A 121896-nucleotide genomic window follows, 5' to 3' on the forward strand; every position below is an offset into this window, starting at 1 on the left:
AAGCTTGACTGCAGCCGTCACCTGGACTGTACTCCACTTACTCATTTGATGAAGGAGGTCTTAGAAGCGGCTTTTTTAATTTAATTTTCATTTTGATCAGAAGAACATGTGTATGGTTTTAAGACTCAAATACTACTAAGCAGTTCATTCCTATTCCTAAATGCTGTTTGCTGGAATCAACTGTTTTCAATAATTTTGCTCTTTTTTTCAGCTTTATTAAGGTATAATTGACAAAATGGTAAGATATTTAAAGTGCACAATATGATGATTTGATATACATACATTTTATAAAAGGATTCCTCCTGAATTAATTTAATATCTCCATTACCTCATATTTACTACTTTTTAATTGGTGAAGACATTTAAATTCTAATCTCTTGGCAGTTCAGTTATACAATAGTGTTATCAGCTATAGTCACCACGTTGTACTTTAAATCCTCAGACCCGATTAATCTTACAACTGAGAGTTTGTACCCTTTTACAATGTTTTTTTTTCCCCTGTGATCACTTTTCTGCCCTCTGTGATGCTATGCAATATTTGTTTTTCTCTGCTTGGCTTACTTCACTTATTGTAAAGCCCTTTCCATGTTTCCATGTTATCACAAATGACAGGATTTCCTTAATTTTAAAGGCTGAATAATATTCACGTGTGTATGTCCACATACATACATATAGCTGACTCTTGAACAACGTGGTTTTGAACTGAGGGTCCATTTATACGTGGATTTTTTTTCCCAATAAGTATAGTACCAGTATTTTCATTTTCCAGATCTGTAAATGTGGGGGAAGGTTTGTATTTGATTAGAGATATCAATATGTGAAATCAAAAGAATTGGGGTTTGAGTCCTGATTCTATCCAAACTGTTTCAGCTTCCTGCCCTTGGATGAGCCATTTCTCAGTTCCCTCATTTTGCAGCAGAGATAGCAGTACTCAGATTTTCGACTGCCCCGGGGGGTGTTGGCACCTATAACCCCCCTCATTGTTCAAGGGTCAAGTGTGTGTGTGTGTGTGTGTGTGTTTGTTACAATTTCTTTATCCAGTCATCTGCCAATGAACACTTAAGTTGTTTCCATACCTTGGTTAGAGTGAATAATGCTGCTATGAACATGGGAGTACAGGTATCTCTTCAAGATAATGATTTCATTTCCTTGGATATACACCCAGAGGCGGGATTACTGGATCACATGGTAATTCTAGTTTTAATTTCTTAAAGAGCCTCTATACTGTTTTCCAGAGTGACTGTACCATTTACATTCCCACCAACAGTGCACAAGTGTTCCCTTTAATCCACATCTTCACCAGCATTTGCTGCCTCTTGTCTTTTAGATAACAGATCACCCTAACGGGTGTGAGGTAATATCTCATTGGGGTTTTGATTTGCATCTCTCTGATGATTAGTGACGCTGAGCATTTTTTCATGTGCCTATTGACTATTTGTATGTCTTCTTTGGAAAAAAATGTCTTTTCAGGTCCTTTGCCCATTTTTTAATTGGGTCATTTGCTTTTTTGTTATTGAATTTTATGGGTTCCTTATATATCTGGGTTATTAACCACCTATCAGATGTATGTTTTGCAAATATTTTCTCCCACTCCATAGGTTGCCTTTGCATTTTATTGATGGTTCCCTTTGCAGGGCAGATTTTTAGTTTGATGTAGTCCTGCTTGGTTTTTTGTTTTGTTTTGTTTTTGCTTTTGTTGCCTTTGCTTTTGGAGTCAGATTCAAAAATCATTGCTAAGATTGATGTCAAGTTGCTTACCTCCTGTTTTCTTTGAAGAGTTTTGTGATTTCAAGTTTTATGTTTAGATCTTTAAACCCTTCTAAGTTGACTTTTGTGTGTGGTATAAGATAAGGGTCCAGTTTCATTCTCTTACATGTGGCTATCCAGTTTTCCAACACTATTTATTCAAGGGACCACTTATTCAGCTCTTAGTTTTGTTGATCTTTTCTTTTGCTTTTCTGGTCCCTATTTCTTTTACTTCTGCTCTGATCTTTGTTATTTCCTTCCTTCTACTAAGTTTGGGCTTAGTTTGTTCTCTTTTTCAAGTTCCTTGAGGTGTGAAGTTAGGTTGTATATTTTTTATATCTTTTTTCTTAATGTAAGCACTTATTACTATAAATGTCCCTCTTAGAATTGCTTTTGAGTCAGCCCATAAATTTTGCTATGTTGTCTTTCCATTTTCCTTTGGCTCAAGATATATTTTGATTACTCTTTTGATTTTTTTCTTTGACTCATTTGTTATTCAATAGTATGAACTTTCCCATTTCTCCTTGTAATTGATTTCTATTCTCTTATCATACTGCCTAGAAAAGATACTTTATATGATTTCAATTTTCTTAAATTTATTAAGACTTGTTTTTTTTTAATTTATTTATTGGTTGGGGGAGGAGGTAATTAGGTTTGTTTGTTTGTTTGTTTATTTATTTATTTAATAGAGGTACTGGGGATTGAACCCAGGACCTCACACATGAAGACTTGTTTTATAGCCTAACGTGTGACCTATCCTGAAGAGTGTTCCATGTGCACTTGAGAAAAAAGTGTATTCTGTTGCTTTTGGGTGGAATGCTCTGTATATGTCCGTTAGGTTCATCTGGCCCAACATGTATGTTAAGTCCAATGTTTCCTTATTAATTTTCTGTGTGGATGATCCACACACTGTTGAAAGTGTGGTGTCGAAGTCTTCTGCTATTATTATAGTTTAGTGCTATCTGTTCCCCCCACAGATCTGTTAATATTTGCTTTGTTTTTTTAATTGATCTTTGTTTTTTGGGGTTTTTTTTGCCTTTTTTTGGTCCAACTTGGTTTTTTGTTTTGTTTTGTTTGGGGGGGGTAATTAGGTTTATTTATTTATTTGTTTGTTTATTTATTTTAATGGAGGTACTGGGGATTGAACTCAGGACCTCATGCATGCTAAATACACACTCTACCACTAAGCTATAACTTCCGCCCAATATTTGCTTTGTATATTAAGGTCCTTCTATGTTGGATACATAAATATTTGCAAACGTTATATCCTCTTGATGAACTGACTCCTTTATCATTATATAGTGACCTTCTTTTTCTCTTATTAATCTTTGCCTTAAAGTCTACTTTATCTTATATATAGGTACCCCTGCTGTCTGTTGGTTTCCATTTGCATGGAGTATCTTTTCTATCTTTTCCCTTTCAGTCTGTGTGTGTCCTTAAAGCTGAAGTGAGTCTCTTGTAGGCAGTATTAGATGGATCTTATTTTTCTATCCATTCAGTCACTGTATGTCTTTTGATTGGAGAATTTAGTTCCATTTACATTTAAAGTAATTACTGATAGGTATGGACTTACTGTTGCTATTTTGTTCATTATTTTCTGGTGGTTGTAATTCCTTTGTTACTTTCTTCCTCTCTTGCTCTCTTCCTTTGTGATTTGATGACTTTCTGTAAAGTTATGCTGTGATTCTGTTCTCGTTATTGTGTGTGTATCTACTATTGGTTATTACCATGAGGCACACATAAAATGTAACAGTCTATTTTAAGCTGATGACAGCTTAACTTCAAACACATACAAAGGCTCTACTTTTTTATCTTCGCTCCACATTTTATTTTTGATGTCACAATTTACCTTTTTTATACAGTGTATCCATTAATAAATTATATTATAATATTTTTCTTTTAATTCTTGTATTAGAGTTATAAGTGATTTACCCACCATGATTTCAACATTAAAGTATTCTGAATGTAACCATATATTTACTTTTGAATTTTATACTTTTGTGTTTTCCTGTTAGTAATTAGCATCCTTTTGCTTCTGTTTGAGGAACTCTAACAGTTCTTGTAAGACCAGTGTAGTAGTGATGAACTCTTTAGCTCTTGTTTGTCTAGAAAACTCTCTCCTTCAATTCTGAAGAGCAACTTTTATGAGTAGTTTGTTTGTTTGTTTTTAATTTCAGCACTTTGAATATATCATGCCACTCCCTTCTGACCTGAAAGTTTCTGCTGAAAAATTTGCTGATACTGTTCTGTGAGTTCACTTGTACATAACTAGTTGCTTTACCCCTGTTGCTCTTAAGATTCTCTCCTTGTCTTTAACTTTTGACAATTTTATAATTAATGTGGGTCTCATAATCAGTGTGGGATATAGCTGGGGCGGGGTGCAGGTGAGGAGGGAAGTGTGCTCCTGTATCCATTAAAAACTGCTTCTTTCTTTGCTAATCCTGTGGAACTTGTAAATGCAAGCCTCACTGGCTCTCAGAGCCAGGCAATGTGGAGACCTAGCCCCTTGGGCAGCAACTGCAAAAGCTAAGGTGTCAGTCATTTATACAGACTTCTTCCAGGGAGATACTAGTGACTTGGTTTTACTGTTGGAGTGGGTTGGAGGGAGAGGGCAGGGAAGGTGTCTGCTAGCTTTCCTGTCTCTGGGGGAGGAGCACAGCCAACCCCTAAATATGCCTGCCGTTAGAGGCTTCACCTTCAGGTATCAGCCCTTCAAAGTATGCAGGTAAATCCCTTGCAGAGAAAGATGGGAAGATGGGTGTTTTTGCCTGCTTTCTCTGTGCGCAGCCCCGGGGGATAGCTAGTTAAGAACCGCTTCTTTACTGTGGTGCTCTGGGACTCATGAATTCAAGCCCTGTTGGCTATCAGAGCCAGGTGATCTGGGGACTCATCCCTTCAGACGGAAGCTGTAAAAACGGGCACAGACATGTTTCCTCTCCACTAAGCCCTGGGGGCATGGCCATGATGGGTGCTCGTGCACTTGGGAAGTACAGCTTCTTTGCTATATCCTTATGCGTCGCATAAACACAAGCCCTACTGGCTTTCAGAGCTTGGTGTTTAGGGGACCCATCCCTCAGGTGGGAGTGTTAAAAGTTGGGGTGTTGTGTGTGGGGTACAGCTGACTGTCCTCAGCTGTACAGTCGATGTGTCTGTGGGAGGAGAGCGCAGGAGGAGATACTGTGTCCCCATCTTAGTCAACCCTCTCTCATTTTCAATTATCTTAGCTATTTCTTCTGTTAATTAAATCTGTAGTTTTAGACTGACCATATCTCCAAATGGTCAAATTCGCAAGTCGTGTATTTGTTATGTGTATTTCTTTGTTTATGGCAACATCTCCTGGAACCCCTCACCATCATTATTTGCCTCTCTCCTGTGTTGAATCCTCTAATTCCTACATCCCATGTCTTCCTTGTTTATTTACTCCCTTGCTTTCTGGCATTTCTTGAGAAATATATCCTGAGAAAAGGTTATGGAAGAAAATATTTTTGAGTCCTTTTGTGTCTGAAAATATCTTTCTTTTACTCTGATACTGTTGCTCAGCCACACATATATTTTAGGATAAAATGGAGACTCTTGAAGGCATTGTTCCATTGTTTTCTAACTTCCAAAGCTAAGATGCCACCTGTCATTCTGACTCTGAATCCTTTGAGTGGGACCTATTGTTTTCTCAGAATATTTTAAAGGTCTTGTCTTTATCGCAGTACTCTGAAATTTTCCAACTTGTGCTTGTCTTTTTTCTTTTCTCATTTTGCTGTACAAACATTAAGCCTTTTCCTGGAAACCCATCTCTTTCGATTCTGGGAAATTACTTAAAAACTTTCTAGGATAATGTTCTACCCTCCTTTTCCCCTCCTCTCTCTTCTAGAACCTACTAGGGTATTTTTTGGTTTTTTGGTTTTTTTCGGGGAGGGGGAGGCTGTTATCAGGTTTATTTATTTAATGGAGGTACTGGGGATTGAACCCAGGACCTCGTGCATACTAAGCGCGTGCTCTACCACTGAGCTGCACCCTCCCCTAGAGCCTACTAGTTAAGTATTGTGTTCCCTGAAATAAGCCGCTAATTTCCTTATTCTTTCTTATTTTTCGTCTCTTTTTGTTGCAGTACTTTTAAAATTTCCTTAATTTTTATCTTCCAAACCTTCTATTTAAAGTTTTATTTATTCTGTACTTTTTATTTTTAAATAACTTTCTTGTCCTCTCTGAAATTTTTGCATAGCTTGAATCCTTTGCTTATTTCCTATGTGCAATCAGTACTTTCTCTGAGACATTATTACGCTCTTATACCTATAGTGTCACAAACAGTGCGACAAAATGTGCTTCTTGGAAAAGATTTTTTCCTTTGAAAATATTTTGTCTAATCAGCCAAAAACATGTGCCTTTTAATTTCCATGCTGTTAATTAAACTTAGTTTAAAGCGATTTCTTCCAAAACTTGTTAAGTGTCATAAAATGGTGGCCAAAAAAACCCCCAAAACATGAAAAAGTAGTTTATCGACGTTTGTGGCCGTACTACAAATGAAGCTGAAGTGTAAATAACTGAAATAAAAAAACGTGGAGATAATTTCAGCCATCACACTTGGCCAAAGCACAGGGCTTTTTGGCAGTGGCCTGGAATGTGGAATGCACTGCCCACTTGAATCAAAGTCCAGATGCCTGTGATTTCTTTTTTCCATTTTCAGATCACCATCGTGGGGTGATTTTTTTTTTTTCTTTTTTATAAGGTTATCAGGCTTCTGAGCTAGAACCTACACCTGTGGGAAATATTCTATGCCAAAGTATCCCGTGTATGTGCAGTTTATTTAAATGAGTCACATGGGTGGTTTTATACTGACTCTTACTGCAAAGGATAAAGGCAGTTTCTATCAGTTGGTTAGTTTACAACATGCTTTGATGTGCAGTCTCTCACTATAAAAACCCTGCACATTTAAATCCCCATATCACAAGGTTTGGAAGTTTGGAAAAGCAAAGACAGTAATAGAATAACTGTTAAGACCCTCATTTTTCTTAACTAAAAAATAGGACACTCCCTACTCTGGGGGTTTGGTGTGTGCTATTATTGTGTGTCATGTAGCGTCTGATACATAGTAAACACACAGGAAGTAGCTGCCATTGTAATGCTGGAATCTGCCTGCCTTAGAGATTCTAGAACTGTCTTTACTACGCTGCTTCAGTATTCAAAACTCTGACTGCTGAGCCCCAGAAAGTTCTCCTGTGACTACTCACTTGGTACCCTTTGTACCAAATTGAGAGCTATCACCCTTCCGTTTTTCACTTATTTATATCTTTTGTGTGTTCTGCACTTACTCAGTTACAAACTTCTCAAAAAGGGGAGTTATCTCCCAGAAGCCTTTTACAGATTTGAGACTCACAGTATTATCAGCTGACTCAAGTTGGTTTTACATTCGAAATTACTTCCCTGCTAAGTCTGCTCCTGAAAGGAACTCTCAGTTTCAGGCAAACAGCAAGTAGCTTTACTGTTTGAATTTAAAAGGATTTGCTCTGCTTGCATATTTGATGGATGAAATTTGTCAACTGTTGCACAGCAATTTAGCGCATAATTAATTCTTAAGAATAGACTCAAACATCCTTATAACTTCAAGGGATCTGGGCTCATTTTGTGTTTTGTTTTTTAACATAAAGGGTTAAGGGCCTGGCCCATATGAATCTCCACATTTTCTGTGTGTATAGAGGGAGAGAAGAGTGTCCTTGTGTCCAGCTCTTCATGAGGTGGCACTACCATGCCTCTGCTGTGGATATATCGTGGCTTCCTGTGATCCGCAGAAGACTTGAGTTCCAGGAGATGACTGGGAACTCCTTGTAACAAAATATCCTCATGTGCACCTGCTTCCATAGCTTCGTCTAGTAGTTCTCCAGTGTCATTGGGCACAGGATTCACCTCAGGAATGTGCTATACTGACCTGGAACTTGTAAACACTGATCAAAAATTGATTCAGTGGCTAGGATGGAGCAAGAGATCTGTGTTTTAAACAAACTTTCCCCACTGCAACTCTTATCTTGTGATCCTGACGTAGGCAGTTCAAACCCCACAACAAGGAACATTGCCTAAGTCTAAGGCTATACCCAGGGTTGGGATAATGAGTAAAAAGGAACTGTTGCAATTCTTTGCTTCCAGGAAGTAGCTGAGACATTTAAGGAAACTGAGGCTCCTTGTTACTGGTATTGGCCTGGGTCCACCACATACCTCTTTCCTGTGTGTCCCATTAGCAATCTGCCCAGTTATTTCTACTAATTTGGAGTTTTTAAAAGACAACTATCTTTTTTTTTTTATTAACCTAACCCTTTTCTTCTAGAAAACAATTAGAGAAGCTGTTTGGAAAGTAAAATTAAAGAAATTTTTCTTTCCTGAAGCCCCTTCTAGAACATACGTCCATTCACCATCATGATGGTTTCAAGGTGGAATCAGGAGAAATGTCAGTATGACAAGGACATGCTGTTTCCTACCCCTGAAGACAATGTTACTTTTTTTTCCCCCTAAACAGCTACGAATTCCAGGTGAAACCCAAAAACCCACTTGGTGAAGGCCCCGCCAGCAACACAGTGTCATTCAGTACCGAATCAGGTAACCACATCAACAGTAATCCCCAGCGAGGACATACAGGGCCACACTGGTTTGCACAGCCTGTTTGAAACCCAGCTAAACACTGGGTAAAGTGCTTCTTGAGTTTCAAAAACCATCCATTTGAAAAAGCAAACTGATGAAGGTACCTTCAAGGAAACACCACTTATTTTTTTCCTCATTTATCTTGATGTCAGAAAAAAAGGTAGGCATATCAGTTTAAAAGAAAAAATCATGGAGTCAGTCTATACTCAAAAATCATGAACTCCTCTCTATGCCTAGAATCAAAGCCTCAGACCTGCTGAGCCATAGTATCTAGAAAGGGAATTCATTTGATAGTTTTTATGATAAACGGCTATGAAATTTTTTAATTTGGCCTATGCTCCAACTCCTTAGTGAGATACGTCTTTACTCCATCTTGGTGATTTTAGCATCAGTGGTTTTTGTATGAAACTAAAAGAGGAAGAATTTTAAATGAAAGTAAAATCTAGAACAGCAAGACAGACTCTTAACTACTCAAATCACAGAAAGATACCGCTGAGTACTTGGCAGAGGAAATTCTCCAATGGAGAACAATTCCCAAAACAAAATACATAATTTTCAAGCTCAGACTTTAGCAAGAGTGTACTATTTTGCAAGATTTCTTAGCAACTTTAAGCGCCCAGCTCCTTCACTATCCCACTGGAACACGGACCGGCTCACCTAATAACATCTGACTTTTGTGTTTGCTGTTTCTCCTCAGCCGACCCAAGAGTGAGCGAGCCAGTTTCTGGTAAGTACCTGTCTCAATGAGAACACAACTACATGCTTGACTGCAATGAGTCAACTAAACAGGCATGGCAGAATTTTAGTCATGATGTTTTAGTCCACTTAGTCTTCTTAGAATATCAATCAGGTGTGAACGTTTACCTAAAACACTCAGTAACACTGAGAGCCTATGTTGTTTCAGGAACAAGCTGAATATTTTGAAACCTGCTTTTCATTTATGTAACAGATCAGCTTAAAATTCTGTTTAATAAGTCAAGATACAGCACCACCATTTCCACTTTTAGTAGGTCACATTAAGGCAACTGCTTAAATTGTATAATATGCTACAAAAAAGAAACCTACATTTGCTCCTAAAAGGATGCTGTCTACATTTAGCAAGTCAGAGGCTATTTAACATTGACATGTGCTGCTCCAATATTTACCTCACTACTGACAGAAACTTAATGGAGGGGTTACGTGTTGATCACATGTTAAAATTCCTAAATCTTTGGCCCCGATATTTAGCTTTAGAGAGAATCAGGTATGGGCAAGCTGACAATGAACTTTGCAAACTGCTTTTTTTTAAAAGCTTTTAAGACAGCTCTTCAGTACCCAAAGTCAGATACTTAACTCAGACCACGTGTTTTCCTTTTACAGCAGGAAGAGATGCCATCTGGACCGAAAGACCCTTTAATTCAGACTCTTACTCAGAATGTAAGGGCAAACAGTATGTCAAAAGGACATGGTATAAAAAGTTTGTGGGGGTGCAGCTGTGCAACTCCCTTAGATACAAGATTTACCTGAGCGACTCCCTCACAGGTAAGCAGGGCCACCAGTGCTGTGAGCCTGGTCCTTCAGGGACTGCTTTGCAGCATTGTGTAGCCTGGTCTTTTCTATGGACAGTTCGACACTGGGTGTGATGTAAACACAGATTTTCTTTTTCAGCAAGATGTTATTGGAATCTTAGGATTTGAGACATGCTATTAGCAGGAAAATAATGAAAACACAATTGAAACAGTGCCGTCACGGCAAACTTGAATGTAGAGAAACTAGCCACACTTGAGCTCAGTTTTGTTACAGCCAACCAAGGATAAAAAGCTTACTGCTAATGCCTGTATCTAACAATGATCATGGAAGGAATAGGACGTATTTAAGATTCTAATCCTGCCAGAGACAAGAGCAAGATTAAAACACTGGGCCAGAAGGGCTATCCGCCCTTGCTCCAGACTCAGTGGGTTAATATTTTCTCTTCTATAGTCATTCAGTAAAAATTTAAAAGAAATAAGACTGGCCCCAACGTAGGAAGGTAGGCATTTGTTCAGTCATTCAACAAATTCATCTGCTTTGTTCAGACATTGCTTTAGGTGCTGGGGACAAAGCAAGAAACAAGACACATTCCTGCTCTTTGTAGCTTAGTCTAGTGGGGAGAGACTGGCAGCAAATGTGTAAATTAGAATTTCATCTACTGCTTTGAAGGCAAAAAGGGTGAGAGAAAATGGCTGAATGAAAGCTCCTCTAGTCAGAATGGTTAGGAAAAGCCTCCCTAAAAAGGTAACACTTGCGCTGGGAAGAAAACTGCGAGAAGGAACCAAGCAAAGGCTGAGGGATAAAGAGCAGAGTCAGCAGGAGGAGAAAGGCCAAGGCCTTCGGCAGAGGGTGCCCAGGTGGTCCCGCCAGTGTGGCCGAGGCTTGGGCAGGGGACGCTCAGGCAGGCGCGAAATCACATGGAGCTTTGAAACCAGGTCAGGACTCTGGGTTTTGTTCTGAGTACAACAGAAGACTGCTGGAGAGGTGATGGAGGGGGAGTAACATGACCTGAGTTGCATTTTTAAAAGATGACTAATCTCTGGGAGGAAAAGGGGAGGAAGGATAGGGAAAGGCAATAGTAAAAGCAAGGATGCCAGCTGGGAGGTGATTATGGAGATGATTCTAAGGTTCAGTCAAGGGACACTGGTGGCTTGAACTAGAATGAAAGGGAGGAAAAAGCACAAGAACAGGGAAGGTGGATTATTTGAAAGAATTTGATTATTTCAGAGTTGTCCCATATCAAAGGGAGGAATACTTCATGATCCCTTTAATTTTGGTTCTTCAGGAAAGTTCTATAACATAGGCGATCAGAGGGGCCATGGAGAAGATCACTGCCAGTTTGTGGACTCGTTTTTAGATGGACGCACAGGACAGCAACTCTCTTCTGACCAGTTACCCACCAAGGAAGGTAAGTTTTTTGAGCCGCCTCATAAACATGAGGCTTTCACAAATCCGCCCCCAGAGCATTCAAGCTGAGGAGAGCTATCACTTTAAAAACAATTCTGTAGTACTACTGCTCTAATGATCTGCCTAGGAAAGACCTTCCATGTAAGACCTTAAAATGAAGACTTTAGTAGAAGTTTCTCAACCTTCCTCCCATTCCTTAACTCTATTCCTTAGAGCCTTTCGGGAAATTACACTCAGCCATATATAAATGCATCCTACCTTAGGAAAACCTGAATTTGCAAGAACAGCTATAAAAGAGCAGCATTTCCCAAACTTTAATCACTCGTGTATTGTTACCTTTATGGTTTTTGTCATACAGAGCACACAGGCAGGTTCTTTTTTAATTCCTTTAAAAACTTTTAAAGATGACTTTATTACTACCATAGATGGGAAAAGGTATTATTTGCCTTATTAATAATTATGTAAGTATAATTAATAGAACAATTCTGCTGAGAAATGACTACTTTAACTTGCTAAAGACACATTAGCCCCAAGCTGCTTAATGAGGATTGAAAAGACTGAAAATTAATTTAATCCTTGTCCAGGCAGGGTAGGAGAAGGTAAATTAAATATGCCATATTACTCAGGAACTGCCAAGAGGGGTTTGTTAAATACTTAGTATTATCTGACTAGTCTTTTCAGCAATGCATTTTGTGCACTGGCACATAGTAAAAGATGACTTGGTGAGATCTGTGACCTCATTAACGAAAGGTCAGACTGCTGCAGCCTCCCAGGAACTGGATGTTCTGGAGCCACTATACTGTCATTGTCTCTATTTCTGTAACATTTTACATTCACAGCTAAATTTTTAATCGTTCAGTGTAGGGTCCTTGAAGGAAGCTTTCCCCAAAGTTGAATTCTTAGAAATTCAGCAATCTGAGAACTACCCTTCTTTTGTTTCCTAACACTTTAGAACACACTTTCACCCAGATGACTTCACAGACCATCACTGTGCAGGAACATGCAGAAAGTACACTTTCACATAAGGCGGCGTGTACTGAACCTCGTCTGTGACACGCAAACAAAACACGAAACCCTTCCAACTCCTGCCCCTTCTCAGCTTCGGCTCTCCAATCCTACCCTAACCATCCTACCCTAACTTACTAAGGCAGGTGTCACGGAGTTCCACGCGCCCCTGATGTTTAGCCAGCCGATACTATCTCAAGAAAGACACCAGGCCTTGGTTGTTAGCCATTTTCCAAAATACCCCGCTTCACCTAGAGTAACCTTCAGGCACCCTTCAATCTGTGAGCAGTGAGGACAAAAACAACATAGCAGCTATTAAAATTAATTATTTTCCCTCATAGGCTATTTCAGAGCAGTTCGCCAGGAACCTGTCCAATTTGGAGAAATTGGTGGTCACACTCAAATCAATTATGTCCAGTGGTATGAATGTGGGACCACAATTCCTGGAAAATGGTAGATGCTGCAGTGATGTTCTGTCTCACCATGGCCAAAAATAATTGGAAACAGTATGGTATGTGGTATGTGTCACATGCATTTAAAGCTCTTATGTTTACTATGTATAAAAGTTTAAAATCTAATTAATAGCAATATTAGATGTTTATTAGAAAGACTGCTAAGAATATTTATCAGGTTTTACAAAGTCATTTTAAGAAAGCAAGATATTAACAGAATAACATTTTGGGGAAGCTGGCTCCCTGTTCATGGTATTTTAAGAGATCATTTGTTTATTATTTATCACACTGTTGTAATGATGTTTTAAGATACTTTTATAACAAAATTAACATCAAAAAACTAATATACTTTTAAAAAAATTTACTTTTATTGTGTATTCTTCCCACTGGTGAGTTAACTCCATAAATCTCTACTTGGTTTAACTTATTAGAGCAAATTATCTTCATCATATATATCTGTGGGGTGGGGAAAGTCTTAATATTCACGTTTATTTAAACTTCAACTCTTTAGCAACAGCTGAACAGCTTTTCTGAAGCATTTAAATAGTTACCTATTCATGCTAATATACACTTCCTTAAATATTTGCAAATTACTGAAAAGACTGAATCAGTAAATTTTATTTCAGCTGAAAATGGATTGAGAATCCGATATATCATTTCAAGATACATATTTTGTTCTTTCTCTGCCCTTAAATGTTACAGTGTCTAAATGTTCTTTGTCAAACTGTCCGTTTAAGCAGTTGCACTCATACTGTTTTTAACATCATTCTAATCAAGCTGTATACGGAAGCTGGCTATAAAGTCTAAGCACGCAAGGATAAGATGTGATGAGATCCCTGCCATTTTACAGGCCATTTTTTACACAGATCTTTTAGCAATGAATGTATCAAAGGTTGTTTTCATAATGCTAACTCAATCTGTATGAAAATCTCATTTTTATTTAAAGTACTGTTTTCCTTCATTTGGAGAGAGGCAGGGAAGCTGCATTGTTGCCCTCATTCTTTTAAGGACCTTTCAGTGCTTACCTTTCCACGTGTTTCAATTTTATCAATGCTACATTTTATATTTTTCAAACAAGTAAAACCTCTGCAATAAAGAGATGTACTTTTTATTTTTAAGACGGATTCTGAATGGTTCATCTTTATAAGGAAACTCAAATTATTTGGGGTCTACCAAGCCTTTTAATACTGAATCTATTGGGTTTTTATATAATGCTAAACTGTCTTTTTTGAAAAATGTTTTAAAGTCTCATTGTTGTAAGCCAAAGTCAGGACAAAACCAAACAGCACTGTACTTCTCTAAATATAAAACTGTAAGTTAAAATGTCTGTATTTCATTTTAAGACCAAAACATCAATAAGGATTTCTGTTTCTTGCCTTTTTTCTCATGTATATATAGTGTCAATAACTAAATTAAATTACAAGACCACTAATGGATTCAATCAATCACTTTTATTAACCTATCAATCATCAATGTTACATTTTATACATAATATCTAGTCTTCTCAAACGAATCTACTTTAGTACATCATGTTAATAGTAAAAAGCCAAGTAAGATGGCTAAACTTCAACCTAGCGTTTTAGTATCCTCTGGACAAGGCAAGCGAGAAAGTCAATCACTTGACACACATGTAAGAGTAGTGTTCCAAAATAACTAGGAAGCTGCTACACTTTTAAGCAGGGGAGGAAAAAAACTTTCATTTTGGTCTTTTTTTTTTCCCAGCAAATTATACTTTCAATTAACAGCAACATCATAAAAAAATGCTTTTTAAATTTCTGAACTTCAATACAAATTAAAATTGCAGCACTGGAGTCTTTTGGGAGGCAAACAGCTGGCAGCTACATTCATCAGTGTAACTGAGCCTCTTTACCGATACCCTGGTCCAGGCTGGGTATAGCCCTGACCAAAGGGAGGCCGGTTACGCGCATAAGGGTTAGGCCCACTTGGAAGAGGGGTCATGGTACTTCCAGGAGGTGGAGTAAAACCTGGTCTTGGTTGATAGGCCCCAGGCTGGCTTGGAGCCATTCCGGGCTGTGTGGCAGGGGCCACGGTATAATTAGCAGGCTGAGAAGTCTGGGCACTGTAAGTCTGTGGCGGGTAACTGCTCGCCTGGTACTGCTGTGGCGGGTGAGCAGGCATCTGCTGCGGCTGACCGGAAAAGGCAGGAGCCGGTGCCTGCGAAGTTGGCTGCTGGCCGTATCCCTGGAACTGCTGAGGTTGTTGGGGTCCAGTCTGCTGACTATAGCCTGCTGAAAAGGTAAAACATACATATTTTATTCTTTCTTTTGGTGAATGTTTTCCAGAGAATGAGTCTTTCTTACTGCTATGGACCAAAAATGATGAGAAATTTAACAAACTTAATCCTAAGTATTTATGTAACAAGTAGAGTAGGTAGATTCCATCATTTAATACTATTTCAAGACCACATAGTATAAAAGAAGCACTTTCTATACAATTCTTTAAACCCTCTAATCTTAAATTAAAACCATTATTTACACATTTCTTCTACTTCAACTCCTCCTAGACTATATAATCCCTGACAGCAAATTCGTGTTCTGGCGTAACTCCCAGTATAGAGTAGATGTTCATATGATAAATGTAGGAATTAATGCAAAGGCTAGTCATTAACCTTATTTTGAGGGGAGGCCTATTTAATAACAGTACCAAATAAAAACACATTATAGAGAATGAATATTTTTAAATGAAACAGCGGTGCAACAGAGACATCTTACTGTACTAATGAGATGCTTTAAGGTTTAGTCACTGTATAAGAACTAAGCCATTTAAGAATAAGCATTAAATGCCCATTTTCACAATCCTTAAAATCTTCCTTTTAGATTTGGTATCTGATGTTTTTGCCTTTACAATTCCAAATTCTGGTTCAGCAGTAACAACGTAACACACAGAAAGCATATCATATTGACCCACAAAAATCAACATCTATATTCATTATTTACTAGGATGTAAATTTTTTTTAAAAGAAAAAGTCTGCTTCACTAAAAACTTTTATCTCTACCATGAAACACACCTGCAGCTACTTGCAATGAAACCTCTCCATTGACTGGAATCCTGTCAGCATTAAATACCAGATACATAAGAAAATTATTAAAATATGTACAACCCTGCATTAAAAAAAATAAAAAGGATTGAATGAATTTGAGTATATTCTGAACTCACCTTGAACCTGGGTTCAAAATTTACTCATGAAAGAAATCTTTTTGACATAGTCCATGAACAAAACTGGAAAAGGTCACAGAGGGAAACTGCCAAACCAGCAGAGTGTCAAACATGGTCCAGTGTTACCACCACCACTTACAGTCTCCAAGCAGAGTATTTAGTTGACTATTTCCATATCTCCCAAATTCAAGTTAATAGGACTAGCAGGATCAGAAATACAAAGATAATAATTTGAAAAGAACTAAATTTTACTCAGTGACGACCTAACTAAAATCATTAAAAGCAAGCTTAATTTTTTGTTAGTAATTCATATATCTAAAGCATTTTACTCACAGTAGTATCCAAATACTGAACTAATGTCAATTCATGATAAAAACTTGAAAGTCATACAACTTCTCCTGTCTTCTACATAATTTTTTTTTTATTGTAAGTTTTTGGAAAAACAGAAGGACTCAGCTTTTATATTGAAAATGTCTGTTCAACTTAAGATTGTGAGCAAAAAAAAGCTGTCTTTTCATCCTGGCAAATGAAATCTAAACTGCCTTTTTAACAGAATCTGGGGACAACCATATCCTTTATTTCTCAGGAGAGGGAATAACCTAAGGGCCTAAGATGCTGTTTCATTAGCAACCTACAAGTCTTTGACCATAATGTGGCAATACCTCTATTAATGTATATAGTCTCCCTCCCCACCACCATCCCCTCCCTTGGAAAACAAAATCAATGAGTAACTTTGGTGAAAAACACAGAAATGGCAAAAAAAATGGAAATTCTGTGGTTTTCTGAGTAAGTGAATAGTACAAGACAAGGAGTCATACAGTCCACAAAGCCTAAAATATTTACTACGTAGCCTTTTATGTTTGCAGGAAAGCCTGCCAACCCCTGGTCTAGAATGGAGAACACAGAATGACAGAGGTAAGCAATTTACTGTGAAGTCAAGTGTACTGGGTTCTGGTCTAGCTCCCCCACTAAGTGGCTTCAATGCATCGCAACTCCGTAAACCCTCATGCCTCAGGTAGAAAATGAATGGGTGGGACAGGATCAGTGGTCCCCACCCTGGCTGCAGTTTAGAATGATTTCTGATGCTTTTAAAATATCAAAGCCTGAGTCCCACCCCCAACCAAATGAAACAAGATCTCTCAGAGGCCGCTGTAAATTTCAAAACAAAAAACAAAAAACACCTCTCCAGGTGATTCTGAGGCACAGTGAAGGCTGAAATCCCCTGGATTAGATAACTAGGTCTGTTCCACTCTATTATTTCCACAAATTATATAATTTGTAACACTAGTTTCTGTTTAAAGGACTACATCCTAAAAATAACCTTCCCCCAATATCACAGTCCAAGTTTAATTCAGTCCACCTATTTTATATAATTAAAAACTAGCCACTATAGGTTAAATCACTCTACAGAAATACAATCCAAATAAAAACTGCTGTGTGTGTCGAAATACGTTAAACTCCGATTATAGAATTTAATGGTCTAGTTCAGGGGACAAGAAACATTTTTCTGTAAAGGACTAGACAGTAAGTAATTCTACGCTTTGGGAGCCGCAAGGTCTCAAACTTTTAACCCCAGAGGTGACGTTTTCACACAGCGAGTTTGAAGCAGAGTAAGAAAAAAACAGCATATTCTTGCTTTAAGAATAGTTGTCCCCTGTCATTTTTTATTGAGTAAAACAATTAGGCTTTTTTGAGTGGAGTTTCTTAGAATCATTGATGGCAGCCGTCTACTGCATGGAGGTTAACCTCAGATGATACCTAAGTTAATATCTATATAAATGAGGTAATGTGTACAAAACTCTTTAAACTAACGCTCTAGATTTATGCCTGGGCTCCAGGGATGGTTCTTACTAGCTATGATGTATTGACTCCAGGTAAGCTGCTTAATCTTTCTGTACCTGAAAAAGGGACTGCTAATGAGGCTGACTTCCCCCTCCATGTATTTACTGCCTGTTTTTCTCATTTTTGTATTGTAAAATTAATCCTTTAATTTTTTAAAATTTAATTTTTTGAAATTTGAAATTTTGATACTTAAATCTTTGGCTGTAAAACAAGAGTTGAACACAAATTCTCAGATATAACAAATGTAAAAATTACGTGAATTATAACCACACTATTCAAAGCTACACTGAAGAGATTTTTATGTTCTTAGTTAGTTGCCTGAAATGTTTCACACAATTCTACTTTTAGGGCCTGTTTTTGGTATTCCTACATACTTTTGGGAGATTTAAAAACCTAAGTAGCTCAATTTGGTTCTTATTTTATAAGATCGCCTCTTTCCATGTATGAGGGAACTGTTAATAGTTTTACAGGTACTAAGAGTACACTGGGATTATGTGTCACATATAATGGAGGAAAAAATACTGCATTTTTGTAGTTTTAAATCACCCAGGAAGTACAGGAGGAGATAGCTTTGTATTAAAAACTTTTTTATACTACAAGTTATTACAGAAATCACCTACTATGACTATAAGTTTTACTTGCCCACTGGAAAACTGAAATGGTGATTTACAATAAAATATTTATGCAAAATATTTTAATAAATAAATGATTTTCCCCAATAAATACTTCATAGCTACTATAACAATGCAAAGTATTGCAAATCAAGGGATTAAGAGGAAAGAATTAAAATTTAATGAGTCTAGAAACTGCTCAAAACCACGAGCCAGCGCCCCCTGGACACGTGCTCACCTGAATACTGGACACCGTACGGCTGTGCCGGCGCCGGCGGCTGCTGGGTGCCGTAGCCCGCCTGCTGTGGGTACTGCTGGTACATCTGACCTACAGAGCACAAGACACAGGGAAAGGGGCAGGTTTAACTGAGCAGAAGAGAAATTTTTTTTAAGACACATTTAATTCTCTCCCCCTTCACACAGAAATACACTGAGTACCAAGACACAAGAATGTGTCTGTTCCCTCTTCAGATGTCTCCGAAGAAGAAGAGAATGAACAGTTTAACAGATAGATGTGGACACTCTGCTGCGGATTAACTTGCAGCAAATAACACTAGTGGTTACTTCATAAAGTCCAGAAAAACAAATGTTTTCAAACCCAAATGCCAACAGATATGTACTGCTAATGTTCAGTAAAAAATCAAATGAGTCAAAATTCAATAAATAAAAATCTGAAAAAAGGGACAAATACCATTAATAGCTCCTAAATCTTTCCCAAAGCCCTGTCTTTTGATATCTAAAGGCTTGAACCTTTGTTGCCATATTAATGGACTCTTTGGTAGCAAGGACCTACATCTTTCATTCCAGGCCTCAAAGACACACTTGGCATTTGACAACAGTTTGCTTTTCATCATCTGAGTATCCTACCCAATCATGTGGCCTCTGCTAAAGCTGAAGTGGTTCCCAGTTCCCCTTTGAATAATGGCACACGTGTTTAACCCTGGTGATGAGTTCTTAGAAATGGAAGTCTTACTTGGGGTCAGCAGACCATAGTTTCTATGGAGAAACCTTTTAGATAGATACTGCTATTACAGGTGATTTCCAAGCAAGCAAGGATTTATTGGTTCATGTCTTTATCATGTCTACTACTTTACAGTTGTTCTAACAGTGGATTTAGCCAGATCTAATGCCTAGAGTAGCAATAAAACTTGCGTTGTAATATCTAGCAAATATTTAAATTTTTTTAAAAAATCTAGCTAGTATTTAAATGTTTAAAATAATTAAATGTTGCTAATTCTTTAAAAAATATTCAAACTTACCTGCTGTTAGTCAGAAGACTATGGGTAAATAGCATACTTATGGGCAGAAAAAGACAACTAGTGAAAAAAAGTCAGTGCATTACCCAGCGCCATTCCAACTGAGGAGCAGTGCTCACAGGCTGAGATCCAGGGACAGAACCCACGCTACCGGGCCGGCTGCTCAGCCCGACGTACTGCAGCACTAAATGAGCTATGCCTGTATTTATAGCCAGCTTATTTCCCAGCAAGCAGCTGTATGCTTTTTATGATAGAAATAAAATTTGCTTAACTATTTTCCAGTTAAAAAGTCAACCTCATTAGCAATCCCTATTTCAGATACAGAAAGATTAAGCAACTCACCTGGAATTAATACATCACAGCTAGTAAGAGCCATCCCCGGAACGCAGGCATAAAACCCTAGAGCATTAGTTTAAAAGGAGTTCTGTACACGTTATCTCATCTATGTAAATATTAACTTTGGTATCATCGGAAAGCCTGAGATTAACCTCCATATAGTAGACAGCTGCCAGCAATGATTCTAAGGAACTCTCACTCAAAAAAGCCTAATTGTTTTCCTAAAAAAAAAAGACAGGGGACAGCTATTCTTAAAGCAAGTGCAGGTTCTATTTTTCTCTTACTCTGCTTCAAATTCATTGTGAAAACACCACCCCTGGAGTTAAGAGTTTCAGACGTTTACTCTCTCTACAAAGTATTCCTTTTATTTATTGTAAACACACTTCACTCAAGTCTAAAACGGGACTCAGTCACAGTATTGTCACAATATTGTGAAACTTAATTATGAAGTATGTGCTTAGTGGTAAAAAAGGAGGAACAACTTCGTATATTTGAAGAAAGAGACAGCTACAGGATCTATTAAGTGAAAAAGCAAGATGCCAACACAGTTTAGAGTAAGCTATGATTGGAAGAAAAAGTATGTGTGTGTGTATATATATATTATATAAAGTATATATATATAAAAGCTATGTTTTGTGTATTATATTTAGAAAGAATCAATGGTAGAAAAAGGTTAGAGTCATAAAAAACATTTTCTAAGGGGAGAATGAGAATGGGACGAAGCAAAGAGTAATGGTGAGCCTTCTGGGACTGCACTTTGTTACACGGACTGGCAGCCAGCCTCCATGATTACCCTCAGTGACTCCTGCACAGATAGAGCATATGACAAGGGGCTGGTATCCTTTACATTTTTTCAGAAATTAACAAAGATTAACTCCACAACACAAAAATAAGCAATAAACACGTGAGTGTCCATTCTCTCGTATAGTCCCCTCACACTGAATAGTGCTGACCTATATACCATTAGAATACTGCACACATGACAGTGACATTTCTGAGGACAGGCTGTGAAAGACAGCCACCCACTATTACTCTCTCTTGATCATTCGTTGTGGTGGGAGCTGCCACGTCATGAGGTCATCCAAGCAGCCTATGACGTCCACGTGTTGAGGAACTGAAGCCTCCTGCAACAACCGTGTGAGGGAGTCCTCTTAGAAGTGGATCCTTCAGCTCAGGTTAAGCTTCAGGTGACTGCAACTTCATAAGAGACCCTGACCTAAAACCACCAAGCTAAGCTGCTCCCACATCCCTAACTCTCAAACTGTAAGATAATAAATGTTTTAAGCATCTATGTTTTGGGATAAATTGTTACATAGCCGTAGATGATGAATATACGTAGTTTTGACTTTAAAAACATGCAGGGTTGACAGCTATAGAAAAAAGAAAATCTTAAGACACACAAATGGGAAAGTGAACCCTGTTAGACTCCTGATTTGAACAAGCCACTGACTGTAATAAGGTAATCAAGAGACAAGTAGGGAAGTTCAAATATGTATGTATGTGTTGACTTTAAGAATCACCTAATTTTGTTGCGTGTGATAATGACATGGTGGTATTGCTAAAAAGAAAAGGTTATCATCTAGACAGGCACACTGAAATCATCGAGTGAAAAGTAGCAGAGGGAGTAGTAGGTAAAAACGAATGCGAAAATACCGGTAAGTGTTGAAGCCACGTGATGGAAACATGAAGAGTTGATTATTCTAGCTCTACTTTTACATACGTTTCAAAATTTACATAATAAAAGCTACTTTAAAAGTCTACTCAGCTTATCATTATATTACCACATGATTTTATAGATTTTAATTATATCCTTTCCACCTTTTTAGTTTGTCAAAGAGCAATACTTCCTGGTCTTTGATGATTTTTAGCGCTCTTCTCTGTATCCTCACCACTTATCTATGTTTTTGGCAACCACTCAACTGCATGTGGCTTTCCAGTAACAGAGGCACTCACTTTATCTGAAAAAGATAATACTGTCCATTTTATTTCTATTCATGATGCTTAACATTTTGTTGATCCTTTTAACTGAACAACACATATTAAGATTAAAATTCTTGAAAAAAAAATGTACAAATCCGATGTCCCTTTTATCGAATTTAAGAACCGAGAATTATTTACTTTTAGATTATTTCACATCTAAGAGATTGCTATGTTAATCAATTATACGTAATAGATTTTTTTGTTGATTATTCTGCTCAAATTATGATGAGCAGTTGATCTAACTAACTGGTGCTGTCAGGGACTCACTACACATCACACATCATAAAGTATTCATTAAAGTAGTCTATAATTCATGTTGGGAACGTATAAATAACTGCTACACTAACCTAGAGCTGTGCCACCCAGTACAATCGACACTGGCCACACATGGCTACTGATAAGCACCTGAGCCGGGGCTAGTCTTAACTGTGATACGCTGTGTTTCAAATCAGTGTCATACCCCAGATCTCCAATAAGCAGTATGAAAAACAATATAAAACATTAACTTTTTAATAACGATTACGTGTTGATACACTGGATAGAGTGGATTAAATAAAATGTATAATGAAAATTAATTTTACCTTTTTTTAGAAACTTTTTTTTAATGTGGCTAATAGAAAATTTTAAATTACATGTGGCTTCCACTGTATTTCTTTTGGACAGCACTAATCTAGAGATTCACCTCTAGAATGCTAATCTATTGATTAATGTCCCATTATAATAACTTTATAATTTTTTATGTTGTAAGTTTTAATGTAAACTAAAAAAAGTAACATTTTATAAGGTATACAATTAATGCCACCCTAAAGGAATCCATTCATATCATATGGTCTTAATCTGATGTCTCCAGAAAATGGAACTTGGTTGCTAGAGTCAGAAGTGGGAGAATTTTCAAATTTGCACTGTATATCCTTTCATATTTTTAGAATTTTACCTATTTGAAAATAAATTTGCCATTTAAACAAATCCCTAATAGAATAATTTGAGATATTGTTAGTACAGCCTTAAATCCCATTCCTTTATAAGTGAACAGAAAACATTATTTGGTACAATTACCCTTCCAACTTCCATCCTACAACAGGATGCACTGCTTCAAATGGGACTTTTTTTTTTTTTTTTTTTTAAGAAATGTTAGTTCACCTGATACAGCCATTAAACTCCCATCATATCTCTGGCACTCTGCTTTTGCCTCCCTGTTTCAGACACATCTGCTTCAATTCTAGCTTGTTCCAGTTTTGGCAGTTGCAACCTGGTACAAAGGAAAGACTACAGGCGGTTGAAAAAAGGCTTAAGCAGTAAGAAATTCTTCCCAGAACCACTCATACATCAGCAAACTGCCACCTGCTAGTCCAGATGACTAGCATGCACCCAATGGGACAACTCTAAAAGTAAGGCCACAGGATAATTGGGACTCTACTACAAAAGTGCTTGGTTAAAAAAACAAAACAAGTTCATACTGTATAGCACAGGGAACTATATTCAATATCTTGTGGTAATTTATGGTTAAAAAGACTATGAAAACAAATATAGGTAGGTTCCTGTATGACTGAAGTATTGTGCTGTACACCAGAAATTAACACAACATTGTAAGCTGACTATACTTCAATTAAAAAAAAGTGCTTGGTGCATTTTAGGCTACAGATTGTTTGTTTGTTTTAATGTGATTGATAAACTCAGTCACTTACGGTGTTGAAAAACTTGCTTTTGGTGCTGAAAATACATCATACCACCACCTGGCCCCTTTATACAAATAGAGCACCATCTGGTGTTTGTTTTAAAGTAGAATGTGTGTTTTTAAAAGTCCTACCATGCATGGGCAATTCAAAGAAATAACTCTTCAACATCTGGAAGGAACCCTAGATCAGTAACCATGCAGCCACATTCTACAAAGCTTCCAAGGGTTTCAGTGAGGCACCTCATGCTTGCTGTCCTGAGCTATGTGGCCCCTCAATCCCCTTCAACCCTGGCAATGACCCCTTTACCTGTTAAATACTGAGCTTTCAAGTTCTATGTCATTCAGGACTAAAGACATTCTTTTAAAACCACGGGTTTAGTCCAATTTAAAATTTACAGTGGGAGGGTATCAAAACCCAGAGACTGAACTGCTCATCCAAGGATGTACCATTTAGAGAGGAAAACTTTGATTTAAAATACATTGCTTTTTCCCCAAAAGATATATTGCTAACTGCACAAAAATATAAAGGGCTATTTATCTTTTCAAAACACTACTTAACTAAAGTTATGCTTTACCTCTATTCTTCAAGTCATTTTAAATCACAAAAATGATACGCAGTTGCAAGAGAGGAAGGGAGAAGGAAATAAAATTGCACCTAAGTAGATTACAAAATAAAGTGTGACCTCAATGGGTCACTTCTGCCCTCATGGTCACCACTAACTAGTGACTGGTATGAATCCTTCCTGATCATTCACCCTGTATTAATATTCATATGAACACTTTGTTAGTTTTTTTTTTCCTTAATAACTGGAAGCATACCTGACATATTGTTCTATTTGGTTTTTTTAACCCCAAACTATGTCAGTAAATCAAAACTTTTCACAACCGGGCTCATGGCATGAACGCCTGTGTAAGCTTTTCATCATTAGCAACAACCACACACAAACTCTAAGTTCTATTTTACCTTCACTCTGACCTGCTTGAGTCTGAGCTCCTGTATATGGTGGCTGCTGTGGCTGAACTCCTGGCGGGTGAGCTGCGGAAGAGGAGGAAGCAATGCTGTCGGGAGTTCCTGAACGGTCTTCTGCAGGAGCACTGGGTGGCCCTGGATGGTCATGAAAAGTCAGTTCAGTTTCTAATACAAGACCTTTCCCCAACAAGCCCAATTAATAAATTTGGTTAAGACACTAAAAATAAAAGTACTGTAGAATAAGCATAAGCACAAATACAGCCTCTTATATTGGTGTATATACTTTTTTTTTCCCTTTGCTCCAGTCTCTTAAGAATCCAAAGATACAACTGGAAACCCTTCCCTGCAGTGTGGGGTGCTACATTCCTGAGTCCTAAACTCCTGCAAAAACCAAAACTCAACTCTGCCATACCAGTATCTTCTACTTTATGCCACCTAATTTTTAGACCAACCAAAACTGTCATTTCATTCTTCAGTGGGTCTCCACTGCCCAGAAATTCAGTTCAGCCCTCTAGTTTGGTATTTAAGGGTCCAAGCCCTCACAATTCCTCTTCTCATATGCCCCCTTCATCTAAACTAACCTATTCCCTATTCCTCCAATGATGTATCTAACATTCTTTCTGCCTCCATCTCATCTATCACTGTTCCCTCCACTGTCCCACTTTCATATATCTAAATGTAACATTCCTTAAAACCCAGTTAAAACTCCCACTTCTGGTAAGCCTTCTTCACCCATAAATACTTTTTTCCACTCGTGAGCTTCTATGGAGTATACTTCTATTATGACCCTTACCAACTCCTACTCTGCTTTTCTGATCAGGTCCCACCTTCCCTCTTAGGCCAGGAGCTCTTTTAGCCAGGCTCTTTTCTGGTTCTTTCCATCTGCCACACAAGGCCTAGCTCTCTCACACATGGAACACTCAAAATTCTTCCAAAATAATGAACAAAGAAGTAAATGGAGTGAAGTTAAAAAAGATATTCTGCAGACAGCTTCTTTAAGTTCTTTTTATTTGGGCAATAACAGAAGAGTGGTTAAAAACACAAGTTTTAGAGCCACACTCTGCCTAGGTTCGAATCCCAGTGCTGCCACTTAGTAGCTGTGTAACTCTGGGCATGTTACTTAATCTCTTTCTGTGGCTCAGTTTCCTCATCTGTACAAAAGAAATACTAATTCCAACTTCGTATGCTTACTGTAAGGATGAGTTACCAAGTACTTTTAGCAAGCGCTTGTAAAAGAGACTACACAGGGAAAGCGGCAAGAAAGGGGTAGGGGATTAAGGGGTACAAACTATGTATGAAATATATAAGCTACAAGGATATACTGTACAGCACAGAGAATAGAGCCCTAGTTTATAACTATAAATGGACTATAGCCTTGAAAAATTGTCAATCTCTGTGTTACACACCTGAAACATATAATATTGTACATCAACTATACCTCAATTTTAAAAAAATATGAAAAAAAGTGGTAATACAGCAAGAGCTTATGAAAGTAATGACCACTTAGAAAGCTCCACCGAAGTACTTTCAATTACTAGCAGACCAATTTCCCCGAGGGCAAATCTCTGTCCTCTGTGCTGGTGTAGCCCAGAATTTAGCACTGCCGGAGGCGCACAGTTGGGAACTGATAGTCCAGATACTGATGAGAACCCAAACTAGGATAACAGCAGTGGTAATGCAAGAGAAACTGATGACTACCAGAGTAAAATGGACGCTGCTCCTGTGTACCACTACTTTACTGATATTTATAAATACGCAGACAAACACACACACACATCCCTCTTAAGGATGACACATATAAGACAAAGTTATTTTCCTAAAAAGAATTATTTGACTTCTCCTTTCTCCTTGTATGTAAGTTATTAGTTAATGTTGCTCATCCTGTGTTTTTAACACTTCATCCCTCCACTCCATGTCCACAATCACTCTTGCAGCCAAGCTTTTCCACCATATCCAACCTGAATAAGTAAAAAGTATCCTGGAATTTTCTATGTGTACAGCTTTTCTTACTTCAATGCAACATACAAAGCTACCAGAAAAACGGCCTTCAAATAAAACGTCAATATTATTCATATTAGTCTGGTCTATACTATATTCTAACCAAATTTTTAAGCCTGACCTCATACATAACTCTTCACTCCTCCATCTGGCATATCTTGACATCTTAAATATTAAGAAGCTTTAATATTAACTCATATTTCAGTTGCTCTAAAAATGTGTTTTTCAGATGTAACACTTGCCTGATGTCTTCTTTTGCCAAGAACATACATTAGATACAAGTATTTGTCTTTTTCAGAATTTTACATAACTCTCCTTAATAAATAACCCCATAAAAGTCTCAAAGAAAAAGAAAATTAACAGATAAAACCCTATCTTTCCAGTTACTGATAATGGCAAAGTAAACTACTTGTGGAAGGGTTTAACTCCCAAATAGAAGAAAACAGTTATTTGAAATTACTGGAAGTCAGTGTTGGCAGAAACCAGACAAGAGTTCACCCCAATCGAATTACAACGGTAAGAATTGCAAACCCTGATCTCTGCAGTTCCAACAGCAGAGAGCCACAGGGTTAACTTCACAGCTGGCCAACCAACTAGAAATTTGAGGTGAAAATTCTTAAGAGTAAAAGAGCTACTTGAAGGAATGAGACCTGAAATCTGAATATATGCTCAGCCTAAAATCCCCAACTGGCCATGGAGTTAGGAAAGGGGAGAGTAACCTCCAACAGAAAAGAGAACAAAAAATAAAACAAAATAAAAATAGCACCTAGAGCTGAAGGGACTGAGCAGAGATATCAGCTGCTATCAGCTGCTGTACCCCATGGGGAGAAAGAAGGGGTAGTCTGAGTGAATACAAGTTAACTCCCTGCTAGAGCAACAATAACAAAAAATCCTCACAAGAACCTAAAAGAATCCCAAGTCATCACTGCTGAAATAGCTCAGCTGGAAGACTGTTAGACTGAAGAATCCCAAGTTCCTACAATATCTGAACCACAAAGTACAGTTTTCAATCAAACACTATCAGATAAGCAAAGAAAGAAGAAAATGTGATCCATACTCAAGGGAAGAAGGCAGGCAAAGGAGACAGGCATCAAACAGGCCCAGATGTCAGATGCAGCAAACGTTTCAAAGCAGCTTTATAAATACCTTTAAAGAATTAAACAAAAGTACCTTAAAGTGAAGTAAAAGGGAAATACAATCTTAATAAATGAAAAGGTAAGGAATCTCAACAGAAAAAAAAAATTAACTACAAAAAGAACCAAATGGAAATTCTTGAGCTGAAGCACAAAAATTGAGGTCAAGAAGTCACTAGGAAGGTTCAAAAGCAGGCTGGAAATGGAAGGAAAAAAATCAGTGAACTTCAAGTGAATTCAATAAAAATCATTCAGTCTAAAAAAGAGAGAAATGAGTGAAGAAAATGAACCTCAGAGACCTATGGGACAATATTAAGCTGTCCAATGTATGTGTAATAGGAATCCCAAAAGAGAGAAAGCAGGAAAAATGCTGAAGAAATGATGGCCAAAAAATAAAAAAGCAGCACAGTACAGATACTATTTTAAGGTTAAAAATACTCATATAAAAGGACTTTCTACACAAACAATTTAACCAGAAATCTACATTTAAATTTCCCTAATTTAAGATCAGAAGAGAGAAAAAGACATCAAATATAATTTAAATCCTGCAACAAATCTGAAATAAGATTATAAAATGGTTCAGATTTAAAAAATAATAAACCCTCTGAATTTTACTTTCAATAAAATTTACCTGAACCAAACAGAAGTTATTCTTTAAAGGAAAGAGTTCTATTGATTGGGAGAGGGCATGAGAAGGCTATCCAGGGTGCCAGGAATCAACTACATCTTGATCTAGTTGGTGTTTTACACATGTAAACGCTTACTGAGCTGAACCCTTAAGATTTGTGCACTTCACCATATCCAAGTTTTCTTCTATGAAAGAAGAAAAAAAGGAAAGGGAGAGAAGGAAGGAGAGAGGGAATAAAGGATGGGAGGAAGGAACTAACTTACCTGAAACCTGATCATCTGTTAAGCCAAACGCTGACATGACATTTTTATTGATTTCATCTTGGTTTTTTAAAGGATCAAAAGCTGCCATAACCTGAGTAGACTGTTTTCCAGAAGAGTCAGAAGCAGCAGGCTTTTCTTCCCTACCATCCACAGTATCTATAAAAGGAATAAGCAAAAACTTGTTTCCATTTTATCTATACTGAGTAAGGCCTAAAAAAATACTGATAGGAAAATATGTATGTGCAAATAGTCTGGAATGTTCAGTATCCCCAAATAGAGGATTATAGATAATTTTATCTTTCTCTTTACACATTTTTATATTTTTGTTTTTTAAATCAGGGGAGAAAGGGTCAAAACAAAATGCAAGATAGATAAAATTTTTTGAAAAAGCTGTTATTTATGTCCTTCCCTAAGAATTATCAGATGAGGAAAAAAAAAATAAGAGCTCCTTAACAAACAGAAAGAAACATTTTGCCCTTTTTTGGGGAGTCCTATGTTATATATCCTAGTATCAGATACATACTATGCACTAAAGCTTTATTTTGTAAAATGATAAGCTTAACTAAAGTTATGATATTGATTTTTATGTTTTATTTCTACTTGCCTATGGTTCATTATTAAAGTACATGGAAATCTAATGCCATCACTAATTTGCTATGTCTTCCTTTAAAATACTTATTAAGTTACTTTTTAAAATCTTTACAGATGAAAAATATGCGTCTGGGATTTGCTGAAAATAATACGATAAGGGTGGAGATGTATGGGAGTATAGATGACATGATACCATGAGTTGATTAACTGCTGAAGTTGGGTGTGGGTTCATGGGATTCATTTTGGTATTATGCCTACTTCTGTATATTTTTTAATTTTCCCATGACAAAATATTTTGAAAAACAGAATTTTAAGCATATGAGCAAGGAAAATTTAAAACCATGCTTTCCTCCTAAGGATGCTAAGGTACTAAACAGGCATTTATACTACTGCCTAGTGAAAGAAAAGGGGTTCAAGAATAACCTACATTTTACAAATAAGAACTTAAGAACTTAGGATACAAAAAAAGATATTAAAAATGAAACAAAATAAACAAGTAAACAAGAAGAATACTGCTAACCATTTACTCAAATAACAATTAATCAATTCTTCTCTTTTACCAACCGAGTAAACGAACATCAGTTATTAGACTAACTCTGTGGCCAAGACAAAATTTATCTTGTGAAAAAGTCTAAGTAATAAGTGGAATATAAGCACACAATGGCTTGCAGCCCTCATTTATTCCTATCATTCCTCAATTACATTAATATTTCCAAAATTTCTGGAAGGAAACTGCTCTGAGTACTCCTTTAAAATAAGTCTGCCAGTCATCCATCTTCCTCACCAATTTCCTTCCACTTAATTCGAAGGCTATATCCCAAGAGCATATCACACCAATCTCACGATTATTTCCCCTCCCACTGCTACCTTCCACTACCTATGCATCCTTCCACTTAACTGCAAAATAAATCCATCAGGAAACAAAATACATGTCCACTAGCCCGCTGGTTGCTCCTGTAGCTAATGCAGAACAAATGTAACAGGTCAATTCGGTATTTAGGGTAGTGTACACATCATTTGCTTCACAGAGAAAGCAACTGTCTAAGAACCATTACAGAGGTAGAGCGCTGAAAAACACAGGTAGCCACATGTTTCTGGATGAGGACAAGCAACATGGTTCTAAAGAGTACTGACAGCTGATTGGTAGTTTTGTTTTGTGAACTAGACTGTCAGTTTCTGATGTAGCTTTTGGGGGGCTTATTTTATACTTTTTTTTTCTTGAGAAGAGTATTAAATTAGAGTATCTTCTAAGAGCTTAGAAGCTTAGGAAGTTTCATTAAAGGTAGGTGGTCAAGTGGTAAGGGATTTACTAAGTACAGGGGAGGAAACAAAAAACAAGTTACAACCATCTATAAAAATAAATCCAGTATTATTCAGTTCATTAGATGATTCAGATAGCATACAATGACTAAAAGGATGGCCACATAAAGAAACAATATGTGATATAATTTCCAAGAGGCAGAGAAGAAATCAACTATAACATCTTTATATTAACATAGGTGAGAGGCTAAATAAAACATATGAACACATGGAAATAAACTCATAAAAGCAGTATGTGGCAAGAAATAAGTGAACAAAAAGGTTTCACCAAAGCCAAAAAGCTTATAAATCTATTCCTTAGAGCAGGACATAGGTTATTGTAAGTCATTTCTGCACAGTACTGGCACTGCTTGTTGAATTTTGATCTAGATTTTATAAACAGATGCTTAAACCCCATGAAATTACATGCATGCATATATATATATATTTGTTGTATCAGCATCTATAATTTCTTCTAGAAAAATGGTCTGAAGTTTTTTTTTCAGATTCCTTGACTTTAAATTGGAAAGAAAAGGCAATTTGCTTTGACCTGAAATATAAAAGGTTTCACTATAAAGAAGACAGGAAGATCTCATTTTAGTATTTCAGCAAATTTCCAATATGTTCTGAAATCAAGAGGTGGAACTAGAAATTACTAATCCATCAATAAATACTTATCAAGCATCTACCCGTAACAAAATTCTACATGGCTGGAGGGAGAGGGAAATTATGGAAAATGTATCTTTATTTAACTTATAACTAAATTAAACAAAACTCCAAAATTTAAACAGAGCCAACAAATAAAATAATCTAAAGGTTGCAAGGGATTACACAATGCTACTTTTCACAAAATCATCTTCTTATATAAGCCCCTTATTTCCAGTCATCCAGATTCTATAAAATATTACTATTTCACAATATGGACAGTTTTAGGCATATAAATTTATGCATGTTTGCACAAAAACACAAAAACTGTAAGAAAAAAAGTTTATTTTTAATGTGCAACATCTAAGAATATTAAAAGTTGAAGAAAGCCAAGTTTTTTAAAATCTACTTTCAAGCCATTCTTAAATTTTAGTCTACATTTTATAATATATTTGGTCACAAAACTAATTTCAGTTCCAAATCTGTCAAGAAACCTTGCTTTATCTCATTATAAATAGTTCATGTCATCTATAAAATGGAAGACAATATACTTTCTTTGTATATTATGAACACTGCTTAAGATAAACTTTATAATACACCATGTGATTGTATCAATCTAAAATTACTTTTACTTGAAACTACTTTATATATCACATAAAATTCATGAAATGATTTCCATTCCTAAGGTTCCTTAACTATTACACTGAAAAAGGTTCACAAGTCAAAGGGGTTTGAAAACTGACCTATGTTGTAAACCCAGGTGTCTAAGACCAGTTGTAAGAGAATTACTCAGAGAGCACTTTACCAGTGGGATCCACGGGCCCTGCCCTCTAGTAGGTCTCTGATGAGATTCAGGAACTGGTATAATAAAACCTCCCAGTAATCCTGATGAACTTCCAGGTTTGGGAACACAGATAAGAATATTACCACAGAGGCATAAGTAGTAAGTAAGAAACGGTGACACTGGAGGTGCCATCCCACTCCTGCTGAAGAAGAGTTAAAAAAAAAAAAAAATCTGCAAAAAGATTTAAGAAGAATAAATCAGAATAAACGGATTCACACTCTACCATTTTCAGGAATGTTGGTGGACGGTCCTGGCTCTCCAGGCGGTTCCAAGCTATCCAATAAGCGATTCACTTTATTGCGAAGTTCTATCAGTTCTCGACGGAGGTATTTCACCTGACTTGATTCAAGGGGTCTTGGTTGGCCATTAACTGGAATAAAAGCATGAATTTTCTTAAAATTAGAAAATGTTCTTGAATAAGGAAAAAATACACAATAAAGAAAAATTAAAATAACTTCTTTAAAAAGTTTAACAAACTTAAACAAGATACCTACTGATTTCATTCAAATAACTTTTTAAGGGAAGGAGTCTTCATTGCTAATTATTTGCTTTTTGGAAAAAAGAAATATTCATCAGTCTTTATTGACACCAGATTATGACCCATAATGGTAGAAAAAAGGTATATTATTGGAAGAATTCAAATACAGTGAAATAAATTAAAATTACAGAAAGCTTTAAAATATTTTTAATAGAAATTATATACCTTCAAAAGCTCATTTTATTTCACATAATTCTTTTATAGTCTTGAAACAATACAAAAACACCTCATTAAAGGTACAATATGACTGTTAAGTCTGTTAGCCTTTTTGCCTACTTCTGACCTAAAAGAAAAATTAGCTACCTAAAATAACTGACCTAAAAAGTAACCTATTAAAAAAAATTATGCAGAATTCACGAATCCACATCACCACTGTCCTTCAAAAGCAGGACATAAGCTAAAAAGGTCAGAGATTATTAAATAATCACTGGTGTTTTTTTTCAAACAAAGGCAGTATTACCTCATTTAATTATATTTTTTGTCCAAATGACTGTTAGCTGACTAAAAAAGAATCCTTCATCCAGCAACAGACTGTCACCATTGAGATTAATTCAAAAAAAAAAAAAGACACAAGGCTCTGAATGCAAACTTCAAGATATGAGTTCAAAAATTAAATTAAACTAAAATGTTTTATGAATTGTCAGTACAGCTATATACAAATTCCTAAGATTCCAAATTAGAAAAGGAAATCTATTTGAAAATAAAGATTCAGGAATATTCTTTGTAAAAGATGGGTTTTTTGGTTTTTGGCTTTTTGTTTGTTTTTTATTGAGGTATAATCAGTTTACAATGTTGTGTCAATTTCTGGTGTACAGTACAATGCTTCAGTCATACATGAATACATATATATTCATTTTCATATTCTTTTTCACTGTAAGCTACAAGATATTGAATATATTTCCCTGTGCAATACAGTATAAACTTGTCTATCCATTCCATACTGTAAAAAGATGTTTTAAACATCAAACAACCAATATAAGCTTTTAGAAGACAATCCACCAGGATTTTTCATACTCCCTATATAGTTATGAGGAAGTTCAATATAATCTACCTGTATCAATTAATTATTGGCTTTTACTGGGTACTATTGTTTTTATCTAACACCTGAGAAGGAGAAAGGCAGCTCCTGATAGCTAGGAACTGGCCTAGTACTGTAAGACTGGGCTTCAGTGTTGCTAGAAGCTGGCACTCACAGGTAGGTTATGGTGTTCTCTTGCTGAACATGAACAATTTCAAAGAACACCAACAGTATATCAACTATATGTCAATTTAAAAAAATAAAAAACAAAGAACACCAACAATCAGAGATCACTCTGGGACTGTGATAGCTCCAGACAAAAAAAGAAAGCTAGTCCTTAACCATGTGAGAACTTAGACAAAACCAAGGACACTGAACAAACCACAAAAATGACCAAACATCCCTGGCTAATATGAATGATTTCTGCTGTTTTACCAATTGCAGCTTTAACTTCAATTCACTCCCACCTTCTGGACAAGATTTAGTCAGATAATCATAGACCACTTCCACTTCCAGACAGCATCCAATCTGGAGCAAAGCCCCACTCCCTTGAACCTTATCTAGAATTACCTAACACAAGCCCAAGCCCTAAGAAAATTCCTTTTTAACTCATTTTTTTTTACTGAGATATCCCACTGTTCTCCATGGTGTTCATTCTCCCTCATTGCAATATATCAAAGTTATGCCCCTTTTCATTCCTAATATCACTTACTTGTGCCTTCTTTTTAAAGTAATCTTAATAGAGGTTTGGTAGCTGTATCTTTTCAAAATTGCTGATCCTATCAATGCCCCAACTTCTGGTTCATTTCTGTTCTTTATTATTTTCTTCCAAGTTACCTGGACTTACTCTGTTCCTTTTGTATTTCGCTTTAGCATACTCTAAAAACTCTGTCATGTGAACTAGTCATTATTTCTAATTCTCATTATGACTTCTTCTTTGATTTGTTATCTAATAGCACATTTTTATCTACAAAACCACGGGAGTTTGGGTTATCTTTTTTGTCCAATGGTTTCTAATGAGACCAGAGTGTAAGATCTCTAGGGTATTCCTTCTCTGATATTTATTGAGACTCATTGGAAAACCTAGTGCATGGTCAACATTTATAAATGTCCATATGCACTAAAGAAAAACTGAATCCCTTCCTGATTGCTAGATGCACAAGATCAAGCCTATACCTGATTTGTTCAAATTTTCTCTATCCTTACTTATTTTGAGCCTGCCTTATCAATCAGTTTCGGAAAGAAGAGTATTAAAAGCTCTCCAATGATTATGAATTTTCCCTTTTTCTATCAATTTTTTCTTGAGGAAAAAATCTAAGGCTATGATGCAGAAGTACTCATAAATGTTTATCTTCCCAGGAAATTATTTTTTATCATGAAGTGACTATTACTAATAAAACTTTCACTTAAGAGTCTGTATTACTGACTAGCTTTGAGTTTGTCTAGTATACAAACTTTTCTAGCGCTTTACTTTGAAACCTTGCATAATAAACTTTTAGAATGTCTCATAATCAGTATGTAACAAGACTGTTTACCTCCAATAAAAGCCTGTCTTTTAACTTGTATATTTAGTCTGTTTACATGTACTACAGTTAATATTTTGTGCTTTCTATTTATCAAGCTTCCTCTCTGCTTCTTTTCCTCCCTCCTCACCACCTAGTGAACCATGTCAGTACCCTGTTTCCTTCTTTCCCCTTTACGGGCTATTTCTAGTCTTTTGATAATCACTCTTACATTTTAGACAAACTTCAATTTAAAAAATCTACAGTTAATTACTATCCTCCTCCAAACAATCCAAGTCTTTAAAAGATTTTAATTCCTACCATCCTCTCCTATCTTACATGTAATTATTGCTCAGTAATTTTGTCTCATCTTATTTTTATATTCCTAAAACTATTATTTTTTAAAAATCAGTGTTTATTTAAATTTACACACATTAACCAGTTTATTCGCTCAATTTCTTGCATCTTTCAACATTCTTCTGGACTTAATTTCCTTCTTGCTGATAAACTACTTTAAAAACTTCTTTTAACAAGGGTCCACGAGTAGTAAATTCTCAGTCTGTTTGAAAATGTTTTTAGTTCCCCTTTTCCTTAAGTTTAACACACTACAGAATGTTACTTTTCTACCTATTTCTTTTCTCAACAGTTGAAGATGTTTTTCTACTGTCTTCTAGCTTCTAATTATTACGAAGAAGTACACGACAGTCTAATTGCTCTGTAGGTGATCAGTCTTATTCGCTGAGGCTACTTTTAAGATTATCTCTTTGTCTTATATATTCTCCAGCTTCATGACAATGTATCCAGTGGAGATTTATTTTTTCTTATCCTGACCAGAACTCACTGTGCCTCCTGAAACTGATGGTTTACATCTTTTATATAATTCCAAAAAATTCTTTAGCCATTACTTCCTCAAATATTTCCTTTACCCTATTCTCTTTTTTTAAAGGCTTAAAGGAAACATTCTGGGCTTTCTCATTCTCAAATTCTCTCTCTCTGTATTTCTGTGCTCTCTTCTGTAACTTCTTCAGACTACCTTCCAGTTTAGTAATGCCCTCTGCAGCTGTGACTCATCTGCTGTTCTACCTCTCCACTTAGTATTTAATTTCAATAACTGTAGTTTTCATTGCCAAAAGTTACCTTAAGTTCTTTTTAATCTGTTTAATTTTTTCATAGTGCCTTATTCTTATATTCTTATTTCTTCTTTTATGTCTAATTACTTTTAACACATTTTATAGATCATCACTTTCAATGACTGAAGTTCTTAGAAATCTAATCCTACTATTTAGTTGTTTCCAGTTCTGAACTCTAAATTCATCAATAGGATTTTATCTATGAGAAGCCTATCAACCTGGACTGAGAAATATACCCCAGAGATTTTTTGCCTTTGTTTCTTTTAATTTTTTTATGGTAGTATCTGGGCTTGGGAGTTTCCAAACTGTGCAGATAGTTTAAGTTTAAACCCAACCCACCTAAGGACCATGGTTATGAATCCTCAAGGGAGCCTTTGTAAACCCCTGACAGCCTAGGGCATATGAGTTTTCTTTGTCAATTCCTTGACCTTCCTGTATCAATGCAGAGGTATCTGTCTTCCATGATACTCTTTTTTGAGATCATAGCCAATGAGGGTCTAGGACTTACGGCCTACACCACATAGTCATAAATGACAAGTCCTTACATTATATAGACCAAAACCTTCACCATCACCACCAAAAGCATCCCAACTCTCAGGCCCTGGTTTTTAATGACCTTTTTTTTAGTTCCTGACGTTTTCCTTACTCTCCTGAGCAAGCTCAGGTACATAATTCAAAAAATATATTTGAAATAGTTTATCTAGCATGTCCTCAGTGTTTCTGGAAGGAAGGTTTTCAGTTTATCTAATCCACCTGATAGCTGGCCAATGGTGTTAATTATTTTAGATTCAATATTGTAAAAAGATAGTTTTTATTTTTAAAAAACATTTACCAGTTTTTTTAATTAGCATTTTAAAATGATTCATATTCACCATTCCCAGATGGAGATGAAATACATACAAATTAAATCAATTGGCCATGATCACACTTCATGGAACTGTGTCACATAATTTTTTTCAAATGCTAGCCAAAATAACCACAAAAAGGGGCCATATTTTATTTTTCACATAATCATGCTACCACTTTACAATCATTTCTGTCTTGTCCCTTAAGACAGAAGAGTTTGCCTTGCAAATCTGTCAAGATCTATAACAAAACAGTATCTAAAAGATTAAAATGAGTCATATGTGTATTTCTTTTATCAGAACTCTATAATCTTTAAGTGCTCCTTGAAAAATAATGTGTAAAATGCATCAGGCCTGTATGTGAAACTATGAGAATAACTAAAAGCACACTACATCATAAAAGATAATTATATAGTCTTAGAGAATTAAACTTAATAAAGGTAGTTTTAACCCTGCAGTTCTGATACAGCTGAAAAAGTTATCACTTAATTCTGAAGCTTTAAAAGAAAAAAGATGAAAAGTTTTTAATAAAAATACAATGAATAAAATAGTAAATTTATTAGATAGGAAGTTTCCCACTTACCAAATAATGTCAGTTTCAGTATCCTACTACACTGAATTGCAAAGGAAAGGTCAGAACTATCAAAAATTGTTATAAGATCTCCATCTGAAATTTGAAAAAAAAAATTTCAGACTTGCATCAGTAGTAAACTAGGATATATGTTCAATTAAAATACAAAACGTAGATCACAGTGCATAACAAATACCTGAAACAAACATCAAAGGATCTAGGAAAGACATATTTGCTTAAAAAGATACTAAAATCAATTTTGCCTATTACTTTTACAGCAAAGTACTTATCATATCTTCATAAGAAGAACCAAAACATAGCTAAGATTTATGCAATTAAGAAATCTACTAGTCACCAGGAGATTACAGTTTAGACTGAAGTATTTTCCATTCTGAAAATTTTAAATATATTTATCAGAAAGCAAAGTAATAATGATTCTTAAGGTTCACATTTTAATTCTAAATACAGTAAAACATCACTGACACAAATGGAAGAAAACCATATAAAGCAGTGACTAAAAAGGTTGCAAAACAAATTTTTGCAGAATTGCCCTAATAAGTGGGTAGACTCTTTCAGGTCCCTGACCATTTTAATACTAAAATGAAAACTACCAATTCCTCCCAGAAAAAAACATTAATCTACACAAGACTGTGAAATCTCCTAGATCCCAAGGATAAAGAATACTATAATTAGCATATCAAATGCCTGTTCAAAAGCTTTCAAAGGGCTAGGAAAAAAAACTGCTAGAGAGAGAAAGAACAGAAAAACAGCAACAACATAGAGCTGGTCAGGGGCTTCTGCGAGGTACCTTCACAGACACAGCTGAGGGTGGAGGGTGGAGTTTGGTCCTGGGGAGGCTGAGAGGATGCCCCGAAAATGCTCAGCTACATCAATTTTAACACTGATTAAGCAGACTGATTTTGGATAAAGATGGCAATGAAAGCCGTAACTGAGGATTTTATTATTGTTTTTAGCTTTTTATAACCAGACCCATTTCTTGTAACAAACTTATTTTCAACTTCAGGGATTCTACTCATAAGCATATTTTTAAGAAAATTAAGTAAATATGCAAAAGAGGGAAATTTTTTGTAACTGTCTTTTTCTTTTCTGAATTCCACAACAGAAATAGATTATCTCTGATGGCAAGAACTTATACCTAAGCCAGCCCTCTACCCTAGTGCCCAACAGTTTATGGAACACAAATCTGTACAATTCAAAACTCTTAAAAACATGATGAAAAACAAATTCAGCACAGGAACTAGATGTGGGAAGACAAAGTTTCAACAATGAGGATACCATAAGCTAGGGGTCACAAGCTGCAACCAATCGGCAGTGGACAAATCCCTGTTTATAGGACTTCAAACTAAGAATGGTTTTTATATTTTTAAAAGGTTCTAAAGAAAAGATGAGACAGAAACCTTATGTGACCCACAATACTACAATATTTATTTTCTGATCTTTTAAAGAGCAAGTTTGCTGACCCTTGCCCTAAACACAAATACGAGAGTTAAGAGAAAGCCAGTAAAACAGTGAGGTCAGTTTAAGATATGCCAAGTTTTAGCTAAGAGCAAATAATCTTCGGTAAAACAGAAACAGTTAAATTTTGAGTTGTAAAGTCAGGGAGGAAGAAAACGATCAAATTAAGGCACACGTCAGGAAGTCAAAGACTGAAGTCAATGTTTCGTAAGTAGATGAAGATTACTAGGGAAGAAAACAGGGAGAAAATCACTCTCCTTTTTTGTTCCTTAACATGGTGACCCTCAAAAATTAGTTTTGGGTAACATTAGATCATACATTACAAAAAAGAAAGTACACTTGTAGCTAAATGATTGGCTTAGCTGATTATCAATGATTTATACTCCCCTTCCACAGTGTAAGTTGTTGGAAAGTGCCTGTCCAACCAGGGATATTTCCCAACCCACTGACACCTCAGCACAGCTATGTGACTGGGGTCTGGCCAATGTGATATGAGCAGAAATGACAGACACCATCTCAAGGCCCGGAGAGTACAATCTCCCATGTGATCCTCTACACTCTGTCTTCATCCATCTGCTTGCCGAACGTCAATGCTCAAGGTGAGCTTGTAAGCCATGCATTGAAGATATCAGAGCTTCTGTCAACCTAGGTCCCTGAATAATCTCTTGAGTGTTAAACCACTGAGATTTTAAGATTTCTGTTGTAACAGCTGTCATTACTTCAAGCCAATACACATAGAGAGACAGAGAAGAAGCTATTAGTGATAAGAAAACTGAGACAGCACAGTGTCAGAGATATTAAGGGATAAGAGTATTTTAAAAAGGATGGTGTGGGTAGCAGTGCTAAGTACTGAGATCAAGGTGAAATAAACTAGAAATAAATTCAGTGGTAAGAAAAAAACTGGTAACTGCCCAAAGCATAATTTCAGGAGAGATATTAACAAAGACAGGTTTAAAGAAAAAGAAATAAAGATAGTCTACTACTATAATTTCACTGTCTCTCTGATGAAACATTTGCCATGTAGAATCCACCTCCATAAAAATAGTTTTGTAGTCACACGTGTCTGGGAACACTGCATAAACTGACAATGTACATCAGCATACTATACATGCTCTGAAAATTCCTGCAATAAAGAAATACACTTGTCTTTTTGTAAACCAGCTTTCCCATACTAAGCTGACCGTGAAATCCTTCCTCATTCAATACCTACTAATATCCCTTTCACTTTGGGAAATATGAGTGAAAGTTTGGTTTTCAAAGCAAACAGGAAACCAGAATTGCACAAGTCATAGAGAAAAAAAGTGGCTTCTAAAAGTATGTAGAAAGTGTCCTATCATTTAAAACCTCCTTCTAATAATAAATCACTTAGCTATTTTTAACGTATTAAAGATGTAACTAACTACATGAACATCCATTAAATAAAAGAAAGTGGCATTCAACTACCAGAATTTTTATTCTGAGTTCAATAAAAAATGGGCAAAAGAACACATATGATACTTAGATTTTAAAAATTAACTTTACATTCTTACCTTCATCTTTATACTTTATTGTAACTTCATCATTACTCAGCAGTTTTCCTCTGAAGACTCGCTGCATCATTAGCACTAATTCATCATAAGTAATATCTTCATTATGAATGGGAATTCGTCGAATATCCTCTCCAAGCTGAGCTTTGATGATTAGCTTCCCACTCAGATCCAATTGTCCATTCATGGTGGACTCCAGGATGCTCTGTATGTATTATAACTCTACAGAAAGACTGATAAAATGGTTTTGATGATTAAATAGCCATAAAACATATTTTAAAAGTTGTAAAGCAAAGGTACTGTTAGAATCTAAGAAATTCTGGCCTTCAAAGGAGATCCACTCTTCTAGTGTTAACATATTCATGTTAAAATGGTCTGGAGGTAACTTTATTATGTGCATAAGAAAGTAAATTTCATTATTTTATGCATATTATTATTTTACCTACACATTTAACTGCTAATCTAATTTACATTTCTAATTTCACATGTCTAGAACAAACTCCTGATCATCTCCTCAAAATCTGCGTCTCCTGTAGTCTTCTCTGTTAGTGACAGTTCCTTCCAAGCTGTTCAAGATTAAAAAAAACTTAGTTCCTCTCTTTTCCTGAGGCCTTAATCCATCAAATTACCAACAAATCTAGTTGCCACAACCATTAAAGTATCTCTAGAATCCAGTTATTTTAGTACCTTCACCTCTATCAACTTAATCCAAGCCACATCACCTTTAGTGGATTACTGCAAAAGACACCTGACAGGTCTGTCTGCTTTTTACCTTTGTCTGCTATTTACCTTTGTCTGCTATTAATCTGTTCTTAATATATCAGAGTCATCCCGTTAAATAAAATCTAGTATCACTACTTCAGAGTCTTCCAATAGAGTTCCATCTCACTCTTGGTAAAAGCTAGAACAAGGTCATGATCTGACCTCTGGCCCCTGGCCAAGTATTTAACCTCATTTACCACTGCTCTCCTTGGTTACCCTGCTACACTCAAACTTTACATCCTCCTTCTCAACTCAATGCTTTGCACTTGAGGAGTCCATTGTCAGGACTCATGCTCCCTTTATCTCAAGCCCTTTCCACACCACTCACATGATTCAGATCACTGATCAAATGTTTATTTCTCAGAGGTTTTCCCTGACCATCTAACTTAAAATGGTGTCACTGTCACTTTTTTACCCTGCTTCAGTTTTCTGCAAAGCACTTATCACTACTAGACATGAAAAACCTACTAATTTTTTATTGTCTTTTCCACTAGAAAGTAGGGAAATAAATGGTTTCATTCACTGTATTTTCAGAGCCTAGAACAGTGCCTAACACATAGTTAATCATTCAATAATCGTTAAATGTAAGGGAGAAATAAATACTGGCTTCCAAACCCTATTAGCCTATATATACTAAATGCTAACCCTGAGAGAAAAGCACAAGTGTAACACTAAAATAGTCTCAAATTTTTCCTGCTAAAATAAGAAAGACCTCATGAGTATTTTCTCTAATTTTTCTATTTTGGGAACTTGAGGACAAAGAACAAGTGAGTGATACCCTCCTGAGCTTTCTAATAAAACTGTCCACTACTGTTTCTGCATCTTCCACAAGGCACTCCTCCCCAGACCTGAGTGTGTGTGATTAGACTGCACACTTTAAGAATAAGACACAACATATGAAAGCTGAGTTGTCAAGTGTTTATTAACTTTTTACTGCAGTTTGGGAATCCATCCACCCCACACTGTCAATTAGCGTCACTTGTGTTACACAGTTGGAAGCGTGCTGCCATTGATTTGAATCATTTACTAAATTATCACAAACAAAAAAGAAAAAATGAAAAAAAGACAATGTGAGAGAACTAAATACTAACTTGCTACAGAATTTTCCCTTCTTGGGTTTTACTTTAATCTTATTTCATGTTATTTAGTGTGATTCTCCTGTAATAACTTTGTAATCCTAAAATTCAAAATAATGTCTGAGGTCTCCAGCAATTTAACTATTACAGTGTAACAACAGAGCATACACTTATGCTTAATTAATGTTAATATTTATTCTTCTCAAAGCCTATCTCTTCTTCCCAAGACCAAGATGTTCCTGAGTACATTATCTGTAACTACCGCGCATGTCCCTATCATCAAGTCTTTCCTCCTCCTGCCCCAAGCAAATGCTCTCTCAGATTATTTAAAGCACCCTACAATCTCGTACTGGCCACAGTCTGGTTTCAACACCGGCTTTTCTGCTGGTGGCTTTCTGTTTCCTCCTCTGAAATTTGTTATTTCATTAACATTGTATTTAGTTTTCATTAACTCTTCACATTTTGTGTGTGAGTATGTGTGTGTGTGAAAGCACCCTACCTGGCCCCCAACACATCAACGCTTTAAATACTTGAAGTTTTCATGAATCCTAATTCATTTCATGAATATTACACATAAATGCCCTAATATTCTTCATGTAAGTGCCCTATGTCCTTCCAATTAACTACTCCTCCTTATGTGAATGTCTCTAGATCCCCCTGCCATCCTCTGAACAAATTAATGAATGAATCTTTAATGCCCCATCTTAAAATGGGACACTAAACAATGAATCTCACACTCTGAGGTCAATTCAGAATAGTGGATTGTGTTCCACCATCTGGATGCTGAGCTGGTCTCAACATAAAATAAGAATACACTTAGTTTTTTTTACCTGACAATGGACTCCTCAAGAAGACCCTGATTAACTGAAACCTCCATACAACTCCTTCACCTTTCAGCTAAACAGTGCCTCTTCATTTGGGAAACCCTTGCTGAAAACCTATGTGCCAAGCTCTGAAGTATAATAATTCAGCAAGATGGTAAAGATTCCACCTTGCTTGCCTTGCAGCCTGAGAGGAATGAAGAACTTCAACAAATCAAGTTACCTTCTCTTACCTACCAGATGTGTAAACCAGCAGTAATATAGCTAAGGCCTGGGGATTAGCTTCAGCAGGACAGTGCTACCTATTCTTAGAAGCATTTAATAGTGCCGGCTATATAGTAAGTATTTAAAAGCTTGTTTCTGTTCCCTAACCAAAAAATGAATGCCAAATAAAGTTCTGATAAAGGGATTGAGAGAAGAAAGCTGAGAAAAGAAAGCTGAACTATCAGGTCAGTTCCTCAGTCAAAACTTCACACTGTAACTTCTCTACGTGGCTAGAAGTTGACTCCTACAACCGACATACTCCTAATTAAGACAAATTTCCAACACTGAATGTAATTGATAGTATATCTTTTTGATTGTGAGGGGATTGTCGCTTAGTTCCAATAGATCTGGAAACACGAGTCTCTTTTACTTTGTATCTGTCACGTTTCCCTGCAAATTCACGTATTGGTTGGTGTTTCCCATAGACTGTAAACTCCCTGCAGCCAGGAACCAGGGCTTCTTCCCTGAGGTTGACCCCAGTTGGTGCACTCATCTCCGCAAGGCACGTACACAAGTTTCACAAAAATAAGGGTACCACAAAATTTTCCCTTCCAGGGAATATCCCATCCCCACATTTTTTTATGTAACAGTAGAATCCAGGTCCTCTTTTTCTCTACTTCAGTCACAAGGCAGAAACTGGCATGAACTCTTTTTCTTCTTCCATCTTGTCCTTGCCTCATGCCCTCTGAAGTCCAGAAATGCCACAGCCACTAACTTATGAAACCTTCCAACAGGAACACTGTTCTCAGAATCAGAGAATAAAGTGACGTGGCCACAAAACACGTGGCCTCGTTTTATGACAAGGCCACAAAAAGCCTGCCTCTTGACCAGGATCTAGGTTCAGTGGCCAAACCTCCAGCCCCACTAACCCTGCGGTTAGGGCCCTGCCCAAATTCAGAGAGGCCTGCTTAGGAACCTCCAGGAAGTAGGAATTTCCTTTAAGAAATCCTAAGCAAAATCAACCCTTGAGTATTTCAAAGAATGCAAGGAGCCTCAAATCCTGTCTGACCAGAGGCAGTGTAGCAAGATGGTAAACATTCTCACCACCAGCTGTGACCTTAGGCAAATACTTCTCCAAGCTTCACTTTCATTATATGCAAAATGGGAATATCTAAATTTGAAGGATCCTTGTGATGATTAAACGAGACCACTTATCTCATTTGAGACGGCTGGCAAAGAAAACTCTTAAAAGTTAGTTGTCATCACCACTGTCAAATCAGGTTGGGCTTCCAGACGACGTCTGGTTAGGCACTGACACAGCCAAGGAACAAGGCTTCTCCTAAATGACCCGAAACGACTTATTCCCATATGCGCCATTCTCCACCCTTCTCACCCTCCCAAGCCCCTCTGAGGGTTAGGCGCTCCACCACCCCAGGCCTTTGAAAGTCCCTCTCCCCTCCTTCGGGCAGTCCGACCCCTTGGAGACAGGCCGAATCGGCGCAAGCGCACCTGCTGGCCCAAACACCCCCTAGAGCACCCCCCACCCCCCCAGGCCAGCTACGCTGCCACGGTGGCCAGCAGGCCACTCCTTCCCCTCCCCATCCTTGGCCTCCCCTCCCCCACGCGAGGCCCCGCCCGGCCTTCCTCCTCCCGGCCTCCAGCCCCTTCCCACGGCCCCTGGGACCCCCACCCGCCCGGCGCGAGCCGGCTAGAAACCAGGCCCTGCCAGCATTTCCACGTCTCCCGGCCCGCCTTGCCCGAGAGTTCGGCCGCGCCCCCATCTCCAGCGGCCATACCGGTTTGCTGAGACTGCCACTGCCGCCCCTGCGCGAGGCCGCCGCCGCTGGGCTCTGGGGCGTTGGGGGCAGGCTGCGGTCCCGGCCCACTCGACTGCCCTCCGGGGCCGCCGCACCTCGCTGGCAGGCTCGCGCGGGCCCCGGCCAATCGCACGGACCCACCAAGCCTAGCGAGAGCTCGGGCCCAGTACGTGGCAGGTGGGGAAAGAAGAGGGGCGGGAACAAGAAGAAAATCTGTCCTTTCGCTCCGCCTCACAGCAAGCAGGCCAACCCAAAACGCATGCGCAGCGGCGGGGAGAGAGGGAGGGCTGACGCCAGGGCCTGCAGGGGCTTGTATGCCTGCTTTCTCACTGGATGACAGTGTAGGAAGTGCGAGCCCCACGGACGCACGCATGCGCGGGGCGTGACCAGGCACTTCCGGTTTTCCCGAACGCTCGTTTCCCGTCTGTCCCCCGTGGGCGGGGCGTAATTTGTTGTTCTGGACTCTGAGAGCCGCTTAATTGTGGGCGTTTGTCCAAGTTTGGGTGTTTTTTGTTGCTTTGTGGCCACTGTAGATCTCCTAGTCATCTCTCAAAAAAACTAACCCTTTTCCCGCCTTCTTTATGCAAACTCATTCATTACTGGGCGCCTACGTTCTGCCAAGCTATGTACTGGGAAATGGAATGAATCAGTTTGTGAGCAGGGAGTTCCCAACTGCGTTTCCGAGACAGGACAAATGTATGTGGGTAAAGGGTAAAGGCTGGGAAATTAATGCCGATTAAAGATTCCACAAGCCTTTTTGGAAATGAGACTTTGGAGCGTACCTTACGCACTCTTCCTTTCTCTCACCGAAAACATTTCTTTTGAATATAGGTGTTTATGTAAGAAGTTCCCTGGCTCAGACTGAAGCCTAAATTGGGGGGGATGGGGGATGGGTAGTGTTATTTTAAAAGCTGCAAGGAACTTCTGCCTTCTAAAACGGAGGCCAAGCAAAAAGCAATTTGAACTTACCTGGTCCCCAATTGTTCACCAGAAAGGTAAAGTGAATTCAGATGAGAATGTATGTTCTTTTAGTACTGTAAAGAGTGTGATCTTTTTGCAGTTATAAGTCTGAAAAATTGAGAGTGAAATATGTGAGTTTAGAATGCTCTTGCCTCTGAAATGTATTTTCCAACGCTGTATGTATGTATTGCTCTTTGAGCAGTTGCTTGCAGGGATTGGGGAGCAGAAGACTGCAGAAAGAATGAAAAAAGTTCCACATTTTCTCCAAAGACTGTTCTTCATTGCTTGTTATTTAGAATTGAGTCATCCAGATTTGGAGAAATGAACTGCAGTCCAATAATAATATTCTGATGTCTTTGAAAAGGTTTGAGACTGAATAAAACCACACAAATACGGACACAGGTAAAATATTCCTGAAAGAAGTAACTAATACCACTGCCAGTCTTCCTAAAGGGAGGTCAGACCCTGGGGCAGGAAGTAAGGAGAAGCTTAGTGTGGAATGGGGGAGGGGGGAATTTCCTCTCTCTAGGCTCCCAGGAAAGGGGCACTCACCCAGGAGTCTTGCCATTAAGGAAAAATAAACTGATCCCTGTTACACTGGGGCCAGCTGGAAGCTGGGAAGAGAGGGACTCATAGGATGGTCTTCCAGAGGGGCTAGGGCCTGTGGACTCTGAAAGCAGCTTAGGGATCTTTATGTTGTAATTCCCTCATGCTTCATCCTCAAAAATCAGTGAAATCTTGTTTAATGTTAAAACCTGTTCCCACCTACCACTGGGGAAATTGAAAGATGGGGGAGTGATTATTTCTCAGGTCAGAGCAGAAGCAAGAGCTGCCTAAGGCAAGAAGTGAGAGTAGAACATCATTTGGAAGCCAGATCAGAGGCTCAGGTGACATGGGACAAGGACATCTTTACAACAATTAAAATATTCCCCTAGGATTCTCCAGAAATATACATTTTAAAATTTTCAATGAAAAACTTTATAGAAGATTTTGCCTCTTGCTATCCAGCTGGATGTAGGCTTACAATACCATGATTGGGCATGAAATCAAGGATATTTGAGTTTATTTATATGTCATATGAGAGCATGAAATTATCATCTCAGTTTGTCAAACTGCCTCCTTAGGTTATAAATACCTTTATAACCAAATCATATCCTGCCCATTTTCTTGTTTCAGTCTAATACTAAATTATCCACAAAAACTTCAGTGACCTTTCCTGTTCCTGATCACATATAATGATTACATTTTAAAAATTGATTTAAGAGCATAATGAACAGTCGGAAATCAACACCCAACCCAAAGATTAGAACATTACCAATAAACTATAATTCCCTATGTGCTCCTCTCCCATATATACAAACAGCTCATACAACATAACAACAACAACAACAACAACAACAACAACAAAAACAACCCAATTCAAAAATGGGCAGAAGACCTAAACAAGCAATTCTCCAATGAAGACATACAAATGGCCAATAGGCACATGAAAAAATGCTCAGTATCATTAATTATCAGAGAAATGCAAATCAAAACTACAATGAGGTATCAGCTCACACCATTCAGGATGGCCATCATTAAAATGTCCACAAATGATAAATGCTGGAGAGAATGTGGAGAAAAGGGAACCCTCCTACACTGCTGGTGGGAATGTAATTTGGTGCAGCCATTATGGAAAACAGGATGGAGATCCCTTTAAAAACTAAAAATAGACTTACCCTATGATCCAGCAATCCCATTCCTAGGCATATATCCGGAGGGAACTCTCAATTCAAAAAGATACATGCACCCCAATGTTCATAGTAGCACTATATACAATATCCAAGACATGAGAACAACCTGAATGTCCATCAACAGATGACTAGATAAAGAAATTGTGGTATATTTATACAATGGACTACTACTCAGCTATAAAAAATAAAATAATGCCATTTGCAGCAACATGGATGGACACAGAGATTGTCATTCTAAGTGAAGTAAGCCAGAAATAGAAAGGAAAATACCGTATCACTCATATGTGGAATTAAAAAAAAAAGACACAAATGGACTTATTTACAAAATAGAAACAGACACACAGACATAGAGAACAAACTTATGGTTACCAAGGGGGAGAGGGAGTAGGAAGGGATAAATTGGGAGTTTGAGATTTGCAGATACTAACTACTATATATAAAATAAGTTTATACTGTATAGCACAGGGAACTGTATTCAGTATCTTGTAGTAGCCTATAGTGAAAAAGAATGAAAACTGACTGAAACATGCTGTACACCAGAAATTGACATATTGTAAACTGACTATACTTCAAAAAATAAATAAAACTAAAAGTTCATTTGTTTTCTTGGAGGAATAGTTCCTTTGAGGAAGTATGCCACAAATTTTTATCTATTCTCCTATCAAAGTGTATTTAGGTTGTTCCCAAAAGTTTCTGCTGTGTGCCTCTATGAACATTCTTGTGTATGTCTCTTGTATGATAGTATCTTAGTTATATGCCAATACATGGATTGCTGAATGGTAGATTATGCAAATATTTAGCTGTATAAGATAATGCCAACCCTCCATAGCATTAAGATTGGGGGGGGCGGTGAAATGCTATCTTTTTGTGGTCTTATTGAAGACATTAAAGACTACATTATAACCCTGACTTTTTGTACCAAATATTTGACAATTAGTTCTTTATGAAATCTTATGTGATTGTTCTGTATCCTCACTTATAATCCTATTACTACCACCCCAACCCCACCCAACTTGAGAGCAGTGATTATATGTTCTCCCTATCCCTGCCAGCATCTGGCATTGATTGCCCTATGTGACTAGTAGGCATGCAATGAGTAGTTGTTGAGTCAATGAAATAGTTATTGCTGTTTGTGTAATGTTCCCACAGTTGCTGATACAGGTTTCTGTACTCAGGCTCCCAATAAACACAGGTGATAATGGGCCACAAAGCAATAACCTGAACTGAACCACTTACCACCCTTATCAAGAACATGATTTCTCCCTCTGTATGTGTAGACACTGATTTTAGTTACTGCTGCCTTTCATCAGAGAAACCAGAAAGGCTGTCATATAACTGTCATTTACTAAGCACTTATGATCACATTTATTGGGATAAGCATCAATCAAACCATTAAGAAGACTGTTCTAGGAATTCTATAAGCACACCTTTAAAGTGCTATTAATCAAAAAATACCTTACCCTCTGTTTTGTGTGTGGAGCTTACAAAGGTACTGAACCAGAGTAAATTGAACTTCATGATTACCTGGCCCTCTGTCCTATGTCCAGGTAAATTTGGTTTGAAACAAATATCAAGAATAACCCTGAATCAGAAATGTGACAGTTGAAATGTGGGAAGAAAGGAGAAGTAGTGTAAGGAAATACTTTGGCTTCACCTGTAGCAAGGGGAGAAATGAGGATTCTGCATTTGAAGGTTACTGTCCAAGTTTCAGAGACATCTGAAGAAGGGTTACAGTTGTATTGTGGTTTTGAGAGAGGCAGTCAACTCACTTACCTACCACCTGCTCTTTCTCCCTGAAGTCTGTGTGGCTAGAACTCATCAAATAGAAGGGGGGAAATCCTAAGAATGAAAAAGGGAGGTTCTTCAACTGGATGGGAAGTGGGACAAAGACCATGAGCCTTGGAAACAAGTTGGATGAAACCTCTGTTTCATAATGTTCTCCTTTAGTAATTAGTACAAATGATTTTGATAATTTCAATCATCTCAGCTACCCTCGGTGAAACCAAAGAAATGGTAAGTTCCTCCTTGGGTGAGAATTTCATAGAAGTTATGTCCCTCCCTAAGAATCAACTGTTTTGGCAGTAGTCAGCTAAATAGGAGAACACCAGACAGAAGGGGAAACTCATGAGGACCAAATAGGGACCAGCTGGTCAGCTGAGATTCCCTAATATTGGCCAAACAGAAAGATCTGTTTGTGTAAACAAAGGAAGCTGCTACCCAATGCAGAAATAACAAAGGAGAAAAGAATGTTATTCTCACTGTATACCTCTGAGTGAGTAATTCTTAGCACCAGCTAAGCGAAATCCTTCAGTCTGACCTGCCGGCTGCACATCCGTGGATAGTCTAAAATGTTTCTGCATTACCATGGGGCTCTACGTCCACCTCTCTTCAGCGAAACTGCTCCTTGAAGGCAGTTCTTCCTAGATTTTGTATTCCTAGAGTCCGGCCCCTCTACATATTCAATACATATTTATTAAATGAAAGAAAGAAAATTAATTTCCTCACCATTTTATAGAGAAATCTTCCAGAAACAAGGAGCAGCCATCACTGGTGAGTTCCTAGCAGTAGAGGATTTTATCTCTGAGTAATCTGAAATTTATTACTTTTCTTCACTCATGTCTCCTGCAGACAGTGCTGAGTGACCTCAGTGGACTCTGTCAGAGTTTAGATTGAAAGACTAAGTGCCCCAGATGTACGAGGAGATCTCAGCAAATTCCATTTGATTAAGAGTAGCTTTTTTTCAGCTCTTTTCAGAAACCTAGATGTCAGACTCTAGAAGTCATACCTGTCAAACCAAACTCTGTGTACTTGGAGGTGGTTGCATCTCTAATCTAACATTTATGCCAATGATCTTGTTTTTAGTCCCTCCATATAAATGCATAATTAAACAGGGTGTTTTCAAAACACAATTTCAATGAAGAAAAACTTACTCATAATAAAAAAGCAAAATAAAACCACAATGAGATGACATGCTTCACATATTGGATAAAATTTTATAACACTTTATAGGAAAGGGTATAGCAAAAGAGACATTCATACTTTGATGTGGAGGCATAATTGAAACAAACTATTTAAAGGGTAGTACGTAATAGTTATCAGCAGCTAATATACCCAAACCTGTAGGACCCAGCAATCCCACTTTTAGGGTGCCAGAGAAAAAACTTGCACATGAGAACACAGATACCCATCAGCGCGTTTTTTTCAAGTAAAAGACTATAGAGCAATGAAAGGAAATGTGCACATACATACAGTTAGATCTCAAAAACACTTTATTGAGTGAAAAAAGCAAGTTTAAGTCATGTTACCATGCAGAAGAGAGTTAACATAGCAGCCTGAGACTGCTATTCTTAGAAAGACCTGCTTGCAAGATGTGAACTTGGAGCATTCCCACTATTCTTTGGTAAGAAGGGTGCACTGTGCCTAAACTGTACAAACACATGGTTTATGCTGAACACCTGCTTACTTTCTGGGAGTCTGGAATGTTGGTACCTGCCAGACAGAGTGTGCCTTTGTGATCTGCCCTGAATAAAAACCTGGGCACTGAGTCTCTAATGAATTTCCCTGGCAGACAGCATTTCATTGCTGGAGGAATTAAGCACATCTTGCAGGACCACACTGAAAGAGAACTTTTGGAAGCTTGCACTTGGCTTCCCCTAGCCTTCACCCCATGTGACTTTTTCCTTTGTTAATTGTGCTTTATATTATTTTTCTGTAATATGCCAGAGCCATGAATACAACTTTACATTGAATCTTATGAGTGCTCCTAGTGAGTCACTGAACCTGGGGGTGTTCTTGGGACCACCAAATCAGATCCTTATAGCATTTGTGTAAAACAAGAGAAAAAAAGCACACACACTAGACTATGACTTTCAATGGGTATACAATTTCGTGTATATGTATTTCTTAAAATCTGAAAGGATACACAGCAAACTTATTTCAGTTGTTAACTGTGGGGAGAAGGGGAAGGCAGAGGAGAGAAGGGGGCTGAGACTTTGTCTGGTATGCTCTAGTTTATTTTCTTTTTTTAAGGAAAATATACTCATGTAATGCGTAGATGGAAAAAATATTTTAAGTTGATTTCAAAATAATTTCAGCCTTCATTTAGAGTCACAAAATTTTAGAGCTGCTACAGAATTTAGAATTCACCTAGTGCTGCCCATTACAAAGATACAGTGTAGACATATGCTTAGAGAGGCAAATGTCTTGCTTTACGTGACATAACTTGTAGCTGGGACCACAACTCCCAGTCCAGAATGCTTCCCCAGTCTGCTATTGCTTGGTAAGTACTATGGCAGAAAAATCAATCTTCTTTTTTGTTATTACAAAGGTCCAGAAGGTCTCAATTGTTATATTGGGTTTCATAGCAGCTTATATCAAAGTTCAGCACATTATCAATGCCATACTTCCACGTGTAACAAAACTCCACTGGAAGAAGATAAGAATTGGACTATAGTTCCCTGGGAAATACAGCTTTTAAGAGATGACAGTATTAGATCACACCACTCTGCATTGCTTTTCTTCTCCTTCTTTGTTAAAATAAAGGGCTAACATATCAAGCAATGGGATTTTTCGGAAACACAGTCAATGGCTTGCAAAAAGGATTTATGACCTATTTCTACTTTTTGAAACAATTCAGGACTTTAAATACTAACCCCCATATATTGCTACTGCTAAATGGTAAAACTACTTTGGAAAACTGTCTGGCAGTTTCCTATATAGTTAAATATACACTTACGCTACGACTCAGCAATTCTACTACTCGATACTTCAAGAGAAAACATGTCCACACACAGAGTTTAGGAGAATGTTTATGTCAGTATTATTCATAGTTTTCAAAACCTGGAAATGACCACATGTCTCTCAACTGGTGAATATATAAACAAAACGTGGTCTATCCAAACAACTGAATTCTACTCAGCAATAAAAAGAAACTGAAATACACAACATGGATGAGTATCAAAAACACTATGGTGAAAGAAGCCAGACTCAAAAGAGGGTGTGATTCCATCCATACGGCATTCTAGAACAGACAAAACTAATCCATGGTAGTAGAAAGCAGATCAGTGGTTGCCTGGAGCTGGGATGGGTGAAAGGTTTAACTGGGGAGGGATGCATCACAGGGTGAAGGAAATATTCTTAATCTTGTTTAAGGTGGTGGTTTCACAGGTGGACACATTTGTTAAAACTCATCTAATTGTACACTTAAAATGGGTGTATTTTATTGCATGTAAATTATATGTCAATAAAGTTCATTTTAAAAATAAAAAAATAAAGCAAACAAACAAAACAGAAAATTAACTCTAATAACCAAAATGAAGGAAAACCACTTCAATATTTTAAAAAATCCAACATTGCACACTGACTATACTTCAATAAATTATATATACATAAGAAATTTAAAAAGAAAAAGAAAAGTATCAATAACCAATTTCAAATAGTATTGAAATCATTGTGTTTTTCCCAAGAAATGTATTGTTTGTTGAATTGTTAAGAGATATGTGACCTGTGTGATCACAGGTGATCATATGTGACCCATCATACGTTGGGTGTTAGGAAGCTTATGGTCTAATCTGTGGCCCACTCTTAGCAAAAATTCAAGACCATTATGAATGTTCCTTGGGTACTAATTTCATCTCTCGCTTCTTACTTTTTGCTCCTACGATTATTTTCTCTTCTTCCTGATTTCCTTACTTAGCTTTTCAGCAACTTTCATATATTTTTTTCAATACACATTGTAATAGGTTACCTATATTTAACTGAAGTAATACAGATGATGCATGTGTAACATTTGAATCTCTCCGAGTTGTGTGTGTGTGTGTATGTGGGAGAACAAACAATTGCTAATCTTCTCCAAGATTTAGTGTTTTATTTTCAAGAAAGGTGGATGGACACAAAGAGACAGAGAACATATTTGAGAGGAAAAAATAACTTTCTCATGGAACCCCACCCAACTGCTCTACACTATAATGAAGGGTTAGAGATGTCATGTGTCTGTCGTACAGGATTCATTTGGCCTCCGTTGGCATATTTATGGCCCTGTTCTTCGTTTTAGAAGTTTCTGTATAATCCCTAGTATATTCCTCAACACAAAACGGTCTGCCTGTATGAAGACATTTAAAGTCAAGAAATGCTAAATGCTCCATAAATCTTTTGGATATTTTGAATAAAATGCAGAGTGAGTATTTCATTATATTAAAAAGAGAGGAAAACAATAAACTAAGGGGAAATATTTTCACCAAATGTAATAGTTGAAGTGCTAATAACCATAATAGAAAAGCTTTCATATAAATTTGAGGAAAAAAATAACAGTTCAATTGATAAATGGACAACACATACAATTTAAAAATAAAATTCCAAAGTAAACAGTGTATAAAAAATGTTTATGGTACTCCAAATGTGGGTGACATTATAAATTAGTGCAATGTTGTTGAGACAATACAGTAACTTATACAAGGAACTTAAACATATGCCCATTCCTTTGACACTTGTGTCCTAATCCTGAGAATTTATCTTAAGGAAATAATTAAAAAGAAGGAAAAATCATATGTCATTACAATATTAAAAATTTTCATTATTAATCATATGTCACTAAAATATTAAAAACTGAACTGATCTAGCTATCCAATAATAGAACAACTTTGTAACTTTTGTTAAATTATACAATCAATTATTAAAAGAACTAGTTAATTTTAACTGAAAGTACCTAAAATTTCATTTACTATTATTATAGCTATTTAAATTCTTCTGTATTCAAACAAAGAGCATAAGGGAACATGGAAAAAGCTCCAGTGGTTGATAGACTGGTATGATCCAGTCAGCACTTTTGGACCAGGTTTCCCAAGCGCTGGCAAAGAATACCAAGCAACAACAAACAGAGCAATGAGCTTGAGAATGATCTCCCTTTGTGGGTAACAGGAAAAAAAGAGGCAAGATAAACTTCAAAATGGAAAGGGTAAGAGAAAAAGCAATCCATACTCTGACAGTTAAACAGTGAGCCCTGAACTGTTAGTTATGACTCAGGAAAAGGAAATCAAAGGTCCGGGTGGTTGTTCCCCGAAGAAACTACATATGCTGCCACAACTGAGAAGGATACAGGGGACTGTTTTCACACAAAGTAAACCAGAAACAGGGAACATTGGCCCCACAGAATATCATGAAAACCAGTTCTGCAGTACCCTGAGTCTCTCTTCCCTACAGTTGTCTTTTTAAGTAACATTAGCCTTCGGCTCCTATAGTCCCTATCCTTGCTCTTCAACTTCCAAGGTTCCAAATAATTTCTCCCTTTTCTTACCCACCCCATTCAAATCTTGCTCAGACAAGGATCTAACAGGCTCATTCAGAGTAAGGGAAATGATTGATAAGCCTGCAAGTGGTTGTTTTCCCAAGACGTACTCATATTTTGCCAGAAGATATAGTGGGACCAACCTCAATGTTTTGCTGCCAGCATCCCATCCTCAGTGTAACTGTCCACTCTCCGCTCCAGGATATCCTGTCAACCAGCTCATCCCCCATCCCTCCACTCCACAGTGGGTATGTGACCCAGGCTGGGTCAACATTCCCTGCATATAATGCCTGTGGGCACACAACTGTCAAGGTGTGCCAGCTCCTTGGTCCTTTCCTCTCCCTGGCCCTGCTTTGCTCTGTATCACAGGCGACTGAGCCCCACAGGTTCATGGCTGCAGCCAATGGGAGACCCCAGCGTGGAGCTGCAGGGCAGGAGGAAGGGGGTGCCAACGGCCAGTTTCCAGCCATGAAAACTCAGTGTGAGGATGAAGTCAAACAGAAGGACAAAAAGCCACGAAACAGGGAGAGAAAAAGAGAATCCCTACACTTTCTTTGAACTCCTTGCATTTGAACTCTACACCTAAAGTTAGTGGGTATTTTATGTCCCAACCCAGAACACCTGAAAGGAAAAGAGACTGCTGATAATACTGAAGATAGGACAACAGGCCCAAATTGCAACTGGCTCAGGCAAACCAGAACATGGAACCACCCTGCCTAAAACCCAACTCAGCCCTCGGACTTTACAATTAATTGAGCCATTAAATCCTCTGACACTTAATCTGAGTTGGATCTCTGTCACTAAACAGATTCCTAACCAGTGCATGAGGTAAAGGCTTAACACAACAGAATTATTTCTAAGTGGCAGGATTTCAGGGTAGGTGGGTCACAGCAATACCCACCTGGCTTATCCTCCACAATACGCATGTGAAGCTCACACATTCATGGTGCAGCCATTCCAGGAACATTATATGGAATTTTGGTTGCTCTACCCCCAAGAATGCTGAAAAAAGTGCAAAGAAAACTAAAACCACCCTCAGGCTAAATGGGACTCTTTGGTGATTTTTTTTTTCATATTTAAAGTGGCCTTTACTTCAGGTTTATTTTCATCTGAATATAAATTTCAGGACATACAGTAGGTCAACTACATCTTACAACTTTCCCAAAGTCCGGCTCCTATCTAGGGACAGCAGTGTCACACCACTAAAAACACTGGCCTCTGAGGACTGTTTTACTTCTATATTCTTTTTACTTTTTCCCACTATCCTTTAAAGTCTCAATTATACTACAAATGCAATAGGCTCTTGGCTCACCTAGAAATCCAACAGTCATTTATATTAAAAAAAAAAATGTCCTTTAGAGCGTGGTAAGAAGGATATGCCGCAGCTCACATACCATTTGTTAGTCCCTTAGATCAGGGCACTCACAGCAGCTGCCTAGTTTATGACAAAACAGAACACAGCAATTTAAAGGCTGTATCTCCTGAGTCCAGCGGGAATGCTCCCCACCCCAAGGGAGGTCATTTTTTATCTAGAAAGCCATTCATAACACAAGTGTTTGAAACTCCATGAGTAGCTAGATCTTTTAAAAGCCATAAGGGGTGACTGTGACTAACTCTTCATTTTTTGAGTCTCAGTGTCATTTCATCAATAAAAGGGCAGATAAAGTAAGTGGAAGGAATTACCTAGATGCTTTATTTAGTAACTGGCTAATTTTTCTCTATCTCATTGCCTACTTCTCATAGGGCGAACTCTTCTGAACACAAAATACGCTTTTTTAACAGAAGGTTAAATTGTTGCAAAATTCTTAATCGGAAATAAAATCATAAGCACATACAAATTTAAAATATTCACAGATCAAAAATATGATACCTACAAGCAACTCCCTGCAGTGTTCATCAGGAGTCATTTTGTTCCAGCGGGTAAATTTTTCTCTTCACATCCTTTTCAGTAAATTGTAAACGAACTTGTTTTAGGTTCTACATTTTTATCACAGGTGTCACATAGACTATGGTATGGGGAACAATGATAGTCAAATTATTCTGAATGCTGAATGCTGAGTAGAATTCTTCACCTCATTGGGGTAAGAATCTATTGAATAACAGAAAAACTGCCAACTCCATTATCCCTGATGATAATAAACAACAAGTTTTACCTGATTCTTAGCCTGGAGCAAAGTAAACTGAGGGAGATTTTCTGGGAAAAGACAGAGTAATAAAGGAAGGAAGTAGAAAAAGTGAAACTTACATGAGTTGAATAAAAAGAGGAACACGAGAGGCAGCAGTTTCACTGTCTAAGTGCTTGGGTTTGCTTGGTCACTCTGAGAGCGCGTCTCGTCCTCGTTAAGTTCAGATGGCTCCAGCAGCCTGAAGTGTTCATTCAGGGCTGGAAACGCCCTGAGCATGTTGTACATCCTCACGCGCAGCCTCAGGGTGGTCACGGATGGCAGCGTCTTCACTCTCCCAGTGGATGACAACAATGAATTCAACAGTTTGGAAGCTTCATCCTGGAAGATTTTTGTTCTGACAGTGTAAAGGAAAAAAATCTGCAACCCCTGGCAGATAGAATCAAAGTTTAATATTAGATAAGTATTGAGATACAGAATCAGAGAAGAGATTTTATTTCACCCTGCCACGCTTCTCATCATGCACAAGAACTTGAGTTTCCCAGCCAGCAGCTGCTGTGTACTTTCTTGTCTCAGAGGGTTGAGGCAATGTTCTTCTCATATCTAAGTGCTACACGGAAGAACGTACGTCGAAGCCCTGAGTTCAGGTCCCCATTTGCCAAATGTTAGCTGTGCAACCGTGAGGTTTCTGTTTTCCTCCTGACACCAACCAACTGGGACACCAACCTGGTGTCTTCCAATTCAGTTCAGTTCTGACACCAACCACCCAGAGTTAGCGTCAGACTCCACAGGTTAAGGGCTCAGTCCCACGAGATTTCCCTCACTTCACATGCCAGTCACCAGTGTTGGGTCCCCAGGTTGTCCGCACTTCTGTCGACCTGGTTACAGCCTCCCCACTTCAGGTTTGACAACCTGCTATAAGGACTCACAGAACTCACTCAGGAAGGAGTTTCACTTACTAGTATCTGTTCATTATAAAGGATACAAGTCAGAAACAGCCAAACAGAAGAGATTATAGGCAAGAGCAGGAAGCTTCCATGCCCTTTTCCAGTGTGTCCCCCTCCCGGTACTTCAAACTGTTCACCAACCTGGAGGCTCTCCAAACCCCTTTATTTAGGGGTTTTTATATAGATCGCATTACACAGGCATGATTGATTAAAACATCGGCTACCGGTGACTGACTTAATCTCCAACCCCTCTCTCGTTCTGGAAGTTGGTGGGTAGAGCTGGAAGTCCTAAGCTTCTAATCAAGTCTTGGTCTTTCTGGCGACCAGTCTCCATCCTAAAGCTATCTTGGGGCCCCAGCCACTGGTCATCTTATTAGCATACAAAAAGCACCCATCCCTCAGGGGACTCCAAGGATTAAAGGAGCTATGTGCTGGGAATTGAGAACAAAAGACTGAATATTAATTTTTTAGTACACCACAGTAACTTTGTTCTTTTTCTGACACCTATGATCTTCAATTTCCTAACAGAGGCAGATTGACTATGGGTTCCCTAATTCTTCTCACAGTTCTAAAATTCTGTGATTCTACATTTCTTGGGCTTTTAGTAACATAACTAGAAGTTTGGTGCATTTAAGGACAAAAAAAATTTTAAGCACTTCTACCCATTGCTTTTCTGTACTTTACATATGAAGACCAAATGTGCACAAGGAGTTAAGCCACAAAATAACTGAGTACTATTTTCTATACATTTTAAAATAAAATCTACCACTTACTGAAGTCCTATTAATATCAGACACTTGCTTTTAATTCAATCTTTATCATTTAATCCTTCTCATTTAATCATAATATCAACCCTGTGAAATAAACCTTAACTATCCCTATGCTAAAGATGAGGAAACTATAGCTCAGATAAATAAAATAACTTGCCTAAGATTATCCAACCAGTAATCAGTAGAGCCTGGAATTGAACTATATGTTTGGCTCCAAAATGCCTCTGTTCAATACACTCCAGACTCTCACTTGTAACTGTAATAGAAAGATAATGTAAAATGTATTATAGCATTTGAAAGACCCCTGTTGTAACTTCCCATTAATATTCTTTGTGGAAAAAAAACAGATCAAAAACATCTATAGTTGAGTTGAGAGTATTGTGCCAAAGTTCATTTCTTGATTTTGGTGATGTTATATAGGATATTATCATAGGGGAAAGCTGGCCAAAGGGTACATAGGAACTCTGTACTATTTTTGCAACTTCTTGTATTAAACTATTTCAAAATAAAAAGTTATTTTTTAAAAATCCATGGATGTCTCCCAGGTTGGCAGCTATAGGGCCCCAAGCCTTAAAAGGATGTATTTCCTGAATCATACCCTAGAAATACTGATATAGGAGACTTCTAGTGCTCCGGTGAGATAACTCTGAGAGTTTGGCTAAGAAAATCAATACATATTGGCAAGAGATAGATGAGTTCTCTGGCCAAAAGCAGGAAGATAAACTTATATACCCAACAGGTGGTACCTAACTCCTCAGAAGAAGGCTTTAATGACACAAGGAAGCATGCAAGGGGACATGGACTTCAGAAGGACAAAAGTAGTCACTGGCCAACCTGATTGTTCAAGGGAGAGAAGTTTTGTTTGGGGGACATGAAAAATCTGGTCTCTAGAGAAGCATCCTCTTTGTGGTGTACACTATTTCACCTGGCTTTTCATCTACTGTGAAAGAATCACACAAGCATGTTTCTTGCACTATAGAACTGATTATCTAGTTGAGGAGATGAAACTTGTACACATGAAAAGTTAACTTTTGAGTACAAGGGAAAAAGGGACAAAAGAATTTACAAAACTACAATAATTCTATTTTATTTGATAAAAATATATGTATTTATTTAATTCATAGTTAAATTAATAAAGCCATCATTTCAAGGGATTAAAGCCTGTAAGTAAATAATGTATGTGGATTGTACCAATGTCAGTTTCCTGGGTTTGATTATATATTATAGTTACATAAGATGTTATCATTGGAAGAGCTGGGTGAAGGCTACATAGGAACTCTCTGTATTATTTTTATAACCTCTTATGAGTCCAAAATTATTTCCAAAAAGAATTCTAAGGGATGAAATAAAAGTGAGGAGAACCAAAAAAAATTTTTAAATAAAAAGAATTCTGACCTTTCTAAGATTTTTTTCCCATAAGGTAGTATCTCAGTAAGCCTATAGAATTTCAATAAAAAAAAAGATTATTGCCAAGAATTAAATGCCAAACTAATTTGAGGTTCACAAGTCATGGTACCTAAAGAAAAACTATCAGCTAGGAAAATCTTCATTATTTACTAACTATCCATTAAACAATTACTCAAAAATACTCTATCATTAATGAGAAATTCATTAAAATTTAAAAGTCAAAATAATAGGACATTCCAATATAGAAGGGCTGGCAAAAGACACTGAAACTATTTAGCTATAACAGAATGCAACTAGCATAATTATCAAACAAAATCCAAATGTTATAAATATTCCTTGAAAGAAAATAATGTAGACAATATAATTTAATAATAATAATTGTTTGATAAATTTTAAATTGTACCAGTAAAACCAGGAGACAAGAAGCAGCTAAATTGTGTTCATACTATTACCTTTAAAGAGAATGATCAAAACACAATGTTTTACTCTGGAAATTGAAAATTGTTTCATAAATTGTAGTAACAGATAATAAACAAAAATAATTAACAGGATGAAAATGTTCTAATAATAAGAGAAGGCTAAGTAAAAGAAAATATAATTTATATAGCACAGTATGTAAAACTAAGGAAGAAATCATGGATACATGTGAAAAAGGGAAATAAGATGTCAGAATAAGACCAAACATATCTGTTTTGATAGCTAATATTTAGCTAAAAAAATAAAAGGTTAACTTTTTAAATGAAATGGAAAAACAATGAGAAAATGATTATAAAAATACAAATCTAAATGTATGGGGTCTAAAAAGAGGTAAGTAAAAAACAAAATGACACAAAGTTTAAAGACAAAAGAACTAGCATAATTAGACTAGATAAAATCAAATAAAAGCAAATTAGAAGTTGCTATATTAATACACAAAAAATTAGATTTCAAAATAAAATGGGACTGGGAGTGACTCATTATACTGATAAAAGGTATAATGCACCAGAAATATACAACATTCATAAATTTTAGAAACATGATAATATGGCATTAAACTGTATAAAGACAAACAGCTAAATGCTATAAGAAAAACTAGTAGAAAAATAAGTGACAAAGGGAATTTTATAAAGACTTTCTCAGGCTTTGATGAACAAGTTAAAGGTAAATAAGGTTTTATAAAAAATTATTTGAAAACTATAACACCTTTAAAAAGTACGTATGTGACATACAGAAGTATTGCCAGAAGGTAATCACAATAAATATTAAATCGTAATTTTTTTAAGCTAATAACAGTCTATGTAAAATTTTAGGAATCATCCCTTTGCTTTCAGGGTTAGAGGTCTGGCGCTTAAGGAGAGAACCTTTACTAAGGAGCACTTTTTCATGCCTTACGAAGGTGGTCCAGTGATCACATTTGTTCACACAAGTGATCCCGGTATGAGGTGGGGGCGTACTTTAAAAGAAGGGTACTTTCCATTGTTGGTGGGAATATAAATTGGTGCAGCCACTATGGAAAACAGTATGGAGGTTCCTCGAGAAATGAAAAATAGAACTACCGTATGATCCACCAATTCCACTCCTGGGCATATACCCAAAGAAAATGAAAACACTAAAAAATAAAACAAACTAGTGAATATGACAACCTAGTGGTTATCAGTGGGGAGAGAGAAGGGGAGGAGGGGCAACATAGGGGTAGGGGATTAAGAGGTACAAACTACCATATACAAAACAAATAAGCTACACGGGTATATTGTAGAGTACAGAGAATACATAGCCAATATTTTAAATAACTATAAATGGAGTATAACCTTTAAAAATTGTGAATCACTATGCTAAACACTTGAAACGTATACAATATTGTGAATCAACTATACCTCAATTAAATAAATAAATAAGTAAAAGAATGGTACTTTCATTATATTGAAATATAATTCAGTTTGCCAGCTAAGAAACTCTATATAAAGAGAGACAAACCTTTGTAATACTTTTCAACAGAGTAAACAGCAGTATTTGCTATGGGAGGAGGCATAAAGTAAGAAGCACAGAAAGAAATCCCTGATTCCAAGTCTCTGAATAATGCCTCCTTGCTTTATTTTAAAGTTCTGACACTCTCCACAAATAACACACAAATACAAAAGAATAAAAAGAAAAACATTATGAGGTCAAACAGAATTATTTTTATTTTCACCTCCCATTTTGATTTATCTATATTTTTGCCATGATGAAAATCAGAAGGTGACCACAACCCTTAGTCTAAATATTCTTATAGCAGATGCTCGCAAGGTATTAATAGCATGGTTCCCAAAGAAAAAAAGGATATAAATCTTCCTTTATGAAATCAATGCCACTTAGAATCATGTCAAAACAATGAAGTACTTAGAAATAGATTAAACCAAGGGTAAACCTAGACACTGAAAACCATGGCATTGATGAAAAAGACTGAAGAAGACAAAAACAAATGGAAAGATATCCATGTTCTAGGGTTGAAAAAACTGCGAAAATTTTCTTTTACCCAAAGTAATCTAAAGATTTGATACAACCCCTATCAAAATTCCAATGGTGTTTTTCACAGAAATAGAAAAAAAATTATCCTAAAATTTGAAATCATCATCTTGAAGAGAAAACTTCACACCCATGTTCACTCCAGCATTATTCACAATAGCCAAGATATGGAAACAACCTAAATGTCCTTTGATGGATGAACAGATAAAGAAAATGCATGATAGATATAAACATGGAATATTATTCAGCCAATGAAAAGAAAGAAATCCTGCCACTTGTGACAATACAGATGAACCTGGAAGGCATTATGATAAATGATATAAGCCAGAGAATGACAAATACTATCTGGTATCACTAACATGTGGAATTTTTTTTTAAAGCCAATTTCACAGAAACAGATAATAGAATGATGGTTGCCTATGGCTAGGAGGAGAGGTAAGCAGGATAATGTAAGTCAAAGAGTACAAATTTTTCCATTATTAGAAGAATAAGGATCTAATGTACAGCATGGTAACTATAGTTAATATAGTATTGTGTATTTAAAAGTTGCCAAGTAGTTAAGCATTATCATCACATACACACACACATTATTAACTGTGAGGTGATGGATGTGTTATTTTGATCTTGGTAATCATTCAACATGTATATGTGTATCAAATCGTCAAGTTGTAAACTTTAAAATACAGAAATATAGTTGTCAGTTATTCCCAATTATTCCAGTAAAGTTTTTTAAAGATAAGATAAATAATCATAAAATTTCAAAAAAGAGACAAAGAAAAAATTCAGCAAACCCAACAGAGGTCCAAGTTCCAGGAATCACTGTAACATGCACCACACCAGTCACTGTGAGAACCTGCTATGAACCTGTTGTATCAAGGAAAGGGACAGGAGATATTTCCCAAGCTAGTTGCTCAACAAAATCTCTCCTGGTCAGAGAAGAGGGACTAACATGGTCCAACCCTACTGCAATTATATTCTATGAACTCCAGGCTCAGGAAAAGATACAGTAGGTTAGTCATAAAAAGCTATTTTTCCCCTTCCCTAACAAAGTGTATTAAAAATAGTCTCCTAAAGGTAACTAAGCAATGACCTTGAGGGAGTTTTAAGATAATAAAACTTTGGTCCAGTGTGGTATCATCTCCACCACCCGATGGCTGCTACTCTTAGACTAATGCACACCATACCTGAGTAGTGTTGAAAAGGCAGAATATGTAGCTGAAGACGATCATGACACTATCATCACCAATTAGCATTAAGTATGCCAGAATCCAGGTAATTCCAAAAACAACTGCAATAGATAATGTGCTAAGAATCTTCCTTATGGATGAAACCTTCTTTGTGCTAGGTAAGAGAAGGCAAGAAAGAAAATATGGTTCATGCAGCTTTGTACTTATTAATATCACTGTTACCCTCCTATTGAGAATACATATTTAGCTGCCCATATACACTATTCACTGAACAATATATGTCTCAGGTGGAAAAAAGATGTTATTCCTATATCTATGGCACTCTGGATAAAATACAGAATAAATAAATATACTAATAAAGGAATACACTTAAAAGCTCAGGCATAAACAGTTCCTTAAATACTATTGCAGGCAAATTTCACAAAGAATCAACTTGTTCTTTAAAATAGAATTTTATTTTAGTGATTATTACTACTGTGATCAGCCAGTAAGAAATTCCTTTTGGGGGCATCTGGGACCTTCCCATGCCATAGGCTGATATAGGAATGAAAAGTTATCAAAATGTAGATTGATCTTCTTCCCTGTCATGGTAAGTCTGTATCCCTAGAATCTGAATTTGGCCATAAGACTTATTTTGACCAGTGGGACACTGGCATTTGTTCCACAGATGCTTGAAAGCATTCTGCTCATTAGAGCATGACTTTTCTTATTGCTCTTTGGAACCCTGAGAGCACTATGGTAAGAAGCCTGGCTGGACTGGTCTAATAGAGGATGAGAGACCACATGGAGTAGAGATGAGCTTTCCCAAGTGAGCAGTTACCAGCCAACCACCAACCATCAGGCATGAAAGTATATCATCCTAGATTATCCATCAGCATTCAAGCCAGCCAAGACCAGAACAACTACTTGACCAACATTCAAATTTATGACAAATAATAAGCATTGGTCATTCTAAGCCACTAAGTTTGGGGATAGTTTGTTATGCAGCAAAAGCTAATTGATACATGGAAGATAATTTGTTAAACAATTAAATTGTAACCTGATCTTCACTGTCACCAAGCCAATTTAAGAACCATGAGCTATCAGCCAAAATTTAGAAATACAAATTTGGTTGACTTCTGTGGCCAAACTGATACTGTTTTGTATACAGGAAATATAATCTAATTTGCAATTAGGCTAACAAGACTGTACCACAGTTTTCCTGCATTGCTAATAAAACATAGGTTTGAAAGGTTATCAGTGATATCTTTTTCCCATATTTCCCCTCAACATGGGCTCTAATTTATATAGGAAAAATGAGACTCTTGACTGGTAAAGTACACATTTAAGATTACGTTCCTGCTAATGATGGTTGTTTTCACCCATCTGTTCATTCAAATGGATCTATTTGGTGTCCAACAAAGGTCACAGATGTGCTTATAGTAAGTCTACTTGACATAAGAAGAGTCTGTACAATTAAGCCTGAATTCATAGAACTGTGTTCTAACCAATCCATGCTGTGGGAGATGGAGGTGGGGAGGGGGATGTACATGTTTAACAGTTTCTCTCCTCTGTCTCTCCAACTGAAAGGTCTTTCTGTTTATCAGGGATGACCATGAAAATGCCTACTGGAGGTCAGAAAGGTTACAGACAGGAGAGAAGCAGTCGACATGAAAACTGACAAACCAGAGACCACACACCCCATCTTGATGGGAAATATGGACCCAATGTTGCCAGATTGTCCAATTTTTTTCAAGAGGAAATATAATTTTAAGTGAAATCTCCCAAAGTTTATGTTTGCAACACATTTTTTAAAATGTAAAGCTATTATGTGATTCAAGTAACACATGTAAAATATAACCCAGTTTCTAGTTCATAAAGTGAAAATACAGTTACCAGCATCCCCTCACAATTCTCTTATATTTTTAATTATTCAACTCTGAGTTCCTGAATATTTGGGGTGGGGGGAGAAATTTTTTCTTGATGTCTTTGGATTTAGTTTTCAGTTGGGCTCATATAGCACAGAAGCATGTTATGTAATGCAACAGACCCACACTGTAGTCCTGATGTTGGAAGATGAGAAGATCCACTTCCCGAGACAAGTTTAAGAGAAAATCTGTCCTAAAAACCACATATCCCTGCCATTGCCCCAGGGTCTGAAACTCTTCTAGGAGTGGGGATGTGTTACTGTGCTTACTATGTCATAGCTGAGTCACGCCTGCCAGCTTCTCATTCACTGGGAATCTTACCTCGTCAGATTCTGGTTATTCTTCCACAGCACTTTGACTAAGATGATAATAAATATTACTACATTGCTGATGAGGATAATGGTCACAGGTACGATGAATGACCACAACAACGGACTTGTTATAAAACCATTGCCTTCTTCAACTGCCAGCCAGCAGCTAAGGAGAGAAAAAGAAATGATTTCAGCAGACTATAAAAGGTACACAAACTCTTCTCTATGGTGTTAACACTACTGACATCCACTCGACTGAAAGACATGCTGAAAGTCAATATCCCTTCACCTTCTATATATTTGAGATGATTTTCAAGAATTTAACCCACTAGAAAAATAAAATGCATTGGTTTTGCACTATTTCTCTATGAGACAGTATTGACTAGTGAAAATTAAGTGGCTTTTGAGTCAGGCAGTCTTAAATTTAAATGTCACTCTCTGTCACTTACTAGGTGTCTGACTTTAGGCAAGTTATTGTTTTATTTTTGAATATGTAGCATACCCAGATGGCTCAACATTTTAAAGGTACAAATCATCATAGAGAGACAACACCCCCTCCTACAACTATCCCTAGTCACCCAGTTGTTTTTTTTTTTTTTAATCTCAGTGGTAATCAATGTTTCCTGTGTATTCTTTCAGAATTAGGCTATGCATGCATCAGCAAAAGTGTATCTTTTCCTGATTTTTAAGCAAATGATAACATATAATACTTCTATATCTTACTTAACAAAATATCTTAGAATCATTCCATATCAGAATATAAAGACTGTCCTCATTATTTTTCACAGCTGCGTATTATTCCATTATTTTATTATACTGTAAATTATTTAAATAGTCTCTTATTAATGGGCATTTTTAAAGTTTAATGTTTTAAAAACATTTGAATAGTTCTTTAACCTCACCACATCTGTTTTTGCTTTTTTGTTATTGGTGGTGGTGGTTTTTGTGGGGGGCAGTTTCTCATCTGTGAGGTGTAGTAATCATCTCCTGGCCTTGATGTAAGAATAAATCCATTCATTTAATAAGTATTTACAGAGTACATGCTATGGGCCAGACATTGTTCTCTATACCCAAACATTAATAATGAATGAAAAACCAAAAATCTTTTCTTTAGTGAATTTCTTCTAGTGCAGAGAAATAGATAAAACTAACAAATTAATAAAATATATACTATATCAGATGGGAGCAAGTGCTGTGGAGAAAAATAAGGCAGATAATAATAAGGGTAGGCATTACTATGGATCTGTATATGTGTGTCTGTGTGTCTGGGTGTGTGCACAGGGGAGCAGGGGAGGGAGTGTTTCATTTTAAATAGAGTGGTCAGGAAAACCCTTATGGAAAAAAGTAATATTTGAATAAAGATCTGAAGTAGATGAGGGGGAAGGGTGTTTTAGGCAGAGGGAACAGCAAGTGCAAAGGCTCTAGGTTGAGAGCTTAAGAAGCAGCAAAGAGGCTAGTGTTATTAGAACAGAGTATGTAAGTAGATAAGATTAGTGAAAAGATGCAAATTACGTCAGGGCTTTACAGGTGATTGCATGTACTCTCGGCGAGAAGGAGAAACTTGACATGATCTGTCTTTAGTCTAAAAGTGTTACTCTAGCTAGATGTAGGGATAAGAGAAGAGCATGAACAAAAGCAGGAAATCAGCTAGGAGTCTACTGCCATGATCTGGTGGCTTCGACCAGGAGAGGAGATGCTGAGAAACAGTCTGATTCCAGGTGTATTTAAAAGTAAAGCAAAGGGATTTATTGATGGGTTAGATGTGAGAGACAGGAGAATGAAGGGTGACTCCAAAGTCTGTGGCCTGAGTACCCGGAAGGATGGAACCACCATCAGCTGAGCTGGGGCAGACGACAGGAAGAGAAGATGTGGGAAGGCAGACCAGGGGATGTCCTACTGCACAGCCAAGCGGAGGTGTCAGGTAGGCATTTGGGTCTTAACAAAATAATGTGAGAAGCCCTGGCACATATTTAGCGATCAATTAATGTATGTTTTCTTTCCCCTGCAGGTAAAACACCATTATTATTCATGCCAAAGGATTTCTAAATTGTTTTATATTGCAATGTTGGTATAATTTAAATTATCATAAATCTATTCTAATCTGAATGATCTAGAAGGAAACCGAGAAGATGTTCAGGTCTCTGTAATGAATTCAAAAAATGAAAAGGAGTGCCGCCAACCTATTAATGGACAGAACAGGTCCATCCTTAAATAAAATGGTGAGAGAGAGCAAAGTTTATCTCCAGGATTTCTGCTTCCCTGTCCTTTCATCTGAGGACAATTCTCCTGCCATCCTCAGTCTCACAATTCCCCAGAAGAAATAGGAAGGCACTTGGCTAAGACTTTTAAAAAATCCTGCTGAAGGTGTTGCAGTACTGATTTCAGACAAAATAGACTTTAAAACAAAGGCCATAAAGAAAGATAAAGAAGGACATTTTATAATGATTAAAGGAGGGATACAAGATGAGGATATTACACTCGTTAATATATATGCACCCAATATAGGAGCACCTAAGTACATACAAGAATTACTAACAGAGATAAAGGGGGATATTGATGGGAATACAATCATAGTTGGAGATTTTAACACTGCATTAACTTCACTAGACAGATCTTCCAGACAGAAAATAAACAAGGCAACAGAGAAATTAAATACTACAATAGAAAAACTAGATTTGGTGGATATTTTCAGAGCATTACACCCCCAAAAAATAGGATATACATTCTTTTCAAGTGCACATGGAACATTTTCCAGGATCGATCATGTACTTGGGCACAAAAGAAACCTCAACAATTTTAAGAAGATAGAAATTATCTCAAGCATCTTTACTGACCACAATGCCATGAAACTGGAAATCAACAACAGAGAAACAAAGGAGAAAAAAAGGAAAGCATGGAGATTAAACAATATGTTATTGAAAAAACAATGGATCAATGAGGAAATCAAAGCTGAAATTAAAAAATACCTTGAGACAAATGATAATGAAAGCACAACCACTCAAAACCTATGGGACACAGCAAAGGCAGTGCTAAGAGGGAAGTTTATAGTGATACAGGCCTTCCTCAAAAAAGAAGAACAATCTCAAATAAACAATTTAACCCACCACCTGAATGAATTAGAAAAAGAAGAACAAAAAGCCCCAAAAAGCAGCAGAAGGAAGGAAATAATAAAGATCAGAGAGGAATTAAATACAATAGAGATTAACAAGACCATAGAAAAAATCAACCAAACCAAAAGCTGGTTTTTTGAAAAAGTAAATAAAATCGACAAACCTCTGGCCAAACTCACAAAGAAGAAAAAAGAGAGAGCACAAATTAGCAAAATAAGAAAGGAAAATGGAGAAATTACAACAAACAAAATAGAAATACAGAATATCATACGAGAATATTATGAAAAACTATATGGAACCAAACTGGATAACCTAGAGGAGATGGACAAGTTTCTGGAAACATACTGTCCACCAAAACCGAATCAAGAAGAATCTGAACGCTTGAACAATCCGATCACTAGAAAGGAAATAGAAATAGCAATTAAAAACCTCCCTACAAATAAAAGTCCAGGACCGGACGGCTTCACCGGGGAATTCTACCAAACATACAAAGAAGAACTCATACCAGTCTTTCTCAAACTCTTCCAGACGATTGAAAAGGAGGGAATACTCCCAAACTCATTCTATGAAGCCACCATCACCCTGATACCAAAACCAGGCAAAGACACTACAAAAAAAGAGAATTATAGGCCAATATCACTGATGAACATAGACGCCAAAATCCTCACCAAAATTTTAGCAAATAGAATCCAACAACACATAAAAAAGATGATACATCATGACCAAGTGGGGTTCATCCCAGGGACACAAGGCTGGTTCAACATACGCAAATCAATCAGTGTAATACATCACATCAACAAGAGAAAGGACAAAAACCACATGATCATCTCAATCGATGCAGAAAAAGCATTTGATAAAATTCAACACCCATTTATGATAAAAACTCTCGCCAAAGTGGGTATAGAGGGAACATATCTCAACATAATAAAAGCTATATATGACAAAACTACAGCCAGCATAGTACTCAACGGTGAAAAACTCAAAAGCTTCCCACTAAAATCTGGGACAAGACAAGGATGCCCACTATCACCTCTCCTATTCAACATAGTCCTGGAAGTCCTAGCCACAGCAGTCAGGCAAGAGAAAGAAATAAAAGGGATCCAAATTGGAAAAGAAGAGGTAAAAGTGTCATTATATGCTGATGACATGTTACTATATATAGAAAACCCTAAAAGGTCCACACAAAAGCTACTAGAGCTGATTGAAGAATTCAGCAAGGTAGCAGGTTACAAAATTAACGTTCAAAAATCAGTTGCATTTCTTTACACTAACGATAAATCAACAGAAGAAGAAAGTAAAGAAACAATCCCCTTTAAAATAGCACCCAAAGTAATAAAATATCTGGGAATAAATCTAACCAAGGAGGTGAAAGAATTATACACAGAAAACTATAAACCATTGATGAAGGAAATTAAAGAAGACTTTAAAAAATGGAAAGATATTCCATGCTCTTGGATTGGAAGAATCAATATTGTTAAAATGGTCACACTGCCCAAGGCAATCTACAGATTTAATGCAATCCCTATCCAATTACCCAGGACATATTTCACAGAACTAGAAAAAATCATAATAAAATTCATATGGAACCATCAAAGACCTAGAATTGCCAAAGCATTACTGAAGAGAAAGAAAGAGGCTGGAGGAATAACTCTCCCAGACTTCAGACAATACTATAGAGCTACAGTCATCAAGACAGCATGGTATTGGTACCAAAACAGACATATAGACCAATGGAACAGAATAGAGAGCCCAGAAATGAACCCACAAACTTTTGGTCAACTCATCTTTGACAAAGGAGGCAAGAATATACATTGGAATAAAGACAGTCTCTTCAGCAAATGGTGTTGGGAAAACTGGACAGCAGCATGTAAAACAATGAAGCTAGAACACTCCCTTACACCATATACAAAAATCAACTCAAAATGGATTAAAGACTTAAACATAAGACAAGATACAATAAACCTCCTAGAGGAAAACATAGGCAAAACATTATCTGACATACATTTAAAAAATCATCTCCTAGAAGAAATAAAAGCAAGAATAAACAAATGGGACCTAATGAAACTTACAAGCTTCTGCACAGCAAAGGAAACCAGAAGTAAAACAAGAAGAAAACCTACGGAATGGGAGAAAATTTTTGCAAGTGAAACCGACAAAGGCTTGATCTCCAGAATATATAAGCAGCTCATACGACTCAATAAGAAAAAAATAAACAACCCAATCCAAAAATGGGCAGAAGACCTAAACAAGCAATTCTCCAAGGAAGACATACAAATGATCAAAAAGCACATGAAAAAATGCTCAATATCACTAATTATCAGAGAAATGCAAATCAAAACTACAATGAGGTATCACCTCACACCAGTCAGAATGGCCGTCATTCAAAAATCCACAAATGACAAATGCTGGAGAGGCTGTGGGGAAAGGGGAACCCTCCTACATTGCTGGTGGGAATGCAGTTTGGTGCAGCCACTATGGAAAACAGTGTGGAGATTCCTCAAAAGACTAGGAATAGACTTACCATATGACCCAGGAATCCCACTCCTGGGCTTGTATCCAGAAGGAAATCTACTTCAGGATGACACCTGCACCCCAATGTTCATAGCAGCACTATTTACAATAGCCAAAACATGGAAACAGCCTAAATGTCCATCAACAGGTGACTGGATAAAGAAGAGGTGGTATATTTATACAATGGAATACTACTCAGCCATAAAAACCGACAACATAATGCCATTTGCAGCAACATGGATGCTCCTGGAGAATGTCATTCTAAGTGAAGTAAGCCAGAAAGAGAAAGAAAAATACCATATGAGATCGCTCATATGTGGAATCTAAAAAACAAAAACAAAAACAAACAAACAAACCAACCAAAGCATAAATAAAGGACAGAAATAGACTCACAGACAGAGAATACAGACTTGTGGTTACCAGGGGGGTGGAGGGTGGGAGGGGATAGACTGGGATTTCAAAATTGTAGAATAGACTACACTGTATAGCACAAGGAAATATACACAAAATGTTATGATAATTCACAGAGAAAAAAATGTGACAATGAGTGTGTATATGTCCATGAATAACTGAAAAATTGTGCTGAACACTGGAATTTGACACAACATTGTAAAATGATTATAAATCAATAAAAATGTTAAAAAAAATCCTGCTGAGAAGTACTTTCAAATCTCTAGAAGCTTCTTTGGTGACTAAGCAAGTGGCCATCAAAGTTTTAAATTAAAAAGATGGACACATTTCTGATCCAGGCAGCCTAGAGAAATATAGTTTAAAGGGGGAGGAAAAGATAAAGATAATGGACAATCCAACTCTATTGGATAAAGGCAGACTTGCAAATTATGAAATCATTGGACAAATATTTATTTTTATCAGTATGAGTCTTGAGTTGCTTAAACTTTAGACAATACACTTTCTGAGAATTAGTATTTGTACTATAGACATGTCTGTGTGTGTATGCAGACAAATGTCTGGAAGATTCCTCAGTTACCTCACACAGATGGGGAGACCTGGACGGGAAACAGACCTGGATGTCCCTGGCCATCAGGAGGTGGGCACTCGGAAGGGACTCCTCCTCACTTCCTCTATCTTTTGGAGAGACAGCCATGCTGGATTTGTTCTCAAGAGCCTCTCTCTTTGTTATTCTGAATCTAATAACCTAGATTTTGAGAAAAAGACTGCTGAGGAGATAGATGGTTCCTACATGGAGATTAACCCTTGTAGAAGTGGGAGTCCTAGAACTGAGATTGGAGAGTCCAGGTTGAATCCAAAAAAACCGATGGACCTGAGGTCTGGAGAGCATCACAGATGAGAGCCCCAGATGAAGTGGATGAAGTGTTTAACTTCTTGGTGACTTTGTCAAGAAACGTGGGAAAGACAGCTTTAGCAGACACAGCATACGCTTCTAAAAACTTCTCCCTCATGTATTATAATTTCTCATGGTTACCTCAACCCTTCAGGCTGGTCAGGAAACAACCTACATAGTGGTACAGAGATCTGAGGGACAGAACAGCAAAGAGGAGTGTGGCCTGCCCTGCAGTCACCCCCTAACTGGGCCCTTGCAGAGACAGCAGTACATCAAGGGAACTCGGTTAGGGCTTTCAGGTAAGACTGGAAGAACTGGGAGGCATGTGGAGGTGTAGGGAGTATACTGAGGTGTGACTTCTGGGAGGATAACTCAAGAAAACAAAACAAAACAAAAAAATCCTTCCTCCTTCTAAATATACCCTGAAGAAATGTGACCTTGATGCAAGTGTATAGGGTAAAAGGTGGGGGATAAGAGCCCAAGAGGAAGCTGATATTACACATCATTTCTTCTCTTCTCAACTCTTATTATCAGTCACCTAGTGTCCTCCCTAACACCTAATACTATACTCAGGAAAAAATCTGCTCTCAATTATTTACAGCTTGATGTGAATAAATTTAAGACAGTGGGCTTCTTTCTCCTGAAGACTTCTATAGAAGTTGGTCTAGCCCTGTGGCTAGGTTAGAGCAGGAAATTAATAATAATGCAATTTGAGATGAATGGCCTCTCCCATGAGATATTTGCATCCCACTCCTGATCTCTAGCTATGGAGTTAAAATTCTGAAACTCATTAAAACGTATTTAACCCCAATTAAACAGAGACAACAATGTCTGGAGTATTTGGCTCCTAAAATCAAGCCAGGCAGTTAGCTCTCTATTCTACAGTTGGTCTTGGTCAGCCCTGGAAACAGGTAAGCATCCTGACACCACAACCTTCCCTGGGGTTTTGTTCTGATTTTAGTTGGTTTGGGACTTAAGGTAAAATCTGGGAATCAGAATGGTTGAAATTATAAAATAAGAAGGGAGGAAAAATTAAAGAGCAGTTGCCATTTGGTAGCAAAAATACACACATAGTTCAGTCCAGCTTCCTTTTCAGTCTCCCCACATAAAAAGCAAACACTCTAAGTGAAGTAAGCCAGAAAGAGAAAGAAAAATACCCTATGAGATCACTCATATGTGGAATTTAAAAAAAAAAAAGAAGAAGAAAAGAACATAAATACAAAACAAAAACAGACTCATAGACATAGAATACAAACTTGTGGTTGCCAGGGGGAGGGGGGTTGGAAGGGACAGACTGGGAGTTCAAAATTTGTAGGTACTGACAGGCATATGTAGAATAGATAAACAAGATTATACTGTAAAGCACAGGGAAATATATACAAGATCTTGTGGTAGCTCACTGTGAAAAAAAATGTGACAATGAATATATGTATGTTCATGTATAACTGAAAAATTGTGCTCTACACTGGAATTTGACACAACATTGAAAAATGACTATAACTCAATAAAAAAAAATGTAAAAAAAAAAAAAAGCAAACACCATACAGACAGGTACTTCCATTACTGACAGTTAATTATTCATGCTGGAGTCACAGGGAGCATTTATGTGTGATAAATCGTCATGAAATATGCATTATAATCATATCAATATAGGATTGGTTCATAAGCATGGAGAGTGCTCTGCAGGTTATAGAATCTTTTCATACTTGCTTGACCCTTTATAGTCACCACAGAGCAGGTATTACTATTATTGTTATTCCCAATTTCTAGACGAGAAAACAAAGATAAGGGGTTACTAAGGATCACACGTTTTGTGTACTACGATTTTCAGACTTAATCAAAGAAGACAAAGTTAATATTAAAAAGTTCAGATATAGAAATTTAGAGGCACAGATTTCAAAAGTTTCTGCTGTATAGCACAGGGAACTGTGTTCAATATCTTGTAATAACCTTTAATGAAAAAGAATATGAAAACAAATATATGTATGTATATGCATGACTGGGGCATTGTACTGTGCACCAGAAATTGACACATTGTAACTGACTGTACTTTAATTTTAAAAAGAAAGTAGTTACTTGCTTTACAAAAGGATTTATCATAGGAAATTTTCATGTCACCATATTTAAAACATAATGTGTTCTTGAAGAATTTAAAATAGACACATAATACGACAATTACAAAGTGAGATGCAGATGTACAGGGACACTTGGACTCAGTGTCACTGAATAGTTACACTCTTATATCAAAGAAATGGATATTTAAAAATATACAAACTTACATTCTCTCTTGCCGGTATTCCAATTCCCACTGTGAATTATTCTTATTCTGAGAATAAATAATTCCCACTGTCATAGCCACCACTATAGCTGGGACTCCTATGTAACAAAGAGAGGCATAGAATTAATAATTTACCCAAGACTGGGATTAATTATAAAACACCATGAATGAACTATACATCTGACCCTTTTCAGGATGTATTGTTCTTTTCACTATCACAGTGTACTAAATGATCCTACAACTGTAGGTCAACAGTGGATGCCGTTTTTCTGTGTTTTCCTTTCCCTTTTATTAATAGTTATACCTACCAACCCTGTGCTATTTCCAATTTCCTTGTAACTCATACCACAATCTATACTCTTAAATGGCCTAATTTCTCTTTCACTTGAGTAAATTTAAATTTAGACAATACTAAAATAATTCTCCTTTACTAGAACACAGTACATTTTTCAAATTATTTCTCTTAAACAGTCACTCTGATTGTCTTGAAACATTTTTTTGACACATTTCTTTTAAAGTAGCTAGGAAGTTAATTATATGTGACATTTCAAGTCAAATTAATAGAGATGTTAAAGGAAATGAACAGCCTGAAATTAGCCTGTGACGTATCTAGCAGGGCTGCCTTGATCACATCTGCCTTCTTCACAGAAGACACTCCTTCACTAGGCAGAAGGCACTGTTAGTGACTGCTGGATTTTCCATCTTCCCTATTTCAAGTCCTTGTACTATTTATTACACCTTCAATAGGCGTTTAAATTAAATGATTTCCACAAAATTAAACTCCTAAGTAAGTGGAGAAGCAAACACTTACCCCATCCAATTAAAGAGATGTAAAGAATGAAATGTTGAGGAAGAGGTTTCATGGTCCTAATTAGAAGGAAATAGAGCTGCGCAGCACTGATTCCTGTCCAGGTGAATGTCACTAACAGAAAATAGTGCAGCAGGATAGCAATCCCGGTGCACGTGGGATTCGAGATGACGACAATGTCCTGTCTGAGCACTTCATTGCTACCAAAGTCAGTATTACTTGTCTTTAAGTTCTTATTAGAGTTTTCAATTCCAAACAAAAAGAGGAGGTTGAAAATCAACATTGATGTGCACAGACAGACCAACACCCAGGTTACTGAAGTTTTTCTGACTTTTCTGAAAATAAATAAGCAAATACAATTAAATGAATAAACAAAACAATTGCAAAAAAGAAAATAACTCTATTGAAATAGCGAGGGAGCTAAAGAATTTTATCCAATGTAAATCCAACTCATAGCCCAGTGGGCCAACTGGTAAACCTACTCAGAGATGCATACTCCCCTCTTCTCTGATTTCCACAAAAAAGTGAGTTAGAGAAAGTAGGTTGATATCTCCTTTCTTGAAAGTGTGTTCTAATCAAAGGTGATAGCTGCTCTCCAGAGATGACCCTCTGTGAACTCCACTTCCCGGTATTTATGTCCTGTGTAGCCCCCTCCCAGGGCTGGCCTGTGACTTGATGTAACTAACAGAATGCAGCAGAAGGCCTGACAGCCAGGGCCAGCAGACACAGCAGTGTTTAGCATCCACCGTATGTTTGTACTTCTATGGCCCACAACAAGGTCTTCTAATGTAAAACATACCCAAGGACTGTTCATTCATCTGGAGATAACAATTTCTGGGTGTAGAATCCACTCTTTAAACTCATGACATGTCACAATTCTCTGTATATTATGGTATACAGTCCTGTAATAAAGGAAGTTATAAAATTTCCATTCACTACCATCTAGATCCTTCTGGATTTTTCAGACTTCAAGGAATCTTGGAGTATCTATTTTCCCTATTACTGTGCTTAAAGTTCTAACATCTTCAAGTACTTGTCTATTTTCTCATGTCTCAGAACTTGATGAACAAGTCTGTTTGCTAAAATTATATAGCCTTTATGATTTTATACCATGACCTTTCTCAGTCTTTGGATTTCCACACTGAATAAAAAGCTTATAGCTTAGTGGTAGAGTGCCTGCTTAGCACGCAGGAGATCCTGGGTTTAATCCCTAGTACCTCTGTTAAAAATAAAAAAACAAACCCTAATTACCTCCCCCCCAAATAATTAATTAAAAAAATTTTTTTTTAATTTTTTAAGATCTTATATTAAAACAGAACTCTATCCTTCTTGATATTTCAGTTGAGATTTTCTGGATAATTCAAAATTTCATTAAGTCTTTTGAAAAGTTGAATGATCAGAACTGCAAAAAATATTCAGAAGAATCCGTTTATATATAAGTAAAGTTAGTTTCTAATTTTTCTCCAATTTTGAACATAAATTATAATCCACAGAGAGGCTAATTTCAGACAGGCTATTTTCAAGTGGGTCTTCTGTATATTACTATAGTCTGTGCATTTTTATTATATGCACAGAAATATATAACATATATTATATGTATAATTATATACATTATCTATGGCAGCAAAGCTGTGCTAAAAACATACTGACAGAGGATGCAAAAAAAATATGATGACAGTTGGAAGGAGTGAGATTTGAGGCAAAGAAACTAGTGATGCAGCTTCCACAACTTATTCACATGAGACCAAATAATCATCCGTTCAAGTGTCTTTTCAAATGAAAGACAGATACAAGAGCCATTTCATTTTACACGGCAGACTTGTAATTATATGGCATGTAATTTTCCTTCCAGGCACTCACCACAATTTGCAACTACATACTTATTTCCATATATATTTGTACAATGTCTGTCTTCCCTTCTGAGAATGTAAATTCCATAGGAGATGGGAGTTTATCTGTCTTGTTCACAGTTTTGCGTTCAGCTCCTCACATGTTGTTTGGCACACAGTAAGCCCTCAATATAAAAACTTTAAATGAGTGGCAAGAGACTCATTAAGTGTGAAAGGTAATGAAGAGAATCAGAAATAATTCTTGCTCTTTGGACAAATGGCTAATGCTAAATACGGGGCAGAGAAACTGACAGATGTGCTGGATCATCTTGCTGTGCCTGAAATAAGAAAATGCTTCTAGACTGACAGGGACATGACAGAACAACGTGAAGGGCTCCCTCTGGCTTGGAGAGAGAGAGTACACTTCTTGACGCAGGAATTCAGTGACTAGATATAGAAAGAATGACAGATTAGAACATCATCGTGCAACCACGAGTGTAATAACATATTCTAGTAAGGAACATCAGTGAATATGGAAACCACTGAGTAAAAGCTGGGGAACAGGATACTGACACAGTCTTAAAGAACCACCTCATGGATTACCTATTATTTACAAAGGGAAAAAAGTGAGACTTCACAGTGTAGAAATCTGGCAGACGCTACTTTAAACAAGGATGCAAACTTAACACACCAGTAATGGGACAAACTGACCTCATGCACTTCCTGCTGTGTCATAGTAAAAAGACTTAATAATGATTAGAATTCTCACCAAAAATATTTAACCTGTATCTAATTAGGAAAATTTCAGACAAATTTTACATCGTAAAATATTCTACCTTCTATAAAGTAACTAACCTGAACACTTCAAATATTTGAATATCATGAATGGCCAAAACAAACAAATAAAAAAAGCAGAGGAATTATTCTGGCTAAAGGAGACTAAAGAGAGATGATAGCTAAATAAACTGAGGGGGGGGAAGAAAAACCAGCTATAATGGACATTACCGTACAACTAGAGAAATCTAAATATGGTTATTAACACAATAACATTACATTAATGTTAAATCTTGAGTTAAATTTTCTGAGTGAGGATAATAATCTTCTACTATGTAGGAGTGCCATTGTTCTTAGGAGATACATACATGCTTAAAGAATTTAGAGGGGAGGGTATAGCTCAGTGGTAGAGTGAGTGCCTAGCATGCACCAGTTTCTGGGTTCAAGCCCTAGTTCCTCCATTAAAAAAAAAAACTAATTACCTCCCCCAACAAAAAATATAAAAAAAAAATAGTCTGGGGGGAGGGTATAACTCAGTGGTAGAGTGACTGCTTAGCACGCACAAGGTCTTGGGTTCAACACATAGTATCTGCATTTAAAAATAAATAAATAAATAAACCTAATTACCACCCCTAAAAAGGAAAAAAAAATTTTTTTTAAGAATTTAGAGATGACAGTCATGATATTTACAACTTACTTTCAAAATTTCAGGGAAAAAGCAGAAAAAGAGAGAAACAAAATACTAATAATTGGTGAATCGAGGTGAAGGATATATGGGTATTCAGCATTCTCTTTCAAATTTTCTGTAGATTTTTAATTTTTGTAAATAAAACTTCAGGAAAAACCTTTAAAACAAAAAATTCCTGAATCTACACATCTGAGAAAGCAGTGGTGAAGGAATTCAGTAGGGAGAAGTAATTCTGAAGGAAAGATGAATTCATCGCGAGACACCTTGAGTTTGAGACGAGAACCAGGGGGGAATGAGCAACAGACCCATTTACTCCATGGGTACTCTTCTGTGCTGGGCCAGGGATTGTGCTCCACCCTGGGGATGGAGTTATGAAAACAAAACAGGACAAGCAACAACAGCAACAACAAAATCAGAGGCGGTCACTTTCATCATCAGTGTATCCTTATGGGGAAAGCAGTAGGCAAGCTAACAAATGAACAAGCTCACATTTACAGATTGTTAAACATGTAGCATGTGATAAAAAATAACGAGTGCTGCACAAAATTGGGCCTTGACTGAAGGGGTCAAGGTGGAAAGAAATCTGTGTGTATAGGTAATTTATTAAATTAGATTTTTTTAAACTGTGTAATTCAAACCTTTCAAAAGTTCCACCACTTGAAAACTTAATATACTTTAAAATTTACTTTTATTTACAAAAACTTGCTGTTTAGCAATGCTTCTTTCTTTCATAGCTGTAAATTGGTAGTTATGTTTCTATTCAATACTAAGGAACCGTGGCATTAATGAGCTAGGGGACCATATTAATTTCATCTGACAAACTTGTAATTACATGGTATGTAACTCTTCTTCAAGGTACTTAACCACAGTTTGTAATTATATGTTTATTTGTACGTATTTCTTAGCCTCTCCAGGACACAGTGTCCTACAAAATGAGTGTGTTGAACCAGATCTGATTTCTCTTCTAGGTTCCAAGGACTGTATTCTGGTGAGAATATGCTCAGAGGAGGTAATATCAGGATAGCAATTTCTCTCACGAGAAGAGCCTGCTTCCCTTCTTACCTGGTGACAACCTGAAATAGAACTGTGAGAACCAGACCAGCAGTGGACAGCGCACATCCAATAGTGGAAAACACGTCTAGCGATTTAGGATATTTATAGTCTTTTTTGAAACTCTGGAAAATAAGTTAAGACTCATTATTTTTAAATAACCATTCCTGAAATGTCTATGAAAGTCAACATCGTGAAGAGACACATTGTTTCAAATAGCCAGATTTTTTTTTTAATTTTAGGGTTTTTTTGTTTTTTTTTTTAGTTAGGGGAGGTAATTAGATTTATTTATTATTTTTAGAGGAGGTACTGGGGATTGAACCCAGGACCTCATGCTTACTAAGCATGTGCTCTACCATTTGAGCTATACCTCCCCCTCCAAATAACCAGATTTATTGGTCAAAATAGCTAGATATGTCTTTTTTATATAAAGCTGTGATATATTTTAAAAGGAAATAAATTAACCCCTTATCTCCAAGCAGTTTACATGAAATAGAGGCTTGAGAACAGTTATCTATCTAATTCAGTCTGGGAAAACATATGTACTATTCGTCGATGTCTAAAACCAAAGTTGTTTGCATTAGATCTAAGTTGGCTAGAGTTGCTTTATTTACCCATTACATTATCTTTATGTTTAACTATACTCCAGGGGGAAATCTGGATAGCTAAGCTAATGCACTAAAAATAAAGTTGCAGAAATACTTTTATGGACATAGAAAGATGTTTTCACATAATCCTGTTCATTTTTTTGGAAAAGGAGGTCTAACTTTTATGTAATATATCTATATTATGCCAATATTTTAGTTATATTCACAGGAAAGTATACTCCATGTGAGGATGTACTCTTAGAAATCGGAAGAAGCAATACAGTGGTCCCTGGGTGGGTAGGATGTAGGAACATAATTATTTTTGCTTATCTGTACTCTCTAATGTTTTAAATTGTTAAAAATTTAAAAAGCTGTATATGCTTATTCATAAAACATGAAAGTAATATAAGACATAATTTTTTTAAAGTGCACATTCCCCTTGACTGCCAGTATCCCCCAGTCTTCCTCTTGAAATCCTCTCTTCTCCAGAGGTGATCTTTTTTTAGGTACTCATAAATATTATCTATGTCTCTTGCGCAAATATACAGAAGTTTGTTAACATAACAGGATTATTCTCAAATTGCTATTTTAATTTAAGATATCATACACATTTTCCCATATCAGTATATTTCTGTTTAGTAAGTAGACTTTCATTCTACATGCAATAAGTATGTATTTCTTTGTAGAAAAAAAAGAAAAATAAACTTCATTTAAAAAATAATAAAACAAAAATTTCATGTTACTTCTTATGTGCAGTATGCTAAGCAGATGACAAAGAATCACAGAATACATAAATCTTCAGATCTTAGAAATCATCTATTCACTCAGCCTCAATCTGCTCTTACTTTACATTTAATTCTGGGGCAGGGTACAGTTCAGTGGTAGAGGGCGTGCTTAGCATGCATGAGGTCCTGGGTTCAATCCTCAGCACCTCCATTAAAGAGTAAGTAAATAAACCTAATTACCTCCCCACCGCAAAATGTAATAAAGTTAAAAAAAAAAAAGTAAATACATATAATCCTAATCAGACTTTTTAAAATTTTGCATCACAAAACTAATTACAAGCATGAGTAGGTAGGCACTGAAGTAGATTCAGATATTGGTAAGAATAGTTGAAAGTCTGACCTCAAAAAAGGAGAAAGATAACTATGACAACAGAGTCTGTATCATTTACTATGTAAAGCAATCTGAGCTTTTCACAGCTATTCGATGATACTAATGATCTTAAGACATCAAAAAATTTAAAATTTTATCTTTACTATTTTCTGAGTGTGAAAGCAGATCTCACTATAGTACAAGTTAGAAAATGAATAATTAAAATCAATTTTAAAATATTTGGTAATTAAAATAAGAAACTATAGTTATCTCAAAAACATATTAAAAGCACGTTTCTATAATCTGCTCCCCACTGGCTTCCCAAATATAGGTACATCTTAGCTACTGGGAAAAGAAAACATCTGCTTCACTTTGCAAGATTCATAGCGTTACCGGCCCCTTCGAAAGGATAAGGCACTCGACATCCCTCCCCATTCCACTGCACATAAAAACATTCCATCCAGGATATAAACTAACGTTTTTGTTTTCACCAGAATAATACTTTCTGGAGAACAAACAGGGTCAGTCCAAGAACTCTGAGGCGTATAAACAGCTGCACACCAGAGCTGACTACTATCAGTTGTACAGGGTAGCATCAGAGTTACAAGGAACACACAGAGGAACTATGGGACAAGTGGAATTAAAGAGCTTTTCCTCTTCTATCTTATACCGTAAATTTAGCAATTTAAATGATTACAGTGGAAAAAGCTTCAGGTAACTGATTTAAAGTACCCACCCATTGTTAAGTACATACTAGACCTGTCCTCAGCTCACAGCTACACAGCCTCACCTCTGGCTGTAGCACCTTCGTGCTTCAGACATGTGCGGTAATGTAACTGAATGGGTCTGTCAACTCCTCTTCTGCACATGGGCTCCCTTCTCATTCTTAAGTACACTGTACTAAAAGCATCCATCCAGAGACCATACTGCAAAAAATTCTATTCTACTTGCCTTTACCAACACTTCCCTTTTTAGTCCTGTAACTCCATTCCCTGTTTTTCCATTTAATCTGAGTTGAGTATCTACGTAAACTAACCCCCAAATAATCTCCAGTCAGCACATACCAGAACTGTGTACAAGGAAAATTCTTGTCCGGGAAGAGACACACCCTTACCATTAATACAGCAAAATTAGTAGTGTGGCTGCAGCGGCAGTGCAGGAACCCGTCAGTGACTCCTTCTTTGTGACAGCCATATGTATCCCAATCCTTCATGGAAAAATTCCAATAGACGCAGGCATAGGAATGAAGCTGGAATTCTGTTTGGTTGTACTGTGAATTGATAAGACAATTGCAACTGATTTTTCAAAATGCTTAACTGTAGGAAAAATTAAATAGGCTAAGACAAGCATATGAGATATCAACTGAATATGTACAAAGCATAGCATCTTCATTATAGATTAGGGAGAGGGAAAAGGATATAAAATTCAAATTAGTTAGTTTTGCATTTAGCTAATCTGACAAAAATATGGATGGGGGAAAATTTAAGTGAATAATGTCAAATAATCTTTCAAAGAGCCGTCCTGTGGATTTCTTTTGTCCACACTATCCCTGCTTCTGTAATCAAGAGTGGGCTGAATTTTTTTATTTTTGTTAATGGGAAAACTCACCCTTGGACTGAAGACCATTTCAACAGAAGCACTCTGATCTTCCACGTCTTCATCAGTTTTGCTTGAGATAATTTTTTGACTAAAATTTGATTTAGTTATAAAAGTTTTTGATTGGAAGAGTTTGTTGTTTTGATACACTACAAAGCCACATGCCTTGGCATTAGCTGTGAGGGGGAAAAAAGACACTAAAATCAATAAATGAACTCTAGGGTAAGTAAGAAACAAAGCCCCAAGCCATAATTGAACTACATGACTGCTTAATATTTGAGTGAAGTACAGAAAAAATGGTTTGCTAGCTGCCTTTGCTTAATTACAGTATGCAATTAGCATATATAATCTGTGCTTGGCCATTCGACCCACATTAATTTTTTTTCCCTGATGTTAAGATTTCTTCTGTTCTAAATGGGAACCACAATTCCTGCCTAACAACCTCAAAAAAATATTGGAAGGCTCTCACGTATAAGGTAAACATTCTTGCTTTCTATGCAGTAAGACAGAGTGAACACAATGTACAGGTAGCTCGAGCCACGTTGTTTCACCCACTGGCAAGACACAGAACAAGAAACAGCAAAGGGTGAACATCAGCACAGCTGTGTCTAGAGAATTGCTCTGTGAGGTCTGCCTCCTACCCAAAGGGACTGAGTGGGGACCAGTCTACTAAGGCACAGAGCCAGAGCTCATGTTGCGCATATCAGGGACTCCTTCCGTGGAGCCAGAAACCTTTCATCATCTCATGAACTACTGGTCTCCAATACTTCATGACAATCATTGGCTTTTCCCAAGGATGGAAGATTACTGTGAAACATTTCTTCAGGACATTGGAAAAAGTAGTCAGCTGTTCCTCAAAGAGATCCCAGAAGAGCGTGGCTGCAGCACAGGGCTTTGCAGTCAGGCTGCCGATGGCAACGGTCAAACAGAACCACCTAAGGAACGCCTCCTGACACTTGATACAACTCTTGTCCATATTTAAGATTACAGAAGCAACAACAATAAATATACACTTTAGCTGAATTAATTCCCTAAATTCTGTTGTTTCTTATAAGCGATATAAGGGAAACTAATACAGAGGTGGTGAGATCGCCTAATCAGTCTTGTGGTCTGAAGGACTGGCGGGCAAGGCCCTGACAGCACCCAAAACGTCCTCCACAGCCAGCCACTCTGCTCTGTCCTCTATGGGAAATAAGGATGTTGGTTTCTGGGGTGTTTTCAAGGCACACTGAACTCACCACACTGCTCCTCTTGGATACTAGGTGACAAAGTTACCCCTAAAAATGCAGGAAGACTTCTTTTTAATCTTATTTTTATAAAAGAATGACATGCTTAATGTAAAATTCCAAACTATGCAAGTATATAGATTTGAAAAATGAAATTCCATACCCACCCCTCTCCTCATTCCTCCAGTATTTCGGTCATTTATTAGAAACTCATCATTTCATCTAGATAATCAGATTCATTAGACTAAATTATATTTACTGTTATCTTGTAATTTTTAAAACTCTATTATTTCTAGATATAACCTTCTATGATATTTATATATGTTCTCTCTCTTTTCTTGATCAAATTTGTCAGAAGCTTGTCTATTTCACAGTCTTTTCATGGAATCAATTTGTTATTTTGTTGATAAAGCCCAGCATTTGTTAATTTCTATTTTTATTAATTTCTGCCTTGTTATTTATTAACTCCTTCCCTCTGGATTTCTTTACATTTATCTTATCTTTTATGCTTCTTTAGCTGAGTGATTATTTTTTAACATTTTCTTTTATTATCTAATAAACTTATCACAGAGCATACATTTTCCTTTAAATACATCTTTGCCTACATTGGTTTTGACCTATGGAGTTCTCACTGTAAGTAATTTTCAAGTAATTTGTACTCTGCACTTTAATTTCCTTTCTAACAATGGTGTTTTAAAATTTGTAACTGGATAACATTTTGGCTATTCTTTTGTGGTACACTTCTAGTTTTATTGCATTATGGTCATGAACTATGTCCTGTGTAACTTTTATTTTAGAAAACATAAGTTTTTCTATGTGGCCTATTAAATGGTCAGTTTTTGAAGCACTCCATGGATATTTGAAAATTATTTTTATTATCTATTGTCTGTCTACAAACAAAATTACACACACACACACACATATATAAAGGTCAAGTTTAGTATTTTATTTTTTTTTTGTCTACTTGATCTTCAATTTCTGGTATAGCTGCATTAAACTCTTTCCCTATAATACTGGTTTGGTCAGCAAACCCCTGTATTTCCAATAATTGTTGCTTATGCATTTCAATAGTGTCTTTTTAGGGGAAGAAAGAATTAGAGTATAGATAATTTTGGAGGCTTTTTAAACTCAACATAAAAACATGTTCCTTTCCATCTACTCTGAGTCTTTGTCTCTCAACAGTGTTACTTTAACCTATTTGACTATATTAATAGTTTATATAAAACAAAAAATTAAATCCCTATCTTTCATCAAACACAAACATAAATTTTAGGTGAACTGAAGACCTAAATGTAAACACAAACACTAAAAGCTTTCAGAAGAAAATATAAGAGACTATTATTGTGACTTTAGTATAGCAAAGAATGTTTTTTAAGTACCAATTATAGATGAAAAGATCGATACCTGGACTGCATTATAAATTAAAACTTGAGCACGACAAAACATATGAAACACCAAGCAAACAACAGCTATACACTGGAGGGAAGATATCTGCAACTTACATAACTAATAAGGAATCACTAACCAATTAGAATATATAACCAATGAGAATTTTAAATTTAGTCTCTCTAAAATATGTACTTTCTAGCATTGGATATTTTTATTTGGGGAGAGAATAAAAGTAAATGTATGGGTTTGGTTTTATTACAGTCAAATTAATTAGTCAATTTTTTTTAGACTCTGAAAAGCACAAACATTTCAAGTTAGACATAAGAATTTCCGAAGGGCCATATGCAAGATGACTAGGAGCTCATGGTGGACACCAGACTAGGGGAGAGAACTGAAAATTGGTACTGCTAGATGATGACTGTGCCAATTATATAAAATATCCCAAGGACAGATCTATAGGGTAAATTTGAGCCTGTGAGTACCATACCACTAGTAAAAATGGGCAAAAATGTGACTACATATTTTTAAGGTATTTTGAAGTTTAAAACTGAACCACTTTACTAGCTAGATTTTTGTTAGAAGACAGATTTATGTACACAGTCACAGCATTTCAATTCTGCTACCCTCCAAAGGGTTTTTGAAAAGAAGGAAAGGGGGTAAAAAACAAAGAAATCATCTCTATGTCCTAGAACAGTAGAGGTGAGATTACCATAATTTGTCAGAGATCAAACGTACTCAACCACAAATTAATCAGTGTGAAACTAAGTGAACATTACTTCTCCCTTAATGGATTCTAAGTTATTAACTCCATGAATTTGAGTGCATTTCTTAATGTCACATAGTTTGAGACCTACTTTTCGAGGTGTTGAGCAAGATCTGAAGTTCGGTCTGTTCATTCAGATTTAGTTTGTCCACGTTTGTATTTAGAAGTATGTTACCAGAAACCAGAGAATTGCTAGTTCCTATGAGAAGGAAAAAAGTAGAATTTTATAAAAGTCTACATTTTCATCACTAGAATAGAGCATTTTATTCACAGTTGGTAGCAGAATGCTCTCTGCTATTACAGGAATGGGAAACAAGATAGCTCACCTTTCAGCACAGTGAAGAGAACACCTGCAGGCCCCGCAGCACCTTGTGAAGAGAAATTAACAGATTGCACTGCTATATTAGGTTGCACCACTGATGTGGTGCTTCCCAAAGACACGGAATACATCTCCATTTGCTCAACAAGCCTGCATAGAATAAAACACAACAAAATATTCTAGAGATCCGTCATAAAACTGGTTGTGTGTGTTTCACGTTCCAGTAGAAAGGCATGACCACAGAACTTGTGCAATCACAACAACATTGGCACAATCCCCTGAAAAGAACTGATTTTCTTTTCTAGAGTCTTGTTTTGTTATATGCTCCTTTTTCTTAAGTTCTGATGGACTGTCCCCACTGAAGGGTACCTTGGACATAGATGCTAGAAAGCTGGAGTTCAAGAATGACAGATTTCCCAATGGGAATAGTCTTTATTACACTATTCTTCCCACAAAAGGATGACGTTGCCACCCACCATTGGCCAGGCATATGATTCTTATTTCTCCAGTGGTGAGACTCAATTTCCACTTCATCAACTCCCTCCTCTCACCCAAACCCCTTGGGTTCCCAAGCATCTCCTGTAAGTTCATACGGAACTATGGGAGAGCAGAGCTCTGAGCTACGCTGCAGGTTTTCATAGCATTACTTTCTACTCTGGATAAGTTCAAAGATATATCAGATGGAAGACAGGGACTGGGGGCAAGGTCTGTTAATTTGGTGTTCTCCAAAGATGAGTCCTAAGACTGTTTCTTTTTCTTGTTTCCCATAAAAAAAAATTGTACTCTTTCTGTACTTGACATAACAAAATATCTCTATGATAACTGGTTCAATCTAGTTTTCCCAGAAATGAAAGAATTTCATTAAAATGTAATGGTTTTTATTATGCCTTTTTGCTTCATCTCTTTTAAGAAATAGATGTTACAGTCTAATTGAAGCCCCCTTTGTAATCTTTCTGATCTCATCTTACTCCCTCCCCAAAGCGCAGATAGTTTTCAAGAAGAAAATGAGAGCTACTGAGTCATCACATTGGGATTATTATTATGCCTGGTTTTCGCTTCATGTGAAATATAATAAAGCTCTGTTCAACAACTAAAAAAAAAGTGATTGTTCTTTATTCTAAATCTTTATTTCTGCCACTAAAATATCTTTTTCCTTTCCCAAGGGAGATTTTTTTAAAGAGCTATATTTTAAAATAAAGATCACTTCATATATGTGATGGTAATTCATATGGAAACAGTCAAGTCAGCTTCTCTATTTCAAAGGTTTTCCTTTGAAAAGGTTTTCAGAACATCATTTTCTGTAATTTTCAGCAATTCATACTTTGTATTTCCCACTTAATGAATAACAATCATACTCTAGAGCTGCTTTCAACAGGAGGAATACCTAACAAAACTCCAATCTGCTAACAACACAATTCATGCATTCATTCAACCAACAGTATCTGTTGAGCACCTACTAAGAGGTCAGTACCCGTGAAACACTGAGGATACTAAGGGGAGCTCCCTCAGACACTTGAAGGCTAAAGACCTGCTAGATATATGGGGGTGTTTGCCACTTTTAAAGGGTTGCTCTAGCCACAGTCACTTCTAAGGCCATTTTTCCTTCCTCCTTTTATCATACTTGATTAGATCACAGGCGCATGCCTGTCTCTGAGTTCCCAATCTGGAGGCCAGAAATGTAAATAAATCCTTTTGAAAACAAGACTGGCATTTTGCCAGGTTTTTGACCTAGAAATGTCTTTCTCAAGGACCTGGGAACCATCTCTTTGAAATGGAAACACCAAGAGAGTTAGCGCCCCTATGGCCCACTTTCCGCAGGAGGGTAGGAGCTTAATTAACTTCGGTGGGTGGGCACCTTGCTCCAAGTTGCAAAACTACCCCTTTCCTTTCATAAAGATATGAGAGTTTGTTTTCCCTCTGGTAAAGTCAATTAGCTAACACAAATGGCCACCTCAATTACCAGGTTAACATAGGATAAACTATGTATTATAAGTAGAGCTGTCAAGCTCTCTTAATTAAGGACTAGTTATTGTCTATCTGAGAACATGTTTGTAATGAGTTGCATCTGCTTGGCTACATAAAGAGATCAGACTCCTCTCTGTCTTTGCAGGCGCTCAGGGGTTTGCCTGTGATGCGTGTCACATTTAATGCCTTTAATGGTTTAATGCCTACCCAATCAGTGTTTTCTTTCTCTACTGTCTTTGTAGGGAGCATTTCTGGGTTGAGAGAAGATTTTGTTTTTAAGTATGTCTCCCCAATATCATGATCAGCCTTAAATTATGAGAGAGCAGAAACTGTAAGTCAAGATGAGACATACATGTTTATTGAGTCATGTTAATGATGAAGACAACTGCTAACCTCCTTTTTCAGGACTTACTACGGATAAGTCAGATACTATGACAGTGGTATGTATGATCTCATTTGAGCATCACAAGAATCCCACTGAAGTGAGTCCCCAAACTGCTCCCATATTACATGGAAGAAACTGAGGCTCTTCAGAGAGATATGAAGTAATTTGGTTGCTGCATGTAGCCACTAAACAACAATGCTAAGGTTTGAACCCAGAACTGACTCCAACAGCCACAACCGTTACATTATCCCAGAGGGGACCCACAAACTGCTCTACTGAGACCTTCAAAGCTGCCTTGGATGCCCCACTACACCCCTGCTCCAGGGTCCATGGGGCCCACCTGTATTACGATCCTGTTCTTAGGTTCCCATGAGACTTCATATGCCTCTTTACAATAAATCCCTTTTGGTTAAGGTAACTTAAGTGGGTGTAGTGTAAGCAAAGAAACATGCTGGAACAGAAATGCAAAAGAAATATGCAAGGTAGATGCACAAGGTGGCCAGTCCTAGGGAAGCAGTTTAAGTATAAATATAAAAGCAAAAGTAATCTACAACATAGGAATCGAAAAGAAAGAAAGCAGGTAGAATTGAATCCTTGTTTATTTGTTTTCTTTTAATGTAGCCTTGGGAAAGCTAAAGAAAGCTTAATCAAAATATACCAAGATCTCAGTAAGTGCTGAGCTGGGCGAGAATGGATGGGGGTCGGGTTGGGGGGTGGGGGCTGTCAACGTGTTTTGCAAAGTTATGCTGTTATTTGCAGCTCCATGCACTGAATCAGGAGTTGGAAGGGCTCCCACTGTGCATGCAGTTGTCCCCGGGCCATGACAAACTAAGGCTGGGAAAACAAGACCTACTCTAAATCATCCCAGTTATGCTCTATCTCCCAGGCCACGGCCACCCCTGGAATGAGGAGTTAACATTTATCACTCCATCTAGTAACTGAAGATCACCAAGGCTTTAGTCTGCATTTCAGAGGAGTCAGACATTTAGTGCATCCATGAGAGAAATAAAGACACCTCTCCATTAACGCTTTAACCTAGGAAAGGAAACAGCACTCTGTTCGGTTTTCTTTCCAAATTGGAAGTGGGCTTACGTTGCAAAGGAATCTTCATTATCATCAGCAGCAGCTCTTTGAAAAACATCTTCACTGGCATCTAGAATTTGACTCACTGTTGTTACAGCAACTATTTTTGCCTGCCAGAAGAAGGCACCGATCAGAGAAGACACGTATCATCATCATCATTCCCATAGTTATCATGCATTATTATGGCATCAAGTAGCACCATTGTACGGTAATCTGGAGGTGTTTGTCAAAACCAAAGGCTTAGTTTTTAACCCACGTAAGATGGCAGAGAGAATAAAGATGCAGCACAGTGAATGAGTCAACTAGGAGGCTTGGGTCTCTGAATTTGACCTCACAGCAAAGTCTTTTGCAGAACCTTCCCCCTACCCCAGCCCCAAGAACACAAAAGCAGATGCTGAGATACAGAAGCAGAAACAAAATAAGAAGAGCACAGGGCTCTTCAAACCATTACAGTCCGCAGTGCTCAGTGAAACGTATTAGTTAGACTTAGTGTAACTATTATATTTAGTACCTTTTAGACTTAGTAAAATTATTTCTAGTTTTCTTGTAATTAAAAATTTAGGAGTACATCAGAGAGGATCTCTTGGCATTTGATTACAGTTTAACTGCCTTCTTTTGGAGGTACTGATACCCTTCTGTCCTTACAGGCTAACCCTTCCAAAAATTCTACATTTGGCAGTCATTATTTTTCTTTCAATTCCATTTTTATTAACTTGTGATTTGAATCCCACTTTCTTTCTATAGGACCTAGGATAACAAAAATAATTTTTTTAAATAAGACTTTTAAAGGGAATAGAAGAAAGGAGTAGATAGTTTCAGGCCATGCTGATACCCAGCTAGGAGACACTGGGTCATTCTATAGGTGGTTTACAGCCCTGCTAGATCAGTACCCAAGCTGTGCCAATTGGTAAATGCTGACTGTAGTTTTTATTTTCAGGTACCAGAGTTTAACAAGTTATGGTATCAGAACTGTAAAGTACAGTTAATGTTTTTGGAAAGCCAAAACCAAAATGCAAATATGTTTAGCAGAAGGATCACAGTTTAAAATAGTGTGTTCCAAAGTGAGTTCCTTAGAACTCTAGTTACTTGGAGTTGAGTAGTGATTGTTGAGGTCAATTGCAGTTGGTAAACATTAATAAAGTGAAATAGACTTGTTCAGAAGATTTAGCTTTCCAGAAGCCTTAACAGATCGATTTTCCAAAACACTTTAACCTCCCAGAAGATTTAACTTAATGATGATCATTGTAACTATCCTGAAAGAGAGTAGTTGGACAAGGAGCCCTTTTATATTTCTTTGAGTATCTCTCAGAAAGAGTGCTCTGCAAGATGGTTTTAAGCAACCTAAACCATGCCCAAGTCCATACTGTGGAATAAGCACTGGAGGTGGAATGTCTTTCTTTCTTCCCCTCCCCTTTTTTAAAACCATGTGAGTTTTACCTCAGGTATAGCATTTCTGGATGCATTAAAAATCTGTCCGGCCACTCTAGTAGCAGAAGTGATGTTCTCAGGAGTTAATTTACTGGCATCAGATGTTAAAATCTGGGTTTCATCAGAAATATTTTGCGATTGTGTTGCAATGTTGACTACCTGTTAAAAAAACAAAAAGCCCTAACTTTATACAACTAGGTCTTAACACTTTGCAAGCAACTTCAGATGAATAAACTGGAATTTAGGTGATCCTCCATCTCCTGAACATCACGTGCACTGGGTTTTTCAAATTTGCTTCTTTTCTTGCATAAAGGACAAAGTACATGCAGGCCAGTGGCTTCCCAGCCCTTACTACCTGTCAGAATTAAGACAGGCTGTCTTAGCTAGACCACTGCTCCTCAAGGTGTGATCCGTGGACCAGTGATGGCCAACTATTGGTTACAGGTTCCACAGGGAGATAAGTACAGAACCTGAGAGAAAGTGGTCTGAAACTTACATTAACAATTCTATGCTGTTTCATCTGATAACTTTTAAAACTGGATTTGCATTTTATATGTTACTTTTCATTTCATTTTCCTAGTAATTCATTTTTATGTATTTTGCAAAATTATGGTCTGCAATGGGTTGGAAATTTTTCAGTTGGCTTTTCAGCACAGAGAATTTGGGAAGCACGGACTTAGCAAACTTTTCCAAGTACCACTTGGTCTCCCGGGCTCTGGGTAGTAAGGCTAAAACACATTAATCCACATTGTCTTCAGTGGAGCCAAGGGTCAATGTGTGTGTGTCTGTGTGGCTTAGTTTTCACTAGGTGGCAGCATCACTTCAAAAATCAAAGTCACAGGCTAATCATGCCCAGAGAAGTGTCACAAGCAATATCCAATCAGTAGATAGAAACAACATTCTCATTCAACAGCCATGTGTTAGGCACTTTGCTGGATGTTTTATAGGTGTTATCAAATCTTATACATGCATTCAGTAAGTGCTCAATAATTAGTGTGATTAGCTGTATTATCTATAATATGGGAAGAAACATCTAAGTCACAGAAATTGTACAAGGACTAAATGGGATAACATATGTAACTGGCACCCAGAAGGACCACAGAAAGATAAATTTCCTTCTCCTCCCTTTCCTTGGCCCCAGGTATTAGTAATTCCTCGCATTTGCATTTGGGGATATCCTTAGTCACAATAATTTAATTGGCATGAAAACATATTTAGTTAGATGTATTTCCCTTCATCTGCTTGTGGATACAGTTCTGAGACCAGCATCAGACTCTAGACTTTCCTGTGACAAAAGATCTGTGGTCATAGTTTGTTTCTCTTTATTCTGATACAGTAGACTATCAGAATCCCTTCCTTTTGGTCTCAAATGTCAAGGACCTATTTTCCATCAAAACTTCAGTGGTCTACAAATATGAGGCCATTTAAAATATGCTATAGATTATCATTTGCTGAACTTTGCTGAACCAACATGTCCAGCTGTCCCTTTTCACAAACAGGTATCAGCTTAAAAAAATAAGAATGGTTTTAGTTACTACTTCTTGTTATTTCTAATTGGAGAGTTTTTAAAGCATTAATTTGACCATCAGATATCTAAAGAACAGAGAACCCGTACAGAGTCTGAACTTTTTCCCCTTATCCATCTCACGGACCATACGGCATACCTGATTTTCCAGAGTTTTCAGATTTACATTGCAATTTCCTATTGTCACATTTTGTAATTCTATCTCTCCGTATTCATTAAGACTGCACAGCCGGGTTGCCATTGGATTGCCCGCTTTAATAAAAAGAAGAAGGGCAGAGGGATAAATTAGGTGTATGGGACTAACAGATACATATATACACATGTATAAACATATATACATATATAAGGTAAACAACAAGCACCTTCTGTATAGCACAGGGAACTATATTCAGTATCTTGTAATAAGCTATAATAGAAAGGAATCCAAAAAAGCATATACATAAATATATATACATATATATATAACCAAATCATTTTGCTGTACACCTGAAACTAACACAGTATTGTGAACCAATTATGTTTCAATTTAAAAAAAAGGAAAAAACAAAGACAATGTTTGCAAAGATGGGCACAGAAACCACCCGCTCCAGTACACATAAGCCTTTCTCAGTATTATTTTACTTTACTCCTTAAATGTACATTATTCCCTTAAAATGTTATTTTACATTTACTCCTACCATCAAGAGATGAAGTATATTCCTTCACTTCCTGAATTTAGGCTGTCCTTACAACTTGCTCTGACCAACAAAATGTGGCAGAAATGACACTGTATGAGTTTCAAAACCTAGATCCTCAAGAAGACTTGAAATTTTGGCTTTCACCCTCTTTGAACACCATCCTGAGACCATCATATAAGGAAGCAGGTCTAATCTACTAGAGGATGAGAGGCCACGTGGAGGAGAATTGAAGCCCTCCAGCCAACAGCCAGCACCAGTGCCGCATGTGAGTGAGGTCGTCTTGGACCTTCCAGCACAGTCCAGCTGCCACAGTCAACCCACAGGACTATGAGAAATCAAAATCTTTACTGTTTTAAGCCAGTAGGTTTGGAGTGATTTGATACAAAGCAATGGAAAAGTAAATCAGACAGTTACTACAAGAATATTTTAGGCAGACACCACCTGTCTTGATTTTTAAATCTGGAATTCAAAAGACCAGCTGACTATTTCCTTCCTTTGAAGTCTGCAAGGAAGGTTTGCCTTCCAACAACTTGGGATGTAAGGACTTTGACCTGGATGCAGTGGTGGATACTAGGCTGAGAGACCAGAAACAACACAAAAAATTCCTACTAGATATTGAATTACATGTTGATGTTTCCTTCTTTATCCAAATCTTGGCAACATGTGAAAGGCAAAGAGTTCTAGTGTATTGCAGCATCCACTCAGTATGTGGTTGGCTCTTAATAAACCCTTGTTGAATCATTGGGTTTGTTTCCTAGGATTATCACCTGAGCCTCCCTACCTCGATGTCCTCCTATGGTTAATACTTAAGGGACTGTTAATAGATAAAATCACCTTCAGCTGTCATTAGCAGGACAGCTGATCAGTAGGTGAACTTTCCTCAGGACCAGCATTGGGTAGCTGCTTCACGGGGCAACAACTAGAAACACTGAAACCAGAGATTGCTTCCACAACATGTAAAGTAGAAGGTTACAGTCACTCTTATACGATGGCTTCACCTCTACTCTATGGCATAATGAAAATTTCAAACATATATGTAGGATGTTATTTTTTTATGTGGCCATAGTTCAAATGCATCTTTTCCTCTATATTAACAAGTATGAACCTGCCTACTTAAAATCGTTGAAAAGTATTTTGGTCATTTGCTATATAAAACCAAATTGTTAGAAGTAATTATTAACATAAAACTAAAAGCAAATCTGCTGATATTTGGAATCTATATATTTTATGGGCTCAATCTGAAATTCAAATTTATGTATAAGACACATTTTCATAATAGTTACTCAGAAAAGAAAAATAAACAACCAAATGAAAGTGATTCTCTTGTCCCAAAAAAGTAACATATATCAAGCAAGTATGATGTCCTTTGATGGGTATATTACTGGTTCCTGAGTCAGTAGCACACAGTAACTTTCTATTTTGTAAAGTATGATGAAATATTTAAAACATATAAAACATATAAAAATTAAGACAACAGCTATCTATGGACATACCACACAGTGTAGGGAGGAAGTACCAATAGAGATGAAGCCCCCCTTTTACCTCCTGAGCTTTTATGAAGAGGCTGGAAGGACCTACGTAAAAGTAGAACCAGGAATACTTAAGTAAGCGTGATATATGCGAGCAGAGGCAATTTAGACTCTGCAAATGGAATGCTGGTCCAAATAACCTCAGAATAAATAAGGTAAAGAAGAAACAGCAGTACATGTAATTTATTTACTGTTTCAAAGAACCCCTGACACACACAGAAATAAATACCTCAATAAAACATTTCCCCAGGGTCATGCTGACAGAAGTTCTGTCAAACACTTGTATAAATGACCTAGAATTAGCTGTGCTGTTGAGCTATCTGGTTCTGCAGGGAGTGGATGATGACCCGCAGGAAGACGTGAGAGGTAGGAGGATTGGTCAGATGAAAGTCAATGCAAACAAAGAATTGCTAAAACATTTAGGGAAAAATCATATGGCATCATGGGCTCTAAGCTGTCAGGAAAGGGATCCATGAATTTAAAGGGGTACTCTCAGAAGACATTATTCAGTCTGGCATTAAAATCATACATGTCATCAAAATCCTGGATATCATCAGGGAGCATATTAGTATCAGAAAATTGCATTTGCTCCTTTATTCTCGGAAAGCCTCTATGCAAGCAAAGTTGTCATGTTTCAGGAAAGGTATGATGAGCTGAGACTGTTCCAAGATAGATAACTAAAATGATCAAAGAGATGAAGGGCTACTGACTGTGCACAGACTTAACTGCATCTCCACTGAGGATGAAGTCTCAAAGTAGATATGGGGTAAACCTACAGTTTTGCTAATCTTTAAAATTGAGATAAATTACATACCTCAAAGAGCAGATCTTAACCTGATCAAACCCCAGAAGATAAAGTAAGACAAACCAATTGAAGAAGAATTCAAAGGAATTTACTACTGATTTATATATTTCAGTTTTTAGGAAAATTGGAATTATGTGAGGTAACACCCAAAACTCTGAACATCACCATCCTGAAAGGGAGCCAAGCCCTTCCACAAAATCTTCCTTGATGCCTCCTCTAGGGACCTAACACTAGCTGGAGGGATGATAGGAATGACCCAGCACAGCAATTCACATGCCTAAATAGAGGAGATGTTTGGAAAAACACATACCATTTACAGTGCTCGTGTCACACGTTTGCAAGGAAAATCCGTATCTTCCCACAGGGATTCTGCCAAAAGTAAAACTCCCATAGGTACTGTTTTCACAGAAATTAACTATAACAGAAAGAAAAAATGCTTTTCATCATAAATTCATCATTAATCAAAATTTTTTCATTATAAATTTTCATCACTTTTCTTTTACAAATTTCAAACCAGATAAAAGTCAAAGTTCCAAACTTATCCAGCATAACTTGAAAGGTAATAGAAAGCTTAAAGGACTCACTGACAAGCCAGGAACTACATACTTTCTTATATAGTTAAGTTACTACCATTTCAATAACTAGTATGTTAGATAACAAGTTTCAAATAACATGCGCACAATGTAGAACTTAGTAGAGGTGGGATGTGATCACTAATGCATCAGAAAGGATAAGGGCTCAGATTAGTTGAAATCTTGAAAATTAAAGATAAAGAGCCTACAGTGGCAAAAGGCAGCATGATGATGTGGGTTAAAGCAAAAAGCCAGTCACGGGGTATATGGGAGACACTGGCTGGTCAGAGTGTAGGAAATTATAGGGGCGAGTTTCTAGGGCTCTGAATCCTAAGCAGGCAGCAGGAGGCGTGTAGTGTGTTGCGGAGCACACTGCAGATCAAGAAGCGGCTTTGAACACTGATTCTGAGATACCACTGACTGAAGTCAAACCACTTTAATAACATCTCTTCAAGAGAAAGAAACCACTAATTTAATAACGTTTCTTCAAGAGAAAGAAAAGACAAGAATTTCATCTAAGCATATACTTGAATAGAAAAATGCATCTTGATTTCAGAAAAGTTAAACATGTTAGAATAGTGACATTTGAAGTGGGGTAATACAGCATATCACCAACTGAAAGGACCTGAGGAAATCATATTATCCATTGCCCTGTAGCAGACACTGCAGCCAGAAGGAAAAGCAACTATGAGTTTACAGAGAAACTTGACAGATGTTAAAGAGACAAAATGTGTTGAACATACAGGTAAACAGCACAAGAAGGAAAACTCAGCTTTTACTATGGAGCTAATAAACATATCTTAAATCCATCATCATTATGCCCATTGTTACTATAATCATTAATGGAAGTTTCAAAAAGCTTTGCTGCTGTCCTTATTAACACGGAAGTCACCTAAACCTCGAACCCTCGTATTATCCCAAGTAACTTACTCATTGTACATCTCAGTCCTTTCCAGTCTTCTGGACAAATGCATCTGCCATTTTCCCAGGTTCCACCATTTCTGCAGAATTCTATAGGGATGCTTGTTTGAGTGGTGAGTGTTTCTAAAAAAAACAATAAATAACAGAATAGTATATGAACTGGTTGATTAGTTTCTCCTTTGGGGTCTGTGGCCTTTAATTTCTTTACGTAACATCATTACTTCAAATACCACAGCTGAATAAATAGTCTTCGTAGTATCACCAAAAAACATATATATTGAGAATCTACACAAGTTATACAATGCTTACTAGATGTTATGCATACCAAAAAACTATGTTTGAAAGACACAACACCTTGCCCAAGGAGATCAGAATCCACTGAAGGAAAAAGAAGACTATATAGATGATATAGATAAGACTAGACAGATGGATGGATGGATGGATAGATAGATAGGTAGATAGACAGATACCAACCAAGTCAACATGCAGATTTCTAAGCGCTGTAAGAACACAGAAGAGGGGTGAGAGGACAGAGGTAACCTATTCAGGGAAGTCTTTCCAGAAGAGGTGGCATCTACATCAGATTTTTAGACTAAATCTAGAAAAGCCAGATAAAGTGGGTGGCTCCAAGTAGGCAGGATGCCAAGAGCAAAAACACAAAAACACAGAAAGTTCTAATGTGTCCAAGGAGCAGAGAAAAGTTGAACACATCAGAGCACTGGTTCTACATGGAGCAACAGCAGGTCAGTCATAACCTGGATTGTGAACAGCTTTATAAACCAAGCCAGAAAAATGTAATCCTGCAGGAGCCTAGAGAGAACTTAAAACAAGGGAGTAACATAACAAGGGATGATTTTAAGGAAGATTTCAAAAGTAATACGGGCTTTTGGGACAGAGGTTAGGAGGCAAAGAACACCAGCTAAATGAGAACCTGATCTAAAACAGTAGCTCTAAGGAAATTAGGTGTCAGGCGATTCAGGAAGCCCACCTGAGACAGGACTGCTTGGTGCTAGTGACTAGATATTTTGAGTTGGAGACACTGGGGACTCTAAATTGGAAGACAGGGTGGATGGTGAACAAATTAACTAAGCTTAAAAATATAGGAGGCAGAGTTTCAGTTCCAATAATAATGGAGTATATTGTATCATATTAACCCTCCCACAGATAACAATTTTAAACTCTGGACAAATATAAAAAAAATAACTACTTGAGGGCACTGGGACAGCAATAAAAAGCAAACAGAAAGTGAAGGCTATTCCAAGTTTACACAGTCTTTCTAATAAGGGCACTACCCAGCCTGTATAGCAGGAGTGGCTGAAACTGGCAGAAAGCCACAGTCTTAACAGGTCGAGGTACGACAGGAGACTGTTTAGGGCCACCACACAATTGATGCTGATAGGAAATATCCCAGAATGGAGGGAGCCATATAGAGGGGAGGCCAAATTCTGTGTGTAAATTCCCATCAAATCTGGAGAGGAAAAAAAAGCATTAAAAAATAAATAAACAGAGCTTCTGGGACACGTGGGTCACTATCAAGCAGCCTAACCTATAAGCAAATTGAGCTCTAGAAAGGGAGAAGAGAAGGAATAGGGCAGATAAAATATCTGAAGAAATAATGGTCAAAGCTTCTCAGACTTGGTTAAGAACTTTAACTAACAGATCCAAGAAGCTCAGCAAAGCACAGACAATAAACACAGGGACAACTGCACTTAGACACATCATGGTCAGACTCATAAATCTCAAACGTAAGGAGAAAATCCTAAAAGCAACCAGCTCCCGGCCCAGACAGTTTAACTGATGAACCAGGGAAGAAATACTACCAATCTTTTAAAAACTCTTTCAGAAAACAGAGAAAGGGAGAAACTTTCCAAATGATTTCACAGTGCCAAGGTAACCCTGATACCACACTCTGACAAAAACATTACAAGAAAAGAAAATTACAGACCAATAAACCTCATATACACAGATGCAAAAATATTTTTGAAATAGTAGCAAATCAAATCCAGCAATATACAATACTGACAATTCATCATGACCAAGTGAGATTTATCCCAGGATCACAAAGTAGGTTTAACAATAGAAAGTCAATTCATTTAATTCATCATATGACAGAATAAAGGGTAAAGACCATATGATCATTTCAATAATCATAAATTCAAAAAACATTTCAATAAAGGGGGGCAAACATCACCTGCTGTATTTTTTAAACTCTCAGCAAACAAGGAACAAAAGGGACATAAAAATCATCTATAAGGAATCTACCACTAACATCATACTTAATAGTGTACTATTGAATGCTTTCCCCCATTGAGACTGACAGAGAAGAGTTTAATATAACTGCTGTAACCAAATTTATGGTTACCAAAGGGGAACATGGGGTTGGGGATAAATTGGGAGTTTGGCATTAGCAGATACAAACTACTATATAAAAAATAGATAAACAGCAAGATCCTACTGTCTAGCACAGTGAACTATATTCAATAGCTTGTAATAACCTGTAATGAAAAAGGACATATATGCATATTAACTGAATCACTATGCTGTACTTCTGAAACTAACATAACATTGTAAATCAACTATACTTCAATAAATATATATATATGAATAAAAACAAGGAAAAAATAACTGCTATAACCACTTTTATTCAACATTGTACTGAAGATGCTCACCAGTGCTATAGGCAAGAAAGAGAAATAAAGAGCATAAAGTTAAAAAAGGAAGAAATAGAACTATCTTTTATTGCAGATGACAACATCAAATACATAGAAAACCTTAGGTGTCTCCAAAAAGCTACTAGAATTAATAAATAAATTTAGTAAGGCTGCATGATACAAAATAAACAAAATTATATTCATTTCCACACACCAGCATTAAAAAATGGAAAATAAAATTGCTCAATCATTTCCATTTAAATTAGCTTAAAAGTCATAAAATTTTTGGAAATAAATTTAACAAAATATGTGCAAGATCTCATTACTGATAGAAATTTTTAAAAGCTCTAATTAGTGGAAATATATACCATGTACATATGAAAGTCTCAAATAAAAATTGAGGGAGTTTGTCACCAGTAGATCTGCCTTGTAAGAATTGTTAAAGGAAGTTATTCAGAAAGAAGGAAATGATATAGGTCAGAAACTTGGATTTACATAAGAAAAGAAGAGCACTAGCGAAGGAATAAATGAAGGTAAAATAAAATCTTATAGTTTTTTTACTCTTAATTTATCTAACAGATAACAATGTGTTCAAAATAATAGTAGCAATGATGTATGAGAAAATTATAGCTTGCAGATAAATGAAATGAACCACCAAAAAATGTTACAAAGAAAGAGAAGGAGGAATTGGGAATACCCTGTTACAAGGTACTGGCATTACTCATTAGGTCATATGTTGTTATTAGAAAGTGAACTCAGATTAATTGTAAATGTACACTGACTTCAAATTCTAGGGCAAACACTAAATTCTTTTAAGAATAAATGGTATTACGAAAGGAGAGAAATGGAATCATATAAAATGCTCAATTAAAACTATAAAAGGCAGAAAAAGATAATGGCAATGGAAGAAACAAAGAAAAGAACAATTAAAACAGTTACAAATATGGTAGTTATTAATTCAATATATCAATAACCACTTTAAATGGAAATGATAGAAATATACCAATTATAAGACATAGACTATAAGGTCAGATAAAAAATAAGACCCAACTATATATTGTCTATAAGAAGCCCACTTTAAATGAAAAGAAACTAATAGATTAAAAGTAAAGTTATGGAGAAAGATGTATCATACCAATACTAACCAAGAGAAAGTTGGAGAAACTATGTTAATTTCAGACAAAGCAGACTTTTTTAACTGAAGTACAGTCAATTACAATGTGTCGATTTCTGGTGTACAGCACAATGTCTCAGTCATGCATATACATACATATATTCGTTTTCATATTCAAAGCAGACATTAGAGCAAGGAAAATTATGAAGAATAAAAAGGAACATTATATAATATTAAAGGGGCCAATTCTCCAAGAAGAACTAACCATCCTTACTATGTATGTGTCTAACAATAGAGTGTCAAAATAAGTGAGGCAAAAACTGATAGAACTGCAAGAAAAAATAGACAAGTCTTCTACTGTAGTTGGAGACTTAAACACCCCTCTATTAATAACTGACAGATTGAGCAACCAGAAAATTAGTAAGGATGTAGTTGAACTGAACAGCACCATGAATCAACTACATCTAATTGACATTTGTAGTACATTTCACCCAAAGGTATCATAATACACATTCTTCTCAAGCTCACATGGAGTATTTACCAAGATAAACTACATTCTGGGCCATAAAATACATCTTCACAAACGTAAAATGACAGAAATCATACAAAGTATTCTCTCTAACCAAAATGAAATTAAAGTAGAAATCAATAACAGAAAGATAACTGGATTATCTCCAAGTATCTGTAGATTAAACAATACACTTCTAAATGACATGTGGGTTAAAGACGTCTCAAGAGAAATTTTAAAATATTTTTTATTAAATGAAAATTAAAGTGAGATACAGTGAAAGAAATGCTTAAAGGGAAATTCATAGCATTCAATGCATGAATTAGGAAAGAGGAAAGGTCACAACATTGTAAAATGACTGTAACTCAATAAAAAATGTTAAAAAAGAAAAGAAGAAAGATCTAAGATAAACCATCTAAGGTTCCACCTTAGGAAACTAGAAAGAAGATCAAATTAAGTCTGAAGGAAAAGTAAGAATACAAATAATCTTTTAAAATCAGGGCAGAAATCAATGAAGTTGGAAAGACAAAATTAATAGAGAAAAGTAATGGAACTAAAAGCTAGTTACTTGAAAAGACCACTAAAATTGATATATCTCTAGCCAGTCTAACCATGAAAAAGAGAGAAGGCACAAATTGCTAATATTATATATGAAAGAAGGGTCATCACTACTGATCCCATGAAAAGAATAATAAAGGAATATTGTTAATAGGCATATGCCCACAAATTTGATCACCTGTATGAAATGGACCAATTTCTTTAAGGACACAATCTACCAAACTCATACAAGGAGAAAAATGTCATCTGAATAGGTTTATATTGATAAAGAAACCAACTCAATAATTAATAACCTTTCAAAACAGAAAGCACTAGGTCCAGATGGGTTCGTTGGTGAATTCTATCAAACATTTAAGAAAGAAATGATATCAATCTTGTACCCTCTTCCAGAAAACAGAAGCAGAAGTAGCACTTCCTAGCTCATTTTATGAGGCTGGCATTACTCTAATACCAAAATCAGACAAAGCCATTACAAGAAAGGAAAATTATATATCAATATCTCTCATGAATATAAATGCAAAAATCCTCAAAATACATGCAAAATTTATCAACTTGAATCCAACAGTGTATACAAAGAATTATACACCATGATGAATTGGGACTTATCCCAGTTATGCAAGTCTGTTTCAACACTGGAAAATCAACTAATGTAATTCATTAGATCAACAGGCTAATGAAGAAAAAACCACATGATCATATCAATAGACACAGAAAAAGCCTTTAACAAAATCCAACCCAAATTCATGATTAAAAAAAAAAGCCCCTTAGCAAAGAAGGGATATAGAGAAACCACATCAACTTGTTACAGAATATCTACATAAAACTTACAGCCAACCTCATATTAATGTTGAGAACTTAGATGCTTTCCTCTAAGATTGAGAACATGGCAAAAATGTCTCTTCTCACCACTCCTACTCAACATTATACTGCATCAACTTATGCAATAAGGTACGAAAAACAAAAAGATACTCAGTTTGGGAGGGAAAAAAATTAAAGTCTTCATTCATGATTGTCTACGCAGAAAATCCCAAAGATTTTCACACACACACACACCAAAAAATAAAAACAAACACAAAAACAGCAACAACTCAAAAACCTCTTGGAACTAGTAAGTAAATATAGCATGATTTTGACATACATGATCAATATGCAAAAGTACACTGCTTCCCTATATACTAGCAATGAGCTACTGGATTTATATCTTAAAACACAGTACCATTTACATGAGCACACACGAAAAAAAAAGAAAAGAAAAAGAAAGACATACATAAGTATAAATCTAACAGATATGTATATAATCTATATGAAGAAAATTACAAACTTCCAATAAAAGAAATCAAAGAAGCTCTACATAAATGGAGAGATATTCCATGCTCACAGATAGGAAGACTAACTATTGTTTAGATTATCAATTTTTCACAACTTGATCTATAGATTCAATGCAATTCCAATCAAAATTCCAGCAAATGATTTTGTGGACAACAACAAAATGATTGTAAAGTTTATATGGACATGCAAAAGTTCCAGAATAGCCAACACAATTAAAGAAGAACAAAGCTGAAGTTCTGACAATATGTGATTTCAAGACACCCTAAAAGCTATAGTAATCAACACAGTATGCTATTGGCAAAAGAAGAAACAAATAGATCAATAGAACAGAACAGTCTATAAACACACCACACAGATATGGTCAATTGATCTTTGACAAATGAGCAAGGGCAGTTCAATGGAGAAAGGACTGTCTTTTCAATAAACGTTGCTGGAAAAATTAGACAACTACATGTAAAAAAAGAAAGTCCAGATTCAGACTTACAGCTTTCACAAAAAAACTCAAAGTGGGTCATAGATCTAAATGTAAAATGCAAAACTATCAAACTTCTAGAAGATAACACAGGAGAAAATCTAGGTGACCTTGGGTTTGATGATAACTTTTTAGATAGAACACCAAAAGCACAATTCATGAAGGAACTGATAGTTTGGACTTCATTAAAATGAAAAACTTCTGCTCTGCAAAAGACGTTGTTAAGAGAATGTAAAGAGAAGCCACAGAATGAGAGAAAATCTTTCTAGAAAAAACATGTAGACAATTATTGCTTTCTTCCCCTTAGAAAATATGGACAGGTCTGTGAGGTAGTTCAAAAGATACCTTCTATGGCCCATTCTCTCAAATGTAAATAGGGAGAAAATATTTCTAAATCACATATCTGACAAAGGACTGGTATCCAAAATACACAAAGAACTCTTAAAGACCCAACAATAAGAAAACACCAGCCCAATTAAAAAGTGGGCAAAGCATACGAACAGACATCTCTCCAAAGAAGATATACAAATGGTAAATAAGCATATGAAAAGATGTTCAACATCACATGCCACTAGAGAATTGCAAATGTAATCAACAATGAGATAACATATTTTCTGATTCTAATTCCATACTAAAATCCAAAACATTGTCAACACCAAATGCTGGCCAGGATGTGGAGCAACAGGAACTCTCATTCTTTGCTGATGGGAATGCAAAATGGCACAGGCAGTTTCTTACAAAGCAACACACAGTTCTACCATGCAATTCAGCAATTGTGCTCCCAAGTAACTACCCAAATAAATGAAAACAAAATGCTGAATGTGAATGTTTATAGCAGCTATATATACAATCACCAAAACCTAGAAGCAAACAAGATGTCCTTCAATAGGGGAATGGATTAAAAAAAAAAAAAAACAACCCTGTAGTGTATCCATACAATGGAATATTATTGTCATAAAAAGAAATGTTACTATGATGCCCCCCAAAGATATAGATGAATCTTAAATACATTTAACTAAGCGAAATGAGCCAGTCAGAAAAGGTTAAATCCTATATGATTCCAGATGTTATTCTGGAAAAGGCAAATCTATAGAGATTGTAAAAACATCAGGGGTTGGAGAAGGGAGGAATGACTATGTGACGCACAGTGGATTTTTAGGGCACTGAACTAGTCTGCATGATACTGTAACAGTGAATAAGACTGAATCCGATCAACTATTTAATTAATAAAAATGTATCAACATTGGTTCATCCTCGTAACAAAAGCAACACACTAATGCAAAATATTAATGGTGAGAGAAACTGGAGGGGGAGGAGTGATGAGAGAGGGAGTAACTAAGAACTCTGTACTTTCTGCTAATTTTTCTGTAAACCTAAACTGCTCTAAAAATAGTCTAACAGTTAAGAAATATAAGATATGGATCCTGATTTCAAAGAGCTTACAATCTAGCAAGAGAAATTTAATTGTAATTGCTATGTGACAGACTTTTCTATGTAACCAAAGAAATATGCAAATATTTTTAAATTATAAGACTTCAAATGCACAAAGTACAGAAAACAATAAAACATCTCCAACTACCCAAAATCCAATTTTAATAGTAACTTTATCTCAGATTTGCTTCAGATTTTTTTAATGAGCAATAAAACTTTGCAAAAAGAGCTGAAATCCTTTGAATTCCTTTCTATACACAAATAATAATTTCTATTCATTTTCTCTAATCTTTCTTCTGCAAGCAAATGTGAATCTAGTCTTATTTTCTCCCTCTTTTCTGTAGCTTACCCTTGCACATAATGAATATCCAAAATCCTTTCAAAATCGTTCATAGAGAACTTTCACATCTTCTTTTACAGCTGCATTATATTCCGTTGCATGACTGTGCCCTAATTTAACAAACTAACCTCTTATTGATGACACTTGTGTTGTTTTCAATTGTTGCTTCAAAATTGCATTGTGTATTTTGCAAATGTACAAATTCATCTCTAGTATAAATTTCCAGAAATGTAATTTCTGAGCCAGAGAGCACACACTTGTCATTTTGCCCCACAGGGGTTATATTAATTTGTATTTTAACCAACAACACAGCCATATGCGGGGACTGAGACAAAGTACAATGAAGACCTACATACCATGTATATAATAAAGTAAGCAGGTTGGAGGGGGTAGAGCAGTGCTTAGCATGCAGAAGGTCCTGGGTTCAACCCCCTGTACCTCCAATAAATGAAAATACTTTTTAAAAAAATCAGGGACCCCCCTCCCCCGCCCCCCAAAAAAGAAAAACAAAAAAGTAAACGTAAAACTCGATTTTAATGCCACGATAAACATACCTTCGTCAGGACCTGGAAGTCCAGGTCTGAATTCAGAAATTGTGGATCCCTTGGAGCCCCACGTCAGAATGTGGCGAGCAGATCCGGGCTGCAGCTTCCCTCTCCGTCTTGGCCCGCACTTGGGGGACCTTGCGCTCACGCACGCCGACGCCCCAGCCCACACCCCCCAGCTCTTTTCACACCGCCTCTGAACAGGCCTGTGAACAGCCACCCGTCGCGGTCAGGGAGGCACAGGCAGTGCGGCCGACCCCTTTGAGGATGACTGGGGAGACGCAGGCACAGACCTGGGAAGCCGAGCAGGGGTCTGAGGACCCGGATGGAAGAGCGTGGGCTGGCCTGGGAGGACCTGGGTGGGCGTGGCCGCCTGGCCTCACACTTCTCTGTGTCGTGGCCCCTTTATTTTTATGCATATGGTTTCAACATGCCTTTTTTTGTCTTGACGTATCTCGCCGTGAATTTATCTATTTAAATTCATCTTCTCAAAAAACTAGCCTTTGGTTTTGTTGACCTCTGCTCTTGTTTCCTGGATTTATATCGCAATTGATTTAGTCTTATTTTCATTACTGCCAAACATTTATGTTCATGACTGCAAAACATACTTCCTTCAAACTGGCTCTTTTTTTAACTTTTTAAGTTAGAATGCTTAGATCACTAATTTTCATTCTGTTGGGCTTTTTAATATATACCTAACATCATAAATCTCATTCTAACTATATTTTTAGCTATGCCCAGAAGTCGTGATATAGAGAGCTTCCACTGGCTTTTTAAAATTTTTTTAAATTCTCAGCTATTGCCTCATTTTTCTTTTTTTTTTTTTTTTACTTTCATCTTTTGACTTTTTAAGTATTTTGTAATTTTTTTTTTGAATTATTTAAAATGTTTTTTTTTTCTACATGTACTGGAATTTTCTTGGCTTTTTATTCAGTGCATTCTTATTGTATCGTATTGTAGTCAGAGAACATCATCTCTGGAACTGGTTCTTTGGGACTCACCAAGACTTTCTTCTGAAAATAATATATATTCACCATTGATTGTGGCAATTCAAATATACAAATCCACTAATAGTATCCAGTTCGTTAGATACGTTTTTCAAGTTTCTGAATCCTTATTGATTTTCTCTGCTTGATCTATCAGTTTCTCACAGGAAAGCATTAGACTCAAGTTCCCCAATTGTAAATTTGTGTATTTATCTGTATAATTTTGCCATTTTGCTTTATATATTTTGAGTCTGTGTTTATGTGATGCATATAGGCACAGAATCATTGATCCTTCCTGTGTTGGATTACTTCTTCTGTCTCTGAGTAGTAAAACTTTTATTCTTCATAATATTTTTTGTCTTAGAGTCTATTTTTTCTGATATTAATATTGCTAACCCAGCTTTCTTTTGGGTTGGACAGTATTTGCCTAGGGTTGATTTTATCATCATTTTCTATTCACCTTTTATGTGTCTTTAAATGTTCACTGTCTCATAAACAGCACAAGCTACATGTTGGTTGGCTTCAATGACATCTATGACAATATCTTTGCTTAAACAGGTGAGTTTAAAGTACCTAAATTTATTGTGTTTGTTATTTTTATCTTATTTTTCCACCCATCCCCGCTCACTTTTCTGCTTTCAGTGGTATTATTTATTTTCTCTATTTCATTGTTTTCTAGTACAGATGTTCCTCAGTATCAGCAGGGGATTGACTGGTTTCAGGACCCTCATGAACACAAAATCCACGAACGCTCAAAGTTACTTTATATATATAAAGTGACATAGTATGTTCAGACCTCCCTTTATCTGTGGATGCAAACCTGCAGATATGGAGGGCCAGCTGTATTTTAGTAACCACCTAGTTTTTAAATCCCCTGTAATACTAGTCTTTTAAGATATAGAAAACAATCAATGGTTATTTAGATCTAGCAAAAAGTTGTCAGTTTCTTCGCTTGCCATGATGGATTTGTTCCTTCTAGGTTCAATTTCTTGCTTTCTGAAGCAGATGATTTCATCATTCTTTCAGTTAGGGTCTGTGAATGATAGATTCCCCAAAGTTTACCTGAAAATGCTTTTATTTTACCCTTACCCTTGATTGTCAGTCTCATAAGGTATGGGATTCTGGGTTGGCGTCACTTTGAGAATATTATCCCACTGTTTTCTATAATTTGTTGTTGCTGATTAATTTTTCTTGTCTAATTGTTATTCATTTTTTTCATTTTTAAATCACTTTACTGTTTATGCGATAGTCACATTTGAATTGGCAGAACTGTTCCCAAGACAGACAGGACAGGGACCTGTCATTCCAGGAAGAAATAAGTGAAGGTTTTCATAAAGCTTGAGAAGTACCATAGTAACTAACACAAGGATAGCTGCAGCAATCTCAGATAACACTGCCAGGGTGAGCAACTGGGTAGGAATAAGGCCTGGGACCACTGCTGTTTCCTAAGGGGAATTTCTCTTTTTTTTTTTTTTAATTGAAATACAGTCAGTTCTAAGGGGAATTTCTTAATATGCTTAGTAAGAAGATCACTTGTAACACACATATAAATGGAGTAGAGTGACACTTCTGCAGAATAAATTCTACAAGTTCCTGGGCAGGTTCTCCAAATCTCACTAGTTGCTGAATAATGATTCTGCAAAGATAAACCCATAAACAGATATTCAGGGAAATTTTACAACCAGTGAAATTCTTAAGCCACACATACCAAACCTACATACTGTGAATTAAAATGGTGCTGTGTTAGGGCTTCTGAAAGAACCACAGTTGGAAAGCTTATTCAAATAGTAGATCCTCATCCTTCTCTTCAGCCAGAAGATTAGCAGGCTCCATCACTCTCCAGCTGCCCTCCGTTGCTCCAAGCCCTTCTCAGACTTTTCCTTGAGAATCTTTTCCTTCTCTTGTATTTTCTTTAACCTGTAGAACTCTTCTCACTCTCTCCCATCCAGCTTTGTGATGATATAAGCAAGGGTATGTTCAGTCCGGGGAATGATGACATGGTCAATGGCATTTACACACCTGCTGGTTATCTTAATAGCTTCATCCATAGTAATAAAGGATGTCTGTTGCAAAGATAGTTCCACCAGTAGATCCACTTCTTTGGCATAATTCCTCTTCAATTTATCCAACTGTGTGCCACCTCTGGCTAAACCAGTCAGTTCATAACTGCCAAGTCCTTCATGGTAATGTTCAAATACAGGCAAAGTAACAATGCTACATTTTCTTTCTTTGCTCTAATCTTCACTTGGGCTTTATTTACATGTTGGATAACTGTGATGCTGAAGTCTCCTACTGTGAACTTGGCTTCAGCAAGGGAAAAGACAGCTTCTATCATCACTGCACCCAGCAACATTTGAGTCTCTGTTATCTTCTTAAGGATCTGTCAAAATCGAAGAGCTAACACATCAGATTTTATCTTCAGGGGGTTTCGACCTGTCTGTCTCCTTTTAACTGATCTTTCACAATAGTCTGGGCCATTCGCCTGGGAAAGATTTCAGTTTCAGTCTTTGCTCAACATTCTGACGATGACTGTTCGGCTCAGGTCCTCACTGGGCAATCGTGGCTGCAGCAACCCCAGCCACAGAGTCTTTCTTTACCAGAATCAGCTGGTTGTGTCTAATTGTTATTCATTTTTTAAGGTTTTTTTTTACCTGATGCTCTGCAGTTTTACCGCGATATGGATTTGTTTTTGTTTTCCTTGCTTCAAATTCAGTCACTCTTCAAAGAAAATTCTTACTTGTTCCAATTTTGTCTCTCCCATATTCTCTGTTATCTGGAATTTCTGGGGGATCCTGTTGAAATTTAGCCTTATATACATCAAGTTTCCTAGTCTTATTTCTTAGTTAACAATTCTTTATATTGCTCTATTGCAGTATAGGTAATTTCTTCAGATTTTCTTCCATCTCCCTAGTTCTCTCTTTAATAATTTCTAACCTTTTAAATCTACTCATTAATTTTTTTTATTATTATCACTTTATTTTTCATTAAAGAAGTACTATTTGGTTCTTTTTCAAATTCTATCTTTTTAAAAGTACTTTTTCTTTTATTGTGATTTTCCTTCTGTATTTTTAACTTTTAAACCATTTTTAAAATATTTTATATTCTCTTTCAGATGGTTTTGTTATATACAGTTCAGGAAGGGTTAATCCTGTTGGCTGCATTTCATGTCTCTCCATCGTGGTTCATTTGTAATTTTGGACTGTAAATTCACCTTTATCTTATTTATTGTTCTTCCATGAGAGTTTTATGGATTCTATTTGTGACAATATTTCCAAAGAAAATGTCGTGATGACTTCTGTTCTGATCTTGGGGTACCATCAGTAGTTGTCAACCTAGTTTCAGGATAATGTCTCACTGGGGCTTTCTGCACTGAAGGTAAGACAAGTGCAGATTCTGTAGCCTGGGGTTTCAATTACTCGTAATGACTTTTTTTTTTCTTTTCCTACTCTTGTCCCTGAACAGATGATAGAGCTATTTAATGCTTCTCTGGGTTAGTGAGCAGAACTTTTCTAATCTCCTTTTCATGGTTGAAGCAACTTTTTAAGGCTTCAGGGTTTATCCCTGTGGTTCTGGTCCAGCTTTTCCACTTCACACAGGATGGAAGTCATGCTTCCTATGACCATGTGTGCCTTGAAGCCACAGCCCCCAGACTCTAGGGCTTATGCCAATGTCTGCCCACCTTTAGGGTATTGATTTTCTCTTTGTTTATAACACCTGGAATTTCCCTTCAAGACAGAAAGCCTGCTATATTTTTGAATTATTTTTACATTTTATTCATAATTTGTTTATATATGTTTATGTTTATAAACAGGAAAGACATCTATCCATGTCTACGCAAGTCTGCCTTTTTGCCATTACTCAAGAATCACATCTTATACTTACTGAGTATTCTGACTTCCTTTAGAGAAGGGCTACAGCTCCTATCTCCAGGTCCTAGCACAATGCCAGATGCATAGAAAGTACCTGACAAATATTTGCTGTCTGGCTTATTTGCCACTTACATTTTGTTTGAGAACATCAAGCCCAGGCTCGACTGTCCACTTCTCAGTTATAATCACATTTTAACACCTTGTGCTCCCCAGTTCAGGGCCCTATCCTCTGAAATACCTGAATTACCCACAAAATATAGCAAAAGTAGTATTAGTATTTTTAAGCCACTGTGTTTTAAGTAAAGAAAATCACACCCACAGATGACTGGATAAAGAAATTTTAGCATATTTATACAATGGAATACTACTCAGCCATAAAAAAAGAATAAAATAGTGCCTTTTGCAGCAACATGAATGGACCTGGAGATCGTCATTCTAAGTGAAGTAAGCCAGAAAGAGAAAGAAAAATACCACATGATATCACTTATATGTGGCATCTTAAAAGGAAAAAAAAGACACAAATGAACTTATTTACAAAACAGAAACAGACTCAGAGACATAGAAAACAAACTCATGGTTACCAGGGGGGAAGGGGTTGGGAAGGGGTAAATTGGGAGTTCAAGATTTGTACATACTAACTACTATATATTAAATATATAAACAACAAGTTTTTCTGTATAGCACAGGAAACTATATTCAATATCTTGTAGTAACCTATAATGAAAAAGAACATGAAAACAAATATATATATGTATATGTATGACTGAAGCATTATGCTGCACACCGATTATTGATACAACATTGTAAACTGACTATACTTGAATTTAAAAAATAAATAAATTTTCAAAAAAGAAAGTCACACCCAGAAAGATTAAGTGGCTTGTTTATATCCTAGAACTACTTTCTTAGAATTATGGACTCACCAAACTGAGAACAGCTGTTCATTAGCCCAGCTTCCTCATTCTACATAAAGAATATGTAGAGAGTACATTCTCCGTAAAGAGTAACACTTTGCAGATGAATAATTGCTTGGTAGCTGAGTGGGGACTAGAATTCAGGTCTCTTGGTTAGTGATCAGGGGCTCCTGGTCCTTCTCGCTGTGGCCACCTTCACCACAGGGGTAACAGGAGAGTGAGCATCAGCGTCATTTTACCTGAGGATCCGTATGCTGGAACACATTTAATAGCAGTATTTTTCTTTTACAACACCAATGTGATGATAATAATATTTCCTCACATTCTTTTAAATTGTAACAAGTAATATTTCCATAAATACTAGCCCTATTTTAACATCTTTCCTATACATCATGGAACATTAAATGCAGGACGTATATGACACTCACACTTCCTGTTGCTTGAAAAAGTAGCATAAAATATTAAAAATTCCAAATGGAAAACATGAATTGCATTTCTTCTCCCAAACTAGACAAAATTAGAATCTATTTTGAAAATTCTAGTTTGATTGAGTGGGAGAATAAAAATACCTTTCCTTACTCAAAGACATGTCTGGCTCAGAGTCTCCAGGGCTTTAAAAATCCAGGCAACTGTCATTTGTCCCAGGCCAGGAATTTGACATATTTGGGTGAAGATAAAGTTCACTCTTAAATGAGAGGACAGTGTTTATGTAAGTTTATTCCCTTGTGGGAAGAAAATTACCTAAAAATTTTCAATGAAATACATAGTCTTTACTTAAGGTAAAGGTTGTTCAGTATTAACTACCTGTTTACATATTCTGATAAACCAGTTAACTGTTTTAATAAAAGTTTCCCCAATGGTCTAGTAAAGTAAAAACATTGAAAAATAGATGCAGGAAGATATGACAGTTCTTAGAACTGTTTCTTTTTCTGTTTTGAGCTAGTCAGCTGAACTTAATGATTAAACCTATTGTAGACCTTCAATTTGATAAGTTGAGTTTCGATCCAAAGGTCCATTCTAGGTCAGTGCTATCCTTTTGGGGTGTAAATCAGGGAGTGGAGCAAACTGTGTGCTAAATTACCTAAAAATTCTTAAATTAAAAATACTAGCAAACATTTATTGAGTGGTTGCAGAGTACCAGAAATCATCCTAAACCTGTAAATGTATTAACTATTTAATTCTCATAATAGCCTGATAAGGCAGGGTTTAGTATTACTCCCACAATAGGAAAACTGAAGCACAAAAATTTTGAGTAATTCGGTCAAGTTTACTCAGTAAGTAGCAGAAGCATTGGGATTTGAATGAGGCTTCATAGCTTTCTCCTCTCTTACTCATGTAGTTTTTTTCCCCAACTCTCACGTACACACTCTTCATCACCATGTTTCACACAAATGTTCTTCAGTAACATATGTTACTGTTAGAGCAGGCAGATAACTAGATATGAGCAGAGAAGGGGGAACGCAGGCCAAATGGCAGGATTTGGGCAGAAAGGAGGAGCATGGGCCAAAAGCAGGAAACCACACACCATGTAAGCACCAGGTCCTTAGATAGAAAAAGAAAAGCAGGAACCTCTGGGCTAAGTGGTCACACTTTTGGGGGTGATGAGTAGCCTGGAGGCCAACCAAGAAATGTGGAAAACGTTAGGAATCTATAGTGTCTGAATGTAACCTTCTGCTCATTATGCCCTCATTTCAATAAAACTAGCCCTGCAGATTAGAAGTACCCGTCATACACTGATGCCATGACACTTCTGATCCAGACTAAATAAGGACAAAAATCCCTCCTTCCTTGGGGAAGGTGGAGTTAGGGTGAAAATCAGGGAGCACGACCCCAAACCCTTCCCTCCACAATGAAAATTCCACCTATTCATGTTTACAGCCTATATAACCAGCTTACCAAAGAAACTCAGGGCAGCTGCTCACCTGAGCCTGCTCGCTCTCCCCTTGAGAGTGTAACAACTATTCCTTAATATATCCCCACTTCACTTTCTTAACCTACATGTCCCATCTCTGAATTCTTTCTGGGGCGGGACAAGAACCTGGACACTGGTTACATCCACCAGCAACATTACCAAGGACCACGGATGGGGTGTAGTGCCAACTGGTGCGTGTGGAGGCCCTGTGATCCCCAGCCTTCCAGCCCTTAGGCAACTGCCTGCTCCTCTTTGGGAGATAAACTCCTGGCAGGTGTTTGCCTTAGCAAATCGACAGCCCTGAAATAACTAGCCTCCCCATAGCTCAGGCTGACTTGTCTCAACCCATGTCTCCTCCTTATCAGAATCATAAATTCCACTGCCTTGCTTGTGTTAGTCCATGTCTCCATCTTACTGGAGTCATAAATCCACTATCCTCCACATGTCAAAGCCCCTTACCTCATTTATAGCCAGTCAGAAGTCTGTTCCCCTATTCCTTTGGGTTCAAAGCCCCTTCCTCAATAAAAGACCCTGTACGTTCACACTTGGTGGACACGCATGAAACTCTTGCCTATGTGGCCTGCTGTTGCCTGTAGCAGCAAACCTATTAAACATTCCTTTGTTCTTAAACTTTCCCTTGCCTTTGGTAAATTCTTTTTACCAACCTGCGTCACCAGCCCAGCTGTGTCCCCCAACATGGGGTTGTATTCAGAATTCCAACTAAAAATATTTAATACCTGGAAATCAAGGAAAAATCCCATAAGCCAATGTTCTAGCCTCTTTAGTTAAGAAAATGACTTTAAAAATTAGACCAGCAACTTAAACACCAGTAATTCTGATGTTAAAATAATTCACGCCCCTCAGCCAATTACACAACAAAATCTCTTCCAAAAACAGAAACAAAAACACTTCCCTTTCATAGGAATTATTTTTCTTGATTTAGCAAGTGATTATAAGAGGGCATAAGACAGGAAATTGATAAAGGAGCGGAAGAGAGATTTACAATAGCAGGATTAAGACTAAATAACGCTACAGCTGCCTAAAACCCAACTTCTTCCATCCTGAAAACACTTCTCTGGACTTTTTTTCAACCCCAAAATACCACCTGTCCTCCAGAAAGAGTCAGATGAGTTTGATTTATATCATGTTGGCTCTTGAGGGAGTACTGCGATTGAGTAAAATGAAAGCCAAGTATCTATAACATGGGTATAATAGTAACTACCTCAAAGGTGGTTGTCAGGATTAAATGAGATAAGACGCGTGAAGTTTTTAGCATAGTACCTAGGATACGATAAAAACAAAACAAAAAACCCCTCAATTGTACATTTTATAATAATGAAATACACAAATAGCATACAGCCACATTAATGTTCATTCTATACTCAACCAATAGCAGCTTTGATTCAAATTGAAAGTTACTTAGAGCAGAATTTAAAATTTTTTCTATTTTTTTACAGGGAGGCCATTACTTTTTCATAAAAAAAGAGAAAGACATAATTTTTATATAAACATATTAATCATAAATAATATAAACATATTATTTATACTGAAAATAAATTTTGAATGTGATAAAATTAACTTACCCCAAATTGTATGTGTATGTGTTCATGTATATTTTTATAGCTTTCATCAGTTTCTCAGAGATATCCATGACCCTCTCCTTAACAAATAAATTTAAAAGCAATTCATCTCCATACCCAGACAAAGAAAGCAAAGCAAGACTATTCAATACTTACATGTGCCAACTAAAAATTGGCACCTGCCATCTGCCTCTTTAAGGATTAAGTCAGAAGCCACTGCAGTCACTGACTTTCAACACATCCTGACAGGAGTCCAGGGTGGAGATCAGGGATGAGGCACTCCGTGCTCTGGGGAAAACTGGCAGAATAGGCCCTCAGATAGATATTTTTGTAACCGAGCAGGACCCTGTGGGGCCTTCCTGGGACAGACCTCTCCCCCATAACCTCTGCTGTATGTCCTCTCTTCTAATAGTATCTCATGTATATTTCCTGAGTTTTTCAGATGCTAAAAACCACTACCAAAGGGAATAAGTTAACTACTTGATGATAGAGAGCAAGTAGCTCCAGACCTTCTGGCGCCTATGGATTGATAGTGTTGACTTCCCTGTTACCTCAACATCAACCAAGCTGAGAATTTTGCACAGCTGATCACTACCCTGTGACTTCCCTTCCTTACCTGGCCTTTAAATATGCTTTGCTGAAACACTTCGGGGAGTTTGGGGTTTTCTTGGGCATGAGCCACCCCGTCCTCCTTGCTCGGCCCTGCAATAAACATTTCTCCGCTCCAAACTCTGACATTTCAGTCTGCTTGGCCTCATGGTGTGTCAAGAACAAAAACTTGCCTTCTGTAACATTTTCAGGAGATTTTTATGAGCCCAAATTCTTGTATCTCCTCATATCTAGAAAAGCACTGAAATTGTTAATGGTGATATCTGCTCCTCATGACTAGCAGCGAGCCTCTGCCTAAATGTGTGCTTGACTGCACGTCCCTCCCTTCACTTAAGTCATATATATACTGGCTTTCCCCACTGCCTTAGAGCTGTCTGAGATGCTGTCTCCTGGGCTGTACTCCTCATTTTGCCCCAAATTAAACTTAACACACAGCTCTCAAGTTGTGCTTTTTTTTTTTTTCCAGCAGACACATGAGATGGGATGAGATGGGATGGAAAGGGGCAGACGAGAGTGGAGTGGGATGGACCAGAATTTACCAACTAAGACAAAATCTGAAACAATGTGTAAGGCAAAACAGTAACAGCACTCAATACTCACTTTCTCTCTAAATGACAGCAATAACCCCCTCCTTTTCTGCTGGGTTTACCCCCAAACCGAGGGATGTTCCCTTATGTAAAGAGCCACCAGAAAAAAATTTACTTAGAACAAGGAAGTGTTTGTCTTTTCTGTGGAGCTGGTATGCTGTTATGGTTAACCATGGGTTCTTCGTTATTTTTTATCATGGCATTTTGGGTCTTAGTCCTCAGGAAGCACAGGGTATGTTTTGTATTTATTTTTAGCAACTCCTTCTAGCCTTTGACTTTCATATGCTTTTTTTAAATTGAAGTATAGTCATTTACAATGTGTCAGTTTCTGGTGTACAGCACAATGTCCCAGTCATGCATATATCTATACATATATTCATTTTCGTATTCTTTTTCATTAAAAGTTATTACAAGATATTGGATGTGGTTTCCTGTGCTATACTTTCTATCCCCTACTTTGTCCTCTTCCTTATAATGTTTTTGTACTTTGATCCTTGTTTCAATGGTTCTATTGTACCTGTGTTCTTTACAAGTCACCACAAATTTCCCTTTAAAGTAGATGTCATTAAGGAAAAGAAAGAGGCAAGAGAGGGGGAAGACAGGAATATTTCTTTAAATATTTAAAGTATAACCTTTAAATAAGGCCTTATACATTTAGCAGCCTCAACAGGGTAAAACTTGAAGTTCATAGTTTTTTTTTAAACCTCAAACTATTTTACAAACCTTAAATAAACAAAAACACATTCTCCCCAACTTTAATTTTCATTGTTTTTGTTCTGATAAATTTTCTTTTGCTAGTTCTCTAAATCCTATTAATACAGTATTCTCTACATGTATTTCTTTAGGGAAAAAAATACCCAGATCCATTCTCAGCTACCACTCCATCAGCAGCCAATATATTTGACTTCTTTTGTCTTCAACAGTGAATCTTCCCAGCCTTGCATCGTGCTCCTGCTGGTTCCCCCAACCTTCTGTCCTCCACAGTTACCTCTCCTGCCCTTTCTTGATGGGCATTATTTACCCTTATTTACTCAGTTTCACTAGAACTGTCTCTGTGTTTTACAAAAGGGATTGCTCGGCACACCAGGCTTTGAAGTCCTTTATGTCCAACCCCTCAGGGAACAAGGGAGCCAGTATTACGTTGTGGAAACTCTCTGTTATGAGTTTCTGGGGACTTTCCTGTAATATCAATGTTGCACACCATTCGTCCGCCCTCATGCCCCCTTTCCCAGGGTCAGCTCTAGCAGACAGCAAGTGACTGGCAAATACTTGTTGAATAACCAGGAAAATTGTTTTCTAAATGATCTTAACTTTCAAGTCGTTTTCTACAGCTGAAAAGTTGGAACTTTGTGTGCAAAATATAAGATTGTTTCATTTACAATCCTAGTGAAAACATTCCTAAACTACCTTCTTGAAATGAAATTTCATTCTGAGCATGTTTGGTTCTATGTGTACATGGACTTGTGTGTGTGTGTGTGTGTGTGTGTGTGTATGTCCATAACTAATTTCCTTTCTTGGATTTAGCTAAACAAACATGAACAGATGTTACTAATGATTTTAATTATTACTCTGCTATTCATTTAGTCAGGAGTTAAAAGAGCACGAAGAGGCCAATTCAGCCATGTCATTTGTCACCCTGCTCTCTCACACTCACACACACACACACACACACATTCATGTACACACAACCATATGCTAGCCATCAATTGACCCTCATCTTCTATATTGCATAAAACGTGGGCAGCCGCAGCCTAGACATGTCACTTGCCAGTACTGGTGTGTCAGATGGCAGGGACAGAGGCTCAGCGCCTTCTCTTGCTCTGAGTTAAAACTGGCAGGACGACATTACCTCTCTGGATCCTGATCACAGTCCTCCAGATGGCCAGTCCCAAAACGATGGCGGTCAGCAGCCCACACACAATGGCCACCAGTGCCTTAAGGTCACACGCACGGCAGGAAGCCATAGGGAATCCAAACCGCAAATCCACTCCTGGGTTGAAAAACAACCAGCTTCTTTTCTTCCTGAGCCAAGAATTTAAATCAGAAACTATTTGAAAAAATAAAAAGAATTCCTTCTTTCAGGATTCTATCAGGCAGATGTCCTTATTTTTTAGGATTCAGGAAGTTAATAAGGCAGGAGGCAGTTCAGATCACCTAATAAAAGGCACATACTCTGCTTGCAATTTCCTCGTTCTTTACTGAACGAGAACGTGAAAAAAGTGATTGGAGTTACGGGGAAAGGAAGATAACTCAGGGCAATAAAGGAGAAAGGGAGGGAATAGCTCCCAGGGTCAAAGTGTAAGCGTCCTGACAAGCAAGTGAGGAAGTGAACAAAAAAATTTAAAAAACAGAGAAGAAATTAAGGAGATGGTGAACCTGGTGGTCACCTCTGGCTCAGCTGCCTGTGTTTTGTTAGGATGCTCTAGCAGAGGTAGACCAGCAGGTGCTCCAACGAGAGGTCAAACAGTGACACCCACACCTGAGTCCAGTAAGGAGCCCTCACTTTGACAGCTACAGTGGTGAGTGAGCATTACTGGCATAGGGTCAGTTATGAAAATCCATCCGTTATGGGCTGAATTGTGTCTCCCTAAAAATTCGTATGTTGAAGTCCTAACCCCTGGTACCCCAGAACAGGATCTTATGTGGAGACAGTCATTACAGAAATAATCAAGTCAAAACGAGGTCACCAGAGTGGTCCCTAATCCAACATGACTGGTATTCTTATAGTAAAAGGAAATTTGGGCACATGTACACACAGAGGGAAGAGGAGGATGGGAAGAGACACAGGGAGAAGACAGCCGTCTACAAGCTAAGAAAAAAGAATGGGAACAGATCCTTCCCTCCTAGCCCCTAGAAGGAGTGGACGCTGCCAATGGCTTGATTTTGGACTTGGTCTCCAGAACAGTGAGAGAGATTTCTGTTGTTTAGGCCACTCAGCTGTAGCACTTTGTTACAACACCTCTCGAAAACGAATCCATCATCTGAGTCACTGTCAGCTGGTGTCTCTGTAGCTGCAGTTCTGACTCTCTCCTGCCCAGGGACCCGTGTTCTTCTCTGTCCCTTCTCCATCGAAGGAAGGAAGAGAGAGAGAGATAGAGAGAGGGTAAGAGAGAAAGAAAAAAGAAAAGAAAGAAAGAAAGATGGAGGGAAGGAAGGAAGGAAGAGAAAGAAGAAAGAAAGAATATTTACTTTCTCAATTAGTGTTCTGTTCCTCGTGGATGAGGAGAGGTTTTACAAAAGAGGACACATTTAAGCCTACTTTTTTCAACCCCCAAACAACTATATATTTTTCCCTACTCTCTATAACCCTCACTTCACCAAAGTAAAGCTCAGGGAACATGCACATTAAGTTCTAACCTTTACCTCACCCAGGGGTTTCAGAAAAACATATTGGTGTCCCCAGAATGGAAAAACTTAGCGGCAATGTTGCAGAGGCACAAAGTAAATGAAAGTGAATCCATTATCTCATTTACTGTGAATACATTTAAAAATATCTGTTTCTGAGATGTCTACATGTATATGCACAGAGAATGTGCACATTAAAAATTCCTTTTGAGAAACTATGGGATCTGTGGAGAAATGTATTTTTCATTTTACCCCCCTTTATGATTTGAAGCTTTCACGTTATGCATTTATTATTTTTCAATTATTATAAGAATAAATATATCTATTATTTCTTTAATAACAAAGGGAACCATTTTTAATAAATAATAAATGTAAGAAAAAGAATACCAAGTCCTGTGCTATGCACTTTTTACGTCTCTTTATCTCCTTTGTAAGTATGTACAGTAGCCCCGTGGAACAGACACTTTTGCCCACTGCATGACAAAATGAGGCTTGGGCCTTCATTTCTCTAAACAGGAGCTCTGTGGTGAAGGAAATTTTGGTGACAC

General features: G+C 37.0%; 3 protein-coding genes, 1 non-coding gene and 1 pseudogene across 37 annotated transcripts in view; 1 reads left to right on the forward strand and 4 right to left on the reverse strand.

Annotated features, from left to right (window-relative positions):
• Positions 1-13858, forward strand: part of ABI3BP (ABI family member 3 binding protein) — a 241219-nt gene extending 227361 nt beyond the window's left edge. For all 28 annotated transcript variants that reach the window (XM_064495971.1, XM_064495880.1, XM_064495924.1 and 25 more), the window contains 5 exons: positions 8246-8325; positions 9065-9094; positions 9727-9888; positions 11162-11284; positions 12630-13858. In XM_064495971.1, coding sequence (XP_064352041.1) covers positions 8246-8325; positions 9065-9094; positions 9727-9888; positions 11162-11284; positions 12630-12745 — 511 coding nt within the window. In that variant the 3' untranslated portion in view covers positions 12746-13858. The remainder of the gene's footprint in view (positions 1-8245; positions 8326-9064; positions 9095-9726; positions 9889-11161; positions 11285-12629) is intronic.
• Positions 13859-14176: 318 nt separating this feature from the next.
• Positions 14177-45522, reverse strand: TFG (trafficking from ER to golgi regulator). Of its 6 annotated transcripts, none has more exons than XM_031456846.2 (8): positions 45254-45520; positions 40598-40827; positions 37605-37688; positions 32212-32358; positions 28610-28765; positions 24594-24722; positions 18609-18698; positions 14177-14986 (listed from the first exon to the last, which is right to left on the reverse strand). In XM_031456846.2, the coding sequence occupies exons 2-8, from the start codon at positions 40779-40781 to the stop codon at positions 14607-14609; spliced, it is 1170 nt and encodes a 389-aa protein (XP_031312706.1). In that variant the 5' UTR covers positions 40782-40827; positions 45254-45520; the 3' UTR covers positions 14177-14606. The 6 variants fall into 6 exon arrangements, with proteins under 6 accessions (XP_031312706.1, XP_031312691.1, XP_031312698.1 ...); XM_031456831.2 differs by having other exon boundaries at positions 24582-24722; positions 45254-45518; XM_031456838.2 differs by having other exon boundaries at positions 14177-14989; positions 45254-45517.
• An 11919-nt stretch (positions 45523-57441) lies between these two features.
• On the reverse strand, positions 57442-119967 carry ADGRG7 (adhesion G protein-coupled receptor G7). Of its 2 annotated transcripts, XM_010978460.3 has the most exons (16): positions 119853-119967; positions 98608-98721; positions 97416-97520; positions 94234-94346; positions 92579-92728; positions 91151-91251; positions 87716-87858; positions 87481-87588; positions 84024-84187; positions 83530-83685; positions 80746-80858; positions 76396-76727; positions 75586-75682; positions 66393-66548; positions 64162-64318; positions 57442-57801 (listed from the first exon to the last, which is right to left on the reverse strand). In XM_010978460.3, the coding sequence occupies exons 1-16, from the start codon at positions 119965-119967 to the stop codon at positions 57541-57543; spliced, it is 2385 nt and encodes a 794-aa protein (XP_010976762.1). In that variant the 3' UTR covers positions 57442-57540. The 2 variants fall into 2 exon arrangements, with proteins under 2 accessions (XP_010976762.1, XP_031312739.1); XM_031456879.2 differs by lacking the exons at positions 87481-87588; positions 87716-87858; positions 92579-92728; ... (2 more) ...; positions 98608-98721; positions 119853-119967 and having other exon boundaries at positions 91151-91233.
• Positions 81035-81107, reverse strand: TRNAT-AGU (transfer RNA threonine (anticodon AGU)). The gene has a single exon. It is a non-coding gene; the product is annotated as a tRNA-Thr (tRNA).
• On the reverse strand, positions 110038-110885 carry LOC105087725 (V-type proton ATPase subunit D-like; annotated as a pseudogene).
• Positions 119968-121896: the final 1929 nt, after the last annotated feature.

This window comes from Camelus dromedarius, chromosome 2 (assembly GCF_036321535.1).
Source record: "Camelus dromedarius isolate mCamDro1 chromosome 2, mCamDro1.pat, whole genome shotgun sequence".
Lineage (NCBI taxonomy): Eukaryota > Metazoa > Chordata > Mammalia > Artiodactyla > Camelidae > Camelus > Camelus dromedarius.

What these genes read in the sequence shown, in the direction of transcription:
- ADGRG7 (XM_010978460.3), bottom strand. Translation starts at nt 119,967, where the DNA reads ATGGCTTCCTGCCGTGCGTGTGACCTTAAGGCACTGGTGGCCATTGTG. An exon ending in TGAAAACTCTGGAAAATCAG is followed by an intron (nt 92,729 to 94,233) that starts GTATGCCGTATG and finishes TTTTTTTAACAG; the next exon opens with GTAGTCAACATTGCAACACA. An exon ending in CTATTTCAGGTTGTCACCAG is followed by an intron (nt 76,728 to 80,745) that starts GTAAGAAGGGAA and finishes ATTTATTTTCAG; the next exon opens with AAAAGTCAGAAAAACTTCAG.
- TFG (XM_031456822.2), bottom strand. Translation starts at nt 40,781, where the DNA reads ATGAATGGACAATTGGATCTGAGTGGGAAGCTAATCATCAAAGCTCAG. An exon ending in ACTGAAACTGACATTATTTG is followed by an intron (nt 32,359 to 37,604) that starts GTAAGTGGGAAA and finishes CTTTTATTCCAG; the next exon opens with TTAATGGCCAACCAAGACCC. An exon ending in GTACGGTGTCCAGTATTCAG is followed by an intron (nt 14,990 to 18,608) that starts GTGAGCACGTGT and finishes TTACCTTTTCAG; the next exon opens with CAGGCTATAGTCAGCAGACT.